This window comes from Hyalella azteca, unplaced genomic scaffold (assembly GCF_000764305.2).
Source record: "Hyalella azteca isolate HAZT.00-mixed unplaced genomic scaffold, Hazt_2.0.2 contig6926, whole genome shotgun sequence".
In the NCBI taxonomy this organism is placed as follows: Eukaryota; Metazoa; Arthropoda; class Malacostraca; order Amphipoda; family Hyalellidae; genus Hyalella; species Hyalella azteca.
Window position 1 is genome coordinate 52819 of NW_025937066.1, and position 118947 is coordinate 171765.

The 118947-nt window shown below is 37.0% G+C and overlaps 5 protein-coding genes across 10 annotated transcripts; all 5 read right to left on the reverse strand.

Annotated features, from left to right (window-relative positions):
* Window positions 1-39390: 39390 nt before the first annotated feature.
* LOC108680218 lies at window positions 39391-55465 on the reverse strand. Of its 2 annotated transcripts, none has more exons than XM_018169002.2 (7): window positions 55110-55465; window positions 48873-49500; window positions 48183-48573; window positions 47251-47342; window positions 41897-42026; window positions 41086-41294; window positions 39391-40647 (listed from the first exon to the last, which is right to left on the reverse strand). In XM_018169002.2, the coding sequence occupies exons 2-7, from the start codon at window positions 49449-49451 to the stop codon at window positions 40186-40188; spliced, it is 1863 nt and encodes a 620-aa protein (XP_018024491.1). In that variant the 5' UTR covers window positions 49452-49500; window positions 55110-55465; the 3' UTR covers window positions 39391-40185. The 2 variants fall into 2 exon arrangements, with proteins under 2 accessions (XP_018024491.1, XP_047737000.1); XM_047881044.1 differs by having other exon boundaries at window positions 39391-40650.
* Window positions 55466-56051: 586 nt separating this feature from the next.
* Window positions 56052-74233, reverse strand: LOC108680222 (TRPM8 channel-associated factor 2). 3 transcript variants are annotated; one of them, XM_047881047.1, is made up of 8 exons: window positions 73045-74233; window positions 71661-72598; window positions 71277-71374; window positions 70132-70348; window positions 69498-69737; window positions 68613-68950; window positions 67799-67877; window positions 56052-56255 (listed from the first exon to the last, which is right to left on the reverse strand). In XM_047881047.1, the coding sequence occupies exons 1-8, from the start codon at window positions 73659-73661 to the stop codon at window positions 56083-56085; spliced, it is 2700 nt and encodes an 899-aa protein (XP_047737003.1). In that variant the 5' UTR covers window positions 73662-74233; the 3' UTR covers window positions 56052-56082. The 3 variants fall into 3 exon arrangements, with proteins under 3 accessions (XP_047737003.1, XP_018024495.1, XP_047737002.1); XM_047881046.1 differs by lacking the exon at window positions 56052-56255 and adding an exon at window positions 67360-67389 and having other exon boundaries at window positions 67625-67877; XM_018169006.2 differs by lacking the exon at window positions 56052-56255 and having other exon boundaries at window positions 67324-67877.
* Window positions 74234-74483: 250 nt separating this feature from the next.
* LOC108680226 lies at window positions 74484-78996 on the reverse strand. Of its 2 annotated transcripts, none has more exons than XM_018169011.2 (6): window positions 78768-78996; window positions 77794-77966; window positions 77321-77518; window positions 76195-76592; window positions 75697-75828; window positions 74484-75008 (listed from the first exon to the last, which is right to left on the reverse strand). In XM_018169011.2, exons 2-6 carry the CDS (start codon window positions 77912-77914, stop codon window positions 74949-74951), a joined length of 909 nt encoding a protein of 302 aa, XP_018024500.1. In that variant the 5' UTR covers window positions 77915-77966; window positions 78768-78996; the 3' UTR covers window positions 74484-74948. The 2 variants fall into 2 exon arrangements, with proteins under 2 accessions (XP_018024500.1, XP_018024501.1); XM_018169012.2 differs by having other exon boundaries at window positions 74484-75005; window positions 78768-78993.
* A 1570-nt stretch (window positions 78997-80566) lies between these two features.
* LOC108680235 (core histone macro-H2A.1) lies at window positions 80567-98025 on the reverse strand. Of its 2 annotated transcripts, none has more exons than XM_018169020.2 (9): window positions 97516-98025; window positions 88339-88445; window positions 87718-87879; window positions 87282-87357; window positions 86748-86872; window positions 85550-85730; window positions 84680-84857; window positions 83620-83793; window positions 80567-83318 (listed from the first exon to the last, which is right to left on the reverse strand). In XM_018169020.2, exons 1-8 carry the CDS (start codon window positions 97688-97690, stop codon window positions 83631-83633), a joined length of 1167 nt encoding a protein of 388 aa, XP_018024509.1. In that variant the 5' UTR covers window positions 97691-98025; the 3' UTR covers window positions 80567-83318; window positions 83620-83630. The 2 variants fall into 2 exon arrangements, with proteins under 2 accessions (XP_018024509.1, XP_047736999.1); XM_047881043.1 differs by having other exon boundaries at window positions 80567-83347.
* Window positions 98026-98968: 943 nt separating this feature from the next.
* On the reverse strand, window positions 98969-102978 carry LOC108680228. Its single transcript, XM_018169014.2, has 3 exons — window positions 102803-102978; window positions 101082-101426; window positions 98969-99913 (listed from the first exon to the last, which is right to left on the reverse strand). The coding sequence occupies exons 1-3, from the start codon at window positions 102906-102908 to the stop codon at window positions 99681-99683; spliced, it is 684 nt and encodes a 227-aa protein (XP_018024503.1). The 5' UTR covers window positions 102909-102978; the 3' UTR covers window positions 98969-99680.
* Window positions 102979-118947: the final 15969 nt, after the last annotated feature.

The following is a 118947-nucleotide window of genomic DNA, read 5'->3' on the forward strand; positions in this document are numbered from 1 at the left end:
ATCCGGTTCCACTGTTGTTATACGGTTTCACCATTGATAAACGGTTCCATCATTTATGGACGGTTCCACCGTTATTCTGCGATTCTACCATTGTTAAACGGTTCCACAATCTTTTAACGGCTCCACCATTTTAAACGGTTTCACCATTACTATAAGGTTCTACTTTTATTTCCCGTTTCCACCATTATTAAACTGTGTCACCAATATAATACGGTTCCCCCGTTTTAGACATCATCATCAAGCCCAAGGTGTCACGAGCTTGTAACTCTAAATTAATGGACGTCAGCTGCTGCAAGCAGCATGTATTTCCAAAGCGGATTCAATCGAACAAATGAAACACAGAAGGCTTAGCATTTGCCATAGTTACCTCGACTAAATGACAGTTTACGAGTGAGTTTAATATAAGCTCGATTTGAAGTTTTTTATTATTCTTATTACGCTCCAAATTAAGTGCCCCTAGTGTTTACAAAATTTCTTGTAAAATTTCATCAACCAAATACATGTGATTTGAGATACAGCTCCTTCTTGAAGTGGGAGGTTGGCATTGATTATTGAATTTTAACTGGAATTTTTATTGTGTACATTATTGTACACAATATTATTGTGTATTTATTATAAGGTAACACATAAGGTATTACTGAATTATTGAATTTTAGATGGAATTCATTCGCCATCAGGCGAAACAATTGTGTTCTGGTGTATACTAGCAAGAAAAATTATGTTCGACAATAATATTTTAGTTTTTATAATATTCTAATATTTCTACTATAAAACATTCTAATTATTCAACAATAATGCTTTACATAAATTCACATAAGTTTCTTCAAAATCAACGATTGGCTAAAGACCAACATTGGATCCAGCACCAAATCGAGACCACCGGAGTTTCACCGGCATCGTCGTACTTTGGGGAAAGTTAATCTATTAGTCTGTTACTTAGTGAGTTAGTGTGGTAGTTATTTGTCAGTTTGTTACTTGGCACGGTCAGACCAGTGCCAGAAGTGACACTGGGAGTGGTGGAAAATCAATGCAATGTGCGTGACTCGCGTGATGTTGACCTGGTAGCAGAAGCTATACTAGCAAACCAACACTAAATAAAATGAGTGAGACATTGTCCAATTGGCGATGCACATTTTGTCTTGTGTCATCCTGACCCACACAAGAGCCTGAGCTTGACCTGGAAAAACATCGCATTGGACTACATCCAGTCTCTGCTCATGCTGTGGGTAAGAAAGTGTCACTAATTAGGCAGTATGACTCGTTCATTTTTCTGAGTGTATGTTTGCATCCCCACCATGACAGGCAAAAAATTGTCCATGAGTGATAAAATTTGATCGCTATGGTTTACTTTTAATTACTCAAATGATCCCGTAATAAAACGTCTTCTGTACACATGAGAGCGGCAACTGTATCCGAAACAATTTAACCAAATTCTTAGGCCGAAAAATTTACAAATATTACGCGACGTATTAATAATTTTTACATAGATTTCCTAAAGGGAAAGAATTTAGTTTAACTCGTTCGAATTAATGCATTTGAAAGATTCGATTCATTGTTTGAACCCTACATGCAATTTATCATTTTTTGAATGACCATTATTTTGAATGACCATTCAGTCTTGTATGGAGCATTATAACAATAATTATGTCAAAACACAATTATTAAGGCATTTGGTAATTATTTGTTATATCGAATAAGTTCCTCTCTTGATTTTTGTATTTTAAAATTGCATCAACGTAGAAGTGTAATAGTCTTTAATAAAAATGCACATATGAAATTTAATTTTATTTACAATATGAGCCGTTCAAATAATTCTGAAATTAAAAACCTCAAACGTTCCCATGCAGATAATATACTGAAGAATTTAAAAGATCGTCTGGCGCTGAAATGTTAAATCTTCGCACTGAGGATTTTAAAATTAGCAAGGTGAGCCAATCTCCAAACACATTTCGAGTTTTGCAGAACGAAGCTCCCAAGAAAGTTGATATTGGACAACCAAAAGTTTGATGAAAACCTTGAAAAACTCGAAGAAAATTCTGGACGTATACATGAAAAATTTGAAGATCAAACTTTTTTTATCGGCGGCGGCTAAAATTGTTAGTAAAGATGTTTTAGTATAGGATACTAACAGTGTCGTCCTGTTTTGCCCGGGATAGATAAGTATAGAGATTTAGAAATCGAATCGAATACTGAAAAACTACATACTGAATCCTTTAATCCTAAATCTCTTAACTAAGGTAATGTACGTAAATATGAGAATAAAATTAGCTATCCCGTCATGTACAACTGACATTTAACGTCTGCATCGAGGTATGGAGGAAATTTGAAAAGTTTTTATATGCATATAAAATCTGTATATGCAAAATTATAGCAAGAAATAAGAATTTACGCCTGTTGTGCAGTGAACATTTTAAACCACTCTCTCGCTCCGTTCAACAATATTAATCGAAAAATGAAATTTCGGATCCCGGTAATATCCCGAAACGGTTTATACTGTGCATAGCCACACAAATGCCACACAAGCCTCTGCTCATGTAAATATTGACAGGGTAGCAGCAACATTCACAACAAATATTTCACAAATATTGTATGTGCAATTTTCATTTAGATCAGGTGTGAAATTTCAGAAATTAAGACTGTTAAAAATAAAGAAAGTCCGCCTTATAAGATTGTTAATGTATTTAATTACACAATAAATCGTTGTTTTCTCGTCGTCAGCAACCGTTCTTATGTTTATCTATTGAACTGTACGTTGTAAATGTCTCCATTTCTTTAAAATCTTGACATGAAGAAATTAAATTGTTATTGAAATCAAATTATCAATTGCCAACTATAACCTCAAATTTCCTAAATCTAAAAATTTTTATAATATAGGTTTATTTCTGGCGCATGCGAACGAAATCCAGCTTGTCGCAACACATGACTCGTATTTGACATAAGCTGCTCAAGCAAGAATCACAAAGTGAAACATCGGAATTTTTAGTGTTGCTCCGGAACAAATTTCTCCACAGCAGTTGCATGCCTATGACAAACGAGTGTCCGAGGCTGAAGTCTACACGACAGCTATTAAAAGTTGAGGCCGCAAAAAATGCCTTCTTCGCCTTCACTGTAAAAACGAAGCTGTAAATCGCCCGAAAAGTTTCGCCGCCCGAACGTTGTTGCCGGAATGGACGCACTAAAATACATGGTTTATAAGGGCACTTCCATCCCCGTCCACCACGAAGAGAGGCTGGCTACTTTACAATCGTTCCTTGAGGCTTTTTGGGCATTTCACGAACGAGCTTCTTCGAGGTTCTGTCGATACTGCACGAATGGGTACAGAATTTCTCAACTGAAATTTGATAACTGGATAAGAATCCTCTAAATCCGCCATGAGATGCCCATAAGCCAAGCACTGGCCAGGCAGACGCGAGGCTCGGCTTTGGGGTTGAAATTAAATCAAGAACTCCTTAAGTTCATTCCCGGCGCAGAACTTTTCCAACATTTACCACTGAAGCATCCTTGGAACTTTAATTGCCTGCACTCGAAATTCAGAGGGCTGAAGCTCCAGTCTTGAAAAAAATGACAGGAATTAGATGCGAGTCTTTTTCCATTTAAATTTTTGGTTTCTTGAGTATAATGTGATTTAAATTATATGCATGCTTTCTTTTGAACTCATTTTTATGTGTTCGGATTAATGTTTTCAGGGAACTGATTTAGAATGTTTGATACCTCTCAAAGTTAACAATGTAGTCACAAAAATTATGGGATTAATTGCTTTATTCAATGGCCAGGCTTCAATCTCATACATTTATCAGAGCAACTTTAGTCCACTACGTGCACAAATTAAAATTAGATATGAATGACAAGGGAAACAGCAGCAAAAAATATTATTATCACTTAGAAAAAATTCAATGCGTAATTATTAGGAATGTTCTAATAACATTTGCTTAGTTTCATGCTATTGGATTACTTTCATTGGATACACGAGCAGTCTGCCACTAAGCTGCTCGCGTGCTTCAGAGCTCTTGCGCTGATGGTAACTCTGCCTTATTAAGCGAGTCAGGACTGAGACCTTGACACGCACTCGCCATGAACGACTTTTGGCATAATTGCATTATTTTACAACAAATATTTTGACAAATATTTTTGCCGTTGTGTTTACGACAACATTATGAATTCTTCCAAGTTTACTCAAACGAACGAAAGAATTGTATCCTTCTATGTTTGATGCACAGACATATGTTTCCTTATCGATAATTTTATAAAGATTAGTGTTTACCACGAAACAATAAAATTTTTGTGTAATATCTTATGAGCTTACTTTCAACAGTGAAAGTCTGTGGAGCGAGCAGAAAAACTTTCAAATTGCCTCGAAGCCGTTGGCTTTGCTGTTTCCAAACATTTTCTTTTTTAGCTCCAACTTTGTTTATACGTATTTTGTTAGGTTAGGATTGTTTGAAGTACTTTTTAATAATCCAATTTTGTGTTGGTCGTAGAAATTTTGTATACTTCAAGAGAAGTTCAATTAAAGTTTACATAACAAGACGTTACTTGGATTAAGTTCAAGTTTTTAAGAGAAGCTTTTATAAAGAAGTGCACGATTTGTCGGTGAGTTTCAATTTGGACTTAAAGTCGAGCCTTCCAATTTTGATTGTTGCCTTATCTGATTCCTTTCTTTTCATTTTTACGTACAGTCCGCGTTTTTATTCTGTTCTTATTATAAAAAATAAAGACAAAGCCAAGATTTATACTCAAAAATTCTTTAAGACTTTCAGCGTCGTCAACACAATTAATGTCTGCGTAATAATACTCATGCAACAAACTTTTGTTGTGTAAATACATGTATATGCTCCATACTGATTATATATATTAACTACCTTCCATATATCCTACATACTGATTATACATATTCATTTTCCTATCGCCTCCTACATCACAATATTGTTGGCTATTTAGCACGGATAGTTCTTATCTTCTCGCTCCGCTCATTTCGCCGTTGGAGCTTTAGCCGAGGGTCAATTTTTGTGTTCGATTCTGTCGATCGGCGAACTGCAGGGCCTCAAAGCCCCCTCATTATGATGGCCTAAAAGAAATCCCCTTCATTAAAGTGCGCCTCATTAGACTCGTCGTTAATTAATGAATGTGTCTTACGCCTCATCATTCACTGGCTACTATCATTCAGTTTGCTCATCATCCGTAAACTCGGTCTTGGTTTAGGCAAATCGGGTAGAATAGACCCGGATTTCTAGCGCAAAGGTATTTTTGTGGCNGCTCCGTGCTTGACTTGAGGCTCGAAATAGTGAATGAATGAATGTGCAGGTATTGTATAGATGTTGATGGGAAGACGGTGGATAGATGTGCGTGGGAAATTATTGGATTGATTTGGGTGGGAACATAAATTTTGGCTGGAAGGAATTTAATATATTTCTTTGGAAAGAACTCGTGATAGAATAGTGATTAGAAAGTTTGTGAGAATAGAAAACGGAAAAGATAGTAAAATACTATTCAACATCATTTTGCTCCAAGGCAGCAAAAAAGTATCTTTAGCAGCAGAAAAATTATTTTTATTTAATGTAAAATAAAACATTTTGACTCCTGCACTTTTTGGAATTGCTACTCATCCTTTTAGTTATTTGCATGACACTAACTGTTTTAGCAATTAACTGTGTGTGTTTGCACTCACATAAAAATACTTACTTATCATATATTTTTATCCAGAAAATTTTGCCAAGCAAACATGCGAGGTCGAGCTATTTTGGTCACGACCATTCATGTCAGGAAAATTCTCTCAAAGATAATCCTTGTCAGAAATAATAGGATATTACCATAAATTTTTCAATTTATCAGTAAATATCTTAAGATCGAGTAAAAATCTTGATTTTATTTTGCAATAATTGCTGAAGCATTCAATGTTTAAAAATTTTCTATGATTTCAACTCTATATAGTTCAATATGCTGTAATATCATCAACCAAAATACTGTGAATTAAAAATGCTCATCAAAGAAAATATGTCAATTCATAAGCGCCCCATTTCTATCATGTCTTTGAAGTCAATAGTATTAAGTTCACGAAATATTGACCTTCAGTTCTATTGTAGGGGTTTGCCTTAAAACTACCATTTTAAAAAAATTGGTTTCTTCTCTGAAAAATCTTCATAAATACTGACAATGTTTGGCTTCCTTCATAAACATAAAATTTAGTGTACGAGAAATATATATAACTCAGTCATACCTGCAAACTGAAATTTTCGTTCGAGTTTCACAACGATTTTTCAACTACAATTTGGTTACAAATTTTCGTGGTGTTACGACGAAGTTTCTGTTGAACGATTTGAAAACATCCTGGCTTCCGGGCCCGAGATGTGTTTAGTGTCCCTAGAGCTCAAAGTTTTTGATGTATTTAAAAAAAAACACAAGTAAAAGGTTTATATAGGAGAACCTGGAACTCTCAACTCCTCGGAGCTTTCAAATATGACATAGCAGCGTTGTTCAAGGCTTCCTTGCTTCTTTGATCTGTGGATCCTCAAATATTGTTGGAAGACGCATTTCTTCTTAAGCTCAAGAATGTTACGAGTTTTGGAAAGTTTCCTTGCCTTTTACCATCCAGGATAATAAAAAATGCCACCAAGTATGCCGACGTTGTTTCGGCGTGATCCTCAAACGAGTTTGAGCGGAATAACTCAAAATCCTTCGTTAGTTTTCACGCGCGTCTAAACGGGAAAAGAAATTCTTAAGAAGGTTTATGTGAAAAAGTTGTGCTGTTTTCAGCTGAAGTTGCCGGTATTTGACTGCCGTGTTTTGAATATGTTTTATTCTGTTGAAGTCAGTGAATGTTGAAATTTGCTCGTTACATGACACGGCTATGATATTGGATATTTTGAGAACCAAGTTACAAATGATTTTATCAGTAATTTAAGTTTTTGCATAAACTTTAAATGTGATGGACGGAATGAAATGTGTTAAAAATTCAATGCAGATTTTGAATTTCCACCTCAAAACCACAGTTTGCGAACAATATCCACTAGAATGGCTCAGCTGCAAATGAACTGCGAAAAGTTACCACTGCCTCCCATTTGCTCAGAAATTTTCAGACGACCCTAATTTAGCTTAATTTTTCCTGGGACGACCGGATAATCTCAGTTAATTGGGGGTCACTTACGGAAAATGAGTTGCAGTTTCCCCTGCAGCGAAGGCCATCAAATAGTCATTATATTTTTTTAGCGTAAACACTATAAGCGCGAAGGGACAATAGTGAATCCGAAGGCTATATCTCACATTTATTTTACCAATGCGCTTTAAATCGGCCTTAAAATCGATTTAAAATCCATTCACCAAGGGGGTTTGAAGCCCTTTCTACTTCGTTAATCTGATCAAATAATTTGAAGTCATGAACTTGGTTTGAAGTGGGAATGCAGAGCAAGAAGAAATTAAATTTGAATATGGTCCACATAAATGTGTTACAAGTGTCAGTGCCTACAAAGAAGATAAGAAATATTTCAATTAATCAAAATTATTTAGAATAATACTGAAATGAAATGTCAGGTAGGGCTCCTGTTTGCTCGCTTGTAATAGAGTGACATGTAAATAACACTACCTGATGACACAACAATGCTGAATGATATTAAGTCCACTTATGTCTATGCTTTATTCTATACATTAGAACATTTAATTGAAATTTTATGATTTCGTAAAGCATATTCATATGCTGGTAAGATCCTGAACTCATTTTTCTCGCCAATTGAAGACGCGAGCCGATGCAGGAATTTGCCATCTCGGGAACAAGCTCATTTGAATAATTGGTCCGGCCACAAAAGAAACTAAAGATAAAATATTTTTATTTTTATTCTCTAGATATGCAAAGGAACTGCTAAAACGCACACACAGTTGCAGGGCCCGAAGTGGTCGTCTAGTGAACCAAATTAGCATTTAAATTACCACACGCGGCCACTTGCACTTGATTGCGCGAATTGCCCCATCTTGAATGGAGCTACCGGCAGGGCGGCTGTCATGATGCTCATTGGCTTCTGGTAATGAAAGACTTAGAATAATGCACGCTGCTCGGTGAAAATTGAGCATGTAAGATTGATCCATAAGTGCTTCACTGTATCGTGTTTTCATTATTCGAGTGCGAAGATGTAACTCTAGATTGTATAAGCCTGAATAAAAGAATTCCACACTCATTTCTTTCTGAATAACCTCGATTTAAGTTTTTAATCGAGGAGTATCAGAATATCGCTATTAATTAAAATATTTTTCCAAAAAAACTCATGAAAATAACTAAATTTATTCATAGAGAGTTGCGTGCACCGCTGGCAATGAGCCGCGCTAATCCAATCAACAGCCAATCAGTCGGTGGGCGACAGCGACTCAATTCGAGTGAAAACAATCCTCATTATATGTGCGTTGTGACGCGATCAAAAATGAAAAGCCCTCAGTTTGCTCCATTGATATTTCCATCACGTATTGTGTTATAGCTTCGAACTTGATTGACAGGATAATTGATTGCACGGTTGAGTGATTGGCACGTCCGAGAGGCTGGATTTTCTATTGGCAAGCCCGTGTTCACGGATGATAAAGAATGAATTTATCTATATTGCAATAATTACTAGAATTCAAAATTTATTTAGTGGTAAAAATTCAATTTTGTGTAAAAGATTATCAACAGTATGATTCTGAAAACGATAAAAATGTGTAAAATTTATATTCCCTCGAAGGTTATTAAACACTCAATAAAGCTACGTCACGTGGAAATATAGAGCCAACAAAAAATCATACAGGGATATACATTATTCAAAATGATATATACATTTATAATACTGTATTTACAATAGTTTAAGAGCTTTTTGAACGAGTAACCGGGAAATGTAGGGGCAAAAATATACTGTAATATTTTGCGTGACCGTGCGTGCACGATAGGTTCATGTTTGTGTTGAAACTAACATATACACTATAATGTTATTAACGTAATTTGAAAATATATTTATTCGTGTGCGTATGAGAAACGTATGTGTATGTGTATCATTTGGAATGAGGAACGTTAGGAATTATTTTTTCTGTTGGTTGGGTTTCATGTAAGCACTATTATATTTTTATTTTTTATTTGAATAAATTAATTTTGATATGGAATATTTTTCCTCAATAGATAAATTCATTTACTTTGATAATTTTGGTTACACTAGGCTTATGCCAGTTCGTACTTCCATCAAGCCGCTATGTATCCCCCCGTAGCTTTGCACACATTCTCAAATGCAAGTCTAGAGCGCAGTGCCGGCCTCTGTGTTTGTTTGAAGCTCAAAGAAACGTGTTAATACGTTAATACGGATGGTACTACGTTAGTGCGGTTACACTGGATAAAAAATTGGAATTATTCACTTTGGCTGATCAGTCCGTCCTTTGCAAAATTGGCTTAGTAATGCTGGGGCGAAATGGCTATCTTTGGTTTACAGTTTAACGCGTTCATATTAGAATCGGCCACAATATTAAGCCATTAGACTTAAACAGAAAAATTACAACTACGTTTGTAGATTACAAGCCATTCGTGCACGAAAAAAATACTCTCTAAAATGACGAATAAGATGATGCAGCGACTGACTTAGCAATAGCTTGGCATTCGGCACATGGCTTGGCCATTCCGGAGATCGAGGCTAGATGCTCTGACAAATCATCAAGCTTTTAGCCTCCATCCTTCAAGCCTAACCCTGAGCTCGGTGAGGCTGTCTCGCTCACGCCTCACGCCTCCCTTCAGCACCTGGTCGTTGGTGAGGCTGTCTCGCTTACGCCTCACACCTCCCTTCAGCACTTGGTCGTCGGTGAGGCTGTCTAGCACTAGTTTATGCCTCACGGCTGCCTGCAGCACTCGTTCGTTGCTGAGGCTGTCTCACTCGTGCCTCAAACTTCCCTTCATCACTTGGTCGTCATTCCTCGGCGAGAAAGTTGACAAGATTTGGTCTCTATATTTCACTTCATTAAGGTTGCAGTCTCGTCGGCACTACTTCAAGTTATTGCCGCTTCTGGGAATTCGTACATAAAAGTGGTATATTTAATTCTTGAATATACATCAGATAGAAACGAAGGAGTCGTACCCAACCCTCACAAGTCAAAGTTGCAGTATGAATATAACCCACGGCCTCTCAGTCAAACTTATTTTTACTGGCTGTTAGCGACACTTGATACGTTCATAGATGAAAATGAATTGAACATTTTTATGAGTTCATGCTTGCTCTCTTGCATCTTTCAGAAAAATCATAGAATATTCATACTCCTTTGGGATATACTGTATCTTGAGTGCCTCTTGATTTATGGTCATAAGACTAGTTGAAAGGTTTTACTATATGATATAGGGTTATAAGAAGGATGTATTGTTATAAGATAGAATGTAAAATTTGACGATAAGATTAAATGACATTACAACACAAAATTAGCTTCACGCACGGCAGGGCTCCGTTCCCGGCCTAAGTAGTAATCGTTTACGAAGTGTCAAGAATAAGACTCAGTTGAGCTCTGTATGAATTATGGGGGGGGGTCTTTCAGGACATCATCTCATTAGCGGATGTCTCGTGAGGTGCATGTCTCACCTCCAGAATTATGGCCCCCACACCTTCGTGTGCCAGAATTATGGCCTTTTGGCTAGAATAATGGCCTTTAAAGCCCTGCTGCCGTCAAATGAATTGCTGCGTCACTAACGACTTGTGTACGAAGTAGAAGCGGTGCGAATGATACTCGGCAAAGGCTTTCTGTCTGCCTTCGTAATTAACGATTCCTATGAAAACATTGCGTGCAGAGACTACGTTCAAAACAGATTGAGGTTTTACTCTACGCTATGAATGCTATGATGTTGGTAAACGTTACACATATGGATTACTTGAAAATAATTCGCAGTGATGCCAAAGACCGTACGTTTAAAAATGTTTATAGCCAACGGTATCATCATTCCCTGTGAGTTATTTTATTAAAAAAATTAACTCATGATTATTAAGGCAATTTTTGAGTGGCAACTGTACGTATAAATTACTGAGGATAAGAATATAGTCGATATCATTTCATTGCAAAATCTATGGCCCATCAGAAATTAATCATAAAGGCAGAATTTAGTTAAAAATCATTTCCAGAGAAATTAAAGAATAACCGTCATTTCTGTAAATTATGGGCGAAATTAACACTGCACCAATTAATAAAATTATCGCTATGCTCTATGGTCGGATAATAAATAACACATTTTATTTTGTAATTGGGGCTAATTACTAGGACGGAGAGCCCACAAATCCTTTCATTTTTTTAGCTCCTCTAAATGCACTGCATTCACTTTTTTGGTCCCTTTTTTGGAATAATAAAAACAGCGCCGTGCATTCCTGACATTAAAACATTAAAAACAGCGCCGTGCATTCCTGACATTAAAACATTAAAAACAGCGCCGTGCATTCCTGACATTACCACAGCTCGGGACCGCTGGCAGTGTCGCCCTGCGTTGACAGGATTCCTTTCCAATCGTCAGGCCCCCAACAAAAATGTTATTCATTTTCATATAAAATTGTTCGACTAATAATAAGATATTATGTTCGATATACAATTTTCTAAGGAAAATATTGATGTGTACCTCGAAGAATTTTATTTTAATTATCATTTATGCTCAAATTTATTCATGTGATTTTAGTAGTTTGACTGACAACTTTCACTGATTGTTTGTTTGTTATCAAACAATAACAAAATCGTTAATGAACCTTAAACAATGGTGATACCTAAATTTAATTTAATTTATTTTAATTTACCTCAAATAAACATTTGTTATGATTTTGCTGATGGCCATCAGCAATACAACGTAACATAAATGTAAGTTGCTTTAAAGAACGATAATATAAAAAATACTGTAAAGCGTTACCGCAGAGAACGTTACTGTAAAATGTTACTGCGAAGAACGTTGTTGGTAAGAACGCTACGGTGAAACGTTACTGAAAATAATGTTACTGTCGCACGTTACTGCAAAGAACGTTGCTGTAAAACGCTACTGTAAAGAGCGTTACTGTAGCGCGTTACTGCAAAGAACGTTGCTGTAAAACGTTACTGTAAAACGTAGCTGTAAAGAACGTTAATGTAAAACGCTACTATAAAAAAGTTACAGTAAAACGTTACTGTAAAGAACGTTACTGTAAAACGTTACTGTGAAGAATGTTTCTGTAAAGAACATTACAGTAAAACGTTATTGTAAAATGTTAATGTAAAACGTTACTGTAAATAACGTTACTGAAAAACGTTACTGTAAAACGTTACTGTAAAGCATTACTGTAAAACGTTACTGTGAAGAACGTTACTGTAAAACGTTACTGTAAAGAACGTTACTGTAAAGAAAGTTACTGTAAAACGTTGCTTTGAAAAACGTTACTGTAAAACGTTACTGTAAAGTTGTGTGGTCTATAAAAAAGGCAAAACTTTATGTTGGTTGCATACATCAGCATACTGTGTCAGTTGAGCATGCACGACATAACATAACAAAAAGTTTCCTACCCAAGAGCTCACATTATTTTCACTGAACAGCGGTTCTAGCGACATGATGATATTGCATCTTAGAATAGTTCGTAATAAAAATTAGAACAAAATTGAACCGCAGAGTTTGTAAACTTCCAAGTTCTTTATGACTCTGAAGCGCGATTTTGCATTTTTAGGCTGAAATATCCTACTTAATCAAGTGGTATATGCTCTTGATGATTTACTTAGATTATATTATCAGTACAGTTTCAGGTTATACTATTGGAGCATAGATGTCTGGCATAGACAGCTCTCTCTACGAAAAAAATTAATGGTTTATATTGTCCCAAAAGTGATTTATATTTTTACGAAAAAAATGAGGTGCATCACTATTGGACAATGACTCTTTCATTTCCCTGAGTGTTGAATGGCCCATGCAATTGCCTGTTCTGCAACGAGATGGATTGGCGCTCCATCGGACATGCCGTCTATAGGCAAGGCTGTCGATTCGAGACATCAGTCTTAGGGACGCCGATCAGGTCCTAACAAAGGGATCTAAATACATGAATATTTGATGCCATGCAACATCACAGAGACTCTCATCCAGGCTAAGCACTGCGCCAGCTTCTCGGGATTCATGGAATAATTGTTAGTCTGGCAACACTGACCGCGTTGCTGTCTTACACATAGCATTAAGGCCAATATGAGACTGAAAATTGAAAATGACATAAGGTCGTAAATTGTCGCAAATTGAAAATGACATAAAGTTGACTTCCTAATAGCGTTCAATTAAGAGGGAAAAGATGAGAGTAGTCATTGCTCTACACACAGAGTGATTTAATTGATTTGATAAGAGTTAAATAATATAATTTTTAATTTACATATAAGATTTACATACGCCGCCCACAATATTTCTCATTGAATATTTAGAGTCTGGTAAAAGATTAATAAACGTCCTGGTATCTACTGTGTAAGAAGCAACCCCACAAATTTGAGTCAACTTGCAAAGCTGGTTTTTAGTTGAATAAGCGAATAAATTGGTTCAAAATTATTTCGCTATCTTTCAGTAAAAAAAGATTGGAATGGCGGAAATAACGATGCCACGAAAATGAATTTGAGAAGTAAGACAAATATATCTCTTGCAACCCTTCAAGCACTCAACTTAATTGGCGTAGGAAAGCCTTTGAAATCAGTTATTGTAATGAAAACTATGCATAGGGTAGTTAAAAGTTTCCACACTGTTCATCTCAAAGACTTGCCTGACAAGCTCTATATTTTTTTATTATCATCAAAAGTTCTAAAAACATGAAAATACAGGCATTTTGTATTTAAAGGTGCATTCAAAATCAATTGTTCACCCAGTTCGAACTTGAACGCAAGCTTCTATTTTTGATTGCACATCTCTTCACTCTCATTCTCTCTTTCAGTGTAGTTCTTTCAAATTTGTCTGGAAAGTTTTACTCGGTGTAGGCTCTGCTGCCGATAACTCGCGACGAGAGTCCCAGCGACAGAACACGAGAGTTCAATGGTCCTTTCAATGGTTCCTTAAAAGCGACGTCCTTTCGCTCTGCAGTCCAGGAAAATATCAGAAATGCTCGTATTTTCTCTGATTCTCGAGAATCCTAACAAGACGCGCTCTATTGAGACGTTATTTTCGATGGATTTCACCAATAGGAAGAGCAGCAAAACAAGTCGACCCTTCTCATCTGAAATATGTAAAATTGGTTGCTGGGGTTTTTGCGTGACTCTCCATGCACGCTCTTTTGAATTCGATTAAAATGCGAGGAAACTTTTGCATTTAATTTGATTTGTTTTGAAAGGTCAGCAGAGCAGGAATTTATTCGTAATGGAAGTTAGTTTTTATTAATACGACAATGAAAAATATTGAACAACTTTGCGTATGGTTTGGACCCTAAGTTGCCAGGTACGGATTTATGCCTGAGTTAAATAGGAACTCATTCACCCAGGCACATATATATGTCACCAGTGCATATTTGTTAGGGACGGAATTATGCCACGGAAGCATAAATTTCCATTATTCAGTTATGTCAAGGATGCGTTTATGCCATTTCGCACCACATCCCAACACACGTGGCATGTATCCGAACCTGCATTACCAGCCCGACATTCTCACGTGACACTGCCACGTGTCGAGCGAAGGTAAATTTGTTATAATGATGATCAAGAATGATTATTAGGCCGATGTTTGTGCTCACTTTTAAGAAAAACGAAGACTTTTCTTGCAAGGCTAAAACATGGTTGGACTAATGAGTGAGAGGAAAATTTATTTCAGAAAATATTTTAATATAGATAGGCGCGCATGGTTAAAATCACCATGATTGGAGCCGCGAATAGGGGGGATCGATCCTCACAACTAATTGTCAAATTCTGGTCGCAATGAGTTAGATTAAGAATCGGCGACTGGCTAAAATAAGCTTTTTGAAGGCCTAAATAGGCTATTTAAAGTGAACATCACTATATTAAATAATATTAAATAACATATTATATGCTTCAGATCAAAGTATTGTTAGCGTCAACAATTTAAAAAGCCTTGCAGTGGGGAATGCTCATCATCTGAAAACAGGTCAATTATCATAATATTCATGTGGTGCTTCTGAATCATAACGACAGATTATAGTGTTACGAAAGCAACGATCAGCACGACAAAAGCTGGGAGCAATGCTGCCTTATCTCCTTGAAAGAAGCTCCTCTTAGATCCCTGCTGACGGACCTAAAATGCCACTCTTAAATTGCGCAAAAAGAGAGCGACTTGCTACCGTCACAGCCCTGATGAAAAAGCTCATAGAATTACGTCACAAGACAGAATTATTGCAAGAATCTTGCGCCTGTTACTCAGAGACTAGCATGAATAGAAGCCTGGGTCAGTAAAAACGGAAATATTATTGAATATTATATTAAAATTATATATATAATTAATTTGACCGTCCTGGAACAAAGTTTCATTAATTTTGCGCAGTGTTGAGCATATGGATTGATTTTTCGTAGTTTGACTCTATGATTTGACTCTAATCGCACGAAAGCCATGTTGCATTGATTATGAATTTAATTGATTGTAGAATTTGTCAGCGTCTGCGCCAAATTTATCCTATTTTGAAACCGGCTATTCCATTAAAAAATCAGCTTACGAAAATACAAAATATTTTTTGGATGTGAACCGCTAGGATATTTTTTATGCCAAATGTCATTGCCGTGATTATTACTGTGTACTGTTTTTGAACGTTATTGTTTATAATGACAAACTGCTCAGCATTATTTATTTTCGACACAATGCTTCGTCAACATTAGTCAGCAAGTGAGACATTAAAATGATTAATTTTTAGCCTAAAACTTTATTATATTTTGGGTTTAGAATCTTGGGTGATGGTGAATATTGTTACTCACGGCAGTTGTGCCCGATTTCCAGGTGTCCAAACAAGCGCAATTTTTTGACACGCATCAAATTGGGTTTTAAGTACTGCCATAGACAAAATTTTTACAATATTACTCTACGAAGGATTATTTCAAATTGAGACTTTAACTGTTTTGCGTAATTCAACTCAAATAACTTCACAAGCAACGTATCTTGATGGCCTGTTGCTCTGCGAGTTCACCTGTAGCGAGTGCACAAACTATTACGTTTTCATTTCCCGGTCACAGCTCACAATTTGGAAGTAATTTGGTGTGGAATTTCGTGTTGAAAGCTCGGGCTCTCGTAACCTACTGCTAAGCCTCTGAGCTCTCTTGAACCAATTTGCCTGTTTGCTCGATTTAGTGCGGCTCGCTGAAAACCAACAGCAAATTTCCTCAAGTCACGAACCTACAGCTTCTGATTTAGATCAAATGAATGACTTAAAGTAGATACTCGTGTTATTGTGGAGCCAACTTACAGCTATGAAATGTACGAAACCTTGTGTGTCTTTGCTAATGATGGTGCTGGAAAAGGTAGCTTGTTGTCAAGCTCATGAAGTTTCCGGTAATAAAGTCGAACAACGTGAGTTGTTTGGCTGAGCTCCTGAGTTCATATAATTAAATAAAACGAGCTAAAAATGGTATTAATTTCAACATGTATATTGCGTTCGAGAAATTTTTTCGCTGAAAATTTATGTTTGTTCTGCTATCAAAATGATAGCCGTTGAACATATTGACCAGACTATTTAAACTTGGACATAAAAATTTCTAGGCTCATTCACAATAGGCCTAAAGCTATTCTTCTCGCATTTTATTATTTTCAATAGAAATAATAATATGTAGTATATTAGAATAGACAATAATCAAACAATAAAAAATAACAATATAATATTCGGATGCAGTGTGGCAGACTCGGTGGCAGTCGTATATTATAAAGACATCGCCAGTTTGTGACCTCCTTTCGTTAATTATGGTCATCGTTCGTTAGGATGTTTTGTGTCGTCCACCCACAAGGATGACAAGGCCAACGATATTTCTCATCATGCCGTCCCTCTTAGAGGTTTTCGAGAATTATATCCGTGGATTTATCTCACAAGACTATCAAAATTTTGGTGTCATAGTTGAGGCTTGATTTAGTTTTGGATTATTTCACTTCTCTCGATTTGCTATTTCTCAGTGATTATAGTTTAGTTCAACTTATCATTTCCCTTTCTGATTCTCTTTTATTTGGTACTTTCTTGTTCCAAGCCTGTGACTTTTTCTTTTATTGTTGAATCTCAGTTGAAATTTTTTATACAAACTAAAACGACTTTACCTCATGCAATTCCCATAAGAAATAATCACATGGCATTTTTTTCCAATAAAGTTACTCATAAACTTGAGTTCCTTCAAAATGAAAGGAAAGAAACATTTCTAAATATGGCTTTACTAATTTCATCAATTTTATATCTTCGCTATCGTTTTACTATGAACATTATTGGCATTGTACCTCAGGATATTTTAATTTATAATATTCCCTATTACGCAGTGTATAAAATCAAAGAGTCGCTATAAGCATCTAAAAAATCATTCGAAAATTCAGAAATAGCTGGAAAAAACAATAATTCACCTAGTGAAAACCCTTTTCGTTCAAATTAATAATATACCGAAATCCTTGTCCTTTTTCGAGTCTGATTTAAATTCCAGTTCAATTTTTGAGAAAGACGAAATCACAAAATGTAGCCCACTCTATTTTTCCTCTTAAAATTCATGTCTTCAGTGACGGCGATTCCGGTAAATAAAAAGGCAACAAACCATCCCACTTTCAACAAGCTTTAGCGTTGAGATAAGTTAAATAAATACCGTATGTAGTCTTGCCATAGTTCAAAATGCTCTCAAAGCCCCCGTGTGTTTCGCTTGCATCGCGAGGGCTTGAAAGCGAGCTGTATTTACCGAACGCCGACCAGCGCTTAGTCGCTTACTCTGAACACTCGCTGAGCCACCTTACTGAACTTGCGTTGATTTTACGTTACATTTAATATACGTATGCTGAGTAAGCTTAGGATATTAGGTAATCTACCGAGTCCTTTGCGTTGATTTTATGTTATATTAAATAAACGGTATTTGCTGAGCCCTCACATTTAGATACAATTAATTAATTATTAAACTCAAAAATTAAACGTGTGTACTCGGCCGAAGCTTAGTTTATGTGATTCAGTGGATAAAGAACTCACGGCTTCCCAGAGCTGGATAATTACAACGTTTGCCTGGAAACTCATCTATTTTTAATGTAAAATCCATGAATAATTCATGAAGGATCGAACGCCCACTATTGAGCATCAAAAGATTTCGTCTAAACAAAATGCAAGAAAAGTGAAAAGCCACCATATTAATTATTATCTAGAATTATATTCATTATAATGTCTAGCATCATGCGATGGGCGTTCATTACGAGCAACAATCATACAATCATCTAAGATCAACAGACTTATTATTTTCCTGAGGACGCACGTGTATTCTGTCATTTAAAAATTGGGTTGTGAGATCAAGAGGTGCAGCTCGAAGGTTTATCAATAAAAAATTAAACTTTTGTTTGAATATAAGTGGGGTATTAAACATAAGTATTACATATTATAAATTATATTATGTCATATATTATAAGTGAGGTATTTGAACATAATTCAGTATTCATAAAAAAGTTTTTCTAACAATTATTACCACCACAAAAGAGAACTTGAAATATTCTTTAACATGAATTGAAGAAGTTGTTTGATCCTGAGAGAAAGTGGAACGCATCCTACGGCGATGTCTGCACAAATTACGATGGGATTTCTTAATTGGTTTTCAAGTAATTGTTTGATTGCAAGGAATCACAATAACTTCAATGTAGCTTTGATAAGATGCACGTTAATTCAATTTTTATTTGTTATATAATCTGCGAGAAACTTACTGAGCATTTAAATGTATTTTCTAGTTTAAACTTTTTTATGTTAGAAATGGTTATAATTTCCAGGTGGAGAATGTAAAATACGCAATGAAATTTATAAGTGAATTGAACTTAACTTATAGTACGTGTTGTCGATGTATACACTGCGAGAAATGGGTGAGTCTAGAGGACCCACTTACGTGAGTAAACCGCGTACAGCGATGCACTTTTTATTATTGGAACATTGCATGTTGTAGTTTGGCAGAAGTTGTTCTTTTATGCAGGTTTCGTTGAAGACCAGAGAATATTTCTTATTGGCAATTTTCTTATTGCTTTTCTCTATTCGGCGAATTAGGCTCTCGATAGGAACTGAAAAGTTCCTGTCTTGTGACTTCCTTTCGTTATGATCATCGTTCGTTGGAATGTTTTGTGTCGTCGATCCACAAAGATGACAAGACCAACGATATTTCCCATCATGCCGTTACATCGATGGTTCGCTTTTATTCTTACAACACTTCTCTTTAACTTCACTTTTTATCTGTTTGTTTGGCTGCTACAAATCTTATAATCGATAATTAACATACTTCTACCCGTCCAATCGATATAAAATTTTTGCACACTTGCGTAAAGGTAAAGTCAGAGAAAATGCTTGAATCAATTGACAGAATAAATAATTAAAAAAGTTTTTATTTCTTAAATATTAAAAAAATTATGAATAATTTTATTTAATTTTTAAAAATGAAATAAAAAATTCATTGTACATGTGCAACATCAGAGACACTGGCCTCTTTGGAAGTGTTGTCATTAAAAAGTAATTTTCAAACGCATATTTGAGTCACGTGCCCCATTTATGGCTCACGGCTGCCCTATTACTGGCCCATTAAATTACAGGTATGAACAGGTATTAAATTACAGGCTTGTGGCGTCAAATCGCTCTCACGCCCATATGCTCTCTACGTATCCGTGCTACGAGAGGCTTCAGAAGCGATTTGACGCCGAAGGCGAGTCATGCCTGAAACTTAAAGGGCCATTAATAGGTCAGTATGACTCACAAATGGAGCAAGTGAGTCAAGAAATGCATCGTTTTTTGGACGCGGTTGATTCCTCTAGGTGGGTCATCCAGACTCACCCATTTCAGTCAGTATACTTTGTCAAGATTCTCTAGAATCCAAACAGTAAAATAAACACAATGCATATAAGAGCTTTGTTTCTGCCAACTCTGTTTGTGCTCAATCATTAGCTTGTAATGGTTATTAAAACTGCCTAGGTAGTGAAGCTATATAGGTGAGCTGTGGTGGTGCAGTGGTGAGAGACTCTGTCTCTCGCACCCAGCTCCCGAGTTCGAGTCCCACTGAGGACAAGTTCTACCGGAAAGCTCAGCTCATGGTCAACTCAGCCATTCATCCAACTTTGGTTGATAAATGAGTACCTGGCTTGTCCAGGGTGTTGTGTAATGCAATCAAATGGTTCTGGCGGGTCAGCGAGCCAGTGATGGTCGTAGAACTACCAGTGGCACCAAGTGCCCGGAAAAACTGACCTATCACCCCTCTCCCTTACCTAGTTGCCACTGCCAGGATGGGCAATTACAACGACAACAACAAGCTATATAGGTTCTTGCATTTTCTTAGCAGGTCCTTCATCTCTGATTGGGAAAGTAGGATATATTGAAATTTACACGATAATAAAGGTTATGGTATTATGAGAGCGCTAATTTAACATTTAATTCGTTCAAACATAATATTAAAGAAAAGTATAATACGTACTTGAAACTTTGGAATAGATAGTAAAAAGTTGATAAATAAAATTTAATTCTAATTTGAAGTTAGAATTAAATCTCAGAGCCCAAATATTTTCACATACTCATGCGTTGGTCCGAAAAATCCACTTAGGAATATCGTGTCAAGTTGGTTACGAACGAAGCGTTTGAACATGCATCAGCTATGGATCTATGGCGTCAGCACTCAGAAAACGAATGGGGCATGCTGTCGGACTAGTGACTCATTCAAGTGGAACTAATACGCCCGATTTCAAAGGCAAGAACTATTTCTGAGTGACTCACACTGGACATAGAGTGCAACGCTATGGTAACTCATTTCTTTCTTTCTGACTCACAATCAGACAACGATATTGGGACAAAGTCTTGCACATTTCTGTGAGCGCAAGCCGAGGTTTTCAGGGCGTAGGCATCGATGTGTTTGTTCGGTGATCCAGCCTCTCTGGACCACTCAGCGAGATGAGCCGGGCTTCCGTCTCTACCAACTTACCTCATCGCGTCGACTAGACGAGATCCGGTATGATTTTTTTCTTGCAAAATCTCCTTCTCTAATGAAATAACTTAGAAGACGGTCTTGCAGCAAGTGGCGTCTTTCAATCCATATTGATCTCTTGTCTAGAAAACTTTGGGCTTGGTTTCAATAAAATCAGAAAACAATATGCATAAATTTAAGCTGAATGAAAAAGTTTGCTTCTAAAATAGGAGGAATTTGTCAAATTAGTATGAATTTGAAGTAAAAAATAGAACCCTACAAAACTTCGATAATATTATGAACAAATATTTATGTGTTTCAATAACGTTTCGATCAGCTGGAATACAGCGCACTCGATGCCGTTAACAAAACAAAAGGCATCCAATAACCTGCCTTACATGTTATCTCATCACAATAAACATTTCCGATCGCTATTTTGGAAGGAACGCCGAACGCTTCTGGATAAGATCCCTGACGAGTTTGTGGGCATCCTAGCCCGTATTTCTCTCGAGTCGCAGCTGTGAATCCTTGCCGGGATTTTCTTTTATTGATATGAAGGTGAATCCACTCCAAAACAACGCCCACCGGCAGACCGCTTGAGGCTGAGCAAAGTTCAGTACTTATTTGTCTGCTGAGCTTCTTTCCAATATCGGTTCACGAGGCTCCTGCAATTAGCTATCGGTAAAGCCATGAAACCAAAACGACGTGTCGAAACGGGCAACAAGCTTCGAACCCATCGCTTCTGAGCGCCGCGAAGCGCCCAGACAATAACACGTTATTGGTAAAAATAAAATAACTTACGTCTAGACGTTAATATATCTTGGGGATTTATTGCCAAGCTATTTATTTTCTTACCACAAATATAATTTATAGAAAACCTATACTGTGTTAAATAAACATCAAAAATGAGATATTTGTCGTTCAGAATTGAATAATTTATGTTGTTCCTAGTGAACAATATGTGAAGGTAATTTAATTAAAGCAAGAATGAAGCAAATTTTTATGTGGCTCCAGTTAAACCTAAATGTATGGTAACTCCATTTATTGGTCCTTATAACTGGTTTTCCATTAAAACTAACCGTACATGATAAGGAAAAGTTTTTGTATTTTTTTTCAGAAAACCGGGCCTCCTAAGTTTATACTTTACTTGAATGCACGTGGCTGGTATTCGTGAAATTCGCTGCATTGATATAAAGAAGTCTCCACCTTCGGTCTTCTAAAGGCGTAAATTTTCACCAAAAGCTCCCTTGTGAGAAGCGAGTGCTATTGATACCAAACAAACTGGCCTCTTGCTTTCTGCCCATACAGAAGACGCGTACGGAAATGTTGAGAATAATCGCGACTGCTGTGAATAAACATGTACTAGTTTCCCTTACAAACGCTGCTCTCTCTCTCAAAGTGATTTCACACATCGTCCAGTTTCTAGATTTTTAGAAGTTGGGTTGAGTATATTATAGAATACATATTTGTTAATTTTAAAGGAGTTCCATTAACGTAGGAAAAGAAATCAGGATTGCCGGATTGATTATCAATTATAATTTTATAATGAATTTTTTTATATTTTTTGTACAATTTTCCAATAGTACATGAACGTTGGATTTGTTTAACATTCTTCTCTGGAGTGAAACTACAATATTTTACAGCATATGTTCGTCAAAACCCAATAAAATCCAATACCGGGCCATATGCGGCATGAAGACTGTAACTAGTATATATACTTTATACTTTAATTTTTAAACTTGATTTTTTTTAAGATTGTCATATCACACCAACGAATTCTTGCTCGATGTATGTAGATTCAATGATTATAAATCGATAAAAAATCGATGAATAATAAATATTATAAGATAATTGATAATTTTATTAGCTGAAAAACACGGCCGTTAGTTAAGAAGGTAGATCGTTATCTCGTTCTATAGCTGGAGAAAGGAGATCAAGTATTTGAGGCTGTCATCTTACGGGCTCTTCACAAAGGATATCTCAAGAAAGACCAGCTCATTACTGGCTCTGATCTTGGCAGCGCCAGAGGCGTCGTAGCAGACATCGCGCGCGACTAACAACGCTTGTGATGGCAGACCCTGCATGGCTGTAGTAGGAAGTTCTGATGACCTTATGTCAAGTTTAGAACTTCCTGGTCCAAGGCCACGCTGATGCGCCGCTTTCGGCGCCCACCGTCCCCAAGCCCTCGATAGACAGGTCGTCCGCGCTATCAGGTCCCGGGGGTAGCAGCTCAAGGCCTGCATCGTCTGAAGTCCGCTGCAGAAACAAGTATGAAGAGAGCATTTGTAGGCCTGCATCGTTAAAAGTCCGCTGCAGAAACAAGTATGACGAGAGCATTTGTAGGCCCGCATCGTTAAAAGTCCGCTGCAGAAACAAGTATGTCCAGAGCATTTGTAGGCCTGCATCGTCTGAAGTCCGCTGCAGTAACAAGCATGTCGAGCATTTGTAGGCCTGCATCGTCTGAAGTCCGATGCAGAAACAAGTATGTCGAGCATTTGTAGGCCTGCATCGTTTGAAGTCCGCTGCAGTAACAAGTAAGTCGAGCATTTCTAGGCCTGCATCGTGTGAAGTCCGCTGCAGTAACAAGCATGTCGAGCATTTGTAGGCCTGCATCGTGTGAAGTCCGCTGCAGTAACAAGCATGTCACAGACCCTGCATGGCTGTAGTAGGAAGTTCTGATGACCTTATGTCAAGTTTAGAACTTCCTGGTCCAAGGCCACGCTGATGCGCCGCTTTCGGCGTCCACCGTCCCCAAGCCGTCGATAGACCGATCGTCCGCGCCATCAGGTCCCGGGGGGAGCAGCTCAAGGCCTGCATCGTCTGAAGTCCGCTGCAGAAACAAATGTGTCAGTGTCACACATTAGTAACATTACTAAGCCTACATCGCCTGAAGGCACTCCCGCGGGAACCGGTAGGATTTAACAGGCCATTACCAGAACATTAAGACCGAGTTCAGGCACTGGAAGAAATATTCCTAGAGAAGTTTTGGTAGAGTATGACTTCTGCACCATTTTAACGTAATGATTTACAGCTTCAAAATGGTGTAATTTCATATAAGCATTTTTGAATCTAATGCATAAATTCTTCGATCAAAGGTATTTTTCGTATTCTTTTATTTATTTTTTTAATCTGTACACTGACACTACTACCAAATCATAAGGTTATCCAGATTTATTACGAATTTTCCTCATGTAAGCTTCGATGCAAGAAAAAAAAATAAGAGAAACAATCTTTTGAGCGATGGTATGCGCATTTGGAGTCTCGTCTCGTTCTTCTAACGCGAATATCATGAGTTTCTTGAGCGAGAATATGAGAGCGAGCCTGAAGCGATCTAACATCGCATTTGCCGGAAAACTTGTTTACATTTGCAATCGCTCTTCGTTATTGCAAATTTTCTCAAAATTTGGGCAAACGAGGTTTGGATTCCTCTCAAGACTAAATTCAGATTTACCGATTTCAGCAATTCGTTCCAGAAAATTTACCTTCAACCCCAATCAGTTGCTGGAAAAATGCATTACTCAAATAAATGAGTTCAGGTAGACGCCAAATGAACGTTTGAATTGCAATTTTCATTTGGCTGCGGTATGGAGATGCAGGTGGTGACTGCGGAGATAAGTGAAGAACTATAATGAAAATTTGGTCTGATTGACATTTGCTATAAAACGATTTGCCACAGACAGAATTGGCACGCGATGATCGAACGATACTGGCAAAAATAAAAAAAAATCGTGAAAAAAATTCAATGTTGTTCAATTTAGCGGTTTCATCAATTAGGTGTACGTTTTAGTCAATTTTAATTATTCCAAGTTATTACAAGGCAAGTCAGAATCTAATAGGCTATCAAAGCTAGGATACTATACGAGAAGTAGAAATTCACCTTATAAACTTTTGATTGATGTGCCACTTAGATATATTCAGATATAAGTGCCAGAATCATTGTAGACGTTAAATTTTTAGTTACAACTGTCTTTCCTTGAATCTAAGTGTATTTCATCTTCCGTTGCCCTAATTCGTGCATATTAAGCTTCAAAATTTATCAATTAGAGTAGTTTAGCCGAACAATTATCTCATTTGTAGCAAAGTTTAACCCAAGCTATTCGACGTTTCCGAACAATTGCACCGTCGGTGCACCGTCCGAACCCTTACTTGGCGCTCGTACGTTAACCTTCGCCGCTGCGGCTTAAATCCTGCAGCTATAAAGGAACTCTTAGGACGCTCTCGCAACTGATCCCATAAATTCAGCGACCGCAAATTCAAAGCTGTGGTCGTGGACGCGGCGGTGTGTAGCAAATCATGACGGAGATTACTTCGTGCTGGCTGCATGGCTGCCGGCAAATAAGCTATATGTGTAGGATAAAGGAGCCTGGCTTTGTGTCTGGTCCAGTAAATGAACCGCTGTGATATTTTATATGTTGCTGGTGTAACAGCTGCTCGTACCGGCGAAGTTTCAAAACTCTACAAGAGTATGTTAAATAAAGTTTTGAATAAGAGTACACTTTTTAATGCGAGTATACATTTTTTTGTATGTTTGATTACGTGATTTTTTCTTTAACTGAAAAAAGGCCTAATAAAAATATTGTTAGGAAAAAATCTAAAATTGCCGTGAATGGACCTTTACAATGCATAGCACAATCTTTTAGAAGTTATTGAAGACTTTAGGTCCACTGGCTTATAATTAGGCTCACGATAATGTGGCTCAATATTTTTTTGTATTTTTCAACCTCGTTATCAGTCATCCTATCATTGCAACTGATTCGTGTTCATAAAAACATTTCGGTTTAGTAGGTTATATCAATCTCTGTTATTTATAACTATCGATCAATGCTTTATTACCGCCCCTACTGTTTTTCATTATCAAAAATGTTCTTTAGTATTATAGATATATCATGAAAATAATGATTAATTCTAAAAATGGTGATATGATTAATTTTAAAAATGGCGATTTTGGAAATAATTTACGATATTGATACAGAAACAATGGTTCACTCAAGGACAAGTTCACAAAAAAGTTCACACACTTCACACTCAAGGCCACGTAAATTTTTTATCTCAGCATGTTCGCGTGTTGGGGCGCAAGTTCTGCAAATATTTCAGGCTTGAAGGCCTCGCTAAGCTTAGCAATTTTCAGTGGGCAAGGTTTTTCTGAAGCCAATCCCTGTTCTACGACGAGCTTTTTGCGCTAAGTTCAGGACAGATTTAAAGACCGTCCATTATTGCTAAGGACATCTCGTTTGCAGAAAAAGCTAAAGTCATCAATTTCCGTTAATGATGCCATATAGTGTAGATATGCAGGTGTTTTTAAATGTTATTGTAAGAATATTTATCCTAATTAATATTAAATATCGACAAAAGTAGTTTCGCAAAGATTGCATATTTTCGCAAAAGAGTTACTAGCTAATTTTAATTTATTTCTTACTTGTTGCTTTAGATAAAGCCCACTTAGAAATAATTTTATCCACGCAGGTGCTGCTATAGTTAGAAGCGGTGTTGTACTCAATAAGTCTACCTCTGAATGAAGATGATTCAGAGAGGCTTACAATCATTGTTAGCTTGAAATTTTTAAAGTTAGGTTTCGATGGAACCTGAACAAGATAAATATTGAGAACCACTTGAAAAGTCTCTTATTTGAGTGAAGTTCTCATAATCGCAGAAGCAACTCGCTTTTTTTTTATCAAAGTCATCACGCATTCATTTACAATTAATTAAAGTTAAAACTCATACTTAGCAGCGTATTGAAATGAATGATGGAAATAAATGATTAGAGATTGTTTAAAAAATCGTGAATTGCGGGTGGACAGCCGAGTGCAAAATTTTAGTTTACCTGCAGAAGAGTTACCGGTTCAGCTTCTGGTGATTATTAAGAATATTTTTTATTTTGTGTTGCATGTAAGTATCCGATTGAGAAAGAAAACTTTTGCAAAAGCTTGAAAAGTTTTAGTAGAAACCATTCAAACTGGATGCTTTGCCATCCTCAAGTTTTAATTGCCTGCATCGGGTTCGGGCCGGTGTATCACCATCGTTCATCATGACTAAGAGTGTTTCAAATTTGGGTTTTATTTTATATAAAGCTGACCGATACGTCATGGCTTTGACGGAAGCCGCGCTTCTTCTCCGAGTCTCGCTCGATAAGCACGCCTCCATAGGATTTTTTTCCAGGCTGCCAATACATTGCGGCCACTCCAGCCGCCTAGAACCTTCACCGCTATATACTCTGGCAGCGCTCTCGAATAAAATATATTATGTTTACTCGCACGATTAATAAAATCTGGAATTTCAGAAAAAACAAGTAGGTGAACAGCTGTTGCCGGAGTGCTCCATGCAAAATGCTTATCATTACGAAGCCTTTTCTGTACTATAAGCGCTGCGCAATTTATCGATACTCACAACAAATATAATTCCATTTTTATTCTGCACTTTCGTGTCAACAACAAGTATATTTTCGAGTTGAAATTGATGCACACTTATTTTTTTATTTGAACGATTTCTTCAACATGTACGTAGAGCTAAATTTGTATTATGAATATAATGAATTACTAACGAACCAGGTAGGCGCGTAAGAGAAAGTTATTTGAGAGAGATTACGTGATTTACAAGCAATGATTTAGTATTTGGTGGTATTTTGGTATTCAAGTGGCTGATCATTTGTTATTGTAACATTTACAGGTTGCGCGCTATGCAAGTAAGTGTTTTGAAATACGGCAGCACTGTCGTGCGTCAAAGCTTTAGTTGTATGTACAAAGCTCGTCTTGACACACTACGTATCATCGTTTGATGTATACCGAGACACTTGAGGCTGAGTTTGCTTTGAACGGAACGATGCTTTGCATTGTGACAGGCGTCATAGACACTGTATTTTCTACAGCAAAAACTACATTGCTTTTATGCGAACATAAAGAAGAAGATATCACAAGTGACATAACGCATTCATGAAGTGCACTTCATTGTTCATTCAGCCGATCAATGAATCTGAAATTGCCCATGCTTTGCGGATAAGCTGTCCAATGTCTTTATTTGAAGCTTGAGAGAGAAATGTCCTCTTGTTTTCCTAACGATGACAGAGAGAAAAAATTACTACCTACAGTATATGAGGGTAAGTAGTTTTATCAGAGAGGAACTAAGTTATGTTAAATAATTTTTATTCGCTCAATTAACAAGCACATGACAACATAATTATTCTTATTTACTTGAAGATTGTATGAGGCGATTGTTTAACAAATTCGCATTTCTGCGCGGAAAAGTCAAAGTAATCAGTCCAATTATTTCCATGTTCGTTCTGCCGTAAACTTGTTGATGAGCGGAAATGCTTTTGATGAGTTTTTCTGCGCCAAAGGTTGTGCGGGGGATAATATTTTCTCACAATTTCATCTGATATATTCAGCCATAAAAAAAAAGAAAAATATATTCAGAATTCTTCGTGTACCGCATGTCATGTTATTCCTTTTATTTAACTTGTTTTAAATATCATTCCTTTTGTAGAATGCCGGAGCCATTTGCCTGAAAGTAAATATTTTCGCACCCCTGCCAAACGTTTCTCAAGTTCATGGTTTTTGCTCGTCTTGTTGTTGCGTGGAACGACAGACAGCGATAAAAGATCGCTCTGCATGCTGCACACAAGGAACTTGTGTCATGGCTGTGTCTGCTTCTTGTGTTGAGCGATCGTTGCTCTCTGAATATTTTATGACAATGCTACTGGCCTCGAATTATAAATTGCTTGGAAATTCAATGCATTGTTTTTAAACGCAGAGCATAAACCGGGCGTGTAGGTTCGTAGGAATGCCCGTGAACTTCTTCAGTGCTTGAAAGCGTACTTTGCTCCCGTGAAAATCTACACAGCTATGGAAATTAAAATGGATAAATTTTATGTGTACAGAATAAATGAAAAAGGGCTGAAGTAAAATGATGAAGCTTCATTGAAAATACTGCTCGGATACTGCTACTAATGCTAGTTAATAAGTGTTAACTGGCAGTTCAAAAACGAAAAATTGAGTATTACTGATTTTAATTGATCTTTATAACCTCTCTTTCTAGTAATATTTTTGTTTAAGCATTCACGGTTGAACTTTAGTTTCCATGCAGCAAGGAAATTTATTCACTTTTATTTTGTTTCCAAATTTATCCAACTATTTGTGTTTTCGCTTGTATAATTTTACTAACAAAATTACCACTAGCTTCCCGCACACCGCGCACTCAGCTACACAATTCTGCCTACCCAAACTATTCTTACAAAATTCTAACTCACCTCACAGAATTCCTCATAGCAACAAAATTTTTTGACAGCCTACAAAATTCTCATACAGCATACACAATTTTTATACAGCCTACATAATTCTTATACAGCCTACACAATTCTTACAGTCACACAATTCCATCACGCCCTACACACTACAAAGCCATCACAAAGTACCATTTTTATTGTTACCATGGCGAATTGTTATATTCTAAGCATTTTCCTATGATCTAAATTTTAAGATAAAATTATTTCGCGCGAGCAAATTCACTAGAAATTTAATTGATGTTTCGTTGCAAGGTAATGTGTTCCCCAATTTTATCAGAAATATTTGGAAGTGTTAACTTTGCCTACGATTAATTGTTTCGCATTCGAATTTTTGGATACGAAATTTCTTCCTGTGAATATACTAAGCTAAAAGCCTACTGTAGGAATATGTAGGATCAAATCAGAATATTTTGTTCGGGGTTCTTAAAAGCAGCATAAAGATTAAGAGCAAACCGTATTGTTCGATCTGACGCGATTAGAGCGGTTTGACGATCCCGTAGCAGATAGCGAACTTTGTGCCAACTTACCTTGGGGTTAAAAATCTACACAGCTATGGAAATTAAAATGGATAAATTTTATGTGTACAGAATAAATGAAAAAGGGCTGAAGTAAAATGATGAAGCTTCATTGAAAATCATTTTCATGGATACGGCTACTAATGCTAGTTAATAAGTGTTAACTGGCAGTTCAAAAACGAAAAATTGAGTATTACTGATTTTAATTGATCTTTATAACCTCTCTTTCTAGTAATATTTTTGTTTAAGCATTCACGGTTGAACTTTAGTTTCCATGCAGCAAGGAAATTTATTCACTTTTATTTTGTTTCCAAATTTATCCAACTATTTGTGTTTTCGCTTGTATAATTTTACTAACAAAATTACCACTAGCTTCCCGCACACCGCGCACTCAGCTACACAATTCTGCCTACCCAAACCATTCTCATACAGCCTACACAATTCTAACTCAACTCTCAGAATTCCGCATAGCAACAAAATTATTTTACAGCCTACACAATTCTTATACAGCCTACACAATTCTTATACAGCCTACACAATTCTTATACAGCCTACACAATTCTTATACAGCCTACACAATGCTTATACAGCCTACCCAATTCTTACAGAGCCTACACAATTCTTACAGTCACACAATTCCATCACGCCCTACACACTACAAAGCCATCACAAAGTACCCAAAATTCAAAGGATTCTGCTTTGAGTTTTATTTCACGTTAGGATTTCCATTATTTAATGCCAGTCTTTTAACTTGAGAGCAGAATTTAAAAGCTCCTGAGATTTGAATGTTTTCCGAACCGTCCCGTGAGAAAAATCTTTTTAAGGATCCGCCAAGACAGCAGGAAATTGACCACATTCAGGGACTGGTGAAACATTGACTTCGCTGGTTCACAGCTTCAGATGGAACGCTGCTTTTACGTCAGTGCATTTCCTAGACGATATTTGTTTGACCGACCAAAGAAACGGAGCGCAAGTAGACAAAGGAAAGGAATACTTGTCAGTCACAATTCAAAAAATTGAGTGGAAGCAATATTTTTTACTTGATTTCTAGGTCGATCATCGCTTTGAATTCAGTTAAATCATAATTGATATTAATTTGATATTTCTGTAATCTAAAGACCACACAATATATACTGCTATGAACGCCTAAAACTCCGTTCTCTGAGCTCCATTTCACTGTATTCTCGTTTTTTTCTACTTAGCGATATTCTATAGGAGAAAAAATATTTTTTATTGTTACCATGGCGAATTGTTATATTCTAAACATTTTCCTATGATCTAAATTTTAGGATAAAATTATTTCGCGCTAGCAAATTCACTAGAAATTTAATTGATGTTTCGTTGCCAGGTAATGTGCTCCACAATTTTATCAGAAATATTTGGAAGTGTTAACTTATGCCTATATACGATTAATTGTTTCGCATTAGAATTTTTGAATACGAAATTTCTTCCTGAGAATATACTAAGCTAAAAGCCTACACGTACCAAAACCTCGACGCCAGCTGAATATTCTCCTGAATAATCTGAGTTCAAAAGAACATGATTACCTTGCCATATACGCTGCTTTAACTTTCACCTCGGCCAGCTCTTCAAGTAGATGATGGAAGACTCTCGTAAGCAAGGAACGGTACGTAACTCGGTGCATGCATGCTGCTCACAACAGTATAAATTTCTCGAGGGTCTCTCAGACAACATTACTCGCCTGATGCCGGGGCTTTGAACTTTAACAAACGATCGCAAAGCGAGGATGGATGAGACACCAGCACGCTCTTCTCCCAAGCTGACCTCGACTGCATTCTTGAACGCAAGGCCCTGTTGAACGTGGCGCTCATTGAGATGGATGAGCTTTGGTCTTTGGTGAGGTCTACGTTCTCGCTTCCCTCACTGCTTGAGGTTCTCAAACGCAATGCGCGTGCGTGGTTGTTTGGCTAGCATCAAAGACTGAGTCACGTGCCGTCTTGAGTTAAGCATGTTATCTGGCATCATACTTGGCTTTAACATGTTCTCTGCTTGGAAATAACTTTTTATGACTTAAATACTCCAACACTGGTCATTTCTTTTGAATTTAAAACCCAGCTGACAGACAATATGTGTACTGCTGAAAAGTAATTAAAGTAATTGTGTGAATTTTATCAAATTAAATGTGCATCCGTAATGAAGTATTGTTTTTTTCGATTTTAGAACAGAATACATGGAACAAAGAGTTCGTCTGTCTGGTTTCAGTCTACCAATAAAATAAATCATTCACCTCATGCATTAAAGATGAATTCAACCGAATGCAGCTATATGCCTTCGGAATTCTTATATTATTAACGGAATCCTGGTAAAAGCATAATAAAATTGATGCGGAATTACACCTTCTTTTCCAAGATTCTCGCCATTTAGCTCTTTCAAAATTCCTGAAGTTCTGCTTTCTGCGCAAAAAAAACTTCGTGCAAGGAGATCAAAGGATTGTGCGTTGGTCGTGGCTAGCTGCAGGAAGTTATAATTTGTTATTAAAATTGTTACAATATATTTAATTACAGTATAAGTTATAATTTGTTGAGGTAGTAGATTATGAGATATTTCAGGCCTTTTAATGTAAACTCGTCTCACTGGCAATCCGATGCGAATTAAAAAAAATCAAGTTCATCTTCTTACCGTAAGTAAATGGAAATATATAATGATATTAGTAACGAATTACATCGGTTTTTTATTCGTTCTCTTTGTTATGTTCGCGCACCTTTAATATAGCCGCTCCATTATTAATAATTGCAACATAAATGTCCACTGACGTAACCTAATGACATCCTAAACCCGATAATCATTTGTGAACGCTACTGCAACTCATTCATCACAAACGTCATTTCCCAAATTCATCACGCGCCGCATTCAACTCGTGTTTGAAATTAGCATTAGCACGCATCGAGGAGGTGGCCCGTTATCACTTGCAATGAGTCACTAACCACATTATGCAATGTTAGTGTACGTGTCGTGCCTGCAAAGCTTGATTTCTGATGGCAATAATGGATTTCCGGGGGCGGTAGGAGGCTAGAGAACGTGCCTGGGGCTTAATCCTTTGCTTCAATATGCCATCAGCTTATGCAGTCTGTGCAGCTCCCGCCCTCAGCAATACACATAGGCGAGGTTGATCCTATACTTCAAAAACATGTTCTTGTCGTATTATTCCCTGCAATAACTTCGTGAATGAATTATGGATCGCACGCTATCATTTGGAATACGAAATTTCCAGGAGGATTAATATTTTTAGCGCATTTTCTCATTAATGAAAATAAGGCGCTATTGTGCTCGCCATGTCCGTCCGTTCGTCTGTCCGTCTGTCCGTCTGTCTGTCTGTCCGTCCGTGACTTCACGTTTTCGTCGACGAGAAAATACGCTCTCTGTCACTCACTGCACTCAGCACTGAGTTATATTTTTTTCTTGCGGCAAAAAATCTGTTATAATTTCGCAAGTATCAGTTCAGTCGTTTCTAAAATAGAATTAGTATTCATAACTTTTTAAATTCAACTCGAAAATTCTCCAAGCCTAGAAATTTATTTACTTTAAAGCGGAAAAAAGTCTGATAAATTTCACAGGTATCAGTTCAGTCATTTCTAAAATAGAATTAGTATTCATAACTTTTGAAACTTAACTCAAAAATTTTTCCAAACCTAGAAATTTATTCACCTTAAAGCGGAAAAAAGTCTGATATAATTTAATAGGCATGAGTTCAGCCGTTTCTAAATTAGAATTAGTATTAATAACTTATGAGAATTGATTCGAAAATTGATGCGGAACTTCTTAAATTCAACTCAAAGATTCTCCCAAACCAAGAAATTTATTCAATTTAAAGCGACAAAATGTCTGTTATTCAGCCGTTTTCTAAATAGAATTAGTATTAATAACTTTTCAAGTTCAATCCGGAAATTCACCCAAACCCAGAAATTTATTCCTTTGAAACGGCCAATTTAAAAAGTTATCAATTCTAATTCTGTTTAAAAAACCGTTTTCAACAGAACTTCTGCGATTTTTTCTTTCGCAATATTAATACTAAAGAGCTGGAGCAGGTAACCACATAAGAATAATGTGTCTAAGTTAGAATTAAGTTGCCTACATATGTGCTCAAAAAGTTGGAAAATCAAATTTTTGGTCTAATTTTAATTATCAAATTTCTTAAAGAAATAATTAACATGTGAACTGACACACGTGAAATTATGACACCCTTTTTGACGCTTTAAAAGGTATAAATGTCTATGTTTGGGAGAACTTTTCACTTGAATTTAAAAAGTAATCAATACTACGTTATTTTAGAAACGCCTGAAATGATACTCGTGAAATTATACCACAATTTTTGGCGCTTTTAAGTGAAGAAATTTCAAGGTTTGGGAGAACTTTCGAGTAGAATTTAAAAAGTTATGAATACTAATTCTATTTTAGAAACGGCTGAACTGATACTTGTGAAATTATAAAAGACTTTTTGCCGCTCAAAAGTGACTAAATTTATAGGTTTGGGATAATTTTTTTAGTTGAATTTTAAAAGGTTATTAATGATACTCGTTATTCGATTTATGAACCGACTAATCTGGCTCTCATAAAAGTATAACAGAATTTTAGCTGCTTCGAAGTGAATAAATTTCTAGGTTTGAGAGAAGTTTCGAGGCTTGAGAGAATTCTACTTAAAAACCGGCGGAATAGACACTCGTGAAATTACTCAGTTTTTGCCGCTTTAAAGTGAATAAATTTCTACATTTTGAAAAATTGAACCAAACCAAATAAACATATTTACATTTCAACCAACCAAATAAACATATTTACATTTCAACCAACCAAATAAACATATTTACATTTCAACCAACCAAATAAACATATTTACAACATTATTATTGAAGGGATAATTATTTGTTAAGTTATCCTATCAGAAAATTTGATAAGTTGTCTAAACCTCTAAAAATTTCTCGTTCGTGAGCTGAAGTTTCTATCGGATGTCCGATGTCATTCAATTATTTAATTACATTTCGTTTTGTATGTGTAGAAAGGCTCCGAAATAAGGGCTTGATTAAATCATTATTGAAAATAGTTTGTCGGCCTAAAGAAAGCGCACGGTTTTTGTTTTGTTTTTTTTTCATGTTTTGTGTTCATCGATAGGTTGTTTCAATTATTAATTTTTTGTTCATTTATTCACTTTTATTCATCCTTCTAAATGGCGATAGTTATTACAACACGATCATCAGTAAATGTCTGGGGCCACTGACGGCTTTATTTCTATATCATTTATTTATTGAATGGGCCCCGACAACGTTCGTCTGTGGGTATTTCCAAAGCGTTATCGGCATCACCGGTGTATCGGCGGGAATTTTTGTGTCATCGTAAATCTCATGATGATATATAACTGGCTCGTATCATTGATACGCATGGTGACAAGCAAGCGTGATAAATTAGGCTATGTGCTACAGAATCCATCATTTACCTTAGTTCTGTTCGGAAGTTTGTACTAACACACTTCTTACCAACCGCCCCACAGAGAATAATGGTCAATTTAAATTGATCCGCTCAATTGCTTGTCAGGCTGCGATAATTATTTCATTTTAAAAGTGCTGGTGTAACATTCTTTGAGTCGGTTAAAAATGTTCCAAATTAGAACTGTCCTAATAGTATCAGAATTTACATTAAAAATGTAACCGGCATTTTTCGCTGACAAACCTTTAGGTAAATCTAATAAATCTTCATTTTATTACACAGACAAATAATGAAGGGACATTCTCAGGTGAAAAAAAGCGCGACCGTTGGTCGAGTGTGTAGTTAAGGCGGCAGGTTGCCCATTATACGCTCTTACACGTTCATGAAAATATAAGATCGTACATCTTAGATCTATTCGAGGCATTATGTAGAAAGGAGTGATAAATGAAAATTTAGGACCGTAGATCTCAGATTTCTTCGGGCGCACTTTTTAATTGAAGTAAGGGGAATGGAAAATCTAAGGTCTAAAAAGCATTTGCGCACTCTCTTAAGTCTAAAGTATGGCAAAGTGAACACTCAAGAGAGCAGATTTTACGCGCATTCGTGCGCACTCCGAAGTCTATAATACCGCAAACTGGAGAACTGAGATCTTGGATCTTATAATCATTCAAGCTCAGTCTCTAGTCTTAAGCAGAGAAAACCGACTGTATAAGATTGCAGATCTCAAAAACATTCACATGCTTTCTCACGCACAAAGTATTATATTTTAAAGGCAAAAATAGAATGCGATGATAGAAAATTTTTTGTAAATAAGTAGAAGTGTGTTAAATTTTGATTACAAGATTTGTAGCAGACAGACAGACAGACAAACAAGAAGTGAAGTTAAAGAGAAGTGTTGTAAAATAGAATGCGATGATAGAAAATTTTTTGTAACGAGTGTCGTACAACAGAGAACAAATTTCCTTTGCATGAATCGGTCTATTACAACAGCAATGTTGACCTCTGGCAAGAGTTGGCGTTTTTAGCGCTTTTTCTCATCTATGGAAAAGATATAACTCAGTACTTACTTCAGTGAGTGACAGAGAGCGCATTTTCTCGTCGACGAAAACGTGGTCACGGACGGACAGACAGACGGACGGACGAACGGACATGGCGAGCACAATAGCGCCTTTTTAGCGCATTTTCTCATTTATGGAAAAAATGCACTATTGTGCTCGCCATGTCCGTCTGTCTGTCTGTCCGTCCGTGACTTCCGCGGAAGGACGGACGAGAAAATGCGCTCTCTGTCACTCACTGTAGTGAGTACTGATTTAATTTTTTTACCAGTCATGTTTCTGGTTAGCTTTCTATGCTCTATTTTCACAAGGAGGTAGGTACATGGAAGGCTTGTTTATAGCCATCAAGCGAGATCAGGACAAACCAATTTATGAACTTCGGTCTCTGGCAGTTCTAAAAATAATATTCTCTTGCTCAGATCCATAATTATCTTCCTCAATATTCCAGAAATATTCCATCGATATAAACGAAGTAATAATTAACATGAGGGCTAACACACAAGTATGGTGCTGCATAGAGTTTTAAGCTAGAATTATTAAATTAATTTTTATGTGCATTTCAGATTTATTTATTTTTTATTGTAGTGCTTTGTATCGTGGATACCAGCCAGCCGTAGAATACAGCGTTAAAGTAGACACTTTGCCTCCCACGAGTAGTCGTTCATCCGCGGCATGCATTAGGAAAACGCGCACTTTGCGCCTCTTATAAATAAAAAAATAATCGATTCTCCTACCCCCACAAAAAAGTCCCTTTGGACAATTAAATTCTTGGCTTGTAAATAAGAGGAACAAAGGTTAGTTCCGTCACAAGCTCTCATTTGGGAAGCGTATATCGCAATTTATGCTCGATTTTGATTCCAGATTGGATTTATCGAAATTTCTGACGTTATTGCTCATGAATACCAAGCTTCTGCCTCCCATCGAGACCGAGAAGTTTACTCTTTGAAATATTTGAAATTTTCATTTTGATCTTTTCGATATTTGTACGAATTTATTCGAATTTATTTTTAGGTTCTTTAGTGACGTAGGTAGCTTCTGGAACGCAAGAAAATTGATAGCTGAGATTTATTAACAGAGATTTAGCTTAAAAGTTGTGTACAAACAATTTCAGCTTTTTAAGCCCTCTTTATAAAGAAAGTTTACTCGCTTATAATGCTAGAAAAATTTTAATTTGTTTCAAAAACTTGCAGTCATCCACTGAACCAAGATTGGAAATTATTGATGGTTTTCTTATTATAATATTTACGTATGAAAACCATCATAAATTTTTCTTAAAGCCCCATTCAAAATCAATCCCAAAACAAAAAATAAAAAAAATACTACAATAATATACGTTTAAAAATTACTTTTTAAAGACAACACTTCTAAAAAATCCGGTGTCTCTAATGTCGCACATGTACAATGAATTTCTAATTTTATTTTCTAATATTAAAAAAATATTACTCAGTACTCACTGCAGTGAGTGACAGAGAGCGCATTTTCTCGTCGACGAAAACGTGGTCAGGGACGGACGGACAGACAGACGGACGGACATGACGAGCGCAATAGCGCCTTTTTTCAATAAATGAGAAAATGCGCTAAAAATTAATTTTCCAATTTTTTAACATATAAAAAAATTTCAAAATTATTCATTCTGTTAATTGATTAATGCATTGTCTCCGGCTTTACGCAAGTATTCAAAATTTCAGATAGATTGGACAGGCAGAAATTTGTTAAATATGATTATAAGATTTGTAGCAGACTAAATTATTTTTCAATTTTTTCCAATATTAATTTTTTTATTTTACAATTATTTATTCTGTCGATTGATTCATGCATTGTCTTCGACTTGACGCAAGTCTGTAAAATTTCAGATAGATTGGACAGCCAGAATCGTGTTAAATATCGATTATAAGATATGTAGCAGACAAAATTATTTCTTCAATTTTTTAAACATTGAAAATTTTTTCCAATTTTTTAAATTATTATTTTCTCAATTGATTCATGCATTGTCTCCAAATTTACGCAAGTTTGCAAAATTTCAGATTGATAAGAGAGGTAGAAGTGTGTTAAATATCGGTTAAAAGATTTGTAGCTGACAGACAAACAAACAAACAAACAACCAGAAGTAAAGTTAAAGAGAAGTGATGTAATAAAAAACTATAACAAAAAGTATAATACAATACATACATAGTACAAAGCCTTTCAGTGATTAACCTGCTAATTTCGACTGCCTGCCGGATATCTGCTACTAGACACAATATCCTTCGAATAATAGAGGATATTGGAACATCTGTCTTCCATATATAAGTTTATAATTGTTTCACAAATTTAGATCTATTTCATTTATGTCGATGAAAGTGTAGAATTTCTTTGGTATTAAAGGGAATTGGCTTTCCTAAAATGGACAGATCGGACGGCAAGTTTTCCTTACGTTAAGTCTGTTATGGCAACCGCTCTGGCAACAACAGAGGCAGGACCGAGTTTAAATGGAGTGGCAGTGTTCCTGTAGCAATGTCCGGCTTTCGAACTTCGCCGATGACCAGCAGGCAAATTGGGTTTGAATGTCTCACTCGATCTATTACAATAACAAGGAGAGACGGAAGGGCAGTCAGCAGCTGCCACCAATGGACTCGATTGGGAAACACGAAGCAAGCTACCGATAAAAGTTCGATACCATCGACAACGCAATCGATGGACTTGAAGCAGCTTTTCGATATCGTTAGACTTGTGGTGAGCTCGCGGTCCAGGTATTGCAGCTGCTACCAAGCAGAAAAGAAAAACTGGAAGATTTCTTCGTTTAAATTTCGTTTCCATTCCGTTTTACGTTGTTTTCCATGTCGCGTCTTTTTGTTCAGTCAAATAACGATATTCTCCACATTGCGTCTTTGCTTTGTTTTTTGTTCTAGGATTTCTCGGTATCAACTATCACTGAAAGTCTACGAAATTTATCTCCCCGTAAATTAATTTTAAATGAAATTTTTACATATGAACTGATTTGAACATCCATGAAAGGCTTCTTGCTGCTATATTGGACTATCCTATGGTATTCATGATCATATTTTCAAAAGAATTAAGACGCTTTTTCCTCGAATTTTTCTATTTAGAATGCATATGGATTGACGAAAACCAGACTTATATTTGCTTGTATACTACATTTTGGTACGTCTACAGACTATAAACTACACACAAAATGTATCAATTAACCTTCCAATCAACAGTTTAATTTGCTTGTATACTATATTGTGGTACGTCTACAGACTATAACAACACACAATCCTTAATGAGAACCTCTCAATTAATCATCGTATCATTAGCCTCAAGTTTCTCATGTAATAGAGATAAAAAGAAAACACTTTCTGATTAACGCTCATCCATTTTAACCGCTATGTCTATTTACGTCGTGCTTGATCTGTACAAGTTTTTGTTTAAGGCACAGAAACCTCATGAAAGATGCTTCAAAATATTCCGCCTATAAAGACTCCTCACAAAATTGCATATTTGTCTTGTTTCTTGTACAGTGATATAAAGTAATGCAATTATGCTGCAATAATATACTTGCAATTAAATAAATATTTGTAAGGATGTTTTTATTATATGGCTGCAAAATCATCACAGCAATAACAAGCGCTTTATGCGTTAATTTTGTTCGCTTAAATGACAAAAAAATTAAATACAAATAATTTAGTGTAATCGAAAACAACAGAAGAGTCACATAAATTTTTGGAATCTTAGCCTGTAGTTCCAATATGTTACCAAAGATCATTTAATATATTTCAATATTTTCTGGCAAACCAAGTAACACGAAATATTCTACTCCATTTTGACCATTTTATGTAGACTACAGGCATATTGGCCATAAGGCTTTGGGATTTGAGGCTTTGTTGAAATACACCTCCGCAGGTTGTAAACTGCGAGAGCTGCATTAGCTTGCTTCGAAATACTCGAATTCTGGACCCCAAGTTGGGGAAGTTGTTGGGAGGACCGTAGGAGTTTGACAAGTTGGAGTACATCGACAACGCAGGATCCACTGCACCCGTTTGACGACCACTTCATAGTTACTGGCCGTGACATTGTCGTATTCCTGTTCTCCTGCAACGGTGAGATCTCCAATCCTGCCTTCATGGGTGTCAGGATCAGTGGCGGCTTCGAAGAGAGCTGCTTGGTCCACTGGAGACAAAGCAGAGTCCGGGAGCAGGTACGGGGGCACGGCGTGCAGTGGACATAAGAACGTCACCTCGAGGCTTGTGTCGACGAAGGCGGCGCAGCAAGAGTCCCGGCAGCTGTTGCAGCGCTTCGCTCTGTAGCGTCTCTGGCTCACGCACGGGCCAGCGATCAATCGCTCGGCTCGCTCGGCACGCAGCGTTGCTTTGCAGTGGTGGCTGCGCTGCTTGAGAGAACATAAGTAAAATATTTAATATGCTGGAATTTAATATTGAACGCAATCATATGTTGTGTCGAACTGTTATTTTTAATTCTGGCTCAAATACGGCCTGCAATCAAACGCTCGGCACGGTCAGTGCCGAATGGTAAATGGCAGTGATGGCAGTGGTAAATTGATATGATGAACTGCATAATGAATAATTAATGCTAAGTATATACGCTGGTCATACTCTACTACTGGTCGAAAATTATTTTACTTTTTCTCCCATGAAAGGCCAATTCAATATATGTAACAACTTAAACATTTAAGCCTATATTTCTTGCAGCAGGTAATTTGAGTCTCATGTAATTAACCCCCACCTTTAATACGGTCACCATACTCTGATCGTGTTGAACTCACTCGCTGAGAATAGCGCAGCACTTTAATGCGTGTATAACTCACCCTTATCAACCGGCGCCGGCGTTGAGGTTCAGCAGAAACCATTGATGCACAAGGTCTGAGTTGGCAGAGCCTGGTCTGCAGCTCTGGTCTGCAGGTGATGCTGTCTGTAGCCCACCTCTGGGACAGACCCAGACCGCAGGAGAGAGACGAGCATGCAGACCAGCGACTCACGGTTACGTCGCACCTCGAGCTGCCCGGCGCCATCGCATCTTGGCGTCAACGGGGAAAGTTTAATTATTCAGAGGTCTAAATTATTTCAATAATACTACTACGCTCTTGTATAGGAGATAAAATTTGTTAATGCACTGCTTAAACGTTAAATTCAACATTATAAGCATATTTTATGGCCCTTGGCTTTTCCATTAAATGGCTACAACAAGCTTGAATTGGAGGTGAAAAACATTTGAATCAAGTATGGAAATCAATCATTACATGAACTTTTGTGTTAGTTGCATCAATTAAAAAATATAATTCTGACGAACCAGCGATTTTAGGACTAGGGATGGAATGACCTAGTGTCGTCACTTTGCTGGTGCCGCCACAATACTACTGCCATCACACTACTAGTACCGTCACGATACTCCTGCCATCACACTACTAGTACCGTCACGATACTAGTGCCATCACGCTACTAGTGCCGACACAATACTAGTGCCATCACGCTACTAGTACCGTCACAATACTAGTGCCATTACGATACTAGTGCCGTCACGCTACTAGTGTCGTCAAGCTACTAGTGCTGCCACGCTACTAGTGCCGTCACAGCCGTCACTATGCTGGTCTCGTCACTATGAACTAAGTGATGACTCACCAGGATCTGGGTCACAGGTCCACTGTCTGCAGCATTGCTGTCCTGTCTCCTGCAGCGCAGGGTTCCTGCAGTGCGAGGATGGCGGCAGCGCCTCTTCAGGACACAGCGACACGCATGCGTACGCGCCGCCCTTAAACGTAAACAAGTAATTTATATTTAACAGCATCATCATCAAAGAATGTTTAAATAATAATGCGTTCTTTTTGTTACTGTCACATGGTGGCAACCCACTGAACAAAAGCACTCAAATTTATTTTTTCGCTGCCTTTTCGTTAATGATTCAACAATTTATTCATCAATAGACAAAACCACACAGTACGCGTCAGCTGAGCCATCATTGCTGATACCTATATTCATCATTAATGTGAGTCATTTTGTTAATGTCACATGGTGAGGCACCGCCCTGGACTAAAACACGCAATTAATTTTCTTTTTCTGCTGAACAATTCGTGGTTGTTAAGGTAGAGCAACTGAGGTAGAATCTTATACAAATAACAATACTGTATATTGTTCACATTTATTTCATGCAGAAGCTAAGGCTATGATTAATAAGGAGAGTGTCTCCCCTAAAAAAGAACTTTTTTATTTACCGATGGATCATCTTGAAACTCGGTACACGTATCTAAAACGGAATTCTAAGACTTTTTTGTTCGTGTGAATTTAAAAAAAATGAAAGAAAACGTGAAATTCATAGAAAACGAGAAAAAAGGGGGTCCTGTAGAATTCTATCAACTCCTAGGATTTTCAAGCTACAACATCGAGACACGAATCATTCGATTCGTCTTTTCATTTTCTATCGATTGACCGTTCAGTTTTTTGAAATTCGAATTTGTTCGGGGGGGGAGAGTTTTTTTCTGAAAATTCACGCGGTTCAACCCACCCCCCCACTCTTTTGCATATATAATCCGAACTAAAACGAAATTCAAAAAAGTGAACGGTTGATCGATAGAGAATGAAAAGACGAATCGAATGGTATATCTCTCAATGCTGTAGCTTGAAAATCATAGGAGGAGATAGAATTTTGGTCCGAAAAAGTCAAGTTTTCAGGAGAGCCGAAAAACCGCGGCCAGCAATGTAAAGGCATGTAACGTAGCTTAGATACCAAAAGTAAGCGTTGTCTCACTTCAAAGTCAGTTAGCTGTGCATAGGACGACTACATCAACACTTTTCCGCATGATGGCTGAATGGTAACTGAGCTGCAGGTCCAGTGATAGCACATTTTATATGGCTTGGCCCTAATTATCCCCATAGACTTTTGTGGAGGGACCCTACCACCCTCCCCCTTTCGGGATCTGTCCTGAACGCATAAATCAACGTACAGAGATGGTTCTAGTACCGTTCGATGCAGCAGAAAGTAAGCTTTAAGATGAGTTTAAAAACCGGAAAAGCCTAAAATTTTGATTTTTAGGGTAGACGCTCCCCTTAAAAAGAGTAAAATAATAATTTTGTGAAATATTATAGTGGAACTGTGAAAATCTATTGGAATTAATTTTCATCTCAGAATAAAAAAATAATCAGCTCTGGCATGCATTAGAGTATACATTCTGTTTGACTTTCACGCAGTTGTAAACAATCGAATGACGTAGCCAGCATTTGAAGCATTCAGGTTTCATAAAGGCTTTAAAATAAGCTCTGCAATTAATGCTACTAATGAGATGCTGCAACTTCCAGTCATTGCAGTCTGCTAAAATTTTCCGACGCTTCTCGTTTCTTCGAGTTATCATACATGAACAATTGCCTTAGTTATATTTCGCCACTTCTCTAGTGCCAACAGGTGTTCCGCTGTTGAAAATCTAAAATTTGTTGCAAAATTTGGGAATTCAAATAGTATTTATTGAATGTTGATGATATTATTGCATATCTGACAATATTTAATTAGAGATGAGAGCACAAGCAATTTTACTGCAATCGTAAAAATTTCATAACAAATGCACATGTGTCAGAGCCTTTTCTGTGCATACAGTATTATAAGTACTGCATAGATAAAATTATATGAAAAAATGGGGAGTGCTTAACAATTAGCATCTTTTTGAGCAGCGTATTCACATCGAAAAAAATCCTAACAAATCCTCGATGTTGAAAAATTCTTGAGCTTCTTTGAAGTATTCAAATTTGTCATTGCCTGGTACGTCTATGCTTATTTTGCTGCTTGCCCTATTATTAAAAATAAAAACAAAATTTTCCTGCCCAAATAAACTCTGTCGATGTCGGTGCTAATACGTTATTGAAAATATATGCCAAGATATCTGTTTATCTGCTAGCTTACAGATAGCGGGTTCGATAATCAGCTGTTGAATTTATCATTGTTATTTGTGCTGCCGCTTTTTTGCATTAAAATCCATAACAATCTCGTTGAAGCGAGATCTGTCCGGCGGTTCATCAATTATTTTATATCGTGTGGAAGCTGACGTTCATCATAGGGAGGAAGATTTGCGGCAGCCATGCCCGATTTATTTTACTGAAACAGAGCTATAACGCAATGATATTTACAATTGACTAACGATTTAAAAGTGTACACTGTTCGAAATAATGAAAAAAACGGTCTGGCTGCATTTTAGTGCTCGGGTGCCCCTTGAAAATAAACGCTTTTGCCATTTTTTCCAATGATGGTAAATTATAAATTAGTGTTGAATAAAAAAAACGGTGACAAAGTATTTTTTTCTCGTGTCGGCCCAGCCATTAATGTGATTTTTCGAACATTGTATGTGCGGTGTTTAAGTTGCACTCGACTTATGCAAATTTAAAAATTAATAGTTTATTTTGATTCATTGTTGGGATATAATTGTAATTGAATTGCATTCATATACGGTTATGCTTTTTCTATGGTATTTCTATTTGTCAAGTGATATCAAATGTCGACAGAGGTTCTTGAACAAAATATGTAAAATTGAACCCGACCGGATCAATTTTAACTGGCTACCAGTTTGATCGCACCCTAGCTCCGTGACTAGACTAAATTTTATTGGTCATTTGAATCTCTGACTTCCAAGGCAAATTCCATCGTGTTTTTTAATAAGAAGCTAAAAGATTTAGATGAAATAACATTCAGTTTACCTTGTACAATTCTCTATGCTACCATAATCTGTCACTCTCAAAAGCGTCGCTTGCTGTAATTTAGTCTAGTGTAAATATTCACTATTTTCTTTAGTGAATCATTCCTTTTGTCTAGTGTGAATGTTCACTACCCTTAGCAATCGTATTTACATTTATGTTGTTTCAAGGCTCGTTAACTCACGCTTACACTCAGAGAAATGAGTGAGACTGTCTCGAAAAAGTGATGCACATTTTCCCCTTGTGCTGGTCATCCTGACACAATTCGGCAAATGTGTGTAGCAGTGCTACGTCCGTTCTTTGCACGTGATGTGGGTCAGAGAGTGGCACAATTTAAATATTATGACCAATTCATCATTCTGAGGGTAACTCCGAACGCGGAATTTCTCGGTCGGGCGGTGCGGTGGCTTGAAGCCATGCAATTCCCTTACAGCGGAAATTTTTATTTTCTTTTCCGTCGCCCTCGCGAGGGTGAAGCTTTAAGAAAACGAACCCTGAGCTTGCCCAGCCATTCTTTCAAGTTAAATGGTGGTGCGGGATGATCGTGCAAGGCAAACGCATCCCAAACTGCGTCGTACCTCTCAACATAAACCCTCTGTGTTGGAAAAACTAACGCACCTCCAAACACACCCTAAAAACACCACAAACGCACCCATAAATGCACACAAAACTCACCCCAAACGCACCTCTAAATGCACCCCAAACTGCGTCGTACCTCTTAACATACACCCTCGGTGTTGGGTGAACACACCAAGCCCTCAACCGCCAATTTAACGCTCAGAGCTTCGTTGGCTCTAGCTCGCGTTGTGCATTTAATCTGTTGTTCATGCCGTTATACTGATAAGCCTCTTGAATACGAGGCAAATATTTAAGAAAAAAGATTATAAAGCGAAAAATGCCGAAGCATTTAAATAAGTTTTTTATAAAATGTCAAAATTATTTGCTGATTAAAACATTTCCAAGTGGGAAATTTTTTGTTTAAGCCAACTATTTCATTAGAAGAATTATAAACTATTTTGAGAATAAAATTTATGATAAGCCAAGTCAAAAAAGACTAACCGCTTGTAAATAAATCGCCTGAGGTTGAATTCAGTATGTTGCTGAATTTTTTCACAAAACTGCGTCACTTTTTAACAAAACAGTCTTGAACAAAAATTTTGAGAAAATAAAAGTCTAGATAGCGAGCAGATCATATAGCAAACATTTTATTTCTTTCGTCACTTTGAAGAATAACATGTCGTCTGTGAAAAAAACACTCAATAAAGGAAAATAAGGTTGGCGAGTGTGAGGTATTCTCAACTCAGTATTATTGAAAACATATAATTTTAGATTCACATTCTCAGCACAGGACCTCATTTAATACACGACTACTAGAAACTTCATTAAATACGCGACAACTAGACGCTTCAATTTGATTCTTTGCAAAAACGGCTTTGCCTTCAGTCTCTGTCAGAGCCTCGAAAGTAAGTCATTTCTAACAAAATAAAATCATTTAAACTTCCTAATTTATAATAGGCTAGGCTGTCTTCGAAGTGTGCACATTTTATTTTTTCAGAATATCTCTGCACAGAGTCTTTTTGAAATGAAGGTTGGGATTCAAAGTGTTATCAATGAAGTGATGTTGCACAGGTAATTAGCTTGATAATGTGGCTAAGAAAATCATTAAATTCTATTTTGAGTTGAACTGAAATGCTAATTGACAAGAAAAGTGTTTTTTCAATGCCGTTTTATTTTTTTGGTTGAAAAATAAGTGTGAAGATTTACGGTTCAGGCCGCAATGGGAGTTTTGTTTGTGAGGGTTTGCCTCTGTTTCTATAACCAAATAAACATTTTACGATGCCCCTGTACGCGAAATGAAAGAGCATGTTTCTATTGGCTAAGCAGATTTTACTATGTTAGCCTTACAGTTTTTACATTACAGACCCGGTTTTCAAACTAAAAAAGTAAAATGTATGTTTTTTTATTTTGTGGTTGCAATTGTTTCATTAAAATGAAAGCCTAAGTTCGTTTACCATGCTGACGGACAAGTAAGAAAATTTTACTCTGAAGCCATTATTGTTCACTAGTCTCAGTTAGTTTGACTTGGTCAAAATCAAATAGGAATCACTGATTTACTTTAAAACATTATTGATCTCTAGCATCAGCCCCCGTACCATCCTGAATAACATATATTAAACAATGATTCTCTCTATAAGGCATTATTATTCGCTTAGCATCATCCCGCTTACCATGTTGAATAACAAATAGGAAACAGTGATTAATTATGAAAATATTTTTGTTCGCTTCAATGCCGTAATACTCACCGTGCAGGTACACTCCGTTCTGCAGTCCAGGAGGAAACTCGTCCCATCCTCGTATGAAGTCCCGTTGACAACGCACGGCAAAGACACCGCATCTTTTAACAAATGATTTGCTAATTAAAATAATGGAATTAATCTTAAAGAATGCTTATAACACATGCAATTGAGTTGTGCACAAACACAACTTTAAATTTAAATTTACTCTTAAATGCAAATCGAATGCAACGTAGTTTGTACCAAATATCCCCTACATATAAAGCAACTGGAACTGGAAGCTACTGAAGCCGGAATTTGAGATGTCTTATACATTGAATTCTAAATCAAGTTAGCGTTGTTGGTATTCTAAAGGCGATAACGAAAATGAGCTGGAATTTATTGAAAAAGTGCTTGAATGAAATGAATTTTTTTGTCCGTAAAAATAATTCTTGAATGTGCTTAAGTTTGGTCATTCATCTTTATGATTTTCATTCTTGATACAATGAAACTTTTAAAGTCTTGACACGGTTTACTAGTGTTTCATTAAAAATAATGCTTAAAACCGGCAAAAAAGCAAAACCGGCATTATTTTTAATGAAATGTGCATAAACGAAAGGGTCCATCCAAGAAATACTAATTTTAAATTGGTGTACTAATGGCTTACTACTGTCATTGCAAAGTAAAAAGCTCATGTTTCCTTGTCCAAATAATATTGCAATTTCATAACAACAGTACAAACATAAAACAAATGTAGCACTGATACGTAATTTTTGCCGGGCCCAACAGGGTCAGGATACAAAAGTCGAAAATTTTATCAGCCGTTGGACAAAGTCTTTACTCATTTCTCAAAGTGTAAGGTGTATTTTGACAGATAGAAAATAATTTAAAAAAATGAATAATAATTAAAAAATGAACGATCAGTGGATTGTAGAAATAATTTTAGAAATTCTATCCCTCGCCTGTACAGACGCCGATGGTGCCAGGCACGCGGTAGCGACACGTCTTGCCTTCAGGGCAGCTCCTCCGAGGGCCACAAACTTCTTCCTGTTCGGCAGGTCCATTCTCATGGCTCTCTCTTGGTCCTTTTTCATGGCTCTCTCTTGGTCCTTTTTCATGGCTCTCTGCTGGTCCTTTTTCAAGGCTCTCTGTTGGTCCTTTTTCATGGCTCTCTGTTGGTCCTTTTTCATTGCTCTCTGTTAGTCCTTTTTCAGGGCCCTCTTCTGATCCTTTTCCTAGGAAATCTATTGACGCCGCCTCCGCTCCGGTCACTTGAAACTCTCGAGACTCTGTTGCTCTGATCACCGAACTACTTGCAACGGGCATGTTGCCTCCACCCAGGTTCTCTAGTTTCTGAAAAATTACACAAAAATAGCACAGATAAGTATATTTATTTACTAACAATCATTTCGCGAGGTTTAAAATTGTTATGCCTGTATAAAACCGTTATAGACTGAGTAATTTTACGATGGGTTAAAATAAAATTTAGTTCAAATGAGTTTATTTGTTATATATTTATAACTGACGCTTGCACGGTAAGTACTAATTAATTACCTCTAAATAACGAATCAAACCATGCTAGGGATAACCTGCTTCTAAATAAAGAAAATGATCGCACCAAAGATCACTAACCTGTAAATTAAGAAACTAACCTCATCATGGATACTTCTGTGAAGTTCGGCTGTTCTTGCAAGACCACACTTGAAGCAAGAAGGCTTGGAAGCTTGCGCTCGCTCACTTATAGTTACTGTCATCAAAACCGTTACAAAAAGAAGGCACTGCAATTTTAACGTGTAATGTCCAAATTTACATTTAAACCCAAAATCTTCTTTTGACATAAACATTCCATCTCTCGGTTTGTGAGATACTTTTGAAGCTTTAGATGAAACTTCACATCTGCTAGAATGTATGTTTCTCCAGACCGCGGAAGAAAAACTGCTTTCTTTTTCGAGCGTGTGTGCGTGGCATGCGTTCTTTATGTCGCCCGCAGGTCTATCCAATGTGTCGTCAAACAGCCTCCCTCGAGTCGTGTGTTCCATATATGATGGGCTATGACCACTGCTAGGCCATTTTTCTACTTCCGGACGTAGGCCCACACGGCTGAAATGTGTTGTTGTATTTCGCCGTGTCCCGCGACGATCCTCTGGCAGTAAAATTTGCTTTACTGCCGCTATTTGTTGGCCAGTGTGAAGGTCTCCGGAGGACAACACTGAACTATTTCGAAATTCCATCGTTGAAACTATATTTTGTTGGATTACTTGTTACCGTTATCCTGGTCACCTGAAAAAAGAACATTTCCTCATAAATTAGCGTAATTAGGAATTAATTAGCCAATGAATGTAAATGACTCATCTTAAATATCTATTTTACAATGAAGAAATATTTTCTTATCGGCGTTAAGGGTCTTTCTTGTCAGAATGATTTATTATATGCATTATCCCATATTCACAAATAAAACGTATAGCACAGAATAACTTTAAATAGCCCCGAATAACCTGCTTTAGCAAAATATTTGTGATGAAAAAGAAAATTCCACCTTAGAAGCAAATTATTTGCACCCATAAGCTACACACATATTTTGGCTCAAAAAAATTTTACAGAGGAAGCATGCAGGCAAAAGACAGACAGGGAATTTGACCTCAAATCCCCGCAGTCAACTGCATGCCCAGAACAAAAGCTATTATCTGTGTTTAACGGAATATTTCTGCGCGCAGACCGCAGATCAATGCATCGCCATGAGAGCGATTCCATCACATCAAAAAGTGATGTTTTTACTGATTTCTGTCATAAATCATTCGTAAACTTAATGCACCGCTGCTGCCAAGCGAGTCCCGCATGAAAACTCTGTATTTGAGTTGGATTTCTTCAAAAATCTTCACAAGAAAACTGAAAGCTTCGCGAAGGGTCGGCTTCGACTTCTATTGAGCCTCAAATTGGGCCAAAGATTAAAAACGAAAAGCTTCGCTTCCGGGCGTAAAAAATTGCCAAACTCCGTCGAAAAATAGAGTGATCGATGCGCATGGCCTTTTACCTCTCAAAGGGACACCCAGTAAAGAGAATGAGAAACAATTATCTTCAAAGACCAAGTGACATTAACTGTAAAATACTCGCTCTAATAGTTCTTCCAGCGCCGACCTCCGCAGACTGAAGATTCTCTCTCATCTTGACTTCAGTGAGTTAATATTGTTTCGATAAGAACGCTTCAAAGGATTTCATGGCATCTTTTCTCGGTAAATAATTGCTTGGGCTGCAGAAACTTTTGAAGCTAAGAAGTTATCGTCAAAGTCGATACTTTTGAACCAAATTTACGCGTGATTACAGCGGTCTTGGTAGCACATGATTTGGCTACAAAGCATGAGCTTTATTCATGCGATAATTCTTTAATTTTCAATTCATGTGGATGGATATATGTATTTTTATTTCGTGTGTTGTGTCTGGCTTCTTTAAAATATAAATGATTTTTTTTATTTGAATGAATTTGCGATGGTTTCAGACTTTATAGATGATGTTATATTAGGTAAATTCATTAGGTAAATTTACAAGTGAGAATACATAATCATAAATAACAGATTTCGGGGGAGATAAGATACACATTTTTGCCACTCAAATAGAAAAAAATATATCACTGACAATTATTTACAATTGCAAAGTCACGTTCAGTTTTTTTCCTGAAACTTTGAAAAAAGTCACTTCTATACAAAATTTTACGTGCGCACCTGCGCGTGAGTTAATTTAAATAAAAAGATACCAAATTAGTAGGGCTTTGCAATCGCTCACTCCGTGTGCGTTGTACAATGTTTGCTGCTCTCTGAGGTTCATGTTGTGCTGCTCTGTGTGGTGCTGCTTTGTGTTGTGCGTGCGGTGCTGCTCTGTGCGAAATGTGTGAGGTGCTGCTAGTGCTGCTTTGTGTTGTGCGTGTGATGCTGCTAATGCAGCTTTGTGTGGTGCGTGTGGTGCTGCTAGTGCTGCTTTGTGTGGTGCGTGTCGTGCTGCTAGTGCTGCTCTGTGTGGTGCGTGTGGTGCTGCTAATGCTGCTTTGTGTGGTGCGTGTGGTGCTGCTAGTGCTGCTTTGTGTGGTGCGTGTGGTGCTGCTTCTGAGTACTCTCATCTGTCGGGTTTACTGAATAAATGCGCGAAAAATTCGAAAGACCGTTTATATTTTTTAATATAAATAGAAACAATTTAAAAACTGCAGGCATTTAAACTTAGATATGCCATAAAAGAATTAGTCCTCATGTTTTACAGCCCCAGGAGGATTAATGATAATTTAATTTCGCAAAGTTGATTAAAGTAGTAATGGGAAGTCTCTATTGATATATATTGTCCGACGGTGTGTAATGTAGATATTTTGGCTTATGTTACGGCGGGAGCGGTACGATAGGGACAGCGGCGGATGTCAGGGCAATCATGTGGTAGTAATATTTTTTAAATAATGTGTGTAAATAATATGTTTGTAAAAATATGTTTGTAACAATTATGATTTAATACTTTTTCAGTACTCAAATATTGCGCTTTCAAGACGAGGCTTATGGGCTTATTCATGTTATAACGAATGAACACTCATTGTTCTTAACTACTTAAATACAGTGTACTTAAGTTCATAAATTGATATTTTATAATATGTTGTAGAGGGAGAGTTTCATTTGTGTTATCGCGCCTATATACCTTGAAGAGATATCTGATAGATCTGATGATAGATCTTGAATGCAGCATGCTGCGTATAACTCGATATAATTAACCATAATAATACAATTACCATATTGTGTAAAGCTTTTAGTTTCAATTTGGCATTGCGTGAAGAAAAGATTTTTAAATACATTTTCTTTAAAATTCCAAAATTAAACTTGCAAAATGCCTAACTTTTCTGAAGAATAAATGAAGCATAGAACAAGTCTCTTGGTGTGGGAAAGTGCTAATGTGAGCTCATTGGAAGCAAGCAGTTTATCACCAGCGTTGAATTCTCTTTCGTTTGTTATATATTGAGAATGTTGAGAAATTTTAGAATAATGATTCAGTAATGTTGGAAAGCATTTCAATTGTGACGATCATCATGTACTAACTGAATACTTTTATTTTTGAAATTGAAAATTGTAGTCTGATATATGTTGATATTTTGGTTTATTTTACGAAATAAAAACGAAAAACACAGCTCATCAATGCAGCGGCAAGCGGTAATGAAATAGCCTCTACTTTCATATAAATTTTTGATCATGACGAGTGGTTTGTGTTCATTGCTTTCAATTTTAGCTCACTGAAAAAAATACCATTTACATAAGAAAATGTTTACTATACTACCGCCAATATCTCCCATTTTATATTCTTTCCAATTAACGACTTTTTCAACCCAAACGCGATGAGTACAAAGAATCTTTGCTCGAAATAATTGTTGAAAGGAACACAATACAAAAAAACGCATGAGTTAGTGAGTATAAATTATTTAATTTATAAGTATATTTTCACTTTTAAGTTATCCGAACAAACATAAAATTGCACAAACAAATAATCGCGACAGCTTCTAAATAGACTAATTTTCTATTTTGACAGAGAATCTCAAGCTCTAGTTTGTGATGTAGTCTGGGCGAAATGAATTGTGTCCAACATCTGGTCGCCTTTATCTCCTTTCAGTCGTATGAAGTTTCAGCTTAGGAAAGGTAGCAGAAAGGCTGAGGGAAATGAAAGTCATTTATCAAGTGTCGCCTCGTCCGGCAAGCGCATAATAATGTCGCAGCTTCATCAGAAGTTTACCCCACAATGCAGCTGACCGAAGCTAATGTCTTCATACGACGACCAGCTCCAGAAAATTAAGAGCAAACCGAGATATGCTCTCCTAATCAAGCATAATTGCGCCGTAAATGTGCCCTAGCAAAGCACAGTACACTTCAAATGAAGCAACTTTACGCTAATGGCCCCAAGTTATGAACTGTAACTTAGACAGAAATGATCTCTATGAAGGGACGAGCGACTCAATGAAGGCGACTCACACCGTAGATTTCAGTCTCCTGAGTGGGGCATTGGGACATTCGATTACTACAAACATGGTATTTAATAAGTAGCTCTTTTGTAGAAAATCTTTCAATTTGGTTTCACAACATGTAGCTTTATAAATTTTTTGTGTACATGTGAAGAATGAAAATTGGCTCGAATGCACTATTCAATTCGCGTGAGTTTTTGATTAATTCGTTATTCATGCCATGTGTTTTAAATCGTATAATTATACATATAGAAATACATTCGTATTACATACCATCCGGCATTAGAGGATTTGAAGAAAAATTTACGAAACGGTGCATATGAGTCTGTTAAAATCTTACAAAAGTCTAATTACAGTTAAGAGTCATGAATTCTCCGTGTCGCGTTGATGGCTTGATGGTGACCATTCCATCAATTGCACTTTAGGTGTACATATGTATAACTGAACACCGACAACGTTACATTATCTTCAGCGTCTCTAATTTCATCGTCGGTGCGTGTAAATTCATCGCTAGTGTCTGGAACAGACTATTTCCATGGGCATTTTTCACCGCCAATAAGTTGAGTATAATCACTGCTCAAGCCCAAATTAATTAATGGAAAGCTGTGATCGAATGTGGCTCCATTAATTTTAAATAAGTTCGGACGATACTGCCAGTTCAATGACGCCAAATTTACGATAAATAAATATAATTAGGATGCAAAAATGTGACATCCAATAACCTCTGTCCTGATAGGATATACTTGATTAACTGACACGCGAGAGTCTGAAAGATTAAAGATTAAAGTGATAAAATTTAAATGGGATACGTGATTACACTCTCATTATTGGAGTGAATTTTCATGTACATAAAGCAAATAAAGTTGCTAATATAAGTAATAAAGTAATTCTAGTGAATTTTTTCAGTATTTTTAAAGCCAACGATACGCGCTTGAAACGCGGAGCTCGGATCGAGGTTAATCCTGTTAATCAGCGAGAAACATAAAACCGCATAATGAAATGTGCACGAGTAAAAAAAATTAAATATTGTCATAGTTTCAGTAACGGGAATTTTTACGTACATTGATTGATTCTAAAGCTTGAATTAAAAATGTTATCACTCGCAGCTTAAGTTTTGTTTCCAATTAACATAATAAAATTTTGCGTTGTGAGAAGACCGAAGGAAAAAAACATTTTTCATATTCTAATATTTTATAATCGATTCCTGCGTAATAAATTTATTCGCTTGCCAACGTTTAATTGGTGGACTAATTGTGCCAGACTTGAGAATCCTTCTGTTCAAGACGCTGGAAAGCTTGTCACAATCAATACGTAAAAGTCTTATGCAGTCGTCAGGGTAAGACTGCCTCATGTTTCTTGTAGAATAGCAATTCTTTATTCACTTTGAAAATACGAGTTGGGTTCATACGTGAATAGCAGAAGTAATTAACAGATTAAACCAAAATAAACTCTTATCCAATTTCAATCTCTATTCATTAAAGAAGTCGCAACCAAAAAAACAGTCAACAAATTCTCAATGGCACTTTCAAGCAGCATAAAACTATAAATATATTTCCCTTACTATTAATGACAAAATGATTCAAGATTTCTCTTAGCTTGAGTTGCTGATATTAAAGTGATGAATAACTCAAACCATTCCCGTGATGGTAAACATGGCTGGGGTTAGTGCAGGGCGTGTTGTGTACGGCTTCTTAGCAATGTACAGAGACTAACTCTTATTTTTCTCAGTCTTATAAGTTAAAAGCAACATAGTAACCAGCTTAGTCCTTGTTTGTAAAGTTTGTACCACCCTTTGAGATGAAATATTTTATCGATAATAAATTCAAAATCTGTTTTTCGTTCACTGACCTGAATAATGAAAGACTACTTGTCAATAATATCGCTCACGCACGTGAGTCAATAGCTTCCTAGTACTCACCTCAGCCAGTTTTATTCAGCTCGTATCAAAGGGATTATGGAAACCTCGGCAAGAATTTTTTAACCTTTATTGAGTTTTAATCAATGTAATAAATGTCGGGAAATTCTCACTTTAGCCAGGTAAGGCTATCGAGGGCTGCGGCGACACTCGCTTGTGATCAGCGCACATAACCTCTCACCACAACGGCCAACAGCGCACTGACCTGCTCCAGCCGCGGCAATTCTAAGTACAAATCTAGCCATGCTCAAATACACATGTGCATGCATATCTACTGTATATATGGACTCTTTTTCTGATCCTCTTGACTATAACACATTAATATAATCAATCAGTCATTATAATCGATTTTATCATTACAATTTTTTTTAATCAGTCATATTTATTTTCATAATTCGGATTCATTTTAATCATCCATATCATTTGATTGACATTAATCATTGAAAACCATGTAAAGTTCTTTTTAATTTACCTTATCAACTTGTCAAAAGTAACATCTGCCACCATTTTCCAATAAACCTAGCAGATACTTAAATGTATGATTTATTGTCCGTAGAGTTTTTGTATCATCTTCACATGCCTCGTATGATCAGCGCTGTTCTTTGTATTCAAGTTCTTATTGTTTGATATGCTTAGTCGCTCTTCGAATACAATAATTTAATCATTTGGTAAATTTTTGTCGATTACATGAAATTACGAATAATAGATATATAATAATATTATTTTTATTACAAATCACTGTAAAGAAATTAATCACTAATTAATCTTCCCTATTTGCCCCCTATATCTATTTTGAATTGTACAAACTGGGTTTTAATAATTTTTTTTAATCGGATTAAAATAATTCAAATTCAATCAAGAAGCCAATTATGCTTTTTCTAACTTCATGGAAAGTTATCCATAAGAAGTAGTGCTGAAATTAAGCACATTCTTAGAAATATTCTTTGCACCAAAATTTTTTAGACCTGAAATCGCACTAGGCATGCTTCTGATACAGTTTCATAGGATCCTCAACCCATTCTTCCAAGACAAAGAGCTTTGCAGCCACCGATTGTTCGATGGGCCAGCCCCAAGCCGCAAAAAATGGGGCTAAATTTTTCTTGACTTGGTTGGAAAAAACTTGAGCGTATGTGTTCATTTTGGACTCATTTGAGCTCCCGGTGGTAGAGGCGATGTACCTCAATGAAGGCGTCCCAACCAAAGGCCTCCTGCAGCTGCTCAAAAAATATAAATAATAATAATATAATGATAATAATAATATCAATAATAATAATAATAATAGTAATAACATTAAATAAATATTAATAAAGAATCAAACCTTTTACAATACATCCAGATTTCGTCAGAAATTGCTTTGGAATAAATGGTAATATGTCAGATAGGAGGAATTCTCGTTAGGTACAAAAACCTTCCTATCTTTGTAGGCTTTTCAACGTTATTGTATGACTCAAACTTGCTCCCTTTCCGACATGTTCTTCGATTCTTTGGCGCCGCTGTTCGGCTGCTAGATGGATGTGTGCTCGATGTGAGGGAACATTCAAGACTTTCTCGTGCACGTAAACTGACCAGAGGTTGCAAGTCGCTTCGGTGGTGTGAGGATAGATCTCCCATTTGGAATTTTGTTGGTTGTGGCCGAGCTCGTGGATAAAGCCCCACATGCCAACTGAAGAAATACGATTCAAATCCACCATTTCTTTCGCCGAAGTGTCGTGAACCATAATGGGGTAGCCACTGTGCATGAAGCCTGTGGGGTTTTGTTTTTTATTATAATAGATTTTAAGCTTGTGATCATAGTTCATCCATACAATAATTATGCGTACTGGTGAGAGGGCAGGGTGGCCGAGTGGTTACAGTTCAGAGTATTACGATTGGAGCAGAGGGTTGCAGGTTCACTGCGACAGTTTCTGGTCAGAATCGGCTAGGAGGCCGGGCGGTTGAGCACAACAAAATTGGAGCAGTGAGTTGCGTGTTCGAGATCGCAACAAGCTGTGAAAGTTCTGCGACGTTAAGAATCGGCGACTAGTCTAATGGTCAAATGAAGACTGGCATCGCTATACTGGACTACTGTAAAGCTGATAACAAACTCATAAATATTTTTATGACCCATTTCATAAACATATTGCAAGAAACGAATTTTTTTCCAAATGCCTCCGTGAAACATTGATGCAAAATAATGAATAGGCAAAATATTCTTGATAAACCATAAAAAATTATAGAAATCCGTTAGTTAGCTACAAGTTGAGGTGATGTGAAGATAACGTGAAATGACCAAGTTTAAATCTGATGAACTGAGCACTTGCAACTGTCAGCCAGGCGGACCTATTTCGTAGTGCCCTTGAATGTTGTACATAGCTGTTTTTTTTTTATTATTATCCATTTTTGTATCTCATTTATTGCTCAACTTTAAATATATGCATAGTTTCCTAAGTTGTGACGTGCCTTCGAAGTTTTGTACCAGAGGTCACGATAATCTCATCGTAGAATAATAATGATAATCACCTGCCGAAATCTGGACAATATCATAATAAAAAATCATCGTCCAGTTGACCAGAGACTCGCATGTGTTGCGAGTAGAATATTTTATTTGAATTATTCGAAACAACGAAACAATGCTTTTATCTAGCAAGGACATTATCATTTGAGCAAACAGCGATGAAAAATTTTCGCCGTGGCCATCTGACTGCTTCCCTTCCGAACATCATTCATATCTACGCGAACAATTGTCCTTGATTAAGAGAAAAATTAATTTTTAATGGATTTTCTTACAATTTGCATCGGTTTTTACATGATAATAAACAGAACAGACATAAAATAATCAGAGAATCAAACCATGTTGCAACATTTTGTTGTAACTTCCTTCAGTTTCGGCTTCCTGAAGGTATTATCTAAATCTCCCTAATTAGCTCCATGTGAGCCGTATTAATCATTAGGCGTAAACCAGGAGATGTGAGGTGTAAATCAATCAGCGTGTATATATTTCAAAAGACTGAATAGAATACTGATAAAATAATACACTTTATCAGTATTCTTACTGATAAAGTAATACATTTTATCAGTATTCTATATAACAAGGCCAAAATTTCTTAAATACTTGCATTGGTTTCAGTAAAATCTTTACAGCCAATAAATATGTTAAGAACAGAGTAAACATTTCTCTCGGAGTTTCTTCTTCTCGATATAATAATATTATCATAGCGAATAATTATAACTATTAGAATAAAGCAGAATAAGTTTCCTCCAATATACCTGCCACTTGCCATCAACAACTTCCTGTGGCACAATGACTGTGATGCGTGCCCCAGGCGGCGCGTACAGGCCGGTGCTCTCCCATCTGCCATGCATTGCTAGTGCAAAATGACCTTTATTATTGATTGCATCGCATTATATTTTAGTTGACAGTAATTTTGCGTCGCATCAAATGATAAACTTAAAGCGCAGAAAAATTACGGTATATAGCTCAAAATTACCTTTAACGCTGCAAAAACATCTTGAGCAAAATCATTAATTTAAGTATTTGACTCAATAAACGTTTGGAGTTTAAAAAAAATGCCTAACGTTATCTTTTGCTCATTAGATGTGATTTTTATTTGATTAAATTGTTAAATAGTAACAACTAGGACTGTTTAAACACAACAACTCGGAAGCTGAGAGGTATTTACCTGCATTGCCAGCCTCGATTTTGATCGACAGTTCGCTTTCAAGATCAAAACTCTGACGATGAGGAAGTAACGTCGCTCTGTCAAGGAGTGCGTCATAAAGATCCGCCGCGACAGCAAGAGCTAACTTTTCTTTGGGCTTTTTAAACTTTTTTTTTATTTTGATTCAAGATGCCATTGTCTACAACCAAATTTTTTAGAGTGGCCACCAGGTTTTCAGAGCAAGGGTTGCAATGATCCCTAATATTCAAGGTCTCAGCGATATCTTTGACAAGGTTTTCGTAAGACTGAACGACATCACTATCGTCTTCGTTAGAAATAAATTGACATAGCATTTCATTAACGCTCGCGCACTGAACGGAGTTGAAAACATCTCCGTTCATCGTGGGTGGCAGAATTCCTACCCCAAGAGGATTCAACACTTTGTTTCCTGGAAATTCCGACACACTTTTCTTCATTAGCTCGAGGTCTGACATGTGCCAGTCACTGCCGCACCAGAGCAGACCTCCTCCCTCCGCCACAAAAGCTTCTATTGCAGCTGGCTGATGTTGAGTCATCGCGCTACAGCAATAAACTCGCACATTATCCAGATCATCTTCCGTGCATTCGAACTTTGGATCCAGTATTTTAGACAAACTGTTCATTTCATCGTCGAAAGCGATAGGTCCTGTAACATCGCTCTTCAAAAGCCATTTGAGGATATTTTGAAGGAAGATTTGGCCGTTCTTAGTCTCGAAGATCGTGCTTTTTGAAGTAGCTACGAATCGGCCAGTCCCGAGTCGTCCAGCTACAGCCAAGCCGCTCCTCTTACACGAGACCGGTACGGGAAAATTCTTCTGGTCGAATGAGAACAACACCGGAGAGTTCCATTCGCATTCCAGGTCTTGGCCGTCTAGTTCACTCAGTAAAATCTTCAAATCGTCGTCTGCTTGGAAATTGATCCTGAGAAGAAATTATTGCATAAATTATTTTGGCGACATCATGCTGCAACGAATATTATTGTTAGATTTGATAGACATTAGAAAAATTTCATGACACTCGAGTGAAATTCCTGTCCACCTATTCAAGCATATATTTAACGTATACATCTCATTCAAGTAACATTTCAAATCATTATACAGTGGTCATTTCAAAGCAAGCCTTGCTCGAATTATACCTGAGAGTTGACTGTTGACAAGGCCTTCGATCCGAAATGTTCACAGGGTTTTCACAGGAAAGGTTCCGTCCTGAGATATAAATTCCCGCAGGAGCTGTGATTAGGTTGCCCGGGAATTCTTCGAGGAGATTCTTGTCCTCATTCTGATACGCCCAATACCAAGCTTGGCCGCCTATCAGAAGTCCCCCTCCGTTTTTCACAAACTGGATCACTTCTTTCTTTTTAAAATTTTCATACGCAGTGCAGCAAAATACGTCTATGTTTTGTAAATCGTCGGAAAGCGTCACTGTGAATTCCTTCTCATCAAGAATATTCTTGAGCCTATGTAAGCTTCTGCTGATACCTATAGTCTTTCCATGACTTGTTTGAAGCCAAGCCAAGGCATTGCGTACAAATGATTGAAACTCTTCCCTGAAGAGGTATGCTTCGTGTGATAGGACGACAATCCTTCATTTACCGTGTGTCGCAGCTGCGATCAGAACCTCGCCAGTTTCGAGAGCGCTTATGGGCACAGGGTTCGCTCCTGTTAAGATCAGTTCGCAGGGAATACAACTGATGTTGTGGCAGAGCTTGTCGATGCCGCTTGTTAGGCATTGGTAAATTTCATCGGGATCCATTCTGCATTAAATGGTTGTTAACCATGAACTCAAAGTGAGCATGTATGTGATGTATAATTAACTAAAGCTGACAGAAGTTTTTAAAATTTCTCTGCCTAATGAACTTGCTTTCATTCATACTGCAGTTGATAAAATTATAGATTATTAATAGCATTCGTAATCTATTCCGTTATTCAAGTCTATTCCACATCATAAGCGTTTTTTTTTCTTCAATGGGAGTTGGGTTTATTTTTATTGACTAGGTCAACGGGATGTTAAAGAATGTAAGAAAGATATATGAAAGATAGGGAAAGAATTTGATTTAACGGTTAAGAAGCAGGGAATGGAAAGACAGGCTAGCCTCAAACTATATAAAATGAAAGAGATACCGAACCATGAATGCATGAATGATGGTAGTAAGAGTGGGGAACTGAATGTTCTGTGTGAAAGTAAATGCCTTAACCTTTTAATTTCAGATATAGATTTACCGTCAACAATGCTATTCGTACCGAGTGGTTTGTGATAGCCAGTCACGAAAGTCACGTCAGTCACGAAAGGGTTAAGTGTGAAGGGATGTAAATTGTACATACAGATGCGATGAAAGTAGAAAAGATGGGTGCTTCATGTGTGATCGAGATGCAAGGGAAACTGTTGAATAAATGATGATGATGGAGTAAGATGCATATGAGAGAAAGACTGGATATGTTGAGAGTGATACTGTATGCCAAGGGTGAGGGTGATGGCGCGGTGTACGTCGGAAGAGATGTTTAGAGAATATAAGAAGAAAGAGGGACAGGGCTAGATTGAGGGGATTGGAGGCGGTAAAGGTTTATGGAAATAAGTAATAATAATACAAATAATAATGATACAAAGCGACAATTTGTTATGAGGTTCCTATGGATACGTCGATAACGCAGGCTTGGAAGCTCGGATAATTAATCTTACTTCGTTAGACTTGCTCTGTAAGCCAGGAATTATACCTGTTACACCTGTTCAAGCTCCGGTGACCACACAGCGTTCCAAACTCCAGGTGAGCGCGTGCTAATGTGACAAAGAGAAGCTTTATAGTCTCCGTTTTGTTTCTTATCATGCTCTTAGCGTATGCTCTTATCTTATCGTAAGCTGCACTAACAGCTGCACTGACTGCTGAACTGTCGGCTGCTCTGACTGCGGCACTAACGGCTGCACTAACAGCTGCACTGACTGCTGATCTGTCGGCTGCTCTGACTGCAGCACTGACGGCTGCACTGACTGCTGAACTGTCGGCTGCTCTGACTGCAGCATTAACAACTGCAGCAGCACTGACTACTGAACGTTCGGCTGATCAGATTGTAGCACTAACAGCTGCACTGACTGCTGAAAGGTCGGATGTTCTGATTGTAGCACAAACAGCTGCACTGACTGCTGAAAGGTCGGATGTTCTGATTGTAGCACAAACAGCTGCACTGATTGCTGAAGTGTCGGTCTGAGTGTGCGGCCCAACCCGGTGATATTTCACCCAAAACGTGGGTACGTCTTGACGTTCAAATTAGTACTAGCGAGGCAGTAAATGGAATATTAAATTAAACGTACTCGTTGCCGTCACATCCTTGGAAGCAATAATGGCAACATTAACATAACGTACGATGCAGTGATGGCAACATTAACATAGCGTACGATGCAGTGATGGCAACATTAACATATCGTACGATGCAGTGATGGCAATGAAAATCGGACAGATTCCTGAAGTTTATTTGTTAAAGTCAGCGTTAAGAATCAGCCCATTTTTGGCCCATAGCAAATATTAGGAATCGTAGAATTTTTATATCAAGCTGCGGGCGTCGATACTTCAACTCGCTGGTTTAATTGTGGTGATCTTAACCACTCTACATTCTCGAAGTTGGGGCTAATCGAAACCATCGATTCAACATTAACATAGAATTAATAAAATCTGACTATGCTTTGACAACACATGATCCCCTATCATAATTTAAGGCAAAATACTTCCCCGGATTTAAAAAAACTCTTCGTTTATTTTTACACGACTTAATCGAATTATAATCTGCCAAGAAAAGAGCCCCAAATACCAAATAACTACAATTCTACGCTACTTATTATGAAATTTGAATGTCGAAGATAGAAGCAAAGCTTCAGAAATTATGAAACAAAAATTATTAGGGTATATTTCGGTTTTAAATTACTTCACTTGATTCACTAAATCTAAGAGTTTTTCATCACAGGCAACATAGAACATTTAATTTATCTTCACACGTTGAGTGTGGCTCGACCCATCACGGTTGCCAAATGGCCTAAAGACGGCCAAGTCCGCGGACAGAAAAAAAATATTGTTCAATTTTTACTAGTAAATTTATAGGTTCCGGTGCAAAAATTTAATTTTTTTTGTTTATTAAAATTTCATAAGAAAGTACGCCATCATAAATTTTTTCCGTCTAATGCAATTAAAAAAAAAATAAATAGCGGAATTTAACAGAAACAAATTCCCTGCAACTCCTCGATGGGTCTTGCCGTACTCAACGTGTTAACTTGTGTATACGTGAATGTGAACAACAAGCTTAGAATGTTCTGCGATGTTAAGAATCAGCGACAGGTCTGACGGTCTCATGAGCTGTGTGGTGCAGTGGTGAGAGACTCTGTCTCTCGCACCCAGCTCCCGGGTTCGAGTCCCACTGAGGATGAGTTCTTCCGGAAAGCTCAGCTCATGGTCAACTCAGCCATTCATCCAACTCTGGTTGATAAATGAGTACCTGGCTTGTCCAGGGTGTTGTGTAATGCAAAAATGGTTCTGGCGGGCCAGCGAGCCAGTGATGGTCGTGGAACTACCAGTGGCACCAAGTGCCCGGAAAAACTGACCTATCACCCCTCTCCCTTACCTAGTTGCCACTACCAGGATGGGCAATTACATGCACACACACACACACGGTCTCATGAAGGCTGACATCGCTATTCTGTACTACTGTTCCATACTAATAACCTTGGTACTTGGTACGTGGTAATCTTGGTACCTGTTTCGGACGTAGCAGTCCCAGGCCACGATGGATCGCCGCCTCTGATTATCGTTCATCCGCCCCTCATTTGGGCCACCTGATGCACGATGTTGTTGCTTGCTTCTCGCCGCTGGTAGTGTTGCAGTGGAGGTCGATCTGGGATTGTGCCCAGGAAAAGGTCCAGTTGTCTCTTGAAGGTCTCCAGGGTGAATTCCTCCTCTCTTAGATCCTTTGGTAGGACGTTAAACAGCCTTTGCCCTGCCACGGAAAGTGATCCTTCCCGCAAGGATTGAAATCTGACTGCGGATCTGTTACGTAGTGGGGGGATCTTGCAGAGTCCCCCCCTTCTCTCGTTATGATATGTCTCAATCCTGAAGGTCTCGCTCTCGAAGTTTGGCACCATTCCGGTTATCATTTTCCATGAGTACAGAATGACACACCTCTCCCGTCTCCTCTGCAGAGAGTACAGACCCAGGCGCCTCAACCTCTCACTGTAGTTCAACTCTTCCAATCCCTCTGATCCTGGAAGCGAAGGATCGCTGGACACCTTCCAGTTGCCGCACTGCGGCGAGTGTGACGGGGTCCAGAGCTGGCAGCAGTATTCAAGAATTGGTATTACAGGAGCACTAAAGAATGTGATCATCGGTTCCGCTTCTCTTGAACAAAGTCGTACCATAAATATTTGTATGACCTCTTCCATAAATATGTTGACTAAGAACGAATTATATTCAAAATACTTTAGCAAAAATTGATGCAAAATAAAAAATAGGTAAAATGCACATGATAAAACATCAGAAATTCAGAGAAATATGTTAGTTAGCTACAAATTGAGGTAGCGAAAGGATAACGTGGAATGACCGATGTACAATCTGATGAAGTGAGCACCTGCAACTGTCAGCCGGACGGACCAATTTCGTAGTGCCCTTGAATGTTGCACTTGAATGTTGCAATGTTGCCATGGCCAATATCCATTTTTGTGTTTCATTCTTTACGCACCTTTGAACAAAGTCATAGTTTCCTAAGTTGTATCGTGTCTTCGAGGTTTTGCACCAGACGTCACGATAACCTCATCGTAGAATAACAACGATAATCACCTGCCGAAATCTGGACGTCGGCAACAATGCGTTCAGGTCTCGGGAACTGCTCTGGAATGGCGGAGAGACGTGCGACGTGACGCATTATATATCAATGCCAAAAACTCTTAAATATTAAGCTGACACTTCCTTCAGTTTCGGCTTCCTGAAGGCATTATCTAAATCTCCCTAATCAGCTCCCAGTGATAAGCGTATAAATCAACAGGCGTTAATCAGGAAGTGTGAGGTGTAAATCAATCAGCGTGCATAAATGACAAGTTTCCCAGAATACATTTTATCAGTATTCTATATCAAGGCCAAAAATACTTAAATACTTGCATTGGTTTCAGTAAAATGTTTTGCAGCCAATTAATATATTAACAACAGATTAAACATTTCTCTCGGAGTTTCTTCTTCTCGTTATAATAATATTATCATAGCGAATAATTATAACTATTAGAATAAAGCAGAATAAGTTTCCTCCAATATACCTGCCACTTGCCATCAACAACTTCTTGTGGCACAATGATTGTGATGCGTGCCCCAGGCGGCGCGTACAGGCCGGTGCTCTCCCATCTGCCATGCATTGCTAGTGCAAAATGACCTTTAATATTGATTGCATCGCATTACATTACATTTTACTGATAGAAATTTTACGTCGCATCAAATGACAAACTAAGAGCAAAGTAAAATTACGATGCAGTGATAACAACATTAACATAGCGTACTATGCGGTGATGGCAATGAAAATCGGACAGATTCCTGAAGTTTATTTGTTAAAGTCAGCGTTAAGAATCAGCCCATTTTTGGCCCATAGCAAATATTAGGAATCGTAGAATTTTTATATCAAGCTGCGGGCGTCGATACTTCAACTCGCTGGTTTAATTGTGGTGATCTTAACCACTCTACCTTCACGAAGTTGGGGCTGATCGAAACCATCGATTCAACATTAACATAGAATTAATAAAATCTGACTATGCTCTGACAACACATGATCCCCTATCATAATTTAAGGCAAAATACTTCACCGGATCTAAAAAACTCTTCGTTTATTTTTACACGACTTAATTGAATTATAATCTGCCAAAAAGAGCCCAAAATACCAAATAACTACAATTCTACGCTACTTATTAGGATTTGTTAAAGTCAGCGTTAAGAATCAGCCCATTTTTGGCCCATAGCAAATATTAGGAATCGTAGAATTTTTATATCAAGCTGCGGGCGTCGATACCTCAACTCGCTTGTTTAATTGTGGTGTTCTTAACCACTCTACCTTCCCGAAGTTGGGGCTGATCGAAACCATCGATTCAACATTAACATAGAATTAACAAAATCTGACTATGCTTTGACAACACATGATCCCCTATCATAATTTAAGGCAAAATACTTCACCGGATCTAAAAAACTCTTCGTTGATTTTTACACGACTTAATTGAATTATAATCTGCCAAAAAAGAGCCCCAAATACCAAATAACTACAATTCTACGCTACTTATTAGGGAATTTGAATGGCGAAGATAAACCCAAAGCTTCAGAAACTATAGAACAAAAATTGTAATGGTTTATTTGTGTTTTGAATTACTTCACATGGGTCACTATTTCTAACAGTTTCTCATAACGGGCAACATAGAACATTTAATTTATCTTCACACGTTGAGTGTGGCTTGATCCACCATGGTTGTCAAATGGCTTAAAAACGGCCAAGACCTCGGACAAAAATATTATTTCAATGTTTACTATTAAATTTGTAGGTTCCGGTGTAAAAATTAAAATTTAAAATTTTTCGTGCTTATTAAATTATAATATGGAAGTGCACCATCATAAATTTTTTCCGTCTAATGTAATTAAAAAAAATGAATAGCGGAATTTGTCCAGACAAAGAGTCTCTGCAACTCACCGATGGGTCTTGCCGTGCCTTACTTAACGTGTTAACTTGTGTACGTCACAAATGACCGATGATGGTGTATGCCACCATCATCTCTTCACATCCGTCACTAACACAAAATGTTTGTGTCTTACAAGGACACCAATATATATTGGTCTATATAAACTTGTATATCATTAACTTAAATATCTATATATTAAAATATATGCCTCAAATGATCATCATTGTTCTACACTCTCTTAGTCTTTATTTGCAGACTTACTTCTTTACTCCATCATAGTCCAATAAATTAATCATATCCTAAATGTTCAGATATTACAGAATATTCTGCTAAATTTTGTAAATAGGCTCGAGCAAGAAATAAATCATGCTTTTCTCCCCGCCACTATCTTTTCTCTGCAAAATTGGTGTAATTCAGCAGAAGCTTTTCTTTTATGCAAGTTTGATTGAAGACCAGAGCATGCTTATTATTAATAATCTTCTTCTTCGTTCTTTCAAAGAGTCGAACAAAATTTTTTGCTGGAGCCGAAAGATTAAAAAGCAGGTTAACAAAGGACATTTTAATAGACTGCAACGTTTCGAAAATACAATATTCGCTATCAAGCAGGTGAAGGTTTTGCAAGACTTGAAATTGAACTTTAGGAAATGACAGGAGTACAAATCAAGGGTATTGTGGATACAGTTAGAAGTCCAAGCTTAAAATTACTCTGAAAACTAATTCAGCGTCCGGAAGAATCCTGTAGTTTCGAGGTTGATAGCTGGAGACTCGTCCTTGATAATGAGGGCCTCAGCTATCGCCAGTCTCGATGGGTCAGGGCACCGCATAACTATGCTGGTGCAGGCCTCCAATGTCGCTCGGGTGATGGTCTCATTGTGAGCCTCCCGCATGTGGTTCTTAGGTCCTCCAGATTGTAGATGGTCTTCATGCATGCTCTGCATGACATGAAAGCATGCTCAAGCTGGTCTTACATATAACTATTCTCTGCAGTGGACGAATCTGGCGCTAATCATGAGCTTATTATATGATAGAACACTTATGATAAATTTTCAGCCAGGAAGCCTGTTAGGATTTTCGAACTCCATCAAAAATAATTTACACAAAAATCGCAAGGGAACGTTACAATTGCATAAAAGCTAAATTATTTACGATTAGTTTTACGGAACTTACACTAGGCATGCTTCTGATATAGTTTCATAGGATCCTCAACCCAGTCTTCCAAGACAGAGAGCTTTTCAGCCATCGATTGTTCGATGGGCCATCCCCAAGCCGCAAAAAATGGGGCTAAATTTTTCTTGACTTGGTTGGAGAAAACTTGAGCGTATGTGTTCATTTTGGACTCATTTGAGCTCCCGGTCTCCTCCATGCCGTGGTAGAGGCGGTGTACCTCAATGAAGGCGTCCCAACCAAAGGCCTCTTGCAGCTGCTCAAAAAGGCACTTCTTAGCAATACATTCAGATTTCGTAGGGAAATGCTATGTATAAATAGGTTATAAATCAGATAGGAGTAAACCACGCCTGGCATAAAATATTTCAATTTATTTAAGCTTCCCAACATTATTGAAAGGGTAAACCTGTCATTCACGACAAGATCCGAAGTATAGCATGAAGTTTTGAAAGATTATTATATAATTTTGATCTCTGCTTCACATTATATTCTAATATAATAATAATAATATTTATATCAGCATTAGAACGGCAAACAGTTTCAATGAAATTTTGCATATGGTTCATATATCAATGAGCAATTCCGGTTACTAACGAAGAGTTGTGCAATTTCTACCACTGATGTTTTAATTTCATCAATCATTAATATTTCTATCACTATAGTGTTGGGAAGCGAGCTAGTAATTCTCAAATAGGTAATTAAACGCAATTAAAACATGCATGGATACGTGACAAAGCATCCAATTAAAAAAAATGTTCAATTTAACCAAATTACACAAAAAAACTGAACATATAATTTTAACTAAACCAGCACTCAGAATATCAAAAAATTGGGAGAATAAAAGACTCACGTAGTAGCCATGTTGGTAAATGCTCAGGCAAGAACAAGGCATAAACGTTTTCGAATTAACCATAGTAAATCAATGTAATCCGGTAAATGTTACAAGGCCTTTTACATGTTGTAAATGTTACAAGCTTTACAGAAAACGCACCTGCAGGTAAGTTTCAAGGCAGGTCCACACATGCCATGTACTCAAACTTGCTCCCTTTCCGACATGTTCTTCGATTCTTTGGCGCCGTTTTTCGGCCGCTAGGCAGCCGTGTGCTCGATGTGAGGGAACATTCAAGACTTTCTCGTGCACGTAAATTGACCAGAGGTTGCAAGTCGCTTCGGTGGTGTGAGGACAGATCTCCCATTTGGAGTTTTGTTGGTTGTGGCCGAGCTCGTGGATAAAGCCCCACAAGCCAACTGAAGAAATACGCTCTAAATCCACCATTTCTTTCGCTGAAGTGTCGTGAACCATAATGGGGTAGCCAGAGTGCATGGATCCTGAGGGGTTTTGTTTTCGGTTATAATATGTTTAAAGCTTGCAATTATTGGGCTCCCACGTTGAGAATAATCTCATACAGAATTATGTTTGCATTTGATAAACATGATAACGTGCAATCGAAGCAAGAAGGAAGGAACGTTGTGCAGGGAACAAATTGTTTCGAAACTGAATGAAAAATTTAAGTAAAATAATAAAGAAAAAGAAGAAGCCTATTACTCGTATCTATACCACACGACGAGTGTGGAGTAGAATTCAGATTGTAAATGAAGAATAAATCTCCGAAAATGGATGTGCATAAACATTTTGAGATGAAGATTGAGCGAGGAAAATAAAAAACCTCCTGACATCGGGAATGACAAAATATGTAAGAATTTTTTATTTTTTGTTCATCTAAGCAAGGCTAAAGTTGGCTTTATAAAAAATGTCGTCGAACAATAAGCACAGTAAAATCATAATGTATTCAATCATTAAAGGGATCTCATTATAATTTAAAAGGGAAGGACAAAGAAAATGACCGAAAATGCAATTTTATGAACAGAGCATCACCTGCCGAAATCTGGACGTCGGCAACAATGCGTTCAGGTCTCGGGAACTGCTCTGGAATGGCGGAGAGACGTGCGACGTGACGCATTATTTCGTTCCAGAGTTGCAGCACCGGGCGAGGGTCGTCCAGGTCTCGGATGAAGCTGGAGGGGAGCGTCAGGATGATGTTGTCGGCCGCAAGCTCGGCCCAAGGTGCGGGGTGGTGCCGTATTTCTTGTTGCCACTCGAGCACCGTGTTACTGCCTTCAATAAATAAAAATCAGTTAATAAACAAGGCGAAAAATTACTTTACTTAATTTTTAAGCGTATTTTTTGTTGACTTCAATTGAAAATGGTTCGGATAAGTATCTTAGTTTAACAGAAGCAGCTAGTATGATTCACTGGGTCAAAAAAATCTACAGTTTTTTAAAAAAATGATCTTCTTAAAAGTTCAAGCAATCTTTTGTTCGATTTTGGCTTCTAAGGTCAGTTCTTGACGGTCACATCCAGTGCTTTATATCGAGATTACAAAACTTTGAAATGTACTTGATATTTTTTTATTTTAATATGTTCCATTCAGCCACGGCATGCGAGATAAAATTAAATGATAAAAGATAATTCCACGGAACGCACGATAAAACAAGACTATGAACCCAACCTTTCAGTGCAAAGTAGGGAGCTCTGACGACGTTTTTAAATGTAACCTCAAGTTGACCAAGTTTGCTATTCGCCGGCACGATGAAGTAGATGAGGCCGCCCCACAGATATTCAATCTTGAGAACCTGTTGCTTTATTGGCACACGTCGCACCGCCACGGGAGCTCTCCTTAGCTCGGATATATTAAATAGATTGTCTGTTTGACAACCAATCTGCACCTGCCAGCATATCATTGAATTCTACTTATTTTGTATGCTAAAAACCGTTTATTGTAATAATGATTAAATAATAGTCTTGTTGATATTAAATAATACGACTGATCAGATATTCGCACCTGCGCGAACCAGGATATCGTTGGAAATTAGAATAACCAGTGGGATAAAGAAGCGGAACAAATTAGCAGTAGAGCAATGCCAGCCATTGAAATCTGTCTAGTTGATCTAATAGTGCTAGTACAACTAGTTGAATAGCCAGCCTATTAGTTGCAATATATTGCCTGCGAGCACCGTAGGAAATTTATTTATTTATTGTTACGACGATATTCTTTATGACTGTTGATATTTTTAATGCTTCGTGTTTTCTATTCATTATCCATTTTTAATAAAGGCTTGAAATATTTTATTTGTAGCAAACAATCAGTTTTGCATACGAAAAGGCTTTTTTCGTATTGTCTACTGCCTTATTTTACTCATGAGAAAAAAGCGCTATCGTAAGCAAAACTGATTGTTTACTACGAATAAACTATTTCAAGCCACAAATTAAAAATGGAAAATAAATAGAAACACTAATCATGGAAAATATCAATGAATATATTGGGAGCAAACGGTAATGAGAAATCTAAAATTTATGGTCTGAATATCCCGCAATCAGCAACTGCGAGACTAAATCCATTAGGGTATTCGTATGAAAAGTTCTTAAAATATACAGTTTCAAATTCAAAAACAAGGCTAGAAACTCTGTAAGACCTTCACTGCTTGGTTGCTGTGAAAAGATTTGTAGCCTATACGTACATAGTTTGACAACGATTTGGTATTTTCTCTCGGAAATGGTGGTAGCAATAAATTAGTAGATATCAATAAATGATGATTATAGCGAAAGACGATGATAATCAGAATGAAGACACTAATTATTTATGCTGCTAAATACCTGCCACTTTCCGTCTACTATTTCCTGTGGCACAACTATAGTAATGGGTGTTGCAGGAGGGGTGTAGAAGCCTGTGCTCTCCCACCTACACTGCGCGGCTGAAAAAAAAGTATACGATTAGTTTACGTCGCACCAAGCGATTATTTCAAGCGAAAATAAACTCCCAATGTATAGCTCGAAATTAACTTTACAGGTGTAAAAAAGTGTCTTGCGCAAAATCACTAAGTTACGTAAGTCATGATCTCAATAGGAGTTTCGTAAATTAACATTGGCTTATTGTTTGTGGAGTTAATTTTTTGAATTTATGATTTATTTTAAAAGATAATTATATATAGTAATGAGGACAGTCAGGCTACAACAATTTTGAAGCTGAGAGGTATTTACCTGCATTGCCAGCCTCGATTTTGATCGACAGTTCCTTTTCAAGATCAAAACTCTGACGATGAGGAAGTAACGTCGCTTTGTCAGTGAGTGCGTCATAAAGATCCGCCGCGACAGCAAGAGCTAACTTTTCTTTGGGCTTTTTAAACTCTTTTTCATTTTGATCCAAGATGCCATTGTCTACAACCAAATCTTTCAGTGTAGTTACCAACATGTCATAGCTTGGGTTCGGATAATCTCTAATTTTCAAGGCTTCAGCGATATCTTTGACAAGGTTTTCGTAAGGCCTTACGACATCACAATCGTTTTCGTTAGAAATAAATTGAGATAGCATTTCATTAACGCTCGTGCAACGAACAGAGTTGAACACATCTCCGTTCATCGTGGGTGGCAGAATTCCCACCCCAAGAGGATTCAACACTTTGTTTCCTGGAAATTCCGACACACTTTTCTTCATTAGCTCGAGGTCTGACATGTGCCAGTCACTGCCGCACCAGAGCAGACCTCCTCCCTCCGCCACAAAAGCTTCTATTGCAGCTGGCTGATGTTGAGTCATCGCGCTACAGCAATAAACTCGCACATTATCCAGATCATCTTCCGTGCATTCGAACTTTGGATCCAGTATTTTAGACAAACTGTTCATTTCATCGTCGAAAGCGATAGGTCCTGTAACATCGCTCTTCAAAAGCCATTTGAGGATATTTTGAAGGAAGATTTGGCCGTTCTTAGTCTCGAAGATCGTGCTTTTTGAAGTAGCTACGAATCGGCCAGTCCCGAGTCGTCCAGCTACAGCCAAGCCGCTCCTCTTACACGAGACCGGTACGGGAAAATTCTTCTGGTCGAATGAGAACAACACAGCAGAATTCCAGTCGCACTCCAGATCCTGGCCGTCTAGTTCACTCAGTAAAATCTTCAAATCGTCATCCTCTTGGAAATTAAGCCTGAGAATGAATGAGTGTTAATAATTCTGCAATAATAATGCTGCAGCGAACTCATTTGTTAGTTGATGGGCAATGATCAAGATCTTGTTTGCTCCAGTGAAATTTCTGATCAACTAACTACTATGGCATATATTTAACGTATTTGGAATATACAGTAAGTTAATTCAGAACAAAAAATAGGAATTTACACGAAAGAGAGTAAAACCTAGGTATAAAAAAATGAAACCGGAACATTAAAACCTGTCAATACACCATGGCTTGATAATTCGTATAGTTATAATCTTGGAATTGTGAATCGATAGCTTTATTGTTCCGGTATCTTATTTTCTTTATGTATTTAATTTATTTCTTGCATTTTTTCGATTTAGCATATTTATTTTACACATCATTACAAGCCATACATTGCTACTGGTCCTAGATAATCTCAAGCAACATTGGCCCAGTACCTGAGACTGGGCTGATGGCAAGGCCTTCTTCCAGAAACATTCACAGTCCCACGACAGCCAACACTGCGCCCGGAGAAATAAATTCCCGCAGGAGCTGTGATTTGGTTGCCTGGAAATTCTTCCAAGACATTCTTGTCCGTGTTCTGAGACGCCCAATGCCAAGCTTGGCCGCCTATCAGAAGTCCCCCACCATTCTTCACAAACTGGAGCACTTTTTTCTTTTGAAAATCTCCTTCACATGCGCAACAAAATACGTCTATGTTTTCCAAATCATCGCAATGCGTCACTGTGAATTCCTTATCATCTAGGATATTCTTGAGCCTATGTAAGCTTTTGCTGATACCTATAGTCTTTCCATGGCATGATTGAAGCCAAACTAAGGCATTGAGTATAAATGATCGAAACTCATCCCTGATGATGTATCCTTCGTGTGAGAGGACGACAATCCTGCCTTTACCGTAGATGGCTGCTGCGATCAGAACTTCGCCGGACTCCAGTGCGCTTATGGGCACAGGGTTCGATCCTGTTAAGATCAGTTCGCTGGGAACACAACTGATGTTGTGGCTAAGCTCGTCAATGCCGCGTGTTAGGCAGTGGTAAATTCCATCGGGATCCATACTATTCTGAATAGGATTAGGCGTGAGCTATCCCTGGACAAATTATCGACATATAATAACCTAAAGAATGAAAAAGGTTAATAGTTTGGAATTACATTAATATCATTCATGCTGAAACTGATACAACTGCAAAATATTCATATTAGCTCGTAATCTATTTAGCAGTCACGACGTAATCGTTTTTATTTCTAGCTATTTTTGCAACATTAACGTATTTTTATTCGCTGAAAGCGACTTACCGATACTAGCTAAGTGTTAATGTGATCTAAATTCAGCCTATTATCACTTATCGACATCTGATTTCACTACTTTGGTGCCATAAAACTACTCAGCGTTACTGAAGTACACTGAGCTCTTCTGACTGAACGCTTCTCACTGAACGCTTCTCACTGAACGCTGCACTGAACGCTGCACTGAACGCTGCACTGAGCGCGGCGCTGTTGGCTGCACTGACGCTCAAGTTGCCACGCAAGTGTTCGGCGCGCAGCTGCTATACTTGTGTGACCTTGTATTATGAATGCTTGTGTGATGCATGATTGTGTGTTCCTAGTATTAGTCAGAGTCATGCACGAAACAGTATTTTCTTGTATGCAGGCCTGCAGGCCCCAACGTTCACACCTAATCAAGCGAATTCTAGTGACTATACGAGTGAAGGAAACTTTAGAATTTTTTGCTGCCTTCGTACAATCTGCTTGCTCTGTCCCGCAATATGTATTTTTTCACTTTCTTCTATAAATAAAATTTCACTGTGGAGTTTGGGGCTAATGAAGCAAATGTAAACAGAGCGAATACTGTGAACATGATTAGCAATAAAAGATTAAATTGCAGGGAACTTGTTTACTAAAAGTTAAAGCAACACGTCACTTAAATTTATTCTATCAAATTTATAATAAGATTATCTGATGTAAAATATAATTAGAAATTTCTTTTTTTTAATAGTGAGTCGCATTACGATGGGAAAATCGCATAATTTTTGCGGATTATACTGCTATAGATATCAATAATTAAAGCTTGCACATCAAATGGAAGTGATCTGAAAATTTCTGAAGTGATTTAGAGAAAATACTATGTATTAATCTATGTATTGTTTGAGTAGCCGGTAACGGGTTAATATCGCCACATGGAAGTGGTGCTCTTCAGATGTCAACCACAGAGCCTCCTCCGCAGTGGTTTCCTAAAAGTCGTTTGGCGTTGAAATTACGTCGATTGAATCATGTGTTTCAACGAAATCAATTCATAATCAACGTTGTTTCAACGGCATTTGCTCCGGGGAACTCGCTTCGTTGGTCACGGCATCTTCGCCCCGACGCATGCCGTGGCCCAGCACTTCATGTAATCGGTGAGCTGCTCATAGATCAAGATAATCACGATTATAACAAACGATAATCTCCATCACAGAATTTACTCTGAAATTGAAACGACATGCAACTCTGCAAAGAACTCTGTTTGATCAAAGTTTTTGTTGATTAAAAGATCTAGCAGATTTTGATCACCCACTAACAATTTGCATTAAACTTCAGAAGGAGCAGACTGAGTAGTTCGAATAGTTTCACTCGTGATAAATTAATATACATTTTGGCCCAATTATATGAATAATCTCCGTCGTGCTGAGAGTTCTATGAAAAAACTAGTGACTTGTAAATTTTATCAGCCTTGCCTCATTTAATTTGATTTTCTGTAAATTTATGAACCAAAATCGAAATTTACGACCACAATTTTCCACTAATACACTATGCCTTTGCCTACACTTTACACATAATTATACGCTTAAATTACATTCTACGAAAGATGCATCCTACCTCACATTTCCAATATTAATGAAACGTCGACGAATGAAACAAATTGCGTATACAATTAATTCCGTTGCGCACTCAATATTACATACTAAAGGATCAAATGATTGGTTGGATCGCCATTTTCTTGGTTTTTAAATTCCTCAAAAGCTAATTACGTTAGGGACAGCAACCGCCGCGCATGACAAATAAAATTCATCGAAATTCCAACAGAAACTCATTACGCACTGAAAATTACTTACGTTTGGGACAGACGCGGCCTCGCAGGTGCCCATAGCGTCCTTCACAGCAGTGGCCACCACAGGCTCGGTGATGAAGGCCACGGTGGCCAAGGTTTGGAAGGCCGTGCGATTCACTTGACCGTCTGGCAAAACCTGACAAAACATTTTGGCAATAATCAATGAACGGTCAAAAGTAAGCTGAAACGTAGTAGGTACATGATAAAAACAGACTGGTAAAAAAGTTTGTATGTTAAGTCATTTTAGTCGTGGCTTGAATAGAGGTTGACCTAAAATTTAACTAATAATTAGTAGATAAATAAATTAGTTTATTTACACTTTAAGGTTACTATACGAAGCGTTAATTGTAATGATATGGATATCCCAGTGTTTGACTATCACAACACATATGCATTATGTGATTATTATTCAGAATATCTTAGTAGAAATAATCGTAGGCAATGATCTGCAGCAGTTGACATCTGCCCACATAAGAGGGTGTACCATTTCATTTATATTTACCAGTCCTTCCTCCTTCAGGACGCAGAGTGTGTAGTTCTGCAGGGCGGCCGGGTCTTCAGTTTCCAGGTTTTCGAGGAACTCAGCGACGCTTCCCCAAGATCGCTTGCCGTTGGGTCCGCCCCGGGGTCCCGGACGTCGACCGTGACGTGTGTCTCGAGCGCGGCGGAAGACGGAGGGCGCTAGAGAGAGACCAGGCACGAGATCGCGAGGGTAGGAAACACCTTCGAGTGCTCGTTTAGGACGAAACCTGATCGAGGACACTAGAGAGGGTAAACTGAGATCGGTACTCTGTAAGGGGGAAACGTTTTCGGCTGTTCGTCGAGGACGCGGGCCACGAGGAGGGAAAAATGACCTCGGCCCATGACGGAAAGATAAGTCGCATGTTACATTCGAGCCAGCTGAAAAAAAAATTGTAGAAATACGTCACAATCAAGATGGACTGTTTTTACATAACTTGAAATATCGATTAAATGCCCATTTCACTTAATTTTTTAATGCTAGGCATAAACATCCGGTCTCTGCTGAACCATCTATGTGATTAGCGAGTAAATTAAAAAATATTTATAGAATAGATTTTTTTGATAAACTTATTTAAATAAAAGTTTGTTTCTAATGAAATTTTGGAAGATTGTTGAAGACATGAATACCACCACTGCACAAGCATATTCAATATTCAAAATAAACATTCAGTTTCAATATTCAAATAAACATTCAGTAATGCTCACATTAACGGCTATCATTTTCAATGTCACAGACATACAGACAACCAAAAATAAGGATTAAATTCAATAAAGTCTCAGTAAGCTGAAGAACAAGGTTATTATCTTTCATCTAACTCAGGTTCAATGGCCTCTTTGTTAGCTGAAGAACGAGCTTCTGAGCCCTCAACTTGTGAGGATTCACAACTTTTAAAGTGTTCACAACTCACTGCCGGTTCAACCCTCTGAGGGTTCACGTCACACGGAGGTTTCCAGCTAATTGTGGGTCCAGCGGTTTCACAACTTCCTGCCGGTTTAAAACTCTGAGGGTTCACAACTTCCTGCCGGTTTAAAACTCTGAGGTTTCATAACTTCCTGCCGGTTTACAACTCTGAGGGTTTACAACTTCCTGCCGGTTCTCAACTCACTGAGAGAGCTCCAAGTGACGTTCAAGTTAGCTGCCAGGGCGCACGTGTCGAAGTTCTGGCGCCTGTCGTTGCATCGGTCGACCAGAGAATCAGACTCGTTCCGTTCGAGCGACTGGACGAAAGCCTGCGCTTGTCTCAGCTGCCAGAAGCAGCGCTTTGCTGTCGCATTGCATGTGGTGTTGGTCGAGCACATGTCGGCTGCTCAAATGAAAGAGTCTTATTTTTTTGAGTGTACAAGGGAACACTATTGTCACCTGACAAACACTGGTCGATAAAATGTACTCTAATGAATTTTTTTATTGTGGGTTTAGAATTTTTTACATCACGCAGGTGTTAATTTTGTAGAGCATTACGAAATAGTTATTCAAAAATGAATAACACTTAAATTTTAAAGTTGTTTAATATTTATTCAAATTGAGTTCAATAAGACATTCATAAAATAAACATGAAACAATTAAGGTTTTAATACTCACATGCCCATTTATCAGACTCGGAATTGTCGAAGACGTTAGTGTTGACCCACGAGGCTGCCACGGCTGCCATCATGGCGCTCGCCGCCACGAGCCCAATACTCGCATGCCACACGCGTGCCATTATTGCCACGGAAGACCGTCACGCGTCCACGGTTCAAAGTGAATTTCTGTGTCTAGATTACAGAAAAAAATTAGGTCGGGTTGATCCAACTTCTATCAAAGAATTTAAAAGTAAACAAAAATCCATTGAAGACATGGTGAATTTACTTGACGTTTTCTAGGTCTTCTAATTTTTGGCGAACTTGTAGATCACGCAGACTAATGTTATAAGTACATCTATTATCTTACATACATTTATCAAGTTTTCGTATGCGTGGCTGAGGCCAGGGGCACCGCAATGATATTGGGGCTGTTGGGGACGCTTATTCCCGATGCTTTTAGTTTTGGGATATCACCTGAACCTTAAAGTTACACATTGTGATAGAATAGAAAAAGATTGTTTCAAAAAATTGAAATTTGATTACGAAATCGGTAATTATAAATTCAAAGTAAACGACGCGGAATACTTTTGTCCGATTTATGAAACGAAAGAAGACGGGAGTCCTACCTTTTACATGAAATGTGAGTTTGAAAAGGAAGCTATTCAATTATAATACATAATATAATACATATCAATAAATACATATAATACATATCTTTTTAAGTATAATACATAGGCTTCTTTATTTTAAACTGTGTATTAGGAATTACGGGAATGACATTATTTGGGATAAAGGGATTCCAAAAAGGGAGGAATTACCAAAGCAGGGTTACGCCGTCAACCCGCTAGTTTTAAACAGAGAGGGCCTCAGTTGCGTTAGATTTAATTCTTAATTTGTAAACGATGATTAGCGCTTGATCAGAAAATTTTTTATTGGCTGGTGTTAGGTATAAATCAAATTTTAACGGTAATGATTTAAATTATTAAAGCTTACCTGCTTAGAAATTTCTCACGTGCTTAGGACTGTCCAATCGGTATTTATTTTTGTAATCAACTGTCAAGATTCAAAAAAAAATCTGCTGAATGGAAATATAATGTCAACGCAGAGTTCAAACGCTATGGTTTTAGATTACAACGGTTCTACCATAGAATTATTCACGGTTATTAAATATTGGCATTAAAAACTGAGGAGGTTATTGATCAGTGAGTATTAAGAAGGGAAAAAAGTGTGCAATTCAAAGTTATGTCATGAAACTTTTCTGCTCTCGCGATTTTCTACTCTTTTGCGATATAACTCAGAACTTTCCGAATCAATAATTACTTCGCATTACTTATACTATTCGCCGTGCAATATATTATTGCACTGTATTACATTCAATTAATATTGTTTCTCAATATAAAATTTGTTCAAATTTGTCGTTACGATAATGACAAGACCAGAGAACTTCTACTCTTTCAAATTGATTTGATCTTCAAATTTATTAATTACAACAAATTTAATTTTATTTATAGAGAATATTATTTTTGTATAACACAATCTCTGTGCATTGATTTTTAATAATAATAATTACTATTATTTCGCAATCAAAATGAGTGATATGATTCGGCCAGACCTACACTCCGCAATAGAGCTGTCGCTGAAGTCCCTCATTATTTATAGCGGTCTGAAACAATGGAGCATAAATTACGACCGGAAATGCTGCCTCATTAGACGATATCTTATTCAAGATCAGGCGTCACTGGACTCGCATCATGCAGCGTGCGTGCTGTTCATTTTTATCTCCCACGCAATTGAATGAAAAACTGCACTCAGAGAAGTGAGTGGGTCACATGGTCAAACTAGAAACACTTTCTTACTCACAGCACAACCATAGAGCGGAAGTATCCGCCTGACCAAACAGGGTTAGGATTACCAACACAAGCGCAAAAAAAAGGCATCACCATTGCCCATTGGGACAAAGTCTCGCTCATTTATCTGTGCGTGCGGCTTTATTCAGTTACAATTTCACTCCAATTCTCCAAACGTACGTACGTCGAGATGTTCAGTCTTCGTGCGGCCGTTAAAGGATTATTTAATGAGACGTATTCGTTACCGTTAAATAATTGACATGTAAAAATTAGAAGTAAGTAAAATAACCGTAAATAGTTACGTTGAATTAAAATAATTTATCGGTAGTGATAGAACGTAGGCGTGCCATGTGACACTCGTCGTAATGGCATGCAATAACGCATCAGCAACGTGGATCTGCACCATAGTGACGCGGTGTACCGCCAAATTAAATAAAAATAAAGTATTTAAAAATACGAAAAGATAGTTAAATATAGTGTTTTCACTCGGAACAATGACGAAGTTCCCGCTGAACTCTGGACAATAGTGCGAGAGCAGCGACTTGTCGAGTCCCACGAGTACAATATCATGGTTGCCAGCAATATCATTCATAGGCAGAATAAAATTTGAACTAGATCAGGAAATTAAAATGAACCGGTTTCTAATCTCCTGATTTGCTTCAAAATTTTGTTCAATTGCTTCAATTTTTCTCAAGTTGATGCTGAAGTCATAAAATGGTAATGTTGAAGTTGATGAACAGTGCGTGCAGCAACGTGCGCAGTTTTTCCGCCATCTGATTCCGTAGAAAATTGTTCAAATAGCCGGCATTACATCCGGCAAGGCGTGACCAGTTAGCAGGATTGGTTTGTAAACAAAATAATATTAAGGTAAAAGTATAGAAATTAGTGTCATTTATATATTCATTCTCTTCCCAAGTCAGTAACGGGGGGCAAATCAGACAAGTATTGTGATGACTTTTTATTGCAAGCATTTCCCAACTTTCAAATTCGCTAAAAATATGTGTTCAGTAAATGGAACTTTTTTTCCGTACACATAAATTGTAGAGTAGCAAAAAAAGTTCAAAGGGACCATTTCCGTAGTAGAAATGAGAGGATACAAAATAATGTCTACTTTCAACATTAATAAAGATATACCGGTACATAAGGTACGTGTCAGTAGTTGCAATGATTATTGGGCACATCTCTGCTAGGCATTAAATATTATCATATGGCGCAAAAATCGCAATTAAAATTTTGCTGATCTTAACCACTCGCGCACACTAAAGTTGGTGTTGAGTTGGCGATGATCAAAACTATTGCTTTACTGTGTTGTAAGAAATGATAAAATCGAACTAAGCGATTAAAAATAAAAATTGTGAAATATTATTACATCCATTAGTAATATTGGTGACGGGTAATAGGAAACACTCGAGGTTTTATTGAACTTGTAGCAAATGTGCGAGCCCACAATACCTGATAAATATAATTTTACACTTCCATTTCAGAAATTTGAATGCCATGAGATGAAGGAAAAGCTTCTGCAAATGTGTAAAAAAATTCTGAACATTCATTACTGGATTAAATTTCTTCACTCGTGCTCAACAAGGATTCCACTCACAACATCTTCAACGTACAGTTTCTCGTCACATGCAACATAGAACATTTAAATTATCTTAACTTGTGCACATCACAAATGACTGATGATGTAGTATGCCACCTTCATTTCTTCACATATACGTATCACTAATGTAAAACATTTCAACCTCTGACGTCTTAAACAGCGCCTCTGCTCCTTAAATCATAAACATCCTTATAATGAACATTACAATAAACAGTTCAAAACACATGTCTTCACGAACAAACATGCCCACAAAAAAAAAAAACACAGAACTAAAATAGGTTTCATTGGAAAATCATAAACGGAGAAGTCTTTGTCCGCGAACCAAAATTTAAGAATGAATTCTTTAGGAAACTAGAAGTGGCAATGGGTGGCATTTAATTCACGGAAATTAATGCCAATTAACTGACACAGGATGAGTGTTTTTTAAATGTCCGCAAATTCTAACGAAAGTTCACAAACTGTTGTAATTAAAGTTAGATCTTTAATAGCACATGTAAAATAATCTTCATTTGGCCAAAACAGCACATTTCTGAGACTAGAATAATAAGATTTACGAATAAAATACGACGAAATAAACTATTCCCATATTTCTCAAAACAAAATGTTTTCACATGATTTATTTCTACCAAAACGAATAGGTAGATAAAAGACTTATAAACTAATCCAAAAGCGCTTATTTGCAGAATAACATAAAGCTTCAACAGAATATAATAACTGACCAACACGGGGGCATTCAGAAATGCCTTTTGGAAAACATAATACTATACTCATCAAGAACATTAACAATGATACCGTAACTAGTATAAACAGTATGAAACTCATGCAAATGCTTATAACTACAAGGAACGATGTCAGAGTACATCCGATACACTGCTATTCATGAATTAACTTTCTCAACTGTTTATGATACCATAAATAATACCAAACATAAAACACTGCAAAAGAGAGCTGGGAATTTATTACTCATCAGCATCATCACATCTATAATTAATTACGGATAATAGGGGATAACTGCAAACAAATTAGAAGTTTGTCACCGAACAATCATTCGTGGACCTCTTCAGAAGGAGATGGCTGACTAATGCTCACTTATTTGATGAGTGAAGTTGCACGCTAAATTAGTCCCTAAACATCAACTGAATCAGATAAATGCGTGGTGTGTGACTTAACTCTTAAAAAACAATTGCACCGCAAAAGGCTAGGTAGCTTCAATACAGTTTAATATTAACGAACGAGTGCAGCGAGGTGTGAGAGCAGAAGTAAGAGTATAATATTACGAACAGCATGACAGCTTGCGTGGACTAAACTTCTATCGCACTCCGTGAAAAATGGTTCTATGAAATAGACTCTCTGGCAATATCCAATAAATATAATTTAAAATACAGAACATTGTCAATATCATGAAATTGTAGCAATAATAGAGTGGAAAAAAGTTAATGGTAGTGTCGAGGCAGTCTAACATCCGGCAATCGTTCACCGCCAACAAAACGCAAGATCTTGATAGTAAAAATTTGTGACTGATAGGTACATTATTCATCATCAGTTAGCTGGAGGCTCACAATTGCCAGTGCACCCACATTGATCAGGTAGAGCTAGCATCTCCGGTAGACAAAGAAGCTGATCAACAGCAGAAGAAAAGGAGAAAAACAGAAAAAGATTCCTATGAGATGTCACGGTACGTCAGGCGCTCAGATGATATGATACACAGAGACGAGATGTGCGTGGAATGTCGTCACCACAACCTATCCTCACACCCGAGACCTGAATAATATACACTGCATATGAATCTACTGGCAATGAGGTTTAGCTTAGCAATGACCGAAATCATGAATAACTCACAAAAAGTGAGTTATAGCACAAGAAATTGCAGAAGATTCATTTGTCACTGGGCAAAAGTTGTTCAAGTAGCCATGAAGTTTTTCATGTAGCTGTAACCGGCGGAAATTGAAAAGGAAACCAGTAAGATGAATTGCTCACTTAGAAAAGCTACACAAACGTGCACTCGTAAGCTAGGCGACACACTGGACAGTCCACTTATAAGATAGTACGTCGGGCAACATATCCAGCGAAGGTTGTACTTCATCAGACGGCAGTGTTCTGCAAAACCACAATACCGTTAGCAGGGCATGTATGAAAAGCAAAACTTACTTAAAATACATCATTGCTTTAAAAATTTTACGAGTAGTTTACATCCCTCCACTCAATGCAAAAAGATCAACATAAAGCTAAGACATATGCTCTAAAATTAATCAAATTTAAATGATAAGCCAACTCGGGACATAGGTAGTAGTTTCTACCCTGAAACTACTATGGATCATAATTACAAATCCATAACATTTGAATACTTGTAAATCTAAATAATTGCTGTAACGAATGCATGGTGAAGCGCAAGACTTACTTTGTATTTGTTCAGGCATCAAGCTTGGCAAGCTCGGACGTGTAGACGCCTATGCTCTCCATGTCGTAGAGAACAAAGTAGACTTGCTTCAGTGATGACGACATGGAGCTCACGAAATACTGGTGAATGCTCTTGATGATGGTCTGCGCAGCCGCCTGCTTCGGGAACCCAGCACTGCCACATAAATTTCATCATTAGATTCTGTAGTAAAATATTCTGAAAAATAATTCTTTGAATAAGAATAAACTCCATAAGTTAAGCACACTCTGATTTGAATATCCAGACAGTCAATACTAGTTAACATCACTTGCATCTCGTAAGAAGAAAACTGTGTTTTTGCTTTGTTTTCATTTTACCGAAGTAAATTCTGCAGAGCGGACACACACAGCACCGCTGTTCCAACTAATTAATCTCGTACGCTAAAGATGCAGCTTTGCAAGAGACCAACTTACTGCTTCAACATTTTATAAGATCAATTTATAAAATTAAAAAAAAATTCACTACTGGTTTTTAAAAGAGTTGTCTTGAATTCTTTGTCTCAAGGAATACCCTATTTCGTTTTAATTTTAATTTCAGTCCATTGTAGTTATTTTTATTCAAGTTAGGCTCCAGGTTTTTTTGCATAATCTTCGTATTATTTGATATTGAACCTTTCAATTAATTCTCCCAAGTCTCTTAAAAACAACCTATAACAGATAAAGGTTAGAATAGCTTGCTCCTCCAATAGCAACAGCTGCACGAGAAATTTGGCTTAAATTAGAAATAAGATTTAATCATAGGTCTCGCTATGATCAATGTTCAGTCAATAGGAAAGACCCAAATTGGAAGGCCACAACACCATTTAGTACAGGACACTGCACATAAAATTTCGTCTAAAATGCGTAATAACTCAACCATATGTCAAGCAACAACTAATATTTAGCCCTTGGCAGATGAAGATTAAATACTGGGCACTGCCTATAAAGTTCTGCTTCAAATATATATTAGCTTAACCAGATGCCGGCATCGTAACAATAAATATTCAGCCCTAGCAGATCAAAATAGGCAGCACGGTCACTACCGGCCACTGCCAATGGAAGGGAGCGCGATGGACTTGAGATTGTGGGACTCCGCGAGGACGAAGCAGTTCTTGACGCAGCGCTCCAGCCGCCCATACGCGTCGGTGTCCGAACTGGTCGGACCGTTCACGTGGATAACGAACTTGGCTGGTAAACTCGAACCTCCAGGACAAATGGCAACTGGAAAATGTGTTGATTGCTATAAAATGTACTATAATATCTTGCTATTTTATGTAATAGAATATGTAAAACCTGTGATAAAGCACAGTCAGACTTGGCTGGTAAGCTCGCACTCGCAGGACATATGGCTGGCAACCGGAAAACATATCTTACAATTAAGTTTTGGGAGAAAACGTACATTAAAATATGCATAAAAAACCGGTTATATAAAAAACGCGAGGGAGGTATTTAGATACGTACATTGAAAGATGTATCTAAACCTGTGATGTAACATGAATTTGGCTGGTAAGCTCCACCATCCAGAATATATGGCCACTGGAAAGCAACTCTGTTCATACCAATTCAATATATTAGAGGAAAACACAGTAGTTGGGAGACGTAAAAACGGCGATAGAATACTAATGTCAATGAAAGCGAAAAATTTTATGAGATAGAACAAAGCAAGGAGCCATTAAATTTTCAGAAAGAAAATGACCTCAACATCAGTGGCAGCAGTTATCATCCGAGAACACAAGAGATGAAGCCAAGGAGAAATTATTACAGTTTATTAAAAGGAAGGCACTTCATTCATAAAATATGAACCCCTACCATAAGCTTCGCAGGACCAAAGTTCCAACATTAAATCCAAAAAAATTAGATTAAAATATTTTAATTAAGAATTAAAACTATCATGGATGATCTATGAGCCTCACCATCTGACTGGGCGAGTTGTCCATGACTGGCGCTGATGTCAGCCACGTTTTTGGCGAATTCCTTGCCTCCTTTTTTCTCAAGCGCTCGGCCACACTCGCCGACCAGCGAGAACGAAGAGTTGGTTGGGTTGACGACGGCATCAGCTGACACTGAGGCGATGTCTGCCTGTACCACTGTCAGCTGTGCAACAATGGGTAATTCTAGTGCGTGCCATGGTATGGATACAAATGATTCACCATGGTTAAGAATAGGCAACAAGTCTAACGGCCTAATGAAGGCTGACACCAATATCTGATTAATCTAACTCAGTGCCATTGATACATTTTATCAGTTTTTATTAAAATGCAATATGGGGACATAGGTTGTGGATGATAATATGAAAATCAGGGTTGGCAATGATTAAATCAAAATGATTAAATCATGTGATTAAATCACTTGATTTTTTTATAAAAAAATCATGATTTTTTTTATTTTTTCGATTTTTTTTTATTTTTTCATATAATTAAATATATTGAGTGGCAGTCTTTAATTTATATTGAGGTATTGTTATTCATGGTTTAGTATAAATGTACTATAAATGACAAATTGGTATATAAACTTGTTGCCTTTAGTGTGTACCAGTATTAGGTTCCAATAAATTGAATGTTTTTGGTACAGAGGCATCAAGTGTGCAATACATTGTACGTAGCTAGCAGCTTAGCTAATTCTTATAAGGCTANTATTGTTAGTAGGCTAATTGCAACATAAAAAATAACACTTCAAAAAGACAAAAAAGTTGAAAAAATCAAAAAAATCAAATAAATAAAAAAAATTATGAAAAAATAAAAAAAAATCATTGATTTTTTATTTTTTTGATTTTTTTAAAAAATCAAAAAAATCGCCAACCCTGATGAAAATGGAACTGAAATTATTGCGTAGGGGAAATCCTAGTCATAGGGCTAATCAGATGAGGTGAGGTATGACTTGGATAACTTATATACGTAATATTAATTATTTAATTTTCCCCTTTCCAATCTTCAGAAAACATCTTCCTGGCCTACATTTTCCTTTCATGAGAATTATGCTCGCCAATTGAGTGATTTTTTGAGAAGGAAATCTATAGCTGATATGGCACATACTATTCAGATTAATGAATGTCATCCGCTGAATGCCTCCAGTGTCCCATCTGTATAAATAAATATCTAAATATAGAGACACCTTTTGGCCAAGGAAAAGCTTCTTCTCAGACAACACAGAGAAGGAGTTGGGGGCGGTGGGCGCAGAGACTGATGAGCTGGTAGCACTGGCATCTTTGCCTCGTCGCAATTTGGCGATTGACGTGCCTGCAAAGGTTGGACCGGATGAGTAAAAAGGTGAAGTTTTAGTGAACAGCTAATGCTTCAAGAAGAATTGAGTTATATTGTAGGTAGTACTGCCATGATCTGAGATGGTCATGAAAAGGCAGATAAAGTACAAAAAACTTAAGATGATATTGAAGTTTTTGTTCTCGTCATATACAAAATATAATACCTAAAATTACATACATGTTATTAAAACATAGACTTGCAGCAAATTCCTATGAATATAATAACAAATACGTTTTGCAACTTTTTTAGCTACAACAAACATTTATATATTTGTTCATTCACTTCACCCATTTAGAATACCGTATGTCCCTGCATACTTATTGATAGGTGAGGCACTGATAATCTAAAGTAGAGGCACTATATCATTTGTTATATGAAGCCCAACCTGCAGCTTTGACAGATGCAACGGGTGCAGAGTCGCTGGCATCTGTGCCTGGTGGACCAACTTTTCCTGGACTCACCTAGACATGGAAAAAGCAGCTCTATCACAAATTTCTCTTATTGTTAACAACATACAAATATTTAGATATTTTCTACAATGTTTCCTTTACAACATCAACATTTTCCGGCATGAAATAAAAGTAAAAAATTAGACTTATTCCATTCTTTGGCCATGCAAAGAATTACTCTTACAATTAACTCAAAAAATAATTTTCTCCACAAAAAATGGATGACCAAAATACAGAAGTAATGAAGAAATGCAAGATTAAAACAGGGGAAATGTACAAAATAATATAGATCGGAAAATTTTCCCAGCTGGTCAAATCAACATCACCTGATTTTTGAATATTTATTCACAATATAGAAAATTTTGCGCTCACTTTTTTGTGAGTGACGGGTTTGGTAGCAATGGCCTTCTTGTAAGGGACTGTGAGGGGTCCATTACTTCCTGTGATGAGCTTCCCCCCTCGCTTCTTTGCTAGGAGCTCGGGATGAATTTTGGGCAATACACCTCCAGAGGCTATGGTGACTTTGCGCAACAACTGTAAAATGTCAACACAATACACACTACACATTAAGCAAAAAGGGGGCTCTAGGATTGATAAACTTCCGGTTAGAATGATGCAATGAAAATATTACTAGACATAATTCTGGTATCATTACCACTATCCCATGGTATTGAAAATCAACTTTAATTGTACTAGCAAATAATATTTCAAGAAGAGATTTCAATTGAGATGCGTTTATTTTTCAAATTTGTGGCACAGAATCTAATAACAAAATGAACAATAAAGCAGACTAACAATAGAGCATGTAATGAAAATTTGTCATCATAATTTGCTTACATGCAGCAGTGCTTTAAATTCTGTATGGAATTAAGCAAGCTGCCAAGCATTTATAAAACTTAATACTTCAATATTGAATTTATGGATGAGTCAAGTATTTACAAAAAAACCTAACTTGTTCCTAAAAGGATTCAATAATACCCATCAATCACACACAGTGTGAAGTTCCTCATCATTAGCAATGGCCAGCAATATATGGCGAGGAGTGATGCGTGACTTCTTGTTGTCTCTGGCAGCATTGCCGGCCAACTCGAGCACCTCAGCTGTAACAAAATAGGAGTTAATAAATTAGCAAGATAAATGATTGAAAACTTTTTTCTCCATATTTACTAATGATGGCCAAGGAAGAAGGAATGACAAGACTGATAATTAACAGGGAGATTTTCAGGAATTATAGCGAGTTAAACATGAATATACTGTACATACCTTGCAAGTTTAGTGACTAGCAGTCAACTAGCAGTCAACTTGCAGTCTAAAACTGACTAGCAGTCAGTTTTAGACTAGCAGAATTACTTGCAAGTTAAACTTGCTAGTAATTCTAGCAAGTTTAGTGACTTTGATCTCAAAAGAAACAGGTATAATTTTTCTCAATACAGGGACAGCTTACTAGACATATTGGTAAAGCTTAGACGTGATGTACTTGCATCATTATACATATGGAATGAATGAAAACCTAAGCAAAAATTGGCCAGAGGGACTATATTCCTAATATGAATGAGGATATAAGGAGTATGTGCATACAAAAATTGCTATTATATGGCAGAATAAGCTTGTTTAAACATGGGTGGTTAATGACAAGAGAATTCGTTGATTTATATTTTTAGGATCGAAAAATATTCTACCAATGCCTTGGTTGATCAAATTGCAGGTTTATGATAAAAATTACTTTTTAAACCTGCATTTTGATTAACCCATATCATATGAAGCAAGGTTGGTGATTTTTTTTATTTTTTTTCAAATCAAAAATCAATGATTTTTTTCATTTTTTAAAAATTTTTTTGATTTATTTGATTTTTTCAGTTTTTTCATCTTTTTGAAAGGTTATTTTTTATGTTGCAATTAGCCTACTAACAATAACAGTATGTGGATCATAATGGGTGGCTAAAAAGGGCACTTATTGCCTTCAATATAATGGCCAAGGTGGTGTTTACCACCTTGGGATTTTTGGGTAAACAATTATTGATAAGTCTATTCATTAGCTTTGTAAAGTTTTTATGGAGCAAGGTAACAAGCTAAACATTGACCATTTAACTGGCTCTAATATACAAAAACACTTCAGGAATGTAGATCTTCTAAACATTGAAGAGTCACACAACAAATACTGAGATAGGTAGCTGATAGCACAGTGCACAGCACTATCAATAGATCTACTAGTTTCATGTCCTATAAATCTACCAGACTCTACACTCTAAACACACCAACTAGTAGTGACTGAGTGACTGACTGCACTGTTCCCATTTAATTCAAACCAATACTAAACATAAACTGAGCAATAACCAAATAAACTACAAATGACTTGAAACGAGAATTAAGTTAAGAGAAAAGCTAACATTGTTCGAAATAAACATTTGCATAATTCACACATTTTATTTCGATTCACTGCATTTAATTATTTTATATATAGTTTTATAATTGTAATTGTTATGTTTCTAGTTTTAAATTCACATATTTAAAGATTGAAATTAAATATTTTAATTAGGATACCGGTACTACTCATATTAGGGTGAAAAATCTTTCAAATTGTCTAAAAGGCAGGGTTGGCAATGATTAAATCAAAATGATTAAATCATGTGATTAAATCCCTTAATTTTTTATAAAAAATCATGATTTTTTTTTTTACTTTTTCAATTTTTTTGATTTTTTCATATATTTAAATATACTGAGTGGTAGTCTTTAATTTATATTGAGGTATTGTTATTCATGGTTTAGTATAAATGTACTATGAAAGACAAATTGGTATATAAACTTGTTGCCTTTAGTGTGTATTAGGTTCCAATAAATTGAATGTTTTTGGTACCTACAGAGGCATCAAGTATTGCAATACATTGTATGTAGCTAGCAGCTTAGCTAATTCTTATAAGGCTATAAGTTTTCTTTAATTATTTGACTACCGTAAAATGGGGTAACTTAGACCGGCAGGGTAACTTAGACAACTTTTTGTTTTTTTTAACAAAAACCCCCACAACTCAAAAACTATTTGACATAGAAAAATTTTGTTGATGGGCATTAAAGGCCTAATACTGAGGCTACATAACACAATAGAAAGATTTAAAAAGTTTGCATATCTAATAGGTTAAAAAATTAAAAATGTGACCCACAAACAAAAGCTATTATTTAAAGCCTGTCAGAGTACCCCCTCCAATTTTTGCACTTTTTGGTTAAATAACTCCAGGTTTTGATGCATTGTAGTTGAAATCTTCTAGTTACATATGCAAATGACAAATTTTAGGAAAGTGTCATAGTTTGCAAATGGGGGGCGCTGCCCCCAAATGGGGTAACTTAGACCACCTAATGTCAGCCCTGACGGGGTAACATAGACCGGCTTGGAAGTTACATATGTAACTAGAAGAGTTCTACTACAATGCACCAAAACCTGGAGTTATTTGGAGTTATTTTACCAAAAAATATAATTGACTTTATCACCCGGTCTAAGTTACCCCAAGAGCTGGGGTAACAAAGACCATCACTTTTTTTGAAATTACATAAAGACTATGAGAGACAGGAGCCAGCAATTTATGGTGAGTGAAGGTAGAGTATAGACCTGTATTTTGCATGTTTCAATTCAAGTTTAATTTAGCTAGTAAAAAAATGGCATCATTTATAAAAAAAGTGGTCTAAGTTACCCCATTTTACGGTATTTGTTATACATTGATTACAATATACAATTTAAATGTGTTAGCTAGCTTATACAGGGTGGGGCAGAACTGATTGAACAGTTTTAAGGCAAAATAAGAGTAATGGAGGTACATAAAGGAGAAAGTTTATTTTCCTCAAGATTAGCAAAACATACCATTTAAAATACTTATGTTTTGAAAAAAAATATCAGGAAGATGGGGTTTGTTAGCTGCATCACACTGTTGGGAGTTGTTTTCGGAAGTTTTCTACAGCACGTTCACACATATGGCGTTCACATAACCTCTGCTGCAATAATCCATTCCCTTAGCTGTGGTAGGGTGTGAGGGCAACTTCTGAACCCCTTTCTTTTAGATGTCCCCAAAGAAAGAAATCACAAATGCTCAAATCGGGTGACCTAGTAGGCCACTGTAAATCACCCCTCAGAGACACCAGACATCCGAGAAACATGCGTTTCAAAACATTGAGTGACATTCGGGCTGTGTGAGCTGTAGCCCCATCCTGCTGGAACCACACGTCTCCCAATGCTTAATTTTCATTTTTTCAGAAAAAAAATTTAACTTCACAAAAAATTAATGCATCATCGGTCTTCACAAAATTGTGCAGAGAATGTCATAGATAGAATTGAGCACTGGGCAACATAGAATGAAAGTAATTAACCTAAACTATGATTTATTTCTATAAAAAATATGATGGTTGTCACTAGAATATTCCTTTCTGTTTCATGTACCGTAAACTGGCGTAACTTTGACTCCCGGGGTAACTTTGACCACTTTTGGTTTTTTTAACAAAAACCCCCAAAACTCAAAAACTATTTTACATAGAAAAATTTTGTCAATGGGCATTAAAGGCCTAATACTGAGGCTACATAACACAATAGATAGATTTAAAAAGTTTGCATATCTAATAGGTTAAAAAATTAAAAATGTGACCCACAAAAAAGAGCTACCCGGTATTATTTAAAGCCTGTCGGAGTACCCCCTCCAATTTTTTTTATTTTTTGGTAAAATAACTCCAGGTTTTGATGCATTGTAGTAGAACTCTTCTAGTTACATATGCAAAAGACAAATTTTAGGAAAGTGTCATAGTTTGCAAATGGGGGGCCCCCCCACAATGGGGTAACTTTGACCACCTAATGGCAGCCGTGATGGGGTAACTTTGACCACCTAATGGCAGCCATGATGGGGTAACATTGACCGGCTTGGAAATTAAGTTAAAATCACCATAGGTATCTATATAACATATTTTATGTTTGATACACCTATTAATGTTTTTTTTCTTCATGTTTCAGACTCTACAGAGTCTTATATATGGTAATTTTAACTTAATTTCCAAACCGTGTTTCAGACTCTACAGAGTCTTATATATGGTAATTTTAACTTAATTTCCAAACCGGTCAATGTTACCCTGTCACGGCTGCCATTAGATGGTCACATTTTGCCCATTTTGGGGCGGCGCCCCCATTTGCAAACTATGACACTTTCCTAAAATTTTTTTTTGCATATGTAACTAAAAGATTCTACTACAATGCATGGAGTTATTTGGAGTTATTTTACCAAAAAATAAAATTGATTTTACCACCCGGTCAAAGAAACCCCAAGAACAACAAAGTAACAAAGACCATCACTTTTTTTTAAATTAACGTACCTACATCAAAACTATGAGAGGCAGGAGCCAGCAATTTATGGCAAGTAAAGCTAGAGTATAGACCTGTATTTCGCATGTTTCAATTTTTGTTCAACTTATCTAGTAAAAAAATGGCATCATTTTGAAAAAAAGTGGTCAAAGTTACCCCAGTTTACAGTATGTTTTTTATGATCTGTTTTTCATTATAGTAAATTCACTTGACCCAATTAAAATGGTGTGAAATTACAAGCCGTCCTGTAAGCTTACAGATACAGAAGAAATGCTATGTGGCTGCTGATATGAAGCTTGCAGTGGACAAAGTTGTTGTAAATGCTCAATGGCATGTGCATGGATATGGTAATATCATGTCATAAAGGACAAACAAGTATATATCACAGAAAATATCATTTAATCTACATCTACTACAAAGGAAGAAGAGGTCTTCAGAGCACTCTTAGTGAAGGATGAGTATGCATCACAGGCTTAAAACATTTTATTTTATAAGTAAGTTTTATTTTAACTTTTAAGTGTTCCAAATTACTCCATTCCCAGGGGTAATTTGGCACAATTTTATTTTGCTTCTGGCACCTTACAAATAGCATATGAAATTTTTAGAAGAAGCCATACAATAGTTCTTGCAAAGAGCTATAAAATGAGCCAAAACTTGTTTATGAAATCTTTCATGATTAGAAGTTAACAAAAAATGCTCAAAACCATCCCTCATTACCCCATTTGACAATATGTGAAAAAGAAACATTTCCATAAAAAATCACAAATAATGGAAATGAGTAGATTTGGTGCTAGGAAATTTTGTATTAGACTTTAAATATGCGACAAATTTTAGTGAAAAAGGATGAGCTTTTATCTGCCTCAAGACCAGGGCTAGAATAGGCATACCATAGCCACAAGTTTGGATATTTTAAGATTTGCCTTGATACAGAAATTTAGCAACTTGAAAGTGACATATCTTGATAACCTGGGAATCTTGCAGCTTAATTGTACATGTGTTTTACCCAGTGTGGAATTCAAGTGGGTGTTAAATTAACCAAAACACATGAGCATATTGGAAAGGCCATTGCACAAACAATCACAGTCTGGATAGGATAACATCACAACCCTGCCAACAGGATGGAATTCTAAAACTTATAGGGCTAGTTCATATATTACTTTTGACCCATGTAGGCCAGCATTCTGATCTAAAAATTAAGGTTTGAAAAATTGAAAGAAAAGGTATAATAATTTGAGAAAGTCATAATAACTCCTTCAATGTCATACCTATGACAATCACTTGAAAGTTCAAACAAACATTAGAGAAATCATGCAAAAATACAAAAAAAATTATATTTGGACACAAAAAAAAAATATAATTTGGTACTCACTGCAGTGAGTGACAGAGAGCGCATTTTCTTGTCAACAAAAACATGGTCACGGAGGGACAGACAGACAGACGGACATGGCAAGAACAAGAGTGAATTTTTTCCATAAATGAGAGAATACGCTAAAAAGTGTTATATTTCAAAATCTTCATTTAAATCTCAATGCAGGTCAAATATATTTATAGTTGGGTTGAGTATGTAGCTATGTCAAGTTTAGGATTTAGATTTTTGGCTTTAGCAAAATACTAGACCAGTTTTGAACTCAGGGTTTTCTAGGTGACATATCTGCATTTCAATGTCTATCAAAAATTACCTCAATTTACCTGTATTTGATTCAAATACGGGTAAATTGAGGTCCAAATAATTTGAGGTTCAAATAATTTTAAAAATGATGCATTTTACTCAATTTTGTGGGCTCAAAATTGAAAATTTTGGAAACATTCAACTTTTACAGCTCCTTTATGCAGTTTTAGCAAGCGTTAGACATGAATCATCTCACTTCAACTTCTGACTTTGAAAATGGCAGATAGGGTAAACGCGGTATATTCCGTCACATTAAGGACGCATCGAGAAATGAAAAACTATAAAAAAATAACCGTATGCGTTACTCAAGTTCTTTTTGCTTTATTTGACTCGCAAAACACCGTATACTACGCGCCAGCAACAACGAAACGTTACAAAATGTTGCAGGGTGGAATTCTAGAAATAGAAGTTCACTTAAAAAAAAGCTTTCCACCCAAGGTGGAATGCTTTCCTTAGATACAGGGCTCTGCCAAGTGCCAGGTGACTGACTATAAATGAAAAGGAGGATCAAAAGTGGACAAACTGTTTCAACTTTCAATTGTACAGTACCGTACCTCAGATTTGTTGTAAAATTGTTTGATAGATATTTTCTATTTTTCTTTTATTTGATGGATTTTTTGAAAATTATCCAGGCTTTTTCTTTGTAATGATCAAGTTCAAGTTGAGTACCTATTTAGTTAACCAGTACTGTAGACATATATCATATTTGGGGGCGGGGCTTATGGGCACAACCAATCACAGCTTGAAAGCATCTCCATCAACCAATCACAGCTTGAAAGCATCCCCATCAACCAATCAAAGCTAGAAAGCAGATAACCTTACAATTCCATTAACCAATCACAGCTGGAAAGCTGGAAGGGGCTAAATCACAATCCCATCAACCAATCACAGCTGGAAAGTGATAGGTTATGTATATGATATGATGGACTGAAAGTGGAAAGTTCCTGGCCTTTCCAAGCTTTCAGGTCCTGCTTTCCAATATGCTATGTGTATTGGTTAATTTAATATCCCTCTAGAATTCCACACTGAAATGTTGCCATATTTATTTAAAAGCATTTAGAATGGAAACCTACCAAATCCCTATATTCCGTCACTGTGTGTGGCAATATTCAGCACGTGGTGAGGCGTATTACGTCCGCGCTTCAAATTCTACTGATACCTAATGCCGTCACTACGTGTTCGAATTCCGTTTGCTGTGTGAGCTGTATTGGAATACAACACGGCTTTGAATTAGAACACTAATGAATATTGAACACTACTTAATTACGCTTTTAATTAACAACTATTAAGTTTTTAATTAAGCAAATTTTAATTTTTGTACACAGCTTGGAACGATCTGTGTGACGTGTGTCCAATTAAAGTTGTGACGGAATTAGTTTTCATGTGTCTAAATCCATTTCTCAACTTAATCATCTATTAATTTATTTACCACTTGAAATCAGCGAATACAACTATACAAGTATACTTAAAGGCTTCCTAATATATTCACAGACATATTTAAAAGTCTCAAACCATAATATTCTTCCTATACAAACAGTCATTCACTATTTGGTAGAGCAAGGTCAACTGTCAAATTTGACACATTTTTCGATGATCTCACTGGGTAGCGTGTATCGTCTCTCTTTGGATCTCAATATTTTCCCACTAGATGGCCAAGACCTAGTGTTTTTGGCATTGGTTTGACGCGCAAATGTATGACGTCACGGCTAGTATGGAATATATCTACTTGGCGAGCCGCGACTGAATTTTTTGAGCCGTGGTTTTATGGATTTGCCAGCCGTGATTCCATTTCTACGAGCCGTGATTCTATTTCACCGAGCCGTGAATTCCATATCTCGGCCATGAAAAGCCATTTACGAGGTGCGAATGCAAATTTCTTAACAAAGTTTATGCACGTGTTACCCCAAATCTCTAATTTTACCCTTAAACAGTCAAACGGCAACAATAAAATTTGTCTCTACTGTAAGTTCAGCACGTGTTAATATACAGTCTGACCGCTTCGACATGACCGCAACTATGCGCGATCTTCAACAAACGTTTTGTTTATTTGTTTACATTACGATGTTTATGTTTTTTCTGCAAGATATTTTTGGCGGAAACGGTAAAGCAATGCGGATTGCGGAAGTTGAAAATTTTATGAAATGACATGTTTGCAAAGTGCAAACCGAGATTTTTTAATCAAACAAAAATTTATGACATTCGAGCCGCGAGATTTCATACCTACTGAAATTATATGATATTAGAGCCGCGATATTTCAGACAAAAATAGGACTTTTCCAGACTGGCGTCACGGTGTTGACTGACGTCACCATTTCAACCATCAACGAACGCATGGAACTAAAACAAAGCTTAACATATAGGAAAAACTAAAGAGGTGACGGAATTACCTACTATGACGAAATATACCGCGTTTACCCTAGTACATAGTGGCAAAGCAGGGAGTTTTTTAGACTCACCCTCAAGTTCATTTTTGAGTCCCATAAGTAGACCAGTAAAGTATCCTAGATACCAGCCTTATCATACATAAGAAATTGGTTTAAATCTTGGGTAAATGAGTAGGGTAAACGCGGTATATTCTAACACTTTAAGGAAGCATCGAGAAATGAAAAACTATTAAAAAAAACCATATGCGTTACGTAAGTTCTGTTGCCTTCACATGACTCTCAAAACACTCCACTATGCGTCAGCAACGATGAAACGTCACAAAATGTTGCCATATTTATTAAAAAGCCTTTAGAATGGAAACCTACCAAATCCCTATATTCCGTCACGATGTCGGAATATACCGCGTTTACCCTAAGTTAAAAATGAACTGATTCTAAAAAATCTCTGGTTTGTCACTATGCCCTAGTATTAGAATTTGGCAAATCTTTTGTTTTCATTGAAAAAGAGATTTGAGTTGTCAAGAGATGCATTGCAGTTGCGCATTTTAAAATAAAAATTAAATAATTTGTGTTACTAACACAAGTTCATGAAATAAACTTGTCATTGAAGTTAGAATGCACTGCAGCTTGCAGGTTGCACTTTGCAGCACTGATGAAAAAATTGAAAATAAAGGAATTCCTAAAGCTAAAGGAAAAGGAACCTTTTAAATTCACCACTCTAATCATGGTTAAGGCCCTTAAGGGTATTCATCTAACAAATCCTTAGAAATAAAAATGTATTCATATCCTACCTGTAAGATATTCAATCACAGCAGCAGCATAAATAGGGGCCCCAACTCCGATTCTTAATTTATGTGTGCTTTTCTTCAAGTAACGATGCAATCTGCTGACAGGAAACAATAAATTTGCTCTTTGTGATTTACTCCTATTTTTTAAACGCTTTCTTGCACCACCGCGGGACGACATAATGGAGTAAGTAGAAAGTCTTACGTGTCACTTTGCTTTAACAAGCTCGGTGACAAGACGAACTCAAGATCAATAAGCACAGGAGACTAAATTCGTTCCCATTGCTACGCTCAACACAATGGCCGTATAGATGAATGGAATGAGCGGACAAACGGTTCTTCATGCTCGGACTAACTTTGCTCTTCAATTCATATAAACCGGGTTTTATTAATTTCACCATCGCAGACTATTGTCGCGAAAGTATTGCTTATTCCAGGATATTTAGTAACTGAATAATGTTTTCTGAAAATACACATGCCTTGCCATTTCTGAAATCCAGCCGGCGGTTCGCGGAGTTCACGATTTTCATTTCGTTTATTGGAATTGTAATCGTGTTTTATCTTGTTATGAACCATGGTGCAAGAATTTTTTCTGATTAGGGAGGCAACCATACTTGAAAATGCTACATGTCTCTTGGCACATTAGAACTTTTTAATTCCGATAATAATAAAAAAGCTTCGTTATAAATCTTCAGGACATATGATTAGATGTTTATTTTTACGATTCATTTTCGCACCGAAGTCTGCATACTTTGACCGATTATTTAATAGAGTAATTAATTTCCCAAAAATATTCGTTTCAAAGTATTCTTTTTCGATAATATGCAATTGATTTTTGCATAGTAGTAGGTCTCATTTTAGAAAATGAGACTTCTATCATTATTATATCCAATTACCTCTGACTATAATTAGAATAATAAAGAAAAGTGAGAATTTTTACTTCTTTGGAAGTGTTGCTAAATACAACATTGTTCAGTAACTACAGTTCGGTCGGCTATTTCGCAGTGTGAATTCATTATACACAAAAATCTCAATTGTCAATCAAGTACATCAAAGAAGATTAAATTATAAAGTCTCGTGATAAATAGCATGACCTGATAACGTGTAATCATTATAGTGTATAGGTTTTCAGCGAAAAATTGTTACATTTCCTGAATTATGTTCTATAAATATTTCAATTTAGCGGCTCAAACCCAAAGAGTGAGAGCTAGTTAATTAAACTTCGCCATTTTATGCTAAAGAGAATCGATAATTTTCCAATTGTATAGGAAAATAGTTTCGCTGTACCAGGATTTCAGAGAAGTAAATTTAGAAATAAAAAAGTCGTGGCTGAAAATTTTGAAAAGATTAAATTTGAGAAAATTGCAACGTGGATGAAGAAGAAGAAATGATTATCTTGTCAGTTCCTGTCTTTCGCAGACGATTTGTATTGCAGGGAAAACAAATAATTTCTCAGGCTGAAACTTTTATTCACGATCTGCGAAACACCCCATCAACACGATTGGGCCAAATTCCGAAGCGCTTGTTCGTAGATCGATACTTAAAACACTAATCAAATCCCTACTACATCAATACTGAATCAATGTACATGATAGCAAAAATATAACTCATTGTTAATAATGCCCTCCTGATAGCAGAGGCTTAATTTTGTTCGTTGTCTTTTGATCAAAACTATATTTCCATGAGAGTTGGTTAGGCTGGGATGGGTTAATTAGCGTAGGCTTCTTGTTATTGCGGTATAGTTTTGACCTAACCTGTGCTAACAAAATCTTCAGAAAATTCTAAAACAGTTTCAAAATTCAAAGAGTTATTCGCTATGCTTTTGTGAAAAACGCGCGTTTTGTGTATTAATAAAAGTATAAAAAATACAACTACAGAAATTAATTTTTTTTCTAGCGGGGGAACTTTGCTGCGGGACAATCGTTACTTTAACCATCAGGTTGTGCAGTATATTAGTAAAAGGCATATAATTAAATATGACATAAGTTTTCAATAGTCAAATTGAAGTTTGAGAGCGAAGTGAACACACACTGTATCTAACCCTAAAGACTAAACAAATAGAAAAACAAAGTTATTTTTTTTTTCAAAATACTTGGTGCATTTTTTGGCATGATGATTGACTTTGCTCATTATTTGTGAAATTGTTTACTAAATCACGTATAATAAAAAGGTTAAATATTCGGTGGCTCAAATGTCGTAGCAGGTGGGGCCAGACTTGTGTCTAATCTGTGATTGTGCAATGAGAAAAATCCCGTGAACTTCTTTTTGGAAATAATGAGCGCGACGATTGCCACTACAGCGACGAGGAGGATGAGGCCTGAGACCACCCCGAGTAGGATTAGGAAGAAGGACTGCGGTACCCCGGCCCGCCAGTCCTGTGATGCAGCCAACACCTTGCTGTAGTCTGGCGAAATATGAGGGATAATGATAAGGACTAGGATATTTTGTGATAGGGGATAATGATAGGGAGCAGGATATTATGTGATAGGGGATAATGATAGGGACTAGGATATTTTGTGATAGGGGATAATCATAGGGACCAGGATATTTTGTGATAGGGGATAGTGATAGGGACTAGGATATATTGTGATATTGGATAATGATAGGGACTGGGATATTTCGTGATAGGGGATAATGATAGGGACTAGGATATTTTGTGATAGGGGATAATGATAGGGACTAGGATATTTTGTGATTGAGGATAATAATACGGACTAGGATATTTTGTGATAGGGGATAGTGAGAGGGACTAGGATATTTTGTGATAGAGGATAGTGATAGGGACTAGGATATTTTGTGATAGGGGGTTATAATAGGGACTAGGATGGTTTGCGATAGGGGATAATGATAGGGTATAGGATATTTTGTGATTGGAGATAGTGATAGAAAACACTTAGTTGCAGTGACGATAGGAACTGCCGTGACTATCACAAGAGTTGCCACCATGATATTACGCTGCCATGTAATAAATGACAGGAAAATATTGAACTGATAGCACAGGAGTCGCCCACCACAGGTAACTATTTTTGTAACATATTATATATCAATAGGAATTTTCTGAAAAAACAATCAGCGGATTATATTATTTTTTTGTTAGGACTATAATACAAAGACACGTTTTTACCACTGCTAATCAACAATATGAATTTTATGTCGTGTCTTGTAATTGAAGAATTTCACATTTGACGCAGTGGCGACATAGTATCGTTGGCGATACGCTAATTTTCAAGTAATATTATCGTCTACAATTCTATATCACATGATTTTGGATACGAACAAAAAATTCTAAGGTTTGAAAAAGTCAGAGTTTTTTTAATATTGATCGTTCGATCTGTTACTCCTACGTAAAATTTTGAAACAAGTAAATTTACATAAATTTACTGCGAACAAGATTAATAGTCATCTAGAGCGCGAGAAAGATTAGCAATTTTTCATTAGTATAAAGCTATATTTTGGACGAGCCATTCGATGGGACTGAAATACGAGGATTCTGTTTTCATTCATAACTAAATGAATTATGATTCCATCTATGAGATTCTTTCACAATTGATAAAAATTTTTGCTACCCCCACCTTTTTCACAAGACGCGAATCCGTAAGAACCTTTATCCAGCGCCACGATGGTTCCAGGACAGATTATTTCTTGTCCACCCTTCTCCCGATTATCCCGATTAATTCTCCAATCATTGTAGGACGAATACGTCGTGAACGTGAAGTGCAACCCCTTATCTGGTCCTGATTGTTTCTTCTGTACAAAATACAGTACGTTGTTCTGTAGCCCGCATGCGTACTGAGGCTGCGCGTTCCATGAATATTCCATCCAGAATGAGTCGCTCACCCAGGTCATTCTGGCCAGGTTTAGGATGTTGGCGCTGAGGAGACCCACAGGGTGGTCAATGCCTGTCGGTAGATCACAATCTGCACAAAAAACTTCATAGTAAAAACATACTTGAAGATAACAATTGTGATGAAGCTTTAATTAATCGTTTGAATTGCCTTTTACTGTTAAAGCCGATGTGTGTGACTATAGAGTTGCATGGCCACCGACCGAAGCGAACAACCGCGTCGGTAGATCAAAATCTTCACAGGCAAACTTTTCCATTAAAAGTAAAAAAAAAGAGTTTAAGTAATGAATATTATTTCGATGATATTCTCATGCATTTAAAAACTTAATAAATGTTATAATTGCAGCACATGATTCTGGCCGGGCATGCTGCAGATGAGACTAGCCAATTCAAGATAACTTTGTAGAACTGTTCATATAATAAACTAATATACATATATCGGGAATTACTTTCTATAAGGCTCATATCCGTGTGCTTTATCAGCCATTCTGAGAAATTGTCCATATAGTGATACTATCTTTACGTACTAATATTGCAGTACTATTATTGAACGATATATTTATGTGTGATCGAAGGAATTCTATGTCTTAATATTGGCTGAATACCAAGTAATTCATCGTTGTTAACGATGCGGCTGGCCAGATCAATGCCGTGGCTAGAAACAGATATTTCAAGGCCCTCATGTAAATGAACGAAGTAAAGTGGCTAAAAACCTTCATAAAAATTCCAATAACGAAGCATTAAAATATTAAAATCGACCACTAAATTGGGTAAGATTATGTTCGTACGAATTATAAAGAAAGCAAAGTCGTTCACGGAAATGCTTAAATAATTAACTTGGATAAACCGGTTTATAACTACTGGTCCGAAACATGCATGGTTGGTCACTCATAAAAAAAAAATATAACTCAGTATTCACTGCAGTGAGTGACAGAGAGCGCATTTTCTCGTCGACGAAAACTTGAGGTCACGGACGGACAGACGGACGGACAGACAGACAGACAGACGGACATGGCGAGCACAATACTGCATTTTTTCCATAAATGAGAAAATGCGCTAAAAATCGCATAAAAACAATTTTTAGCCCATCTTCAGAGTATATCTTTCTATGCCACATTTTTAAACATAATTATGATCCTATTGAATAAGATTGCTTACAGAAAACCGAGAATGTATTAGAAACCGCAATTCAACTTCTTACTGAATGAAGTCCGACAATGTAACATCGCCAAGTTTTCTAGTGGAGTAACTCAAAACAAATTCGCGAGACCGATGTTATTTATTCAGCTTTCTGATCGAAATCATGGTAAACATAATATCCATGCCTGAGCTAAAACTTATTATTCACTATTCAGTATTCACTTAGCAACTAGTGAGTGCTCCATGAGGAGGATACAAGCTTTTCCTGCCTGATGTTGAGTCGACGTTTGGATATTTCCCGAAACTCACCTTGTATAGTCCACAGAGGATGTGAAGATAGCACCACATGCGTCATGTTGAGCAGTAATAAAATATATCTTAGAAGTGATTTCCGAAGAAATATATTACATAGCATGCCGCTCTTTGATCCTAATTAAGTTTTTCTTCTAAATATGGTATTTGGTTTATGTAATAATATTTCAAGTATATCGGCAATAAATAGAACAATTATTTTCTGATCTGCGTCGGAAGTACGCAAAGTCAATATACTTTTCAGAATTAGATGACGACAGCGATGCATACGTAAGGCCATTCTCATTACAACGAACATTTCATAAGTAAAAGTTTTTGATTCCAGAAACGAAAAGTGCAGTTGAACAAAATAATTGTGCAACATACAGGACTAAATTTTTCCCTAAATTAACTTATTTTCATAAGTTTGATTCGCAATCTCAATCAATAAATTTAAAAAACTCTATAAAATATTAATTTCGCAACAAAAAAATACATTTTTGATAGTATGAGGTACATTTATTTCATACTACATTCATATTTATTTCCCATGTATTTCACGTATTTCACCGCAGCTTCCACATCAACTTCAGAGAGGTGCAACCGTCCATATCAATCAAGAAATGCACCTCAGAAAAAGCACCGGAACCCAAGTTTCTCGAGATTGAAAAGTCAGAGCATCTATATAATTTTCTTCTATTCGATAGCGAAGTTCACTTTGGTCACACATAAATAAGTTAACAATTAAAATGAAATTTTTTTCCTAGTAAATGATTTATTTTATTTTTTAAACTTAGTTGATAAGGAGCCAAATGTATGTGATCCTTATTGAAGCTTTGCAGTCAGTTATTAATTGCCAGCAGCACTGAATAAATATAAAAGTGATTCTCCTACGCGGTTATTTGGTACAAGTATAAATTATATAAACACCATATATAATTGATTTCTGGTTCACACCTTAACGCCTTATTAAATTTTAGTTCAACTTAATTGCACCAGAATTCGCCAGCTTGCGGAAATGTCGGGGGGAAATGCGCAGGCTCAAGATGACGTGTAGGAAACCGCTTCATTAGAGCAGAGTTTGTGTGCCAGTGTGAATGGCCCAAATCAACCTACTGATTTCTTACAGGCATAATCTGCGAATAGTTCCAATAGACAAACCGAATGATTTGAGGGAATTTGAACAGTCCAACGGTATTATATGTACACGCAGTGGTTACATACACAAACTGTATTATACATGTAGCGTCTGAGTAGACAAACCATGTTGTAAACGCTGAGTTTGAATAGACAAACGGTATCAATCACGTATTGAATTTGAATTGTCAAACAGCATTGGCAAAATCGCATGTTGCTCCTCATTTGAACTTATTCATCATTTTATTTACGCCTCGTAATGCGACTTGCCTGCATTTATAAATATAGTTTTGATAGTTCAAATAGATATTCATGTAGGTAATTATTATTTCATGTAAATGGAGGTATGTTCATTGTGCCAACAGAGAATCTCAACTGAGGCACTATACTCGGTCACAAAAAAGTAACAAATTCTTATTTACGTATTATCATTTTGATTATAATTTCGATATTTATGAAAATAATGTTTAACCGAGATTAAATGATTTCTTCACCAGTACATTTGATAACCATAGTAGGTTTTGTAAATGATATTATATATCATTAATTTTGATGAATACGTACAAAGACTTTGCACGTTAATCACAAAACATTGTTTATTGCGGTACAAACAAATATAGTAGCAGCCACTGCTCGCCCATGTTGAACATTTGAATGCATGCAGAAATTAATGATTTGAGGCATCACGAATAAGCCAATAATGGAGATAATCACATAGACTGCATGAACTTTGTTCATAATTAACTCAATATTCACGTATACTATAAGCGTTATAAATTAATCAATCGAGAGGACTTGCCGGGTCACCACACGCGTCTGGTGCCACAGTCCACACTGTAGCAGGCAGCGTTCAGGTGGCGCGGTCTGGTGTGGCGCAGGATGCATCTAATCTCATCAACAGGAAAAAGCTGATGTATCGCTGCGAAACTGCACTTGGACAAATAAACGGGTAATGTTGTCCAATTAGTGACACGCTTTCTTACCCATAGCACAAACGGCGAGCGGAAGTAGCCCTGATACGCCGCTTTGATCCGCCAAACATGGGTCAGGGAGACCCACACTCAGGCGAAAATTGCAACACTAATCGGACAAAGTTTCACTTATTTCCCTGAGTGTGGTGGCAGCTAAAGCCCGTCAGCAATGGAAAGTGGAACATGTAATCATGAAGCTCTTGCGTAAGCGAGGGATTTGTACTGTAATAAAGCGAGGACTTTGAAGGGAGCAAAGATAGCAGAGATTTTATATCTGTGGTATGAAATCGTTGAAATGAGGTAAACTTGATAGCCATATTCAAGGACTCATACACAAATCAACTGACCTACTCAACAATGTGGCATGAAACAGTATATTAGTATAGGTTGGCAAAATTTGGTCCTTTAAGCAGGTTTCATCGAAGACCAGCGAATTTGTTTTATTGAAAATTATCCAATTAGTTGTTTCAATATATCGAAAGATATTTTTCGTTTGCACTGGTAAAGCAGAAATAAGGGTACATTTTCATTTCGTTAAGAAGGTTTTGAATGTATCAGTCATTCATCATCAAGTTACAATACGAATTGAGAGATGAAATTTGGATCGACATTTGTACAATATCATTTAAATAGAATACTACTCAAAAATCAATTGGGTTCGAAATAATTGAAAATATGCAGATGATCAAGAATTAAAGCACCAAAAATTTCTCCGAAAACAGTCTCAAATTTCTGACAAATCCAGTAGTTTGAAGGTTGATGGCTGGAGTCCCATCCTTAATGATGAGAGACTCTATAAGCGCGAGTCGGATGGCGTCGGGGCATCGCATGACAACGCCTAATTGTCAGTAAAACAAATTATCTGGTCTTCAATGAAACTTGCTTAAAGAAACAGTATGTCTAGATATAATAGGCATATATATAAACATTGCTGAATTCAATTTAATTTGCGTGTTGGTGCAAAACAAACTTTTGCGTGTTGGTGCAAAACCAAAAACATTTATTTTACATTATGCTCCAAACATTTGCGGACAAGCAGTCTACTGCTCGCTCAAGAATCTTATACATTCACCAGGCATCGCTCATCATTCTACTGAATATCACAGCCTTGCATATACGAATAATAAAATATAACAGGATGTTTCAGATTGGAAATTCTCAAGTGTTGAAAAAACGGCGGAGTTATCATCGTTCCGTATATATACTCATTATGAAGTCGTAAATTGTGCAGTTACAATCCGCATGTTCGGTATCCCTTATACCAGCTACCCATGACCTTCCCGTTGCCTCAACCCAAACTCGCATTCGCATCAATGATAATTTCTTCATAGATTCAGTGAAAAATTTGATTAATTCAATCATAGCTATATTGTGTGTTCATAGCTATGTGCAAGCATTTAATGCTTGCAATGTTAATGTCGAGCTTAAATCACGATGATGAAACCGGTAATTTTTTCATTTTTTGGGGGGTATTTCCTATGTTCGATGCTACATAAAATGTCAATGCGAGGGGCATTGTTATAAGTACGAGTTTTCTTCAACTTCCCGCAGGCTCTCTCCAAGGTCCGCTGCCTGCGAGTCTGTGTTGAATAATAACACATTTCATTGAATTTTACTTAAAATTCAGTGAGAATAAAAAAATATTAGTCATCTAGGCATGATTGAAATGCTGTGTGAAATGACTAGTTGAATTGTGAATGTGTGGAAACAATTGCCCATGTAAGGTCAAAATTCATACAAAATCGTTTATTTAAAACAGCTATAGATCAAAAATATTTCTTTTTGAATTTAATATATGTTTGATTATATAAAATAATTCTAATATATAATCCTCATATTATGAACATCGACTGTATGGCTCTGCAATGTGTTGGAGACGCGTAAGGCTGGGGACCTTGATAAGGAGACGCGCTTCATCCCACTGCATCATAATTGTTCGGTATCCCTTATCCCAGCTGCCCATAACCTTCCTATTGCCTCAACCCTAAACTCGCATTTGCACCAATGATAATTTCTTCATAGATTCAATGAAAAATTGGATTAATTCATATATAATCATAATTGATATTGATATTGATTAATTGATATTGAATCATAACTATATTGTGTTATAAGATTAATGCTCGCAATGTTAATGTCAAGCTTAAATCACGATGATGAAACCGTTATTTTTGCATTTTTGGGGGTATTTCCTATGCTTCGATGCTACGCAAAATGTCAATACGGAGACAATGTTTTAGGTACGAGTTTTCTTCAACTTCCCCCAGGTTCTCTCCAAGGTCCGCTGCCTGCTTTGTGCGAGTCTGTGTTGAATAATAACTCATTTCATAGAATTTTACTTAGAATTCAGTTAGAATAAAAAAATATTAGTCAACTAGGCATGATTGAAATGTTGTGTTAAATGACTAGTTGAATTGTTGTTCGTGAATGTGTGGAACAATTGTCCATGTAAGGTCAAAATTCATACTAAATCATTTATTTAAAACAGCTATAGATCAACAATATTTATTTTTGAATATAAAATATGTTTGAATATATAAAATTATTTTAATATATAATCCTCATATTACGAACAGCATCGACTGTATGGCGCTGCAATTGTGCTGGAGTCGCGCACGGCTGGAGGCCGTGATACGGAGACAGGCTTCATCCTACTGCATCATATGGGCCACTGCACGCCCCACTGCACGCACCACTGCACGCCCCACTGCACGCCCCACTGCACGCACCACTGCACCCACCACTGCACCCACCACTGCACGCACCACTGCACCGTTCCACCGTTGATTTTTAGTTTATAGCCGTGGCCCCTGGTGTTGGTTCTTGTTTCAAATTCTAGTAATCCTTCTGGGACCTTGTATAAGCCATGAGTATTCTTGTACACTTCAATGAGGTCCTTACGCAGACGCCGATAACGGAGGCTTGGAAGCTTCATAATCTTTAATCTTTCCTCATAGGACTTGCCTTTCAAACCCGGAACTATCCTTGTTGCGCGTCTTTGAACACTCTAAATTTTTGTCCTTTTCAAATTTCGGTGACCACACGACGGTGACCACTTTTATTACTTCCCAGGCAAATTAATTAACTGGATTTTATTGCTAGCTAGTTTTAACTAGGAAGTCTGGTAATGCAAAATTTTAAATAATACGTTTTTGCTGAAACTACATTAATTAATTGAATTATGTTTTTGATAACATATTAATCGATTTAGGAGCCAAAATGTCTGCAGGTTTTCTAGGCACAAGCCTACGGATTTTGCTCCCTTCGTTTCATTGCGTCCCTGCAGTTATTTCATAGACTTGAGTGCGCACTTAAGGTTGTGAATAATTTTTTCAGACTCGTTTTATGGAGTTTTGTGTTAGTATAGTTTCAAGAAGCATAGTGTAAGTAAATGCCATCTAAAAATTTATTGATTTTTATTATATTACACTTTTTTCACAAACTTTTTCTTTATTACACTCTGCGGAACTACATGTAGAATGCAAATTAGATTATCACCAGAGCTGAAAATAATGTTAAACTTACTTTTAAAGTAGGGCTGATTTAGCAAAGTTACCAAAAAGCCCCTAGAATTTATTTATCGTAAATGTGAGAGAATTTATTTATCATATGACATATTTAGTAAAACTGTCTTCCAAAATCTAGACGAAATTGCATTATACGAAAAGTTGACTTGCTAAAGAGGAGATATATGTTGGTCACCTTTTTTATGCCAAGTCTTTATGAAATGCCCTGAATGATTATGGATATGAATGATATTAAATGGAATTAAGCGGAATCTGTGAACATTTATATGACCACGTAGTTTCTAATGTTCTAGTCTTGAAGAAAGGTTGAACAGACGAATATATTCATATTTAATCACCGACTCCAGGGCTCATTTCCACGGGTTAATTAAGAAACATCGATTTGTTCACTAACGGGAAAAGTACAATTTCTGACGTACAATTTCCGATTTTTATCGCAAATACGATATTAATTTTCAGCCGCAGTCTTCAGCTAGCGTTAACTTTGACTTCAAATTGAAATTTGATTGCCCGCGCAATCGAATCATTCTCGCCAATGTCCTTTGAAAAATCTCATCTACACAGACAGGGAAAAATTTGTTAAATTCTTTCAACTATCGCGCAAGTTGGTGGAATAAGAGCGGAACATTAAACCTTGAGTCTTAGGTAATGACATAGCAAAGTTAGGTGAGGCAATGCCTTGGCAATCTTAGAAGTTGTTTGTGAGGCGCAGGCCGCATCAGTTCACGCCTGCTGGACGCCATCTCTGTAAACTTGCTGCGCCGCAACTACACTCACTAAAATTAGTGGGTCAGATTGTTTTTTTCCTCGCAATCACACTCTGGAAAAAGAAATTAATGGGCAATAATGTTCAAATAAAGATGGACATTTTCTGCACGTAGCACCGATACATAGGCTCTTTTTTTGCTAATATAAACTGGCCGAGGATAACCCACACAGGGACAAAAATATTATCGCTATTTGGACAAAGTTTCACTTATTTCTCTGAGCGTGCAACCCGCTCATTGCGCTAGCAATTTAAACCTTAGATCGGCGGACCGCTGAGCTTCTTCCTCCATAGTCGCGGCGCTGCCGACCGTCGAATTTCATTTGTGAACTTCAAGTGTTTGTACAGAGATGCAATATTTCGATTTCATTTCGGCCAAGGGCGATTATGTTATTATCAATATATTTCTCCCATGGATATTTGCACTTGTTGATGGTTATAGTATTGATTGTGGTAATTCTCGTCTTGCAGGCAGGTGCACTATGAATTAGCAAATTTTTTTAAAGTACAATCGAGCAACATTAAATTAATTGATTTTGATCTTAGTTTGTAGCAGCTCTGCGTTATTGAGCTACGTGAACTCTAAGAATGTTCTTCTAAGGGTATTTATAATTGAAAAATTCAAGTATTAAGTCTCGCCCGACGCAAGTAAAATAACCGTCTTTTAGTGAGAAAGACAGTTGCATAAAAATTAATAAGACTTAGTACTATATCTACTTGTAGGCTATACATCTTATTTAGTAATAGATGAGGACGAGGTTTCGAACTTGCATTGATATACATGAAGATCAATTGGTAATAAATAATTGTGATCGTTCCCACTTCATTATATGCGCTGAATTTCGGCGCAAGACGTTACCAAGAATTTTATGCGAAACACGCTACTCGCTTTGTGCAAATGCTTCTCGAAATAATTCAGTTGAGTACACATTTTCAGGGTGGTATGAAACGATGGACCTGAGACGGCAAAGAACGAGTTTTATTTTGTGTCCTAAAGGCCACTGCGATCAGGAGATTTGTCCCCGTCCAGACCTAACGCCCGCTTGTCCCGGAAAGTCGCTCGGGTCTATTTTCCGCACCGCGACGACACTGAATTTGATCGCGGCTGTTGGGCCTCAACTCTTGGGCCCACTGTGCCCCATCTGTTTGGCCCACAGCAGGGCCTCGGTAGCTCCTTGTCCCTTCCTACGGGCCTGCGAGGTGAGGGCCTGTGGAATTCTTGCCGAAATTATTTTTCCCGTTTGATTACTGACACTTGAAATATTATTGATTTTAATGACACATTGCCAGAATTTTATTTGCTACCTACCTCATCGTTTCAAATGAAACTCAAATAACTTAAACAACCTGCTGAGTGAAAGCATCTTGATTTTCAGGCCTGCAAGTTGAAAATTTGATAACCACCGAGTTTTCTTCTTGGAAATCTTGTTAATTTTTCTGCCTGCCGTTTGAAACCTAACAGGTCTACCGGAGAACTAGTTGATATTTTATCTTCCACTCCCCCTTTCTATTAGCTAATTTTTGAATAATTTCAACAACCTTCTTTTCGAAATTCAGTGGTAGATTTTCCTGTTCAGAATTGCCACTTCTCGATCATATGCGGCAATGTAGCTTATGGTTACACGAAGGAAAAAAGTGTTTTTATTTTTTTAACACGAAAGAAAAAAGTGTTTTTATTTTTTGATCTTCATGCTGCGATTCATGACTATAATTTAAATTTAATAACGTTGCAAACGTGGGCAAGCTTATGGTCGGAGCTATGACGACGCCATATACGCGACTGCCGAGCGGCAAAAGAACGCAACCTGAAGTGTAACCTTTAGCCATTGCGATGCGAGAAATTGTGTTTAATTTTGAATGGAGTATGGGGAAAGAGTCGAAAGAGACGGTGTTAGGACACCATCAGCATGCAGAGGCGGCGCTTTGCAGGCTCTCTAATTAAATTAGGCTCGACGCGGCCTGCTTAATAGGTCTTGTTGGTGCACTTGCTCCCCTTCTTCGGAATGCCAAATGAATGCACGCTTAAGAAAAGCCAAGATACGACCACGGTTTTTCTCTCATTTGACTTAAAGGCCGTAAAAGCCGAGGCGTCGCCCGCGAGTCTCACCATGGATCAGTAAGAACAAAATGCCCGTTCTGTTCTTATTATGAGCTACTTTTTAAAGCCAGTACTAGATTTCTACAAAAATTACTGAAAAGACTCGTTTACAGCATCTCGCAATTTACTATTTGCATTAACTATCAACCGGATAAAATAAGTGTGTAGTTTTGGTAGCAATTTTTAAGTTTTTTTTCTAATATGGAAGTCATGTTCTTACTAAATCTTCCATTGCATTGATTCGATACAAAGTGATCCTTCGAAAACTTTAATTCTCTTCATTAATTTCTTAATGCTGATACCAATTGAAGGTAATGACTGAACGCAAAAATACGGAACTAGTAAAAATTTTATTCATATGACGATCTTCGCTCAGGATTGTAGTTCATGTGGATGTGAAATTCTAAGTCGTCCTTAAGACGGCAAATTCCGCATCACAAGCGCATTCAGAAGTTATTCTTGAGATGATAGCGAGCGCCGCGTTCGCATTTTTCCTCTTCGATGACTTCGCTCGAAGTTCTGTCTGACGGACTTGGCTTGGATTGTGAGTCGCGGCAAATCGCTTCAAATAGTTTTTGATCAGAAAATCTACCCTGAGGGAGCTCTCGAATAAAATTACATTGCTATTAAATGTGATGCACAACATTATCAGTGCTTCTAAGTGCTGTGTTCAAACACTCGGCTAGGCAAATTCAGTTTCACTTATTAGAAATGAAACTGTGTTTATAATTATCTTATTTTTTTGCTGAGATGCTGAATGTTGAAATAAAACTTCAACTTGCAGGACACTAATACAGAGTTAAGTTTCCTAATAAAGGCGAACATAGCAAAACGTGCAATGCGTTGAGAAAGGACTCATGTGCTTGCGACACATAACAATTGAGATTATATTGCAGTGATGATGGGGCATTGCTATGATGATGGAAGGTATTGCTTGCTGTGATGTAGGTATATTAATTGCTATGTTGATGGGGGGATCGCTATGCTGATGAGGGTTTAGTGTAGGTAGGCAATTTCTGAGATGTTCTCCTTTAATAGTGACGCAGATTATTATTACTAAGAAGCTCAATTCGTTTATTCACGAGCGGCCAAAGCAATTGTACACTTGATTATTGACCCTAAGGTGCATTATTAACTCGATGTGAGGGCGATAGTGGGCCATAGAGGTCTCATATTTGCGGTTTTAACGGCCATACTTATTTCACTCTGAGCTTTATAGATGCATTTACTTCGCTCCTGCGGAGTTATAATTGCTGTATTGATGAGAAGGACGAATAAAATACCTCCATTTTCGGCGAGCTTTCCTTGAAGACTCCTCGTTATCAATTGAAATGGTCAAGATAAAAGCCAATGCTCGGACGTAATTGAAGCAGCCTTGAAAAATGACATTCACCACGGGTCGAAATATAAAAATATAACTTTGAATTTCTTTGACGATTCCATTAAGCCAAGTTTATGCTAATTAAAAATTTTCAAAACCAAAATAAAAGACCTCTTTTATTGACGTAGCTTTTTACTTTATAGAATCGTATATATCACTTTTAATTTTTTTTTATTTTTCTTGGGCCATTTTTCATTACCATTTATAGAGAACAAGTTTTTCAACATTTCGCTTATTAGTGAAAGATTCATTGTTCCGCTGTGATAATTTCTTGACATATAGAAAAGTTCCTCAATATCGTTAAATTCGGCTCTTATGGAGGTAGTGACTTATTCCGACGTTAGTCGCAATTTTTCAGTCACTGTAGGCCGAATTCTTTGTTAGCGTCACTGAACGTTTCGCTTCTAGCTGTCGGCTCTAATTTCACAAACGTCAGAGCTGAATTCCGTATGAAAGCCCAGTTTATGCGAGATTTTTCCGCGTTCTCGCCAGAGAAGAAAATAAATTCTTGGACCTAAATCAGGCGATTCTTAGGTTTGGAGATAACTCGTTCACAGGCGTTGACAAACTGCCGACTAAGTTACCGAAGACCAGATCATGAGAGGCCAGATGTGCTTGGCTGGTATCACAGAAATTGCGAAGATGGTGAACTTTTGCACCACGCACATCGGGACTCGTTGCCACAAAGACCTGTCGTAAATTGTGGCTCTCGCCAAGCAATTTGGCTTTGGTCTCTCTCGGGGACAGCGAAGAAATAATTAAAGTTACGCCTCCACCTGAGCTGATCGGAGAGGGAAGTCTTGTGGACGTTGAACCTACCCTCTAGGCTGGCACTCGGGTGCTGAGGTCTTACTTCTATCGATGGCTGGACCGAGCCTAGAGTGACTGTGTCAAAGTTTGTCTCATTACCGTCCCTTCAGGAGACGATTTACTCGAAAAGTTTTCTCGGCCAGGATTGCTTTATTGGATCTCGTGCGCTGATGGTATTTGGTGGGCCACCTTCGCTAAATTACACCGTGGAGCTCAAAAGTCATCCCAATTAACTTCACATTCTTTCTTTATGGACCTCAGTGTTTTAATCTAAACTGAGATGAGACCTTGAAGGTCAGATAATTGCCACGATATTTTGAGATTTTAATGGTGATGCCGGTGAAAATTACACCACTTAGCTTATACCGGAGAAAAAATTCCAGCGGAGACATTTTTCATAAATTTGGAAACTTGCGAGTCTTGACCTTCGTAATTGCCGAATGCTTTTCAACACTGTCAATAATCAACAGTAAATGCTAATTGGAAAGCTAAAAAAATTACCACTGTTTCAATTTTTAAACGCGCGACAGTGAAGTCTATGGCAAGGATGTGAAGTGTATAGTAAACGCCCACGTGCACTCAGTAGCTCAGTTACCGCCAGAGGTTAAAGTTTGTATAAAAAATTTCTGACTTTCACTTGGATTCGTTGGTTCAAAAATGTCCGGGAATTATTAACAATTCGCTGAACTGAGATGAGGCCGCGCGTTATATTCGTCGCACCATTTAACCTGCTCGCTATGAGCAACTCATTTGCAGGCACGGATTACATTCAATTCTGTTACATTACTTCAGCCTTTTTATTGAGGTTAAAATTGGTACAACTGTGCAGTAATTCCCGGCCTAAAATTTAGTCCTCATGGCTCTTGTTATAATTGATGTGGTAGATGAAGCCGTTTGCATTTGCGTGCGAGACAATTACGAAATATGGCTACCCGCATCATGAGAATCTGTTGGATTTTAGAAATAGCCTGGTTGTTCTGAAATGGCCCGTCGAGTCTAAATTAAGGACGTTGCAGTTTTGGCTGTTCTCAATTCTCGAGTGAAAGGTTAACTGCAGGAACAACGGGAATGCTGGGCACCTACGACGAGATTTAATTAAAACTAATGAACTGAAGTTTGATTCGGACAAGGACTGGACGCTACGGCCCTCATACCCGCGCCTGTTGTTGCAGTTTGAGCAAAGTTGGTGTACAGTACCGCACAAATTGTACATGTCAATATAGCATCAAAACCATTTTAAATAAGATTCAACTTTCACTTTCATGTTTAACTTTCCTTGATAGTTATAAATGGGAACTTAACACATATCCGCCACTGTTTTCGGTGAAACTTGATTTTTCTAGGTAAGAGATCTCTGTCTTAATATCCGGCTACTGAATGATTAAATACACCGTTACACGATTGTTTTCCAAGCCGTAAAATGACATCACAACATTACATCAGAAGAAAATTTAAATAAATGAAAGAAAACCACTTGTAAAAATGAAATATTTTCATAAATGCATCCTTGAATTTTCCTTAAATAATCGGCGAATTTATAACCTTTTGATGTCAGCTGTGATTTCTATCTTTTTTTCTCTTCATGCCATTTCATTCGTTCAGCTACAATACAGTATTTATCAGTCGCTGATTTACTTATACACTTAACCTAATTGTCAGACCAATAAATAAAGGATCCCGAAATACAAATAAATTCATCCATTCAAATGCATCCGAAGCTAGAAAACTGTGTAGTACGCTTGAGGCGAGCTTCTACAAATCAATTTTTTATGTGAATATACAGGTTGACAGGTCAGAACAAAGTAGCTCTGAACGGACATTCGTAATATCAAAGACTGCAAGTTTTCCGACGACGAACAACGTTCTGTAATAATCAATTGTATGGCTTTTCTGCTCGATATATAGCAAGCTTTGAACGGATGTTACAGCTTTTCAGTAAATTGAAGCCACGAAAAAAGTTACCCCATGCCTTACGGCAAAAAGCTTTCAATTCGATCAAAATGCTTAGCGTTCGTTTGAAGTTCTGAGTCTAACGATTTGTATCTAAACAATGATTTTATCTATGAATAGGAACTGTTCTGTATTTAATTCAATATATTAATTGCTCTTTGGTGTGGGCAATGAATCACAATCTATGAAGTTTTCTCCCTAGCTCCGGTTGTAGGGTTAGGGTCAGATATCTACAAATGCCTACTCTCCTTACATTGCTTTCAAAATTTATTTCTAAAATGGTGAATTATTCAATTTTTCAGCTATATCAAGATTATTGGAGCTCGTGTGCTCGAGAATGAGGTTTCTACATACAGGTAATACACATTGAGTTGAGGTTTAACGAAGAGACCAAGTTTCGTTTCAGCCGACCACCACTCGCATAACTCAACAGATTGTTCCAAACTCTTTCAGAAATACTTTTTTTACAAACAATGCTTGATCTATAGTGTGATAATACGAAAAAAATAGAAAAAATAAAGAAAATATCTTGCATCGTGCTTTACATCGTGATTTGCAGGTTAAATTTGGTGCAAATTTAACTTGTATTGTCTGTGCCATACAATACGAAAATTGTAGATAATAAAACAACATACTTGAATATTAGCACTTTAATAACTTTGCAAGATGACAATGAATTTTTGATATTTTATATTATTTTAAGATCGTATGTTTCACAAAAGCTCTTTTAACGAAGTGCTCATCGACCTTAAAGCAGAACGACTACCACAGCTCCTGTGTAGTCTAGAAATACTTAGGAAATATGCTTAGAGGTTCCTGAAGAAGAAATAAGTTGAAATATAGCAACACATAAATATACATAAATTTATTTATATGGAATAGAATTTAGTCTCTGAAGAACTCATACAAGTGGGTGCCCCTAAAACGCCGATTTGAAAGTTTTTTCGCCATTTTTTCGAACAATGTTCACAGGCAAAGTGCTACGCAAGTTGAGTTCAATACTACAACTTTGTTACAGTTTTGTGTCTTAACTACCAGGCCATAATGCTGATTTCAACCAGAATTTTGGCTAGTTGTGGGTTTCGAACCCTCAATTCGTTGCACCAACTATGGTGATCTTAACAACTTGGCCAGCCCGAGCTCAAAATAGTGGTATAAAAAGTGCAATCGTTACATTATAACATCAGAAACGAAAAATGAAAGTCAAAATTACTGATGCGAATCTCCCGCACTGTTGTCCGCTGTCAAAACATTCTCTCTCGATGATATATTATTCATGTTGTTAGTTTCATGTGATCATTTAAATGTGCGTAAATGATTAGATAGTAATCTAGTAGGTACTTTGTGAAGTGACTCTCTGTAAGGAAGGAATATTATGCCATCGGAAATAAACATGAGCGGATATAATTTATTCAGACACGTGTACATGTGCTGCTATCTCGTTGCATATAATCGGCTGATTGAATATATGCAGCTGCATTGAATTTCAGTATTGAATCTAAACAAAATATTTATTTTGCACCTTTTCATCAATTTATATTGTTTAACATTTTAATATTTCTATCGGATTAATTAGGAGAAGAAACTTGATAAATCCTCCACTAAAATCAATCCGATTAACTCGAGTAATGGAAACATACTCGATGGTCACGTCGGAGTTGTCAACACAAAGTTGTTGCGGAGGCTCATACTAAAAGAAATAAGGGAAGTTTGTCCAAATGGTGATGTAATTTGTGTGCTCTTGTTGACAGCATGACCCAGATTAACCGGGCAAAAGGACGTATCAATGCGAAGTGTTGAACGTGCAACATTATTTGGACTATACGACCCATTCATTTTTCAGAGTGAAGCAAAGTTGTCTAAGTTAATAAGTTGCCTCTGAAAGAGAACAGGAAAACGACTTGTATGATTTTTTTAAGATGAAAAATGTATTTTTTATTGCTTTAATTTTTATTCAATGATACTTACTTTATGTTCTCGGGCCTATTGTTTTCGTTGCGTTTATAAACGATCTGCCAGAAGCTGTGTCTAGCGTTTGCTCGATGTATGCTGACGACACAAAAATTTATAATACAGTGAAGAATACGTCGATATTATATTATGTTATATTACATTATATTATATTATATTATATTATATTATATTATGTCGATAAACTGGGGCGATATTGAAGTAACTCAAAGCCCCAAACATTTAACTGACGTGGCGTGAACGAGTAGGGAGTTGAATTTCCAATTAGTCTATATAAGATTTATAAATTTAAAAACTATTATTATGGTAACCAAACTTTATTGAGGGGTTTGAAAAGTTCAAGCCTTTTGAAGCTTATTTTTGAACGCGAGGAAATGTACTGAGCCGAATTATGTATTAATGTAGTTATTCTCAGGCATTTTTTGGCTATGTTTGTGCACACATTTGTGTTATTCTTGACGTGACAACCAACTTGGAACGCGACCTTCTGCCTGATTTCCTCTGACAGTTGCCGCAACTCTCCTTGGACCAACTCGATTGCAAATTCTCTTCGCATTATTCATTCAATTCAGTTTTTGAAATCAGTTATTCATTGCATTCCAAGACTTCGGTTGCTACTGAGAAGAAACTGTACGACAAATTCCAGGCCAGTGGTCAGCATACGCAGTCGAGGCTATTTTCCTCCAGCAATTTTTGGGAGGAGTTTGGGATATTTCCTTGAAATAAGAGTTTCATTCCCGTGTTCAGTAGTCGAAAGCTTATTGAATGCTTGAATATCTGTCATTAAATTTAAATGTGCATTAAATATATTTGTCTTCGTTACATTTACTGTGACCTTGTTATATGGTTGATAAATTTGAGAAAATCAAATAATCGAAAATTCAAAATTATTTTTAGTGGTTTAAATTTTACGTTGAAAGTTTTAATTTCCTATAATTAGGCATATAGAGATAGAAAATGTTTGCAATATTGGTATGTACCAGTTAACCGTTAAAATTCGTCGAAAAATTAGAAAAATTAATGGGTATGGATTACAATTTAAACAATATTGCTGACTGCCTGTCTACCCTGAAGCTCCATATCAGCTGGCGCTGCTTGGCTTTTGGGGAACCAAAGACGATGGACATCGAAGACGGCACTTCAGCGTGACCATGGACGCGAAGACGTCTTAAACTTGACATAATATCTAGACGTGGAAACCTTCTAACCCATCGATCGTCCGGTTCAACGACAGGCTTTAGAATTCCAGTCCGTAGTTTCAGCAAATAATTTAGAAGAAATTCCCTCTCACGATATTTACACGGTTCAATTAGAGTTTAAACTTTTTTACGCGTCAATTAAATAAAAATATATTGATAGATTTCCAAGGAAATTTCACTCCTCCGTTCTCAAGCCCCGCTAAGTCATTTTTCAACCACCAAAGCCACTTCAACAGCTAGTATGAAAGTACAGTGTCTAGTGCGGCGTTGTTCGTAACTGCAGTGGCGATTACAGTGCTTGTAACTGCGGTGGTAATGCAGTGGTTGTACTTGCAGTGGCGATTACAGTGCTT

Bases quoted from the DNA above. Each gene is read 5' to 3' on its own strand.
- LOC108680228 (XM_018169014.2), bottom strand. From the start codon at position 102,908: ATGCTATGTAATATATTTCTTCGGAAATCACTTCTAAGATATATTTTA. The intron at 101,427-102,802 runs GTGAGTTTCGGG...TTTTTTGTGCAG, and splicing joins TCCTCTGTGGACTATACAAG to ATTGTGATCTACCGACAGGC. The intron at 99,914-101,081 runs GTGGGGGTAGCA...ATATTTCGCCAG, and splicing joins ATTCGCGTCTTGTGAAAAAG to ACTACAGCAAGGTGTTGGCT.
- LOC108680235 (XM_018169020.2), bottom strand. From the start codon at position 97,690: ATGTCGTCCCGCGGTGGTGCAAGAAAGCGTTTAAAAAATAGGAGTAAA. The intron at 85,731-86,747 runs GTGTCTCTATAT...ATTGTTGCACAG, and splicing joins AGCTTTTCCTTGGCCAAAAG to CTGACAGTGGTACAGGCAGA. The intron at 84,858-85,549 runs GTGAGGCTCATA...CACATTTTCCAG, and splicing joins ACAACTCGCCCAGTCAGATG to TTGCCATTTGTCCTGGAGGT.
- LOC108680226 (XM_018169011.2), bottom strand. From the start codon at position 77,914: ATGGCACGCGTGTGGCATGCGAGTATTGGGCTCGTGGCGGCGAGCGCC. The intron at 76,593-77,320 runs GTGAGTTGAGAA...TTTTTTTTTCAG, and splicing joins CGTCACTTGGAGCTCTCTCA to CTGGCTCGAATGTAACATGC. The intron at 75,009-75,696 runs GTAAGTAATTTT...TTGATCTATGAG, and splicing joins AGGCCGCGTCTGTCCCAAAC to CAGCTCACCGATTACATGAA.
- LOC108680218 (XM_047881044.1), bottom strand. From the start codon at position 49,451: ATGGAATTTCGAAATAGTTCAGTGTTGTCCTCCGGAGACCTTCACACT. The intron at 48,574-48,872 runs GTTAGTTTCTTA...GTAATTTTTCAG, and splicing joins ACAGAAGTATCCATGATGAG to AAACTAGAGAACCTGGGTGG. The intron at 40,651-41,085 runs GTGAGTTATACA...TGTTCTCTCAAG, and splicing joins GCCGGCGCCGGTTGATAAGG to CAGCGCAGCCACCACTGCAA.
- LOC108680222 (XM_047881047.1), bottom strand. From the start codon at position 73,661: ATGGATCCCGATGGAATTTACCACTGCCTAACACGCGGCATTGACGAG. The intron at 70,349-71,276 runs GTATTTAGCAGC...ATATGCTGGCAG, and splicing joins TAGTAGACGGAAAGTGGCAG to GTGCAGATTGGTTGTCAAAC. The intron at 69,738-70,131 runs GTTGGGTTCATA...TATTTATTGAAG, and splicing joins TCCCTACTTTGCACTGAAAG to GCAGTAACACGGTGCTCGAG.